This window comes from Setaria italica, chromosome IX (assembly GCF_000263155.2).
Source record: "Setaria italica strain Yugu1 chromosome IX, Setaria_italica_v2.0, whole genome shotgun sequence".
In the NCBI taxonomy this organism is placed as follows: domain Eukaryota; kingdom Viridiplantae; phylum Streptophyta; class Magnoliopsida; order Poales; family Poaceae; genus Setaria; species Setaria italica.
The window spans coordinates 18,210,666-18,350,681 of record NC_028458.1 but is presented as its reverse complement, the minus strand read 5'-3'; the positions used below and the strand labels follow the sequence as shown (position 1 = coordinate 18,350,681).

General features: G+C 48.5%; 12 protein-coding genes, 1 non-coding gene and 3 pseudogenes across 20 annotated transcripts; 4 read left to right on the top strand and 12 right to left on the bottom strand.

The window, feature by feature from the left end:
* Nucleotides 1–7,710: 7,710 nt before the first annotated feature.
* Nucleotides 7,711–7,784, bottom strand: TRNAI-UAU. The gene has a single exon. It is a non-coding gene; the product is annotated as a tRNA-Ile (tRNA).
* Nucleotides 7,785–22,234: 14,450 nt separating this feature from the next.
* On the bottom strand, nt 22,235–25,134 carry LOC101779187 (putative RING-type E3 ubiquitin transferase C3H69). The gene is made up of 5 exons (XM_004982942.3): nt 24,765–25,134; nt 24,465–24,606; nt 24,301–24,367; nt 23,988–24,210; nt 22,235–22,483 (listed from the first exon to the last, which is right to left on the bottom strand). The coding sequence occupies exons 1-5, from the start codon at nt 24,824–24,826 to the stop codon at nt 22,270–22,272; spliced, it is 708 nt and encodes a 235-aa protein (XP_004982999.1). The 5' UTR covers nt 24,827–25,134; the 3' UTR covers nt 22,235–22,269.
* A 6,568-nt stretch (nt 25,135–31,702) lies between these two features.
* Nucleotides 31,703–37,745, bottom strand: LOC101778513 (actin-related protein 7). The gene is made up of 8 exons (XM_004982941.3): nt 37,427–37,745; nt 37,111–37,323; nt 36,011–36,152; nt 33,514–33,758; nt 33,124–33,307; nt 32,416–32,483; nt 32,168–32,343; nt 31,703–32,083 (listed from the first exon to the last, which is right to left on the bottom strand). The coding sequence occupies exons 1-7, from the start codon at nt 37,502–37,504 to the stop codon at nt 32,191–32,193; spliced, it is 1,083 nt and encodes a 360-aa protein (XP_004982998.1). The 5' UTR covers nt 37,505–37,745; the 3' UTR covers nt 31,703–32,083; nt 32,168–32,190.
* Nucleotides 37,746–42,302: 4,557 nt separating this feature from the next.
* On the bottom strand, nt 42,303–48,629 carry LOC111258442 (annotated as a pseudogene).
* A 23,777-nt stretch (nt 48,630–72,406) lies between these two features.
* On the top strand, nt 72,407–76,313 carry LOC101777154 (pentatricopeptide repeat-containing protein At5g14080). Of its 7 annotated transcripts, none has more exons than XM_012843098.2 (5): nt 72,407–74,172; nt 74,253–74,787; nt 74,948–75,068; nt 75,656–75,740; nt 75,857–76,313. In XM_012843098.2, the coding sequence occupies exons 1-2, from the start codon at nt 72,630–72,632 to the stop codon at nt 74,558–74,560; spliced, it is 1,851 nt and encodes a 616-aa protein (XP_012698552.2). In that variant the 5' UTR covers nt 72,407–72,629; the 3' UTR covers nt 74,561–74,787; nt 74,948–75,068; nt 75,656–75,740; nt 75,857–76,313. The 7 variants fall into 7 exon arrangements, with proteins under 7 accessions (XP_012698552.2, XP_022678963.1, XP_012698554.2 ...); XM_022823228.1 differs by having other exon boundaries at nt 74,948–75,322; XM_012843100.2 differs by lacking the exon at nt 74,948–75,068.
* Nucleotides 76,300–77,967, bottom strand: LOC101778113 (rubisco accumulation factor 1, chloroplastic-like). The gene has a single exon (XM_004982939.2). The coding sequence runs from the start codon at nt 77,897–77,899 to the stop codon at nt 76,520–76,522; it is 1,380 nt and encodes a 459-aa protein (XP_004982996.1). The 5' UTR covers nt 77,900–77,967; the 3' UTR covers nt 76,300–76,519.
* Nucleotides 77,968–80,372: 2,405 nt separating this feature from the next.
* Nucleotides 80,373–81,639, top strand: LOC101776741. 2 transcript variants are annotated; one of them, XM_012842564.2, is made up of 3 exons: nt 80,373–80,557; nt 80,776–80,891; nt 81,020–81,639. In XM_012842564.2, exons 1-3 carry the CDS (start codon nt 80,453–80,455, stop codon nt 81,336–81,338), a joined length of 540 nt encoding a protein of 179 aa, XP_012698018.1. In that variant the 5' UTR covers nt 80,373–80,452; the 3' UTR covers nt 81,339–81,639. The 2 variants fall into 2 exon arrangements, with proteins under 2 accessions (XP_012698018.1, XP_004982994.1); XM_004982937.4 differs by having other exon boundaries at nt 80,377–80,557; nt 81,017–81,639.
* A 1,876-nt stretch (nt 81,640–83,515) lies between these two features.
* LOC101776339 lies at nt 83,516–85,398 on the bottom strand. The gene is made up of 2 exons (XM_004982936.4): nt 84,996–85,398; nt 83,516–84,580 (listed from the first exon to the last, which is right to left on the bottom strand). The coding sequence occupies exons 1-2, from the start codon at nt 85,251–85,253 to the stop codon at nt 83,678–83,680; spliced, it is 1,161 nt and encodes a 386-aa protein (XP_004982993.1). The 5' UTR covers nt 85,254–85,398; the 3' UTR covers nt 83,516–83,677.
* Nucleotides 85,399–95,619: 10,221 nt separating this feature from the next.
* Nucleotides 95,620–96,633, bottom strand: LOC101785799 (pentatricopeptide repeat-containing protein At1g05600). Its single transcript, XM_022829699.1, is given in 3 exon segments — nt 95,620–95,873; nt 95,876–96,539; nt 96,541–96,633. Coding segments are annotated over 3 exon segments (1,011 nt in total).
* A 5,623-nt stretch (nt 96,634–102,256) lies between these two features.
* LOC111255851 lies at nt 102,257–104,589 on the bottom strand (annotated as a pseudogene).
* A 154-nt stretch (nt 104,590–104,743) lies between these two features.
* LOC101775518 (thioredoxin F, chloroplastic) lies at nt 104,744–105,953 on the bottom strand. The gene is made up of 3 exons (XM_004982935.4): nt 105,475–105,953; nt 105,243–105,342; nt 104,744–105,143 (listed from the first exon to the last, which is right to left on the bottom strand). Exons 1-3 carry the CDS (start codon nt 105,789–105,791, stop codon nt 105,015–105,017), a joined length of 546 nt encoding a protein of 181 aa, XP_004982992.1. The 5' UTR covers nt 105,792–105,953; the 3' UTR covers nt 104,744–105,014.
* Nucleotides 105,954–107,594: 1,641 nt separating this feature from the next.
* Nucleotides 107,595–108,819, bottom strand: LOC111255732 (annotated as a pseudogene).
* A 1,949-nt stretch (nt 108,820–110,768) lies between these two features.
* LOC101784989 lies at nt 110,769–112,012 on the bottom strand. Its single transcript, XM_022829698.1, has 4 exons — nt 111,701–112,012; nt 111,523–111,595; nt 110,821–111,356; nt 110,769–110,777 (listed from the first exon to the last, which is right to left on the bottom strand). Exons 1-4 carry the CDS (start codon nt 112,010–112,012, stop codon nt 110,769–110,771), a joined length of 930 nt encoding a protein of 309 aa, XP_022685433.1.
* Nucleotides 112,013–112,501: 489 nt separating this feature from the next.
* LOC111258441 lies at nt 112,502–113,306 on the bottom strand. The gene is made up of 2 exons (XM_022829697.1): nt 112,695–113,306; nt 112,502–112,564 (listed from the first exon to the last, which is right to left on the bottom strand). Exons 1-2 carry the CDS (start codon nt 113,304–113,306, stop codon nt 112,502–112,504), a joined length of 675 nt encoding a protein of 224 aa, XP_022685432.1.
* Nucleotides 113,307–120,622: 7,316 nt separating this feature from the next.
* On the top strand, nt 120,623–122,730 carry LOC101774713 (UDP-glycosyltransferase 88B1). The gene has a single exon (XM_004982934.4). The coding sequence runs from the start codon at nt 121,141–121,143 to the stop codon at nt 122,560–122,562; it is 1,422 nt and encodes a 473-aa protein (XP_004982991.1). The 5' UTR covers nt 120,623–121,140; the 3' UTR covers nt 122,563–122,730.
* A 13,207-nt stretch (nt 122,731–135,937) lies between these two features.
* Nucleotides 135,938–137,595, top strand: LOC101783778 (skin secretory protein xP2-like). The gene is made up of 3 exons (XM_012848994.1): nt 135,938–135,967; nt 136,048–136,133; nt 136,611–137,595. Exons 1-3 carry the CDS (start codon nt 135,938–135,940, stop codon nt 137,593–137,595), a joined length of 1,101 nt encoding a protein of 366 aa, XP_012704448.1.
* The last annotated feature ends 2,421 nt before the right edge of the window (nt 137,596–140,016 follow it).

Here is a 140,016-nt window from a genome sequence, read left to right as displayed (position 1 = left end):
TTTATTATCTCTACATGTAAATTTTGGCGTGCGTCACCGTACTAACTTCATCTTCCATTTCATGTAGGATGCTAATTCAGACATGCCGCCGAGAGGCGTACCTACATGTAGGCTTCATGGATCCATCTGTAGTTAACCAACAACAGATACAATTAGCGCCGGAAAAAACCTTTGCGGAAATATACAATTTCCTACACAAACAAACATTCAAGGATTTCATACTACTTCCATACAACTTCAAGTAAGTGTGTGTATACCGTCTACTTTCGATGTCTTTTTCCTTATCTCTACATGTTAGTTAGCTCTAATATGCATGAACATTTTACGCACGCAGCTTCCACTGGATCCTTATTATAATTGAGCCTGAAAGAAGCCACGTCACTGTCTTTGATTCGTTAAGGAAAGATCCGGTGGACTACCAAGAATTGCAAGACATGCTAGGCTTGTAATAATTCTGGACCTTTATCTCTATGCAAAAATTTATTTCCTAAATTTTATCCCTGTTACACTATGTCATTCATTATTCTAATCCGCAGCGCATGGAAACAATTCATAAGGACACACAAAGGTCCATTCAAAGAAAATCTTACATGGAACACAGACTTCCCGGTACGTATGAAGTCTGCACATTTATTACATTGTATAACACGAATAGTTCATAACTTATTTTTTTTCCGCACTGAAGTGCTTAAGACAGGAACCCAGAAATAATCTATGTGGCTACTACATCTGTGAGCACATGCACAGTTTTTCGGGACCCAAGGGACCGAAGATGACGCCGCACAACTTTAAAGTACGTAAAATAAATATATTACTAGTTAATTATTTTCTAGCTCCTTATATGTATTTGTTCATGTAACATTCACAAATTTCCAAATTATAGATGTCAAATATTCAACAAGGACTCTTGAAGGAAGAAAGAGTAGCGGCAATATGTGAAGGTCTCATTGGATTCATAATGGACGAGGTGGTAGATCCAAGAGGAGAATTTTATTACAATGGACGACAATTAGACACTCCTCTCAGCAACACCATGACGGGAAGATCGTAGGAAGATACTTTGATTTATTTGTATATATAATACGCGCTAATTATGATCGATTTGTACTAAGCTAGTTGAATTGTGTATATGAATTGTGTATAAGGATTGTGTATAAGGATTGTGTATATATATAGTAATTGTATAATTACAAATCCCATTCGTTTAAATACTAGTTGATTTCGTTCTAAAAAATCTCAACTACAAGGTTAACAAATTAAAAGGGCCGCGGTACTACTATACGTATACGTGATGCATGCATGAAAAATTCAGGCGTCACCAGTGCCATGCAAGCGCAATTTAGTCCCGGTTGGAATTGAGCCGGGACTAAAGGGACCCCCTTTAGTCCCGGTTGGTGACACCAACCGGGACTAAAGGGGGACCTTTACTCCCGGTTAAAAGACCCGGGACTAAAGACCCCCCCCTTTTGTCCCGGTTGGTTTATCCCGGATGGATATCCGAGAGATATGCACCCTACCAACCGGGACTAAAGGTCAATTCTCTACCGGTGCTGGTTGCACAACTGGTACTAAAGGGAGGGTTAGGAACCGGTACTGAAGGTGCTTTCTCCAGCAGTGCATGATCATCAAGATATAACCCCTAGCATCCCCATATTTGTAGTTCGTGAACAATCACGGGAGAGGAAACCAAACGCGTGAGGAATATCCAGCTAACACCGCTCCGGGCAAGTGCTGGGGATAGTTGTGGCATGGTGAATATCATGAATCCTACGAGTTGTTCAGGAAAAGTGGAACCACTGCTTGGTGATGTCGAGCTAGGTAGTCAAGGCGCAAAGTGTAGATGCGCTTGATGTTTCCAAAGTAAGGGTGTGATAGTCGTGGTAGTCGCACATACATGCGCAAATGGTACATATATTTCCCAACCACCTAATCGACCGAAGATGGTTGGATAATGATTCAAAGCTCTTTTTTTAGATATTCAAATATTTTCTTAGATATCATATACCAATTTGAATATTTTTTTTTGGATATTAGGATTCAAGTACAAGAGGGCAATATCCATCGCATGTTAGATATCCGACCGGATAATTTGAAATAATTGGGTTGGACATAGGATTCAGATAGTTGCAATAGATATCCATAAAACATCAACTGTAGGCCCCATTCGATTGAGCCTAAGATGAGTTCCAGCCCCAAATTAAAGAGTAAGTGAAGTAGAGTTTTTTTATTTCCTTAAAGTATTTATAAGTAGAACTTACGAACTAATAAGTTTAAATTCTAATTAACTTCGCTATGATATTATAATAGATTGAAAATAAATCTAAAAATCTAATTGATGATCAGGCTAATGTCTAAGTTTTCTCAATCAAATACAAGACGGTGATATCGGTTGCATATGATTCTCTATTGCACCTATGGGTGCTGAAGGGCTCTCTAATTTAGCTTAGAAAATTTAAGGATCGGACTCAATAAGGATCAAGGGCCGGGCCATAATATTATATGATTTTGAACTAAATAGAAGGGCTGAGTTAGATTGTGAAGGAATCACGAGGGCCACGATCCATTACCACCCCTAATTGCACCCCTATAGCACTTGCACACACCATGGCCTGGTGCCGTGGAGTCGAGCACAATGTCACACCCGGTTTTAAAATAAAATTAAGTGCTACCTATATGTACGCCAGAATCTAGTTTCATACGTATAGTGACATCATAAGTGAATAACAGCAACAATATCATGTAAAAAACAAGAGAGTATATCTGAGATTTACGCTTAATCCTAGAAACAAAGGCTCCAAACTTCATAGGCAATCGACTGGGGGCTGCGTATGCCTAGAACTCAGTATCATCTTTAGAAAACTTCACACGCATTCCTCTTCTGAGCAGCAGTAAGCAAGGGTGAGTACACTTATGGTTGGTACTCAGCAAGGCTACAAGAAATAACTAGAATAACGATTTAAGTCCATCTTCAAGTTCAATTATCATGTGAGGGTCCAGGTCGCTCTTGACCGTGAGCACGACTGATATATCAATTTTACACTCTGTAGAGGTTGCACATCTTTACTCACAAGTCGCATAAAAGTTCAGAAGGACTTTAGACCCAACCATGCTGTGCTGATTAGGCACTCATCACACTACCGAGGTGTGACTGCATAGGTACGCTACGAGACCTTTACAAAGATTCCCTAGTAAGAATAGCTTGCTAAGGTTTCATGATCAGCGCAATGCATAAACCTCTCTAAAACTGCGAAGCTACCATAGAGCAGATCAGTTTGACCCTCTTGCCCCTTTCAGGTAAAGCTATCACAAACTAGAGTTTCTTATTAATTAGCCAATACCAGAGCCATATAGTTCTTGTGGTTGCACTGTTTTCCAGGGTGGTTCTTCATGTTCCAATTAATGCATGGTATTCTTGTAAATAAGCATAGATAGAAGGATAGTTAGGACACTTGCCTTTCTCCAAAGAATAGTTACTCTTACTGCTCCTCAGCTCTTGCTCTCTTGAAACTCTTAATCTTCAAATCTTTCGAACAGCGATCCTTCTACTCAAAGCAATCACCGGCATAAACATACAAGTAAACAAACAAGCACAACTAAGAATAGTACAGCAATCAAAAGAAAAGCTTTAAAAGAGCATACTAAAGGATAGAGCTCGATTCTAGGATCACGCGAACGCAAGGAACTAAGGTTAAAATGGTACAGCTATCAAGAGATTTGGATTATAAAAGAAAAGACAAGAGCTACATGCTTCATTTATTTTAGTTGAGAAAAAAATGTAAAGAAATTTCAGAGAAATATCCTTAGTTGGAATTAATTAAGTCATATTTACGTATGAAAAGACGATGTAAAGCTTAGTCCAATTTTATTTATAAATATTTTAAGTACAATTTTAAGAAAATTAAACATTTGATTTTAAAAGCAGCATGTAAAAGCATCTAAGCGTATAACCTTATGATTTGGATTGAACTAACCAAATATAATTAAAAATACATTTATATTCATATTAGTCAAATTAATATTTAATAAAGAAAAATTGAGATATAACCTATGTAGCTTTTATTCATCAAACGAATTAAATAAACATTAATCAAATTAAGTTTAATTTATAAAAAGCTGAGGTATATCTCCAATTAGTTTTTAATTGGAAGATTTGTTTAAATAAGCATTAGTCAAATTAACATTAGTTATGAAAACACGAGGTTGAACTCTAATTAGATTTTAATTAGAAAAGCAAGTATATAAGTACTTAATCATATTAATATTTTGAACAAATTAAAAAATAGAGAATATGATCAACAGTGCTTCTAATGGGTAATTGAAGTTGATATAAATCTAACACAATAAGAACAAGGTTAAACGGAGGTAAAAACGTGGAATCTATGAGCTAAACAAGGTTGAAAGGACCTAAACAGAACTAACTATAGATCTGAAGGGTTAGCAAAGAAGATATGCAAGATAAAGTTAATAGTGCTCGCAAAAATCCAAAAGGATAGGGTTAGATCTGTTAAAGATCATGGCTTGGGCTAGGTTGAAAGAATCTAAGAGATCTAGGGGGTTATCTGGGAAAGGCTCAAGACACAGGAAAACTTCTAAACATTAGAGGATCTTCCAGGGGCCAGATTGCAAAAGTTCGGAGCTTTTGCTCCCACAGCGGACGACGGTCCTAAGCGCTCCAATCGCCAGTGCTCCAGCGACCCTAGGCTTTGGCTGGCTAGTGGATTAGAGAGAGGAGATGGAAGGAAGCTCGCAGGGTGACTCACCGGCGGTGGGAGTGGACGGAGACGGAAGGAATCGACAGAATGGTGTCGGCGGCCGGCAGCTTCGGTCTTCACGCGGGCGGGCGCTAGCACTCCGATGGAGAAAGAGTGGCAACGGGGCCTGTGGGATGCATGCGGCTCGATGTTGCGGTTTTCCATGTGGTGCCAGCTCCCTCCAGCGGCCGTCGAACGCGATGAATTGGCCAGGGAAGTCTGTGGTAGTGCGTGGGTTTCAAGCGAGCGTGTGGCACTTTGGCATCTAATCGAAGGTGGCGGCCAGCGGCGCATCCCCTACTCGACTTCGTGGACCTCATGGTGGCGTCGGCCTGCTTTGGCTATGCCCCTAGCGGCGAATCGAGTGGAAAGGTGGCGACAACCCGGCGAGCTTTGGCGGACGATGGCCACGTGGTGCCAGCTCCCTTCGGCGGCCGTCGAACATGATGAATCGGCTGCGGAAGTCTGTGGCAGTGCTCTGCTCCTCCGGCTTGGCGGCGGTGGGCTTCAAGCGAGCATGCAGCGCTCCAGCGTCTAATTGAAGGTGGCGGCCAATGGCGCACTCCATGCTCGACTTCGTGAACCTCATGGTGGCGTCAGCCTGCTCCGGTTGTGCCCTTGGATGGCGAATCAGGCGGAAAGGCAGTGACAACCTGGCGAGCTCTGGCGGACGATGGCCACATGGTGCCAGCTCCCTCCGGCAGCCGTCAAACGTGATGAATCGGCTGGGGAAATATTTGGCAGTGCTCTACTCCTCTGGCTCGGCGGTGGCGGGCTTCAAGCAAGCATGCGGCGCCCCGGCGTCTAATCAAAGGCGATGGTCAGTGGTGCACCCCCTACTGTACTTCGTGGACCTCATGGTGGTGTCGGCTTGCTCCGGCTATGCCCCTAGGCAGCAAATTGGATGGAAAGGTGGCGACAACCCGGCGAGCATTGGCCGACGATGGCCACGTGGTGCCAGCTCCCTTCGGCGGCCGTCGAACGCGATGAATCGGCCGGGGAAGTCTGTGGCAATGCTCTGCTCCTCCGGCTTGGAAGCGGTGGGCTTCAAGCAAGCGTGCGGCATCTAATCGAAGGCGGCGGCCAGTGGCGCACCCCTTGCTCGACTCCGTGGACCTTATGGTGGCGTCGGCCTGCTCCGGCTATGCCCCTGAGCGGCGAATCGGGTGGAAAGGCGGCGACAACCCAGCGAGCTCTGGCGGACGATGGCCACGTGGTGCCAGCTCCCTCCGGCGGCCGTCGAACGCGATGAATCGACCGGGGAAGTCTGTGGCAGTGCTCTACTCCTCCGGCTTGGCGGTGGCGGGCTTCAGGCGAGTGTCCGGCACTCCAGCGTCTAATCAAAGGTGGCGGCTTGTGGTGCACCCCCTGCTCGACTTCGTGGACCTCATGGTGGCGTCAACCTGCTCCGGCTGTGCCCCTAGGCAGCGAATCGGGTGGAAAGGCGACGACAACCCCGTGAGCTCTGTCGGACAATGGTGAGCAGCGCTGTGCGAGGATGAAGGCGAGGCACGAGCGGTGCAGCTGAGCGCAAGGCTCGGGCACTTGCTCTTTTATAGATGCATGGCCCGAGGTTCACCGGGGTGCGCACGCGAAGATGGCGGCGGCGGCGCACACCGTGTCTGTGCTAAACTTGGTGTTGGGGCCGTATGGGCTAGGCGGGCTTGCGGCTGGGTCGACCGGGGTGGCTCGGCCCCACAAACTCGACCTGATAGGAATAGGATAGTTATTCCTTTTTATTTTCAGAAATATTTCCAGTGTAAAGATAAATCTAGAAAAATCTAGATAAATAAATAAAGCCATGAAAAATACTCTGAAAATCTCAAAAGTTCCAGGAAAATTCCTAGAGAGATATTGGGATACGAGGAGTCCAAATAAAATACTTGGAACTCGTAAAAAAATAATTTAGAGCTTTCTAATAAATAGATTTAGCTCTAGAAAAATGAAAATAAATTCCAAAAAAAGATGGAAAATTTTGAGAAGGACCTGATCGTCGACTCAATGCATTTTAAATCCTTTTTGCACTCAAGAAACACAAAGATGCATTGACATGAATGCAATACACACAGAACAATCTTGTTTAATATTTTTAAAAAAAACAACCAATTGTTTTCCTACACTAAATTTTCTGTTAAGAAAATAAATGTTGAAAAAATTTTAAAAATATGAGAAAATTATTTTTAATTGTTCTTTGTAATCACATTCTGAAATTTAAAAATTTCAGGGTGTGACACACTTTATGGCTAATGAAAAATACGGTGACATTTGAGCCAGCGAAAGGGTCCCCTGTACGAGGAGAAGACGAACAAAACGAGGAGTTGCAATGACGACAAGATGTGCGTGTGGTGTGGTGTCTGACAGGCCATGCATCTCGCCTGAAAGATTTGTTTCTACAACTGAACCGGCTCATCTCTGTTTTGTGCAGAAAAAAGAAACAAAAGGCACATCTCCATTTTGTGAAAAAGGGGGGAAATACAGCAAAAGGACTGAGCTAGTTTTGTGAAAAAAGAACATGCCTGTGTTATGGAAAAAAAAAAGAGGGTTAAATATAGCAAAAAGCTCATCTCTGCTTAAAAAAACCTCAGCACCGTTTGTTGAAAAAAGGTGCAGAATATATACTAAAAAGCAGCTAATTTTGTGAAAACAAATACCGGTGTTATGAAAAAGGGAACAAAAATATAGAAAACAATTATAAAAAGAGCACGGCTCGGCGAGTTTTTTGAAATAAAAAACAGACCGGTGTTATGATAAAGGGGGGCAAAAACGTAGCAAATAGCTCAGCGTCGTTTTGTACAAAAAAATAGCAAAAGAAATGCTCCCGGCGGGGCTAAATTATAGCAAAAGGCTCGGCGAGTTTTTTGAAATTAAAAACAGGCCGGTGTTATGAAAAAAGTGGGCAAAAATATAGCGAATAGCTCAGGGCCGTTTTTGTACCCAAAAAACAAAAACCAAAAAAAATTGCTCCCGGCGGGGCTCGAACCCGCGACCTTCGGCTCATAAGACCAACGCTCTAACCAACTGAGCTACGGGAGCTTCTTGTTCAAGATAAAACAACATTGATCCATATTCATTGACACACGCTGTCCAGTCCATCCGCACAATGCGCGAGTATTCATTGCAAGACACCTGAATGTACCAGTTTCTAAGACCCTCACGTTTGGGAACACCGAAAATGGGTGCATTCCTTGAGTTTCAAATGCATTGGAGGATGGTGACACAACCCACATCAACCCACAATTCTCTCAGGAGGTGCTGAGCTGGGCTGCTAATCTCCCACAGTGACAGTATTCATAGATGGTTGTTATCGATGGCAACCCAAGCTGTGAATAAGATGTGATTTTGATTTTCTAACACAAAGATGCACCGCTCGCAGTTGGATTCCTCTAGCACGCATATGTTCATGTGATGGGGATGGTTTGTGAGATCAGGCGAGCTTGTATAGGAGCCAAGAGAAAATTTGATCTTAAATGGAGGTCGGTGTCCTAGATGCATTGAGCCACAGGGTTAGTGATGCCGTGTCATGCAGAAGTGGGCTTTGCCCTTTTTATGAATTTGCTAGGGATGGTGACATTAAGGGGAAGGCGGATATGAATATTTTTGCAAAGAAAGTAAACAACGAAACACCAAAGAAACTGATGCCGAAACTTATGTGGCAGCCTCCAGAGGATGGTTGGATAAAAATCAATGTAGATGGCAGCTTTGTTGAGGCGACGGGACAAGCTTCATCAGGTATCGTCATCCGGGATTATTTAGGACATGTGCTACTCTCCTCCTGGAGGTATTTGTTCCGTTGTTCCTCAGCAGCAGAAGCAGGCCTGTCACTTGCCGTGCGATGGATAGAAAGCCCAGCAATTTTAGAGTCTGATTCCTAAAATTGTCTCGCAGCTCTTCCCAAGCAAGAAATTGACGGCTCTTTACATGCAATCTGGGTTGAAGAATGCAAGGCAATTATAAGATTGTTGGGAAGTGTTAAGTTTCCAAAGGCCAATAGAGAGCAAAACAAAGTAGCACATGAGCTAGCACAACATGCTAGGCGTGCCTGTACCTCGGCTGTTTGGCTAGCAAACGTTCCTGATTGTATACATCGTTTTGTACTTGAAGACTGTAAGGCTAACCAATCATAACTAATAAAGCTCTCTATTTTTCTCGCAAAAAAAATGAATTTGCTAGGGATAGGGGTGGTTAGAGAGTGAGAATCGGAGCATAAGCGGGAATTCCTATCACGGCATCTGAGTTCCTGTAGCTCGACAGTGGAAGCTTGGGTGAGACAATACCGACAAGAAAGCAAGAAAGGTCTCGTTAGATTCAAGGATCCAAGCCATTTGTCGAGTTAGATGGAAGAAGGTGGAGCACCCACCCGTCAACCGGAGACAATGGTGGGCTGCGCGCAGGAGTTCCTCTTGAATAAGACTAGAACATAACACGCGCGTTGCGCGCGCTATCATGATTGGAAGGTGAACACCAAAACTATAATGGCTCTAATCATGCATCATATAAGAAAGAAGAAAAGAATCCCTCTCGTTCAGACACCAAATAAGATGCAGGGCTAAATAAGTTACCTTATCTGAATAAGCTACACCAAGATTTACCATTTTTTTACTACTGTACTTGTGAAGCTAAAGCAAATAAACCTGTCCAGTTAAAGCACAAATTAGATGAGAAAGGTCTAAAATCAATAATAAAACCTCATTATTATAGGCAAAAGGACCAGGATCTAAAAACAATCTAGACATGCTTGCCGAAGCAAAAGTTCCAACTCACATAATGAACAGGGGCACAAAGAATACATGGATTTCTAACCACACAACACATCATGCGCATCTGCATGTATTTTATCATACCCATGGTGAGCAAATAAACGCAACCTAGTCAGCATACACCTCAACTTTCCCTAATGACGGACATCACCCGATCTCAGGTCACCGACGCCATGACCGGCTACCCACCTCTGCAATAACAGGAAACGAATCACAGATTAGGTCAAGGCATAGCATATCCGATGCAACAGAAAAGAAGTGAAATACAACAAAGGGCAGGGGCTCACGGATCTGCAAGGTTTGGTTTGGGAAGGATAGAGGTGCAGGCAGGAACAACGGTAAGCAGAGATGTCGCTAGGGCTTGAGACTGGAGCAAGGAGGAGGAGAGGAGCGCACAGATAAGGAGGGGGTACTTATCTCGGTGGAGGCAGGAGGCGGGAGGAGAAGAGCACGCCTGCTCGCTGCCATGACTGGACGGCACGGGCTCCCAACTGCGCCGACGGGACAGCCCTCGACACCGGCAGGGAGAGAGGGCGCCGCGGCGCCGCCTGCGCACCCCGGCGAGGCGATGTACCCGATTGGAGAATCTGAGCAGGTCTCTCCATGGCTATCCAATCCTACCTCCTCATCCCCTTCTCTCCCCATCTTTTTGCTGCAGCACAGCCTCCAGCCGCAGCCCTGCCGCTGCTACCGGGCCCAAGGACAATTGAGGCCCACCTTTCAGCTACGTAAACCCAGCAGAGCCGGTACACGCGGAGTAAAGGGTCCTGTACCGTCGCCTCCCCCACCGCTCGAGGAGGACGCCTGAGGTTTCCCAGACGAAGAAGCTGACAGCGGGACATATCATTTTGCGGGGCCACCAGTCATCAACTGGTGAGCGGTGAAGATGAGAATCGAGGGAATCCCGCGCGGCACTGTTTCCTTTTTCGGCGTAGGCATGGTGGAGACCGAGAGATCGTCCTTGGTTTGATTTTTCAGCGTGGGTGGGTGAGAGCCTGAACACAGCGCGGGCCCAAGTGGCAGTTTCACAGAGTTCACCTGCTGCGGTCGCTCTGGCGCGCTGGAGGAAAAGATTTTGGGTGACGTGGCTGCACGCCGCTTGCCCGCCGTACGCGTGAATCGCTCCGGTGCGAGGGAGGGGGACAATGGTTGTTTTGCTCTGATTACATCAGAACATTGGGGTTGAGGAATATATGAACAAATTTAATGAGGGCACAATGGTTGGGCGTTTCAAAATCATTGATCCTAAACCACGCTCCCATCAAGGAAAAGGCACACACGTTCCTAGGCAGCTAGGCACTAGGAGTCATTGCACCTGTCCGTGCATGTGCATAGTGCCCTCGTGCACGGTGACGATGCATGTTGTCAACTAGGAAGTCGACGTGAATACGGGGTGTGTGGTACGAGCTAGGGCTACATCCCACGTCCGGATCCTAATTAGGAGGACTAAACATGAGCTAATTATAAAAAAAAACTGCAGAACCCCTATACTAATTCGTGAGACGAATCTATTAAGTCTAATTAATCCATCATTAGTAAATGGTTACTGTAGCACCACATTGTCAAATCATGGACTAATTAGGCTTAATAGATTTGTCTCACGAATTAGACTCCATCTGTGCAATTAGTTTTATAATTAGACTATATTTAATACTCCTAATTAGTATACAAACATCCGATGTGATAGGTACTAAAGTTTAAGAGTGTGTTCCCAAACATCCCCATATATCACAAGTTCATTAACGACTTCCGAAGCTTTGAAAAAAATTCCAGAAATTTCGGAACTTCTCAAATTTCTGAAGAAAATTTCGGATTCTCCGAAGATTAGCAACTTCTCAAATTTCTGAAGAAAATTTCGGATTCTCCGAAGATTAGCAACGAATCACTAGCACCCTATGCAATGCTTGGCCAAAAATAAATCGAAAAAAATAGATTAAGCAACAGGGAATACTAAGCCTGAAATACCATATGCAAGACACTACCAGAACTCCCCGGTTTCCCTATAGCTTGAATTCCTAGGGAAATGGTTGAAAACAGTAGGGGAATCTTTTCCCTACAGATTTTTCTTATGGAACGCTTCCTAGGGAGAAATTTGACGGGAAAGAGAACATTGCCCTAGAAATTCGACGGGAAAGAGAACATTGCCCTAGGACGCGCAGAGAAACCGTAGGGAATGTTTCTTTCCCTAGGATTTTAGTTCCTAGGGGAAGTTTCTGACGTGGCACTGGCTATCCTACGTGTAAAGGTGACATGGCAAGAAACATTCAAATACATATGTTTCAATTTAAATACTAATTTTAAATGGGAAGGTATTTTCTGCATTATATGCATGTACATTGCAATCTTATAGTGAACCGCACAGGAGCACCGCTGCGCTTGAGCTGCATCCACTGTTGCGCCGCATCGCTCCTCCCATGCTAGCTCAATGGAGCCTGCGCGAGGTAGGGATGCGCTCCGCCCGCGCGAGGTCGCTGGAGCCGCATGCGCCACAGACAGGATGCGCTCCACGCCTCCACCTGGCAAGCCTCCGCCAGCACGAGTTCCCAATCTGGATATGAGAGGAGGGAAATGAGAGATCGAGAGATGCACGAGAGATAGGAGGGGGAGTGGGTAGAGCATTTATGTGTTTTTGCTATATTTTCAAATGGGAGCCGGTGGTTTTGGCATCCACGAAATTTTTTGTTCGTGGCAGACTAGCTCCTGGGATTCAGTGGAGATTCAGCCCTTGTTTACTTGAGGTCCGAATTGGCCTTTGTACAGTAATTGGGCTACCTTTTGGGAGTTTTCAAGTAAACGGGCTACCAAAGTTGGGTCCAAATTCGGCCTCTGGAAGTCCCGATTTCGGCCCAAACTTCGACACCTCTATTACCACCGGCCGCGCGCAGAACCCTAGCACCGCCCCCAGTCCCTCTCCCTCTCCCCCTGCGCCGCTTTCCGGTCCCCTGCCGCTCTCCCTCTCCCCCGCCGCTCTCCCTGACCCCGCCGCTCTCCCCCTCCCCCGCGGCGCTCGCCCCCTCCCCCGCCGCTCTCCCTCTCCCCCGCCGCTTGCCCTAACCCCGCCGCTGTCCCCCTCCCCCGCGGCGGTCGCCCCCTCCCCCGCCACTCTCCGTCTCCCCCGCCGCTCACCTCGCCGCCTGCGCTCGAATAGAGCACTGCAGCACCAGATCTAGGACGTTCTCCATCGGATCCACCGCGGCCTGTCCCGGATCCACCGTTCTTGACCCCGTCCGCGGCGATGGACGACTTCAACGCCGACGGGAACGGCTCCGAGTTCCTCCCAGGCGGGTCCGGGTACCCCGGGGCCTTCAACGCCGGCGGATCCAGAGTCCCCGCGGCCTTCCACTCCGGCGGATCCGGCCCGCCCGCAGGCTTCGTCGCCGGCGGATCCGGCAACCCCGCCGCCTACAACGGCGGGGGATACGGCGATTCTTCGGGGGTGGACTTCGGCAGCGCCCCCGAGCACGATGGCGCCCACCGCACAAGGACCTTCTTCTCCCTAGCACCACCGGGCGCAGGGACCAGATTGTACAACCCCTACTCCTCCGGGCCGCATCACATGTCGTCGTCCACCGTGCCCACCCCAAGACACCTGGGCATGTCGGGCCTGAACCTCAACGCCTCCTCCGGGTGGGCGCACATGGACGACTACGAAGGCATCCTTCGCTCCGGCCACCAAGGCGCAGCAGGCGGCAGCAGCCGGGCCCCTCGTCCCCGCCGAGAGGCTTCCGGCAGCGGTGGTCAGGCCGCGGCTCCCGGGCGTCGGCAACGGTGACCTATAGCCACGGGCCGCGGTTCCCGGCGTCGAGGCGCGGCTGAAGCAGTTGACGGCGACAACACTTTGGTACTTGCTACCTGACCCCCTCTTTCCTTCCATGATCTGGTCAACTGGTTTGCATGAAATGTGTAGGATAGTCATGTGTGTAGGATAGTCATGGTTACTGTCAATAGGAGTTCATGCATTCCTGTTTTAATTACATTGTGCACAGATTGCATTGCTGTTTCATGCATTGCTGTTTCAATTACATTGTGCACAGACTGAGCGAACCAGGGCCAAGTGGACCAAAGAGGACACTCAGTTGTTTTGTGAGCTTTACTGCCAGCAGATTGACTTGGGTAACTGCAAGAACGGGAACATGAGCAAGTGGGGCTGGATAGATGTTAGGGATAAGTTCCTAGAGGCCACAGGGAAGTTTAGAAACAACGAGCAGTTTGGTTACAAGTACAGGCAGTTGAAGTCGATGTGGACATTCATCGACCATCTTCGCACCAAGTGCACAGGCTTGGGGCACAGAGAAGATGGCTCTGTTGTTGCTTCGGACAAGTGGTGGGAGGACAAGACAAGGGTAACTAATCTGTCAAGCCTCATTGTGTAATTACAACAGATGTGTACTACCTTCTGAAGTTTATGTGTGGGTTGTATTTCCATTGCAGGGGCACGCCGACTGGTATGAGTTGAAGGACGGATGGCCAGAATACATTAACCAGATGGACCGGATGTTCAGTGGGGTTGCAGTGACTGGAGAGACCTCCTTTGTTCCAGGGGTCAACCGGCAGATTAGCTTCATCTCTAGCGGCGAGGAAGATGACGCTGAAGCTGACGGTGGCACCCCTCTGAGCTGTGCGACCCCAGTCAGCACTGGGAGCAAGAGGAGCACCAGCAGCTTGCGCAGCACAGCTACAAGCCCCACCAAGAAGAACAAGGGCAGCACACCTCGCAACCAGACAAATGTGAAGTCGTCTTATGATACAATGACAGCTGTATTGGAAAGGGCGGTGGTCGATAACAAAAAGGGCATTGATGAGGTACTGGAGAAGAGGAAACGAGAAAGGGAGGCTAGGCAGGCACAGCAGGAACAATCAAGGGAGGCTATGCTGGCCCAGCTGCAACAACAAAGGCTATCCATGATGGCACAGCAGGTTCATGGAATGGATGGTAAGAAAGAAGAGAAAGAAGAAAGGCGTGCTAGGAAAGAAGAACAGAAACAAGTTACAGATGCAGCAAAAGAGCTTGGAGTGCACCTCATGGACGCACATCTATGGAATGGTGTGGTCAAGATCTGCATGCATGACGATCTACGCAACATCTTTCTGTGCACACCTGATGAAGCAAGGCTATCCATGATCAAGCAATATGCTGCTACGGTCTAATACCAGACCCTAACATCCATGCATTGTTTAGTTATTGTCCCTTTAGTACTGTTGGCATGATGGCTTGTCTTTTGTGTGTGATGGTCATGGCGTGTAGGTCATTTCAGTTGTTGTGGTCATTATTTAAGCTGTGATGATGAACTATGAGGAACTATGTCAGCACATGTTTAATTACAAGAATGGTTCTTTCCTTTAGTAATGTTTATTATTATTTCTGAAAATGATTGCCTCTGTGTGAGATGAATGAGTGTTTGAATGGAGGTAGCAGGCTTTAGTAATGTTGGTACAAACTGAATTGAACTGACTGTGCCTGTCTTGTTTCCAATACCCAGGATGTTGAACCTTCTGATGCTACAGAAGATGATGGGTCACAAGGTCAAGCTGCACAAGATGAAGTCGTCCAAGATTATGCTGCACAAGCTGCTGCTGCAGAACAAGAAGCCGCAGAAGATGAAGCCTTACTACGTCTTGCCTTCCTAGATGAAGACTTCGAAGATGAATGTTCAGAAGATGAATTCGATGAAGTGCTGGAACTTTACAACAGCTGGTGGGCCGACTGGTTGTCCTTGGCGTGTCAACACGGTATGTATGCCTATGATATTCATGTGGACAAGTATTGCAATAGGCGGCCTTATAGGAATCCAGCCTTGACTGGGGAGCAATGGGTACTGAACAAGCTTGACAATGATTCAGCCTGCTACAATATGTTTAGGATGACCCCACACATGTTTCATAGGCTACATGATTTGTTGACATCTCAGTATGGTCTTAGAACATCTAACAGAACCAGCACTATTGAGGCTCTAGGATTGTTCCTTTGGATATGTGGGGCACCGCAATCAGTTAGGCAAGCAGAGGATAGATTCGAGAGATCACTAGCCACTGTTCATAGACTATTTTACAAAGTCCTCAATAGTCTAGTAGACTTATCTGCCGACATAATTAAACCTCGTGACCCACACTTTAGATCAATGCATCCTAGGCTGCAAAACAATCGGTTCTACCCTGAATTCAAGGGTTGCATAGGAGCAATAGATGGCACTCACATCCCTGTTGTTGTGCCTAGTGGAAAGTTTATGCAGCACATGTGTAGGAAGGGCAAGACAACCCAGAATGTCATGGCTGCCTGTGACTTTGATATGGTCTTTACTTTTGTCCTTGCTGGGTGGCCGGGTTCGGTTCATGACATGAGGGTGTTTGACGATGCAATGTCAACTTACAGAGACCACTTCCCAATGCCACCTAGAGGTACACAGCCCTGTTTCCCACTCATTACTGTTTTCTAATTGCACTATCGTAAACTTACAGGTATGTCCTCTTCATATAGACAAATACTACTTGGTGGACTCGGGGTATGCAAACCGAACCGGCTTCCTGGCTCCGTACCGGCAGGCCAAGTATCACATCCAAGACTTCCAAAACGCGCCCGAACCACAAGGTATGAAGGAGATATTCAACTTCGCACATTCATCTCTTAGAAATGTGATTGAAAGGGCGTTTGGAGTGTTGAAAATGAAGTGGCGCATATTGTTGGACATCCCGGCCTATCCACCTAAAACACAGACAATGATAATATGTGCATGCATGGCGTTGCACAACTTTATTAGGATTAATGGTGACTTTGATAGTCACTTTGGTATAGTAGACAACAACATAAATTATGTGCCTGTTGAAGGCACTCAGGATCAGCCACATACAATTCCTGCGCCACAGAGCGCGGACATGGCAAGCATGAATGCATTCCGAGACATGCTTGCTGAACATTTGTTTGCTAGGTCTTGAATAATTTGTGATTGAGGACATGTCATTGTTGATGTCCTTTGTCATTCCATGTAACAGTTTTCGGTCTTGTTACTGTACCGGGTTGTGACTGTAATAATTTGGAACGGTGTTGTGACTGTAATAATTTGTTGATGTACTTGAGATATTTTCGTTGAAGGTTTGCTGTTGAAAATGCGATTGTGTTCTCCCCCTGAGCTGTTCATGCGTTTTTTGCATGTGTGCATGCATGGGCCATGCATAGATGTGCTGGGTTTAAATGCTCAAACAGTGAACTCCAAAGTTTCTGAAATTGGGAGCAACAGATTCTGTACAAAGGCCCAAATTCAGGCCAAACAGTAACTCCCAAGTTGGGAGGTCCCAACTTGGGCAAGTAAACAAGGGCTCATAGGGATATATGCCACGACTGTGTTTACGTGTTCCGGACTGCACCCGTCTCCTGATATTATCCCCCACGAAAGCCTTGGATTCCTAGGGAAGGAGAAGTTTCCCTACGATTCTAGAGTCTCGTTCTAGGGAAAGTTGTATTCCCTACGGTTCTCTAAATTTTTTTAGGAAGTAACAAACTGTTGGCACTAGAAGTCAGTCGATTGACCCTCAGCGTCGGACACACGACCCGGGAGAATCTGCTTAGCTCCTGTCCGGGTGATCGCCCTGGTGCGGTTCGCGCGGCGTGCCAGCTAATCTGACCTGTTGATTGGCAAGGAAGAAAACGTGTCAAATTCTAGGGGTTCCGATCAGCTAAGGTTCCGATCTGTCTCAAAAAGCGTATCAGCGAATCGGCCGATTTGCTATATAAAGATGATCGGATATGATACAGCCGACAATTACGTAGCGATTGCGAAGAAAACTACTAGAGTAAACTAGACAAAGCTACAAAGGCAACACTTGAAATAGATCTAATCGGTTATGCGATAATGATGAATGAAAATGACAGCAACAGAGCTGATAGTTCAAATCTCAAGCCGGATAACTGGTGATAAAACTAGAACAATAGACAAAACCTATAATTCTAGTAAATATCGATAACTAGTGAATAAACCTAAACAAAACGACAACGATGCGCCCGAAGTTAAAGCCTAGATATTACTCGATAAACAGAACTTACAGAATCGGCCGGAGATCGTGTCGATGTAGCCCTGCCAAGCCGTACGAACCCGTGAAAGAAAGAAGTATTGGCGAAGTTGCCGACTTGAAAGTAAAGTACGATGAAAAAGTAGATTTATTTGTATTGATTGATGTGTTGTTTACAAATCTCTAAAAATGGCTATTTATAGCCTGTTACAACCAATTTCCTAACTGACTAGGATCTATCTCTAATTTTTAACGAAAACGAATATTTACAAACACAACTAGTATCGGAGTTGGTTATTGTACTCCCATGGGCCAATCTTTCTCCATCTTCTTTCTCTGACCCACTTTAAGCCCATATTGGCCCAATCGCTCCAGCCTTCCAATCGGCCGCTCTCCACCAACTCCGTTCGCCAAAACACTACAGCGCCAATCGGCCGATTCCCAACTGTAGCACCAATCGGCCGATTCCCAGTCGTGACCTTTTAATCTACCGCATCGGTCAATCCTTTCTTCCCTTGATGCCGATCTTATACGTGTTAAAATCTGGCGTCAACACAAACCCATAGGGAAACCGGGGAATTCTAGTAGTGAGAGCTAGAAACCTTCTAGAATCGAACACAAACCCTAAATATGAACTCTATGCTTGAACCAGTAAGTAAATTAAAGCAAGAGACACAAGATTTGTTTACCGGGGTTCAACTCCAGACTTGAAGCCTACGTCCCCATTGAGGAACCCACAAAGGATGGGCTTTTCACACCTAAGCTACTTTCCTCACTCTAGCGACCTCAAAGATCAAGCTAGAGTCACTTACTCAATCATCGGGGTGATACAAACTTTCCAAGTCTGTCCACAAGCTTGGATGCTCCACGAGCAACGTCTAGCCGGCTAGGAGCTTGAAGCTTCAAAAGTAACAAACACGAAATCCACCGGCTTGACGAAGAACAAGGTGCTCAAAAGATGAGAAATCAGCTCACTAGCACTCTCCCTTGCTCTCTCTTGAATCCCTCCTTAAATCCCCCACCAAATCTCACCAAGAAACCAAGAGGGGAGTAAATAGGGGTTTTGAATGTTTCTGAACAGCTCAGGTCGAAGTTAGGTCAAGAGAGTTACTATGAGAGGGGGTGAGGGGGTATTTATACCCCTTCACCAAAAACTAGCTGTTGAGACAACAAGTTCCAGAAACTTCTAGAACAATCTCCAGAAATTTCGACATTTTTGGATTATTCCGCAACTCTTTGCGGAATACTTCGGAACTCTCAAGTTAGCACCATTTTAAGTGTCTCCCAGTGAAGTGCAAGTGTAAAGGTATCTCTCATAGGTTGGTTAGGTCATCTTGAGCACCTTTTTCAATGTAAAGGCCACATATTATGTATTCCTAAACTCAATTTCAAACTGAAAATAAATTTAGCCTTCAATATTTGACTTGTCCACAATTCATTTCCTTTTTAGGGCCATCCATTAGTGCTACATGTCCACCAATATTTTTATACTTGCTCATACACTTGAAAGAAAGTTAGATACTTTGTGCCGTTAACTCACCAAAACCTACTTAGGGGACCAAGATACTCTTTCAAAGCGGAGCATATACGTAGTAGATGGGAAAACAACCTAAAATAGGATTTGTGAGAATAATTCTTCTTTGAAAGACCCTAAGAGAGCTCAAAAGGTAAAGTACCATTTGAAGGAATCATGGAGAAGCTTCTAGTCCACAACCCAAAGCTTATGGGGTGACAGTAGCAAGGCCAAGGTAAGGGGGTGGTGTTTGGTTCTTTAGTCCGGACTAAAGTTCCTATCACATCGAATGTTTAGATACTAATTAGGAGTATTAAATATAGACTAATTACAAAACCACTTGCACAAATGGAGGCTAATTTGCGAGACGAATCTATTAAGCCTAATTAGTTCGTGATTTGACAATGTGATGCTACAGTAAACATGTGCTAATCATGAATTAAGTAGGCTTAATTAATTCATCTCACGAATTAGCCTCCATCCGTGTAATTAGTTTTATAATTAGCTCATGTTTAGTCTTCCTAATTAGCCTTCGAAGATTCGATGTGACATGGATTAGATCTTAGCTCAAGGATTTAAACACCATGGTTGTAGCCTTGTAGGAATATGGAGATGTCACATCCAAGAACCGTCGCCATGGCAATTGTTATGTCATGATCAATGTTCATAAAACAAATGAAAAGTGAACTTATGGAAAGTTGATATGTGACATGAGAGAATTACCCTAGAAGGAGCATGAGATGTTGCATGATAAAAAGATACATACTAATAGATCACTTCACAATAGAATAAGGTTGTCATCACTCATCGGTGTATTGTGTAAGATGGGACGGGTAAGCTCAGGATCAATTGGATGCATGATGAGACTTCCGGTTAAGGCATATTGGATAAGCCGTTGCAGGATGTCCGCCACAATGATGAACAAACTAACTAAGGCGAAGGAGGGTCTCCTTGTTGTTGACCACGCTTGCAGATCAACCACAACCACTATCTAAAAGCATCATTAAGAAGAATGGCAGTTTTGCCCATGGCAAGGACATTGGATAGAACTCACTTAGGTATCTCCAAGCCACCATCTTTTATGAAAATCAAGCTGAGGACAAGGAGCAACAAGGATGGTAGTGAAGCTGCTCCACTCAACAAAGTCAAAAAGATTTATGAAAATCAAGTTTGAGGACTAGGGGTGGACCTACATGAAGACTAGTGAGGGCACACGCCCTCACTTAGAATTTGGATGTCAAGGTGAAAAACAAATTTTCACCATATTAAAGCTTCATCAATCTAGCAGTTTTAAAGGTATGTCCCCTCTCAAATTCTACCCTAGGTCGACGACTACAATAAGAGCACATCATTTGGTGGCACAACTGAGGACGTTGGCGACCACAAAAGAAAGTTCTTCGTGGTATTTCTCAAAAACAGCTTTACAGAAAATGGAGAACATAATATGGATCAAATAAACTAGAATTTTAGCATCACCTTGTGATTGTACAAACAGATATGGTGAAGAACTGAAGATGACTCCACACCGGTCTTCTCCATGTTCATCACCTCGAGATCTGAGATAAGTTAATAACTATGTCCACCAACGTGCAACTACTCTATCAAGTCAGCAAGAAAAGGATACACACTCTTAAAGATTAGGACTCCACTTTTAGGACACTTTGAGGACTTGTGCATCCAAACATGGATCGTGCACTCATAAACTTTAGGAGGGCTATTTTCATTAGGAGGGCCAAGGCATCTTAATGGGTTCTTTTTCTCCTAAAAGTGGTCCTCAAAGCTCCCTTTACCCTGTTGCCCTCCCGAAGCATTTAATGACGTGAACAGTGCAGGAGCATTTAGAAGGAGTAATTGGGGGTAAAAAAGTCATTTTCCCTCTAACATCCTAAAGATTAGGATTTCATCCAAACAACCCTCTCCTAAATTTTAGGACTATAAATTTCTTGATAGTTTAGGAGAATCCTAAACTTTAGAAGTTTGTATCCAAATAGACCCTAAATAAAAGAATTAAACATGCATTGTATATCAAGGAATTCCTCCTTGTTCTCAAATGAGCCACGGCCCCAACTCCGAGGGGAACAATGAGTTTCTAAGGGCGAGTTTGGCAGGGCTCCTCGCGAGGGGCTCCTCGTGCGGAGTCGGAGCCGGAGCCGCGGAGCCACTTTTTTAGGCTCCTCCATGCAGGCCTAAAACGGCTCCGGCTCCTCCAAATGTGCCAAAAAATGGCTCCGCGGTCAATGCCGTTTGATGCGGCTCCGGCTCCTCCGTGCTTCGGTAAGCGCACGGAGCCGGAGCCGGAGCCCTGCCAACAAACTGGCCCTAAACCAATTTTTGTTCAATCCAGAAAGCCATATTTTAATTCTTTTTAATTATATCTGGTGGGGTCCAATATCCTGCACGTTATAGCTCATGTATCCATATTTCTACGCTTTGCGGAGTTGTATATATATTCCTCGACTATGTTGTCTAACAACGGGTGCACAATTGATTAGTTTGATGGAGAGCACAAATTCGTGTACAGAGTTACAGACTGCTTTCTAGATATTTGGATTGCCAAGCAACATTTCTCAATTAACTTTCCTCAAATTTGTCAGACCACACCGCAAACGGCATAACTGGCCAGGTACCGTAACAAATCGCGTTTTCTTTTGCCGGAGGACAGGCTCACCTTATTAGTATTGGCCAATAACCTGTTTTGCCTCCGCATATTTTCAGTGATCAGATCAGGAGGATAAGATTTTGATGCAGTGGAGAAGATGAGCGTTCGTGGTATCTAACCTCCATCGCAGCAAGGCGGCAGCTGCGGCGAAGCTTAGAGGTGCGGTTGGCCACTTGCTTGCGGTGAGTAAGGCGACGGCACAAGCCCACTCGTGCTTTTCCTCGGCGAGATCGTCGTCGAGGGAGGGCATGGTGGAGCGGGGCAGGGAATGCGCGGACCCCAGAGTAGCCTTTTTTTTTTTTTGAGGATCCCCAGAGCAACCTCTAGCTCTTCAAGCTCAACTATCAGAGCGAAGAGATCACGCTGGGCGGGCAGTGGAGTGGCTGGTCGCGCCAGAATTGGCACATCTCGCGGATGGTGATCGGTGAGGGGTGAGGGCCCTGGAGCGCCATGGCAGGGGCCGGAGTCCGGAGAAGATCGTCCAAGGCGATGACCCTTGATCCTCACGATACTGACCGTGCCATGGAAACAACCAGACAGGCGCATTGAATCGAAAGCAAGAACTGGTACGAACAAGGATCAGTTCAATTACTTGATACGGTACTCGTAAATGTCAAGGTCAGCTACATGTAGGACTACGAGCGGCAGCTTGTTTATGTACATGAAGAGCCGCCTGATGTTCTCCCTGGTCAAGGTATCCATATCCACAACGTCGCTGTCGTCGGTGAACACCCACAGGCTGCCCGGCTTCACCTCCTCAAGGCAGGCGCGGCAGAACGGGCAGGACTTCGATTTCGCGTTCCTGCATCGAGAGTGAACGGACACGTTATGGCCCCACCATTACGATGATCACTTATGATTGTTTATATAGTTAAGGATAATGATAGATTTGGCAGGAAGGTAAAGGACAGATTTGTGTGCTTGATGACAAGGCGAAGTGCAAAATATCCGGTGTTGATTAGATATTGACATAAGAAAGCGAGGCCTTGTTTAGTTGGCCAATTTGGGAGGTGCCAAATTACTGTTACAGCACTGTAGCACACTGTAGCGTTTCGTTTGTATTTGTGAATTATTGTCCAAATATTGACTAATTAGGCTCAAAAGATTCGTCTCGCAAAGTACAACAAAACTGTGCAATTACTTTTTAATTTCATCTACATTTAGTACTCCATGCATGTACCGTAAGTTTGATGTGATGGGGAATCTTCTTTTTGCATAGTGTCAAAGTTGGAAGTTGGGAGTAACTAAACATGGCCCGAAGCTTATCCTGACCCGACCCAACAATGAGATAAGCTGAATGGCAGAATCATTGGCAGAGCATATCACATTATTAGACGACTTCATTTGTTACCAACCAACTATACCTCAAGGTAAATAGTAAATCTTAAACTTCAGGGTAAAACATTAATCCTAAAACTTAAATCACGGTGTATAAAACAGAAAACAATGCAGAGGTTTTGCTGTTATGACGAGAGTCAAGCGACCAAATTGAAAGTGATGATTCAGCTATAAATGGTCATTGTGGTACCAAGTTACCAACTTGGAAACAGACTACTAATTTGCTAGAAAGCTTCCTAAAGTTTCCTAGCATAATAATGGCATTGTCGCTGCAAGTAGCTTTGGATGGACGGCTTGAATCAAGAAGTTTAACGGACTATTATATAGCAATCTAAGGGGTGGTTTCGATACACCCTCCTAACCTCCTGAACAGTTTAGTACCTAAACTTTAGTACATGTTTGATGCTAATTAGAAGTATTAAATATAGTCTAATTACAAAACTAATTAAACAGATGGAGTCTATTAAGCCTAATTAGTCCATGATTTGATAATGTGGTGCTACAGTAACTATTTGCTAATGATAGATTAATTAGGTTTAATAGATTCATCTCGTAAATTAGTATGGAGGTTTTGCAGTTAGTTTTATAATTTATTCCTCCTAATTAGCGTGACCCTCCTTTGTGTCCAAACACCCTAAGACACCATCTGACACTAATAAGGTTCTGAAGTGACAGCCTACCGACCAGGGTTGCGTCATCCAAAGCAGCACTTCACAAAGCAGTTAGATTTCACCAAAAACAAACTTTCCATGGTTCCAACCAAAAGCTTCAAACAGCATTCATCTGAATGTAATTCTGCCCGGAACCCATGAGTACTATTTTGCTACATATAAGCAAACTATGGCCAAATTTTGTGCAAATGCAGCAAGTCAGTAACTACAAACGGCGGCCCTTTTCGCAATGGTAAGGTAATGGATACGCCAACGATTTTAGCAAGAGAACAAATTAACAATGAGTAGAGCTCATACCAATCCTCGAAGCACCGCATGCATAGCGTGTGGGCGCAGTCGGGCAGCACGACCTTGCGGCTGACCTCGAGGCAGATGCCGCACTCGAGCTCCCTCTCCGTGTCCACCTCCGAGAGCTCCTCGTCCCTGCTCCTGAATTTCTTCAGGCAGAGCCTCCTCTGTTTCCTTTCGTCCAGCTCGGTGATCCCGCTCGGCAGCTGCAGCAGCGACGGGAATATGACGCCTGCCGTTCCGCGCGACGCCGTCAGAATCGACAGTGACGAGCAATTGTCCATGGCTTGACGGTAACGAAGGGGGTGGGCTAATTAGTTACCGTAGAACTCCCTGATGCTGGCCTCCCTCTCCCAGTCGGGAGGCGCCGACGAGCCGTCCGCGTACACCTGTCGCATCACCGGAGAAACGGCAATTCAATCACCAGCTCGTGCGGTGAAATCGAATCGAGCATGGCCACGACGAGATAGGGGTGGGAGAGCAGACCTTGTAGAGCATGATCTTGAGGAGGCCGAGCGCGCCGGCGAGCTTGCAGTCGGTCCACTGCACGAGGAAATGCGCGACGGCGCTGTACGCCATCCGCATCTGGATGACCGACCCGTCGTAGTCCCGCAGGAACTCCGACGCCCTGGAATCGCCGCCGCAGGCGAAGCGAGCAAGCAAGCAAGCAATTCAGCGCTCAACAAACAGTAAAGTTCCCGCAAGAACAAATAAACAATAAACAAAAGATTCCAACTTTAGCACCAGCAAGCAACGACGGGGGCAAAGAAGTTTCTGGGGTCTCACAGCGCATTGGCGTGCTCGATGTCGGCCTCGAGGGCCTTGACGGAGTCCTGGAACTTCCGCATCGGCGTGTCCCACCGCCGGCAACCCCTCCTCCTTCTCCTCCTATTCCACCGCCCGCCCCCTCTCTCCCACGGCGAGAGCTGAATCGCACGGGAGACGGCCGGGACAAACCCTGCCTAAACCTCGCCGCGTCGTCCCTCCCCGCGACTCGGCGATCAGACCGGACTGGATTGGATTGGGCAGGAACGGCTTGCCTTCCCTGAGCTCCCTCCCCCTCGCGCTCCGGCTTGGATTCGATTCGTCCCCCCTTTTCTCTCGGTCGCTGGATTGTTCTTGCCGAGTACGACTACAACGCTCCCCCACCCGGAGACTCCCACTCCCCTTCTCCCTTTTGTTGACACTCCCGGGGGGCCCGGGGCCGAGAGCGACGACGAGGAACAGTATCCCTTGGGGTGGGCCCACGCGGCGGTGACTGCTGGGGCCTGCGCACATCTCGGCGCACCCGAAGAGACACAGGCACGTCCTGCTCATCGTCTCTGAAACGTGGGGTCAGAGCCGCGTGGGTCCCAACTGTCATTCAAATAAGACAGGTCGCGCGGGTAGATTCCTGCTGGGACGTGTCGGGGGCGGGTCTTCGCAGGGCCCCACACGAAAAATATCCCGAGATATCCATCCGGGTCGCCTCCGCGCGTCACGCGCGCTCGCGGAGACCCACGTCACCGACGCGCGGGCCCCGCTGGTGTCCAGGCCGACATGGCAGTTTCGCTGACGGGATATTTGTAGAACGCCAGATGGGGCCCAGCGGCGCGCGCGTGGCGGGGGTGACGGGGTGTGACGCACTGACGCCGCCGCCGCGCGAAAGAAACCGGTGGACTTTGCTTTCCGTCAGGCGCCCGCCGCCCGCCCGCCCTGGTTTTCGTTTGGGACTTCGGGAGGGAGGAGAGCCGGAGTGGGGGTGGTGGGGCCGTCGCGGCATTATCTGTGGCCCGGATGGTGACGTCTGGCTGAGGCTGGCCCCACACGGCCAAGAATAGGCTGGTTGGTGGTGATGTGCTTCGGCGTGCTTATCTCTCTCTGGCTGACTGTCACATGAGATCAGGATGGAGCTTTGGTTGATGGCTCTTTCTTGAGCAAGGGGACAACTTAGGGTCATTTGGTAGAGCTCCGGCTTCTAAAACGGTTTCGGTTCTAGCTTCTTTGGTAGAGTGGTTTCTCTAGTGGAGTTGAGCAAGGGGACAAACACAACTTAGGGTCATTTGGTAGAGCTCCGGCTTCTCCTAAAACGGTTTCGGTTCTAGCTTCTTTGGTAGAGTGGTTTCTCTAGTGGAGTTGAACCCGTTTTGCAAAATGTTTGGTAAAATGGCTTCTCAATGGTAATATGGGTAATTTTATGATCACTTAATGCTTAGGGAGAGAAGAGAAACCGGTGGAGCCAATTTTTTTTACTCCTACTCTCTAGTGTAAACCGTTTTGCGGTTTCTCCCCGGCTTCGGTGGTGGAGCCGTTTTGAAATTACCCCTTTGGTAGAACTTCACAAAAAGCTAGTGAAGAAGCACTTTGAGAAGCCTATCAAACGGAGCCTTAATCTCTTGATATGGTACTCCCTCCTTATCCTAATTAGAAGTCGTTCTGGAGGCTAGGCCGGTTGGGGCAAAAGAAGTCGTTCACAATAATGAGGGTGATTTTGGACGCGATTACCCCTGTCTAGTCACACGCGCCGACCGTTCGCATGGTGTCATTAATCGCGGACTATTCGGTTGCTGCATGTTCCACGCAAATCGCCCACAGCATGCCCTCGTCATTAATCACGGACTGTTCGGTTGCTGCATGTTCCACGCAAACCGCCCACAGCACGCTTGCTGCCTGTTCGATTCGTTTCGTCTCTATGGAGACCGGCGGCGCGCGGGTGCTGGCCGTCGTGGACGGTGTCGGGCCGGAGTCGAAGGATGTCGCCGCGAAGGATGTCGTTGACCTGCTGCTCTCCGTCGCGCTGGATTCGCAGGAGCCAGATGAGGGCAACGTGCTAGTCGCCACGGACGGCGTGGCACTGGACTTGCAGGAGCCGGACGAGGTGGTGCTGGAGTCACAGATGCCGCCGGACTCCATCACGCCGGAGTTGCCGGACTCCATGGAAGTGGTGCCGGATTCCTTGCCGCCAGGGGTGTTTGTATGCGGTCGCTGTGGTCTCGTCCATGAGGATCGCGAAGCATGGAACCGTGCGCACTCGTGGTTCTATCCATGCCCTAGCTGTGATCTCGTCCACGCGGACTACTCCATCGACGCCATGCTCGGCCGCATCAAGGTGGACTGCGAGCTTTTCATGGAGCATTACAAGGGCTTGCTGCCGACAAAAGACGACGCCAAAGCATCGGTAAGAAGCATGTTCTAGATAAATAATGCTAAACTATTACAAGAATGCCTCTACTACTAATTATAGCATCAATCAAATTTTTTCATGCAGCAATAGTAGCCTCGGCTTCATGTAGCAATGATGGATCACAAGGGATACAAGATGGCAACCGATCTTCTCTTTCTAGTGTCTCTTTTTTCATGTGAGGTATCTTGAATTTGTTGCAACCTTTCACTTTCATAGCCTCCATCAAGTCACCTTGTAGTGTTAGAAACATCCTGTTTGCAAGGCGTGATGAGTACTCCAAAAATGCCTACAAAACAATTGTGCAAGAAATGAATGAATGAGCAAATTTGTTGTTGAAAAAGACATTGAGTATGTGTGAACAATTTGATCAAATTACCTGTGGCACGGCTGGAACAAGTGCATCTATTGTTTTTGCATTATTCTTATATTGAATTGCTTGTATAGCTCGAAAAAAACCCAAGTCAAGAATGTTAAAATCCGGAGAGTTTGGTGGTTGACAAATTAGGCGAATATCGAATCCTCCTAGCTTAGCGGCCTCACAAAAATCCGGATCATCCAATTTCAAATGAGAGGGTGCATTATCCTGTTGGATGAATATCGCCGAGTATTCTCTTGGCCATTTCGCTCTAATGGCCGGCAACACTTGATTGATCATGAAATCTCTAATCACGTCTCTTGTGATCGATTGCATTATCCTGTTGGATGAATATTGGTGAGTATTCTCTTGGCCATTTCGCTCTAATGGCCGGTAACACTTGGTTGATCATGAAATCTCTAATCACGTCTCTTGTGATCGATGTAATGGGCTTCATAACCAAGTCTCCACGGACACGGCTGGTTCTCTCATTGCCTCTCATAGCCAGTTCATAACGAACAAGAGGAAAACATCCAATCCTACCATCAAAAATACAATTCCCATCCCTAAAGCTTGGCCGAGCATAAACACACAAGAACATGAGCCTAGGGATGTAGTTCTTGTTCTTACAAGTCTAATGGGATCATCTTCTTCGGGTAGCAAGTAATATCTTTCAGATTTTTGACATAGGTAGAATCATTTCTCATCACTGAACACAAAGTCATACAACTCCTTAAACCTTGGATCATCAGGCAACTCCCTATTAACCATGTCAACACACCATTGTAACCTAGGCCTCTTGTTAGCTTTAGTGAGATATGGCTTGATGCTACTAAAATGGCGCCTAAGGTAACCTTTTTTCAAATACCTTTGAATCTGCCATTTGCTCATATTTAGTGCGGTGTACACATCATCTATAGTCATTGTTTGTTTGAGAGGAATATTTCTCAAAGCTTCTAAATCAACAGGGATGTGCTTACGGCCTACTCTACCCTTCTTTAGACTAGAAACCACAACCGGAACTGAGTTTGCAAGTTGTATTTTACCTCTCCGCCATACCCTCTGAACTGATCGAATATTAAGCCCAAATTGCTCGGCAACAGTTGCAGTGTCATTCTTGCCTAGTTTCCCATTGTTGCTCCTAGCCAACAAAGCTTGATAAACTTGTTTTCGGAGGTGTTCAGACATTTCTTTCCTTCGGTGGGGTCGTTGAACTTGTTCTTCCACGGTAAGATTCTCCACAACATGTTCCGTTAAAAAGAAAACAAACATTAGTTCCGGCAGCATTTTGTCCACAATGTTCTCCACATCATGTTCTATTTATAGCAAAAAAAACAAGCACAATCATGCAACTTACAGACGGCATGTTCTAGCTATAGGGTAAAAACAAGCACGTTTATTGTTATGCTTGGCCACGGCAAGTTGTAATTATAAAGAAAAAAACAAACACATTCATGCAATAGTTACTACTTGGACACGGCATGTTCTAGCTATAAGGAAAAAAACTCATTTGTAAACGTTACCGGGCAAATTTTGTAGAAAATCTAAATCAACCAGTACAAATCAAACTCAGGAAGATTGACGTTGTTGTTTTGGTCCTCCAGTACCAATCAAACTGAGGAATATAAAAAATGAGTAAGAATCAGCACATTACTGTTGTTGTTTTGGTCCTCCAGTACAGGATCGTTGAGATTGAAGGGGAGATTGCCGTCGCCATCTTCCTCTATACGCACGTTCAGATCAAAGCCATGGAAGACATCAGCCATTGCGCCGTACGGTTTGCTGTGGAAGGAGTAGAAAAGAAGAGGCTAAGCCATGCCTAGATGAACAAGTGAACAACAAGAGCTAGCAACGAGGCGTTTTAATACTGCAGGCACTCGAACCAAAAGACTGCTGAGCGGTGAGCGCCAAAAGAACAAAAATATCGCGCCTAAACGCGCCCAAGCGAAACAAATGAACTCCTTAATCCTACACACACGCCAACGGCCTAAACGTGAGCGCATGCAGCGAGTGTGCACAGCGCCATGCAAATTCCTCATGCAAAATCCACACGTACAGGTAAAAAAAATAGCGCGGCTGAGGGTTCGAAGACTGCACGTCTAGCCTTGGGCGGCGGAAAGCTTACCACTCGGACTATGAAGTAATGCTGTAAAGGAGACACCCGCAGGCCTATTTAATAAGGGCAAATAAGGAAAACTTTCTCCTAATTAATCACTCCTTGGTATGCACAATGTGTCTAAAATGACTTCTAATTACGATATGGAAGGAGTACTGCGCTATACCTTGTTTCTGTTTTTGTTTGGTGTCCAAGTAATGCTTCAGATTGCTTAATCGTTGCATTGGTATTTGTCGCTGCAAATACTCCATTGACACTAATTCATTGCAGCAACTTAATACGGATAACTATTCAAAAAGTTACTCCCAACATAAAACGGTACAAAAGAATTGGTAGCAAACTCTACGCACTCCAACAAGCTATATGGCAGTGCCACTTTCTAAAATATGTTTAGAGGGAAAATCCTGATTGGTAGATAATTTCCAAGAAGATGAGAAATTCCAAACTGAATATAGATCAGTTAGTCATGTTGTTTGTGGCAGAACATACTCGCTCGGGTTTGAGTATTCAAATGAGTGTTCGCATTTTCTTTATAGTGAAAGGTGATATTTTGTTAACAATGAGGTGCTAACGGTGACTTCATCGATCTTAAAATCTGCCAACCTTAAAAGCGTGCATAGAGGTTTAGGTGGGAGCAAGTGTGTATAAATATAAGTGTCACAATATTTGCATATTTCGATCTAATTGTAGCTTTGTCTCTCTCTTGTGTGTGCGAGAGAGATGTTTGCACGGAAAATTTATATTTTTCTACTTTAATTTCTTAAACAACTGTGTTTAATACATTGTAAGTTGCGTACGGTAAAAGAATATCTGTGTTATTTATTAATGTTCTGATGGCCGTCTTTTTCCAATCATACATTCGCTGTTTTCGCTAGTTCCGAATCTGTTTTGTGGGGTTGTGGCTGGCATTACTGTGTTCGGTGAGAAAGGTGTGTGGTTTAGGAAATGGCAGAACTTTTACCATTCTCACCCCTACTTTTGCGCACGGTTTCCGTTTAATCTCGGTTTCTCGCGAGTCATTAGTCGATGGCTTATATCGCGAGTCATGAGACGGCTATGGCTTTATTGTCTAAGCCAAGGTTATGGTAACTTGGTAACGCCTGCCGAGGAACGGTGGTTTTGGGTTGGTGAGACAGACGAGAGGTATTCATCGTTGTCTGGTGGCTTGGCATATGGATTTGGACCGCTGGTTTGGTTGCATATGACATAAACGCTCAACCTAAACTAGTACAAAATTCCGCAAAACATTCAACCTTGTCAACGCCCTCGAGGAAACAAGGACAAAAACCTGTGCGCCGAAGGTCCAAGCTTGCCCCCGGTTTTGGTATCTTCCAAAGACAATTCATAGGTTAATGCTGCTGCAAGAAAAGAGATAAACTATAAGGCCTTGGTTCCTTTTAATCCATGGATTAAAGTTTTGAACTAAACTTTAGTCCCACCTCTGTTTAGTTTCATGGACTAAAGCGAACTAAAGTCCATAAATGCTGTTGAACAAAGATCCTTTTACCCTTCTTCCCTACCTTGATACCTTTTTTCCATGTTCTAGCGTTTCTGGCTCCTGCTAATGCTAGACTCAGCAAGAAGAGTAATTCTAGCTCCTGCTAATACTAGACTCAGCAAGGAGAGTAAAGCAGAGCAGTCAGCAAATCACAAATTTACATTCCTAGCCCCTACCTCCACCAGGACATGCCGCAGACTCCGTCCCCAACCACAACCCACCTGCCGCCACAGCACTAGCGCTCGCCCAAGGGCGATAGGGGAGAAGGGTGGCCCTGGGGAGGCGTGGATCCGAGGAGGGCCGCCGCTTGGGACCCGGGCCGACACCCTTCCTCATCGCTGCAATTTGGTCCCCAAGGCCCGGTGATGTGATCACTAGCCGCTGCAACTAGGGGAGGGAGGGCAGCGGCAGGCGGGAAGGCAGTGGCGGGCGAGCGGGAGGGTGGGATGGGGAGTAAAAAGGGGCTGGGGTCACTTTTGTCCAGTTTTGTGGACTAGAGGACTAAAAGCTTTTAGTTCAAATTTTAATCCACCTATTTGGGTGTTTAGGGACTAAAAAGTACAAATTTCAGTCCAAAAAGCTTTAGTCCATGGGAACCAAACACCCCCTAAGGTTATAACATGTAATCATTTTAAATAAAGTTACATGCATCATCCAACTATTAGTCGATGTGACCAGTCTCATGCGTGACAAAGCAACTCTTTCACTAGTTCTAGCAGCTAAACAGATAATGGATCATAGTGCGAAGTGTAAAATAATCATCTCAGGAAACTTTCTGATACTACAGGTACAATTGAACAATTGGCTACAACACCTAACAAAAAGATGTCAATCTTACAATCTACTGCACTCCAAATAACCTTAGGGGCAATACAAGCTGACCGAGCCAGAGCGCCGGATGCACAAGACCATGAAAAGCTCAGAACTGCAGCGTCGAAGGTTATTTGTAAGGTGTAGATCCCAGCATCAACACCTGCAGTGAAGTCAGGTATGAGCTGCAGTGGCATACACGAAGCGCATCATTGCGACGAGCAGCAGGAGGAAATGGCGCACCCACCATGCAAGTCAAGGCATCTTTTTCTAGAAGCACTTCTTATGCACAATGGATGGGCCCGTCTCATCATACTCGCCCTTCGTGACATGCTGGTTCTGAGGGAAGACGACCTTGGCCAGTATCGCACCTCCCATCCAGGCTGAGTACCTTGCTAGGTTCTCTGGCATGTATTCTGGGGGCTGTTGGAGCAGTTAGCAATGTTCAGGTAGTGTGGTGAGGTTGCAATGGCAGTGTAGTGGCAAGGAGCTTACCTTGACAAGAGATGGGCAAATTGCTGAAGCAGAAAGATTCGCTTCTCTTTGGAATCTATCTTCAAAGCCTAGAGTAAAGAAAGCAATATGAACTTAAGTTGGTCACTCTGGGAAAGAGTCTAAACAAAAACAAGAGTTTCTGGTGAATCAGGGTATGTAAAGATGGGAGGATGTTTGAGTTGATACAGAACTAAGCAAGAGAAAGCCTTTCAACATGCAGAGCCAGAACCATGCCATGAAATACAGTTGTATAACGAATTGCTGGTTACAATATTTAAAATTAGTTTCAGCTATGTATTGTTTGACCAGCATATTTTAAAGAGCGATCAACATATTCAACATAATATCAGAAGCAAGAGATTCCCAAGTGCTATAACAGATTCCAGTTTCATAGCAACCAAATGACATTTCAAACTTCCAACAGCTTCTCAAACAGGAGCGCATAGCAACATGGAAAACTAGAGTACAATACTAGCAGTGGATAGGTTACACACTTATGCACAAGGGCATACACACAATTGGTTCATGCATAAGGCAGATTTTCAACATGAATGATACAATGTTCCACTTCCACTAGTAAAGATATGTTGCACCCACGAAACATTTAACAGAAGAGATGTTATGCATTTGCCATGTTTTAAAGGTTGAAGAAAACAAAAGTGCACATCAAGAAAAGAAGGCATCAAGCACAGAAAGGCGATAACTAACCAGTCATCGAAGCAGTGGCACCACATAACATGGTGTTTTCAAGGAGCTGCCGATGGTATTCTGATGAAACATTTGAGACACTGGTAACTAGCTGGTGAACGATACCATAATCTTCCAAGCCCAAAATACTTGGTTGAAACAAAGCTTCACCAACAATATATCTCTCCTTTTCAATTGTTATAACCTGGAGAAAGAAGTGGTTATAAACAAATTAGCTTGCGTAGATTCATTACAATATTTGGGCCCAAGACAGTTGGTCAACAGAAGAGAATAAGGAAACAATTATGATGCATTTTATGTAGGCCTATGTCACACATTAAGAGAGGACCAACATGTGTGTTTGGAACAACCGCACAACATTTACAACAAAAGCAATGTAGAATAACCAACCTGCCCATCAGGAAGAGTGTGCCTTTCTGGCTGGCATGAGCTTTCTATACCTTCAAAGGCCAATTGATCTTCTGTGCAGCATGCATACTGCTCTTTCAGCCTCTCAATATCAGAAGTATCAATGTTTACTGATGGATTGGATTTTTTCAGTTCTTGTGCAAATAGATTTGTTAAGTCAACTCCTCCAATCTCTAATCTCTTTGATGCTACGTGTTGAACAGCTCCTTCACAAACTGGAGCAATATCTGGTAAAATAAAAGGAAGACGTCACTCCTGAACAGCAGCGTTACTTGCCCACCACTATAAAAAAGGGTGCTTGTGAGACAAATCCTAGTTAGCAAAGTAAATCATGCACTGCACAGCCAATACTGAACATAAATGTAGGCAGTGTTTACTTTAGTTAAAGGTAGCCATTCAAGATGCATTATGCATCATGTCTTTTACAAAGTAGTCAACTATTCCACACTAAACAAATACAAAAAAAATAGAAGAGCTTTTAGCAGACCAAGGAAATGAAAACCACAAGAAAACTGAAAGTACAGAGAGTTCTATGGCACGATTATGCAGTCATATTTCCATAACTGAACCAATTTTTAATAAATCTTGTAGTCCCTCCTTTCCTTTGTTAATGGTGGCAAATATAACTTGAACTATAATGCACATGTTGGGATTTACTGGCATCTAAGAAGTAAAGATTTTAAAAAGAAGTTGCCAGGGAGGTATAAATATTTATTATTTATACCCTATTTCTTCATATATACAGTGGAGATCAGTGGCGGAGCATGAGTTAAAATCAGGGGGGGGGGGGGGGGGGCAATTCCATGCTAATCGGCATGTAGTCAGTTCTAGTGGTAAAGCTAAACTAACTGCATTGGACAAATACATGCCGCGTGACAAAGCAATCCAATATGTCAAGGAGTACTTGCAAACGAATAGCCAGTAAGCAGAATCAAATACTTGCGGTACACCCGGTGAGCGATGCGGTGGCCGGGTTAGCACAGCAAGGCAGCAGCACGCAAGCGCAAGACGGCAAGGTGCATACCTGCTACAGGTAGTTGTTACTAATGGGCGGCTTGCGCCCTTGTCCACGATGAAGAGAAACGAGCAAGTACATTGAAGGATGATATTGCTGTTTGTGCATGTAGCGCTCATTTGAAGACATTGTGCATGAGCTCCTACATTGCTATGCCTGCCAATGCTTTGAGAACAGATAATGCTCAGGAGCCCCAAAGAACAGTGAACGGGGGAGGGCGACGGGTGTGAGAGCAAGACCTAGCAGCAGACAGTAGCCATGGAAGCCTATAGATTAGATGGCTGCATGCAAGTACGCGAGTGCGTGGAGGCACGTACTAGCTACTAACTCGTGCTCTCTTCAAGAATCTGTCTTGGGAAAAAAAAAGGGGAATACTATGGCCCTAATGTGGGCTCCGCACCTGGATATACATATATACAACAATGATCATAGGTTATTTTGTAGGATGTGCGACTTCATAAAACAATGTGTTCCCTTTTGGTAAGGAAAAAGTAGGCATCCACTCTTTATTCAAATCCAACTTTATCATTTTATTTATCTTAAGATATTTATGAAGCTTAATAAAGTTTATAATATTATGAAACAATTCGGAAAATAACAATTTCACATCTTCAATCTCCATGTGCAATATAGGCATCATTCCCTCAACTAGACTCTTGTCAGAAACTCCATTTAGTACATGTAGTTCCATTTATGCTATTAATTGTCCACCAAGTTGATAAAGAAATATTGGTTATTGTTTACTTTGTACAGAACATGGGCGAATGAAGGGTAACGATACATATTTGTAGAAAAGGTAAACGAAATTTAGGTGAAGGAACTGCAACACAGCTATACCCAGAAAAGGAGCAAATCGACAAGTACAATACAAACCATGGTTGATTCACAAGAATAGATTAGAGGCATAAAAGCAATAACCTTTGCATTGCATTGTAACATAAGCATTCTTGAACATTGTTTCCATAAGAATTTATGCCATCCTCGTGTTATGTTCTTGCATGTACATAAAGATCATCAAACATTAGGCGACAATTCTGTTCTATTGCAAAAGTTTTGAGCTCAAAAGGGAATATGTATTTTCCCTAAATGCGTTCGACGTGTGCTGGTTTGCAACAAGGCAATTATGTTATGACTACCCAAACAAAAGATGGCAGAAATTTTAAAAAAAAACTCAGCAGGTGGGGCAAAGACTGCCCCCATGGTTTTCTATAGGCAGAGAAGACCCCAGCCATACTGGCCGAGAAAACCCCGAACCCTGGCCTCACCCTATAGGGCCACACCGTCCATAAGAGTGAAAGGTGAGTCAAAATCTACAAGTATCGCAAAGCCCTTTCACAAAAATAAAAGAAGCAAAAGGTCAACGGCTTCATACTATCACTGCACAAACAGAAGACACGTGTGGAATCAGAACTGAAATCTAAATCTGAAGCATCCAGAGTAGATGCTTTGATTTGGTAATATTACCTATTTTCCCATGCCCAATGTCCACTGTACATCCTGAAATGCGTCCAACAGCATAGAGAGACAATACAGCCTGTTCAGAGGCATAAAAGCCTGAAACGTTGAATTTTTCAAACATAAGCTGCACCAGTTGCTCCCGAAGAGTCTGCGGAGATCATTAACAGAGGTGAGGACTGAGGACATTATAATCAAATTCAAAAGTACTAAAAACTGCTAGTACTGAACAATGCATTAGACACTCAACACATGAACAATGTCTGATAGAAATTTTTTTAAGAAAGTAGAACTGTATAAGATATGTTATGTTGAAGCTCACAGAAGTACAAATCCTACTTAATAGATGCATCATACACTATCAAAGCATGTGCTGCTATGATGCTTCAAGCCCTATACTATCAGCATCTGGAGAACATCACACCAGAAAGGACACCAAGCACTATTAGTCCATTAATCAATACTTTATAGCTGGCACACAGAAGCAGCTAAACTACAGATTTCATCTTAGTAAAAACATGAGTGAATGAGCTTGTTTGAATTTCTAACTTAGAAGCAGACCTAGAGCTACAATTTTCTACTAAGCTTCAATGGTAAGCCAATACAACACAAAGATTTGCAGTGACCTTAAAACATAGGCCAAAGCAGCCACAAAATGTATTGGGGAGTCCATCAACTCAGCTCAGGAAAAAACAACTACCAAATTCAGTTAGTTTAGCTATTGTTACCAACTTTCACATAGACCATTAAATCCACTATGCATGCACATCCCCAACATAGCAAAAGGTGTTACCTCATAGTTTAGAATACATATGGCATGGCCATCTAATTAGGAGCTTATGATTTGAGGTTATGAAAAACAATCAATAAATGCTATTGAGTTTATGATTTAAGACTTCAAAAAACTGCAAGTGCAGAATCCCAATTAATAACTAAGGCAAGAAAAACACAAGCCCAACTAGTCCATTAGTAATTCAGCACATTCAGGCCCACATTTATACTAGTCCTAGAACAATTTGGGCCACAATCAGCCACCCAAGCCACCCCATCAGCAATCCTGCCACGCGGAGCACCTGAACAAGCTGGATTCGAGCTGGAGGGTCCATCACCTTGGGCGTGAAGAGCGGCTCGGTGAAGAGGATCTGGCCCTCGTCCCCAATCTCCCAGCCAATGTTCCTGTACAGGACGTAGCTGAGCAGGTCCTCCATGGCGTCCCAGTCCTTGACGAAGCCGCGCACCACCGGCTGCACCACCTCCTCCACCACTGCCCCGTCCGCGAGCTGCTGGTCCTCGACCTCCAGCTTCATCTTCGACGGCATCACCTGAGCAGCAAACCCACGGGAAAGTAGAATGTCAAATAATTCACACAAAAAAAACCAAAAAAATATCGCACTGGGGGCGCAGGCGAGAGATCCGCGGGCTCACCAGCGGGGGCGACTGGTCGGGCGCCGCGATGCCGGCCTTGAGCAGCTTGGAGCCCGCGTCGACGACCACCGCCTCCATGGCCGGCGGCGGGGGGCGGGGAAACCCTAGGGTGCGGAGGCGGCGCGAGGCCCTAGGATTCGAGGCTACACTACAGGTGAGTAGGACGGGTCCGTGAGGTTTTGAAAAGTGGAGGCCGCGGGAAAGGGGAGGGAGGGTTTTGGTGAATTTCGGAGGAGCGACCGAAAGCAAGGCGAAGGGAGGAGGACGAAGCTCGGAGATCTCGGGGGGCGACTGCAAGGGGAGAGCGCGTCGACAGAAGGATGATAACGTATTCGTATGCTCTCCGTCTTCGTAGTGCGTTTGTGGAATTGCATGTCTTCGCAAATGGCCCAGTCTGGGGCTGAGGGGTTTAGCAGGCTGGATCAACCTCACACTTCCTTCCATGCGGCCCAGTGACAGGATCACGTTTATGCCCCCAAAAAAAAACAGAGAGCTCTAATGCAGTTATTGGTCAACAACGTTAGCAGGCCCTCCAATTACAATAGTAGTAAGGATGGTGTTCTGACCTAGTTGGCCATGCAGGCGCAGCTCGGCACGAAGCCCGATTTTTTGACCCGGCTCGGTAACTCTTCGGACTCATGCTAGCCCGGCCCGGTGGCTCGTGCCGGGCATGGGCCGGTGCCTCGGCACGACAGGCGGCACAGCTCGGCCCGCATACGAATGGTCGGCCCGTAGCCGGTCCGTAAGCCAACGGTCGCGCCGGCCCAGCCTGACGTCCGAGGGGAGTCATATATAACTCCGCCCCGGCGGCCTCCCCCCTCGCCACCCTACCTCCCCCCCCCCGTCTCCTCCCAGCGGCTGCCGTCCTCCCTCACCTCTTGCTCTCACTCTCTCGGCTTCGGCTCTTCCGCCGCCGCCGCCCGCCCGCCGCTCTCGCTCTCGCCTATCTCCCTCTTCATCTCCAGTGATGGTGAGATCTCCGGGTCCTCCTCTCCTCCTCATCTCCTCCTCCTCCCACTCCCGGTCCTGCTCCTGCTATCCTGTCTCATCCTCCACGCCACGGAGCGGTGGAGGTCTCGCTCAACGCTCGCCACCATTGCCCTTCGTCTTCTCGCAGTCTTCCCTCTCGGCATCTCGTCCCGTCGTCCTCTCCGGCTCTAGGCTCCGGCTACACAGGTAACCTAACCTTAACCCTAGATCTTGATGACTTGATCCCGAAACCTCTTGATGTTGTTCTCATAGTCGTAGATCTATGGTGTCTGAGTTGAGTTCTGATCCTCTGTTCCTCTCGTTCCTTCTTCTGCTTGCAGTTCTCCATGGGAGGCCGCGTGCCGTTGAGGGATGGAGCTGCCGAGGCAACGACGTCAACGCCGGAGGGCTGCTGCCTACCACACGAGGTCGTCGTGATGTCAACGCCGGAGGGCTGCTGCCTGCCACACGAGGTCGTCGTGATGGACGAGAACTACATCATCAATGATGACCTCAGGGCTTGTGGCCTGCCAGACGACGATGAGGACGACCTGGCTGCCGGAGTTGTAGCAATCTTCGGTAGCTCTACTGCTCCCATCAATGTGGATACTGGTGCTTCTGCTGGTGATGCTGCCGGAGGTGGGTCTGCGTCTCCGATGCCAGCTTCTACGCCATCTGGAGCTGCCGAGGCAACAACGTCAACGCCGAGGGCCGCTGCCTGCCACACGAGGTCATCGTGATGGACGAGAACTACATCATCAATGATGACCTCAGGGATTGTGGCCTGCCAGACGACGATGAGGATGACCTGGCTGCCGGAGTTGTAGCAATCTTTGGTAGCTCTGCTGCTCCCATCAATGTGGATACTGATGCTTCTGCTGGTGATGCTGTCGGAGGTGGGTCTGCGTCTCTGATGCCAACTTCTACCCCATCTTCGACGCCGAATACCTCAACAGGCACCAGCATCCACAAGGGTACCAAGCGGAGATATGCTGCATGGAACGACTTCGAGGAGTTGTTTTAGGAAGGTGCCAATGGTAAGAAAGTGAGATATGCTGCCAAGTGCATTCACTGTTCTTCTATTCTCACTGGGCGTTCTTGTGCTGATACTGAGAATTTGCTCCGGCACCAAAAGATGTGCTTGGCTAAACAAAATCATTCTACTCTTGTTCAGTCTCGACTTCAGTTTAATTCTGATGGCTGTATCCATAATTGGGAATATAAACCTGATGTTTCTCGTAAGGAGTTGTGTCATTTAATTGCCAGACTTGATCTACCTCTTAGCTTTGGTGAGACAGAGGCATTTGTGGAGTACATTCAGCGTGCTCACAATCCTCGTTTTGATAAAGTTTCTAGGCAAACCACTACTAGAGATATTAGCAAGTACTTTGCTGAGTGTCGTGCTTCCCTTGTTGAATGTTTGAAGTCTTCTATTTCTTCTGTTTGTCTTACTTCTGATATTTGGTCTGGCAATGCTAAGTAAGACTACCTTAGTGTTGTTGCCCATTTTGTTTCTGCTGATTAGGAATTAGAGAAGAGAGTTATTGCTCTTAGGCTAATTGACTGCTCACATTCTGGTGTTAACATTGCTGATCGTATTGAAGCTGTGGTTTCTGAATTTGGTTTGAAGGATATGATTTTCTCTATCATACTTGATAATGCTTCTTCTAACACTTCTGCCATGGCCACACTCATTCCTAATTTGTTGGTTATCTTGGTCCAAATCCTGAACCACTTGATCTTGATAAAGCATTGCGTGGTCTCTTGCATCAACGTTGTGCATGTCATATTATAAACTCATTGTCAAGTTTGGTTTGAAGAGGATCAAGTCTTATCTTGAGGCTTTTAGGACTGCAATCTCTTTTTTGAACTCTTCTAACCAACGCATTGTTGCTTTCCATAACTTCTGCGTGTCAAGGGGCTACGCCCTCATAAATTTTGTTTGATATGGATATGAGATGGAATTCTACGTATCTCATGCGCAAACATCTACTACCATATAAGATCACATTTTCTGTCTTTATTTCAACTCATTATGGTTTGCACAATGGCCAGCCACTACTGACTGATGGCTATTGGACAGTTGCTAAGAAAATTTTGCAGTTCCTTGAAATGTTTTACGATTCGACTGTTGCTTTATCTGTTGTTTAGTATCCAACAAGTCCTTTGATGTTGCATCATATTATTGAGATTGCTGGTCATTTGCATGGCTAAGAGACTGAGCCATTGCTGAGAAACATTGTTGTTCCCATGAAGCTCAAGTTCCTCGAGTATTAGCAGAACATACCTCTGTTGTATTCCTTTGCATTTATTTTGGATCCTAGAGCCAAGATAAGAGGTTTTCATAATGTTCTTCAGCTTCTTTCTCAGACAATTGGTGTTCATTACTCTTCTTATTTCAGTGAGGTAAGAACTGAATTATATAAGCTGTTTAACAAGTATGAAAATAAGTGTGGTGCGGTTCGGTTGCAAAGGCCCTCTCAAACTGCAGGAACTACTGGTAAGAAAAAATCTGCATGGGGTAAGATCTTTGGTGCTCCATCTAGTGCAGGTGGTTCTCTTGCTTTTGCCTCTACACCTCCTATATCTCCTGCTTCTGAGTTGTTAGCCTACTTGGACAGTGACACTGTCACTTGCTATGAGGATGACTTCAACATACTTAGTTGGTGGCATGAGCACAAGCTATCCTATCCTATTATGTCCATACTAGCTAAATATGTGATGTCTGTTCCAGTTTCCACTATTTCTTTGGAATCTTGCTTTAGTCTTACTGGTTGGGTGATCGAGGAGCGGCATCGGCGGTTGTTGCCAGAGACAGTGGAGATGTTGACCTGCATCAAGGACTTGGAGTTGGGAGATGCAAGGGCACAACGTGATGTTGAAAAGGAGACCAATGAACTGGAGGAAATATTCAGCAGCTCCTACCCAGAGCAAGATGAAGGGCAAGCTAGTGGAAAAGAGTAAATGTGTATATATTCAGTTTTGTTCTTGTATTGCCTATCATGATTCTGATTCATTGATTCCTTCTACTTGTTAGGGCTTGCCCCTACCAATACCAACTGATCAAGAGCAAGCTAGAGTCATGGAAGACTACTGTTCTAGTGTTCTTAAGTTATCTTGTGCCTTTTATGATCATGTGATGTAATGTTGAACTTGAACCATTGAACTAATCTGAGCTGGCTGTACTCCTTTTTCCTTCCTAGGGGTTTCTCACAAGGTGTGAGTTTTTACCTAGGAAGGTTTTTAATGAGGCAGCCAACAACTCTATCTATATAATTCTACCATTCTGTGTGAAATGTGAATGTGTGATGAACTTTGATTCTGTCATTCTATGTGAAATGTGAATGTTTGGTGAACTTTGATACTGTGAACGGGCTGCGGGCTGGCACGGCCCGTGCAATTAGCCGTCGTCTGGAGGCTGGTCCGGTACGAAAAATACATTGCGGGCCCGTTCTTGGGCTATCGGTGTAGCCCGTGGGCCAGCACGGCACGGCACGACGGGTGGCGTAGTGTCGGGCTGGCCCGGCACGAAAATGGCCGTACCTTGCTGGGCCCGATCGAGCGGCACGAATGGACAACTATATTCTGACCAAGGGCTGAAAACCACACTCAACCAACTTTTCGTTCAAAAGAGATAACTAGGGAGGATCATTTTTATACCAAAGTGAAACTACTTTATTTCCCCATTCTACCCCTGCTCCACTACTATATTCCCATAATAGCATTTTTTTCGGGACGGAGGGATGACATGTTCAACTTGACTAAACGACCTTGACTTCCCAATCTTATAGTTCGAGGGTTATCATGAGGGTTTGTCGAATCGTACCTTGCTGATTATAACCCTCGATTCTTGACCCTTTATTTTATGCACTATAACCGGCCGATCGAGGGTTCCCCATGGATTTGGCTATCCCCCCGCAATGGTTACCATATACTTCTTCCTCTGCCCATAAAAATGTAATTTTAAAAACTTTAGAACAGATTAGTTGTGAAAAAAGCAACTTAGATGCTTCTAAATATTAGGCGAATGCCTAGGTGCAAAAAAATGATAATATTCTTGTGACACCATTAGAGACGGTAATGGATCATGGTTCTCATACCTCCTTCACAATCCAACTTAGCCATATCTATATTTTGCTCAAAATCATATAGTATTTAAGCCTGATTCTTAAATTTGCTAGACTAAATTAGAGGGCCATTTACCACCCCTGGACACCATACAGCCCAGCGAGCAATGGTGACTATTTCTCTGAAGACGCATGAACCGAAAGATTGACAGGCTTGGATGGTCATGCCTAGAGGTTCAAGGCTAGTGTCCCAGTTAATATTTACGAGATAGAGCCCACTGATTGGATGATTAATTAGCTGACTTCTCCAATTTTGTAGAACACTGATGTTTATAGCTAATCAATCAACTAATTCACCAATTTAGCTATTTTTCCATGATGATGATGTTTACAGTAGTGGTTTCAGGTTTGAGCTTCCAACCACTGCTAGAGTGCTAGCAAAATGATTGTTGTCAAGCATCAATCGTGGCTAATAATTTTGCTTCCTTCTATCTTCTTCTTTCTTTAGATTTACGGTTATTACAGGTTTATATAGATGCATTTCACCTTTTTCAAGAGTTTTTTTTTACTAAAGCAAATGGCATGCATGACGTGTTCTCCCCGTTTTAGAGTTCAATAATGCATATCCAATAAAGTAACTACAAAATTAAATTAGTATACGTACTACTAGATAATCTTTAGCTTATGCAATTGGCAAAGGCAACAATCTTCCAGCCAAAGTAGTCCCTTTTCTTCTATTTTTTCTAAGTTGCATGATTTGATCTTCAGCTTCAGTCTCCACCTAACGATAATATTTGCTTCTGAGAAGCAAGTCCGCCTCGCAACCCTACCCTTTAGGTAACTTTTCAAACGTAAAATTTAGAAAAACTGGAAAATGCAGTAACAGTGATGGAACAGAGAGAAACACAAGAATTCAGAAAGGAAAAAGTTGTTTGTAAAGCCTTTTCTTTATTCTACCCTAATATACAAATTTGAACAAGGAGGTGTCCAATACGCTTGCTTCAAACTGTTATTGGTTCTCCTCCTTTTCCTTTCTTTTCTTTTGTGAAACTTTCTTTTGTTTTCTTTTTTGAGAGGAAACTTGTTTGGAATTCCAACTTCTTTTCTTATCATCATTGTCACAAACTAGCGTACGTGGTTAAGAAAAGTTCACGGTCTAGAGATGCTTTGGAACGACTGGCATGTGACTTGGCCGCCCTCAGCGCGTGACAGCCTCGCACCTGCACAACAGCGACCTGAGTCGACGACAATGCAACCACCGATGAACACACACGTAAAGCAGTCGCAGAATTGCAGTCATAGGACGTGAGTTTCCTGCAAGTTTGCTGCTCGATTGAGGAGAATACAAGATCACTTCCAAAACTCAAAACCCAAAACAAAGCTGAACAAAGCTGATCCAATTAATGGCTCATGACTCATGACAGCCATCAATTGGTGTGCTGTCACATCCCTCTCTAGTAAACATTGGCCATGCTGATTACATTTTTCCAGCAGTAATTCTTGGCTGCTCGATGGCTAAGTATGGCTAAGTGGTAGGAGCGCCATTTAGATCTTGTTCTCTTGATCAGTTTTGGTATTGGATTGGGTGTACTAGGGGTGGTAATGGATCATAGTCCTCATATCTCCTTCACAATCCAACTCAGCTATATCTATCTATCTATCTATATATATATTATATATATACACACACGCACTATTTAGCTCAAAATCATATAAATGAGCATGATCCTTCAATTTGGTAGGTTCAATTAGATGACCCTTTACCATCTCTAGGTGTACCGTATGATTAGTCTGTCGGCCATATGGTAGGCCTTATGGAAGGCTAGAAATAATATTTGCTTTGAGAAAAAAAAAACTAATCAGATCTCCTTCTGAGATCATTTGTATAGCTTGCTCATTCATGTGTTTTTGGCAGAGCAACAAAAAGCTGGTGACAATGAGATGCTGATAGCATGCGCAGAAGCTCTAAAATCAGCAGCATACACTTCCATCCCCAAGAACAGGGTATATTTGTATTATATTATATAACTGCATTCTTTTTGTAGTACTAAGAACTACAATAGATATTTATGCTAAAGGAGTAAAGGGTGAATTTTTCATACCGAATTAAAAATAAAGAATAAAATTAAATTAAGAATAAAGATGCAACTCATGGTAACCAATAAAACAGGGTAATTTGCTTTATGACGATTTTGATCAGAGGCAAATCATCAACCGGATAACCAGATTTGTGATCGCAAAAACACACTTATATGTACACCTAGTTGAGAATTAGATGAGAGGAAAGGCATCATGTACATCCAACTCTCCGAGAGTTGGGCACGTGTGGGTTTTGGCAGGAAAGTAGCCAACACTTTGTAAGAAATTAGGCTTAGACTAAGGAATTTAGCTGTTTAGTTGGGAGCACCCAGTTAAACTTTAGGTGGGTGGTATAAACTTTAGCAGGGGATCCAAATAGGTTCTCAGGCCTTGTTTAGTTCCCAATTTGGGAGTGGCAAAATTGGTATTTTGCCATAAATGCGCAACTGTAGCGTTTCGTTTGTATTTGTGAATTATTGTTCAAATATTGACTAATTAGGCTCAAAAGATTCGTCTCGTAAAGTACAACAAAACTGTGCAATTAGTTTTTAATTTCGTCTACATTTAGTACTCTGTGCATGTACCGCAAGTTTGATGTGATGGGAAATCTTCTTTTTGCATAGTGTCAAAGTTGGGAGTTTGGAGGTAGCTAAACATGGCCTCAGTTAAAACTTAGCCAGCTAAATTTTAGTTGATAGGATCTAAACAGGACCTAATTAGGCTCAATGACTACTAATTGCCAATCAGGGCCCCTCAATTTGGGGTGCCTGACGGGACCGCGCCGTTTGCACCATACATTATATGGGTCTGCGTAAGAAGCTCCAGCGGTGGTACTACAGTGAAGATCAAGACACTTAGGGCGCGTTTGGCTTGTTTGCTAGCTGGCCTCGCCTGACCTTGCCCAGCAAAGAGAGTCTTGCCAGCGGTGGAGAGGTGATACGGCTCGCCCGAGCAAGCAAGGGAAAATCTAGCTTTCACGAACACCGATGCAGCTGGCAAGCGATCCAAACCCCGAGCTCAGTTGGCTCTCCTTGACCAGCCAGGTGAGGCAAGCCTCGTCAAGAAATCCAAACGCGCCCAGCTCGCTGGAGAGGGAGGATTGTTCTATTTGCAGCAAAGATAGGGAACTGGTGCTTTGTTACATCGTGCTTTGCCTCTTGAACTTGGTGTATGAGGGGTGTGGATGTTGGCCCCGAGGTACATGATTGGCGTTTCGGTTCTGGTGTCTATGAATGTTAATTTCTCTTAGTCTCGATGTAGCGATATTGGACGGCCTAACCTGCATGGCCTTGGCCATTGGTTGCTGGGTGAACGGATTAGTTTTACTAGATATTATGGTAATGTGTTTGTCCCTCTGTAAAAGACATGCTTATTTTGTGGCTCAAAGTAATGAAATCCAGGTACGCCCATTATGGAAAAACAAGCTCCATCAACATTCATGCATTTGATAAAAAAAATGCAAGAAAAGACTAAGCATACTTTAAATTGTTGCATGTTGAACACATCAACACAAAAAATTGTTGCTACTAGTACTGTAGCAGCCTTATTACATGAACAACCAAGCAAGATGCAAAAAAGTCATGCAGCTTGGACACCAAGCCATGTCAACAACAATACAAATAGTAAAGAAAACTTCTCTTCAACAACTATGTGCAAGCACCAGTTGCTTTTGCTTACAGCAAAGACTTGAGCGGCCGTGCGTTCACTGGCTTCCCCCAGCGCTTACATGGATTCTTTTCCTGTTGATTTTGTTGCGGCTAGAGTTTTGTTGCGGCTAGAGAGGAACCTTGGCCCTTGTTTAGTTCCTAATTTGGGAGTGGTAAAATTGGCATTTTGCCATAAATGCGCAACTGTAGCATTTCGTTTGTATTTGTGAATTATTGTCCAAACATTGACTAATTAGGCTCAAAAGATTCGTCAAGCAAAGTACAACAAAACTGTGCAATTAGTTTTTGATTTCGTCTACATTTAGTATTCCATGCATGTACCGCAAGTTTGATGTGATGGGGAATCTTCTTTTTGCATAGTGTCAAAGTTGGGAATTTGGGGGTAACTAAACATGTCCGTCATAGTATTCATCGCTGCTGCCTTCATCGACGCCAGCAATGTCATTATTGTCATTGCAGCTAGGAACATCATCATGGGCTCCGACTCCATAATTGGCACCATCACCAGACTCCATAATTGGCGTTTGGGTACCAGGGGCTAAACTTTAGCCCTGTCACATCGGATATTCGGATACTAATTAGGAGGACTAAATATAAGCTAATTACAAAACTAATTGCAGAACCCCTAGGCTAAATCGCGAGACGAATCTATTAAGCCTAATTAATCCATCATTAGCGAATGGTTACTATAGCACCACATTGTCAAATCATGGACTAATTAGGCTTAATAGATTCATCTCGCGATTTAGCCTAGAGGTTGTGTAATTAGTTTTGTAATTAGTCGAGGTTTAATACTCCTAATTAGTGTCCAAACATTCGATGTGACGGGGACTAAAATTTAGTCCCCTCCTCCCAAACACCCCCAAGCCTGTAGAGAAGAAGCATCTTTGGGCAGTTCTAGTTCCACCTCTTCTTGCTCGGGAGCTAGAGGTGCAGAGCCGTGAGTATTAGTGCTCCTACAATGCCTCTTTCCACGTAATAGGCCAAACCCGGCATAGTAGTAGAATTCTTCTGTTGCGTTAAAGTTGTTGGCGTGCTTCTTCTTTCGTGTCTTGGAGCTATTGTAGGGCTTAGAGGGTGCTGCTAATGTCATCACCACCACCTTCTCTTCCTCTGTTGCCAAAGCAAACTATGGGTTCAAGTAGGAGCGCTTCTTCTTGAAGTGACACTTATAGAGGGTGTTGGGGCAGCTCACTTGCTGTTTGCAATACCATCCTCTGCCATCATTCTTCTTGCACATAAAGTCATGTGGTGCCCCTTCCTTGCCCTCCTCGTTCTTCAACTTTGCCTTCTTGGCCTCACCCTCTATGCTCTCCTTCACTTCCTTTGCAATCTTCTTTGTTATCTTCTGCTTCACTGTAGTCTTTTTCAGTATGATATGTAGTGTGTTTTGTCCATGCCAGCCACAGTTGCGGCCTACCTCTTATTTTTCTTCACAAGCATTGCTGGCATGCTAGTCGACAAGAACCAACTTGTCTTGTACTTCAAATCCACACAGTAGCTATCCAAGAGGTCATCAACCACCTAAATGAAGAAAATAAGTAAATTAATAAAAACATCAAGTTGACAATATGCACAAATGCAATTACAAAGCCTACTACAAAATAGGGTTGTGGATCTAGGGTTTGGTACGCCTCCACGCCACCAATTCTAACCTTGCTATACAACCTGCCAAAATTACCACAAGGTGCAACCAGGTGGGACCACTCTCACCGACACCGCCCACTTGCTATGATGTCCTACACTTTCACGTACTAGCTGTCTAGGATGTCATCCACCATCTAATCAAACAAAGAAAAAGGTAAATTGATTAAAAAAATAAGTCTGCAACATGACCATGCACAACTCCTAGCCTATTGACGCATAAAAACAGGGAAGCAAATCTAGGGTTTGACCTCGATGCCACTATAGATATTCTAACCATGGCTTTGCAGGCTTCCTAAATTACCACAAGTAAAAAAGTACTAATGTCACATATACCCCAGCTAGGGGGGCCTCCCATCTATGGCCGATGGCCACCAACACGTAACCACTAGCGAACCCTAGATTCATGCACGAACAAGACCTATGAACCACAGGACCTACCGGGACCTCTCAAACGGAATGAGCTTGAGAAACATGAACCTCATACTACGAGCCACACATCGTGCAATACTGATGAGAGAGAAAGCATGAGGATGATGTGGGAGAAAGGTCCCTGACCTGGGGATCGGAGAGGAGGAGGTCCCATGGTGAGCGGTTAAGCTCACAGAGCTCCCCAGATACAGTTGTAGATCTCGAGATGCCACCCGCTCCATGAGATCCAAGTGATGTTGAGCATGATGCCAGGTATGGTGGTGGTGGCCGGAACTCAGGAGACGGGGCCACAGGCACAAAGTAGACGGAGCCGAGGATGCGGGAGGTGCTCCTGCGGATCCGCATGGTTGGGATAGGGAGGGATCTGGCGGCCTTGTGGCTCTAGGGTTCGTGGTTTCAAGTGGGGAGAGGTGGACAAGGCAGATATAGCATGAGGAAATGGATAGATGGTCAAGATTCACCCCACTCTTCTTTATTTAGGGTATGCCTTTTGTGTGAAACGTTGCCCCCTCTCAAAGACACCTTCCCGGTTGGTTGTGGTGGGCGAGCAAGTGGGGTCCACCACCTAGTGACTTCCATCTTCCAATTTGGTTTTTATGGCACCAAATGTCGTAGTTTCGACCAAAATGTTATTTTGTCTGTGCCATACAATGATCAACCGAAAAATTTGATGTGGTGTCATAACATTTTCTCTACATTGCCAAGCGACTCCCATATCCCAATTTGGTTTGTATGGCACCAAAGGCTATAGTTCAAACCAAAATGGTAGTTGTTTGTGCCATATAATGATCAACTGGAAAAAAATCTTTGCAAAATCTAAATCAAGATTTAGGCTTAGCCCGAGAGCCCTCCCAATTTGGAGCGAAGAAGAAGCCAAGGGTTGTCGAAAGACCAAAAAGGGAAAGAGAGAAGTAACAAAGCACTAAAGGAAGTAACACTAGCGTACCTCCTCCTCCTCCGGTGGTTTTTTCCATCTCCGACGGGTGTGGGCAGAGTGTCCAGTGGTGGAGGCCAAAGGGGGTGTGGTTGAAGGAGGGATTCGAGTTAGGGATTTATGGTTTCTTGGTTGGGGGCTGAGTTTCCATGGCTGGGGGTTTAGAAGGATGGCCTTCGGCACCGGCAAGCCCGACAGTGGTTGCAGGTTGTCAACAGTGAGGTCGACGGTCGAATGGTGGAGGTGGCCGGTTGGAAAGAGCTGGACAGCTTGTGGCAGGGGTGCTTGTCAGCCAAGGGAACAGGGATCCCCTGAGAAGGCACTTACAAGTAGGGCCTGCCTGTAGAAAGAGGCTCCCTCTTGGAGCCGACCTAAGGAGATGGGCTCTAAGAACCAAAGCCCAACAAGGACCAAGAAAAATATCGCCTCCACGTGGTGGGGTCTATTGATGGCCCACACGGTGGGAGCGGGGTACTCCTAAGGAGGCTTCCCAGGAAGGCCCCCAAGAAGGCTCGTTTCGAGGCGAAGCAAGCAGTGGTGTGGCAGTCGAGGTAAGCCATCAGTAGGTACCCCGTCCACATAAAAACACCATTATTAAGGGTTGACGGGATGAGTTTGGGTGCCTTGGGGACTGACGGCTTCACCCATCCCATCCAACAAGCAGCGAACGCCGCCCTGGTGTTGAGAGTGCCAGCTTGGCTCCCGACCGCCCTCTGCCATGAGGCGGGCCCACACCACGGACGCGAGAAAGGGTGAAGGTCTCCCGGGAAGCGAATCGAATGCCCTTTGTCCTGGGGTGGTGGGCTCAGATTGAGAAGAGCAATGATCACCAGGGTAAAGCGATAAAAGGGAGGGGTTTACCATACAAAGGACCTGGTCAAGTCCTACGAAGTCGTGCGGGCCAAGGTGAGGAGCATCAGATGCAAGTAGGTGAGGTGTTAGGAGAACTGTAGCAAGGTGGGCGGCCATTGGGCCGCTCATTCACACCTGAGGAGGAATGAAGGATTGAGGTGCAAGACTTGCCCCGATCAGCCTTCCCATGAGCTAGGCCTATAAAAGGCTAGCTCTTGTACAAACACGAGGGGACAATTCTAAGCAACATAACACACATGATGTAGGGTATTATGCTTCCAAGCAGTCTAAACCTATCTAAAAACTTTCTCAGTGCAATCAACCAAACCAACTCCCCTCAACGCCTCTCAAATCCCTACACACGAACTAACCCCTAGGCTGAATCTCTAAAAGGGGTTCCCATCGGATCCCCGCTCTTGGTGCTTGACCATCGTTAGCTATCGTGCCAGGTAGGAGGATAGTGGTGCGTTGAGATTTGAAGCTTCCTAGCTATGTAGAGGCAATGGGGAACCGTTTCGATTGTCGCCGGGCTCACCATAGTGAGTTAGACAGTGAAGCTAGCGGCGGCCAAGAAACACCCTACTGACGGGCGACAGCATCGCAGTCAGTGACACCCATCCCTGCTCTGCGCCGGTCGGATGCCACAGCTTCGGCGTCGCCGCGCATCAACACTCCACACTCGGTCTCCGACGGAACAGTCTCCGCCGTGGGTCCTGTGGCCCGCTTCCGTGAGGAGCCGAACAAATGTGCCGAGGAAATGGCCCGCCAACGCGGCTCCCGCACCCGTTGCCACCTCGACTTTGACAACATGCTGTCGGGAGATGCTCTGGTGGCCGCCTAGGCCCCTCTCCTTCATCCACCAGTAGAGGCTAGTGTCGAAACCCCGAATGGGCGATGGTTGGAGGATCTGGCCAAGCTGGTGGGCAAGGCCTAGGCTCCCTATGGATTGGGCAAAAGTTCACGCGGCCAAACCCATCGGGATGGATGCGGGTCCGATTCGACCCACCACCCGTCCCCTAGCCACTCACAGAAAGCCATCATGTCTCCCTCCTGCTCCGGATAGCAGGACTTACGCACTCTCCTTGAGCGATACTACTCGAGGAAGGATGCATGAGTCACCCTGGAGCGAAGCCGGGAGCAGCATCGCGAGACACCTAGACGGAAGACCAAGCCTCATCAGGATCTGCCCCTAGGGGGGATTCTTGGCGAGAAGGGAGGACCCACATGAATGGGGACGCCGACGCTAGCACATATAGGGCCGGGTGTCGTGCCTTCATGGCCGACCTCTGCCGGGTTGACTGGCCAACCAAATTCCGGCTTGAGATACCAGAGAAATGTGACGGCACCATCGACCCAGAGGAGTTCCTCCAAATCACACGACGTCCATTCAGGCTGCCGACACGGGGCAGAAGGTCATGGCCAACTACTTCCATGTCACCCTCCATGGGTCAGCACGGTTGTGGCTCATGAATCCCTGTGGGATCTGTTCATTCATGGCCAAACCTGAGTGTGCAGTTCATCGTCAACTTTGCGGGTTCGTTTACCCGACCAGGCATGGAGAGCGATCTCCATGCCATTCGTCAGCGTGATGATGAAACGCTGTGACAATACATCCAGTGTTTGATCCCAGTTCACAACACAATCCCTCGCATCACCGCAACCTCGGTGATAGTCGCCTTCAAGCAAGGTCTCACTGACCAGCGACTGAGAGAAAAGTTGGGGACCCACAGCATCGAGACAGTTCCCGAACTGTTTGCCCTGGCCGACAAGTACGCCCGGGAGGCTGAAGCACAGGCCCTGCCCCCTCCACGGGAAGTAGCCACCCAGCAGGAAGAGAAGCACCCCCAGCTCGGCAAGGGTTAGGGAGACAAAAGGAACAAAAGGCTGTCACCACGTTGGGTCGACTGGCCTTGGCAAAGTTCATGGCAGCAGTGCACTACGCCTACTCGACCCTAAAGATCTCGGGTCCATCCGGTGTCATCTCGATTAAAACCGATGTGAAAGGGGCAGTGTACTCCATCGAGAAGCTCTTTGAGGCCCTGATTGTGGTTGCGCCCGTTGACGATGACGAGCGCCCGGAGCAGAACCCACACCCTTTGACCAAGCAGTGCATTGTCCCCGATGTCACCGTGCCCACCAAGGATGTTCCGCTCGGGGACGACCCCGACAATGTTGTCAAGATCGGGGCCCAACTGGGCGGAAAATAGGAAGGCGCGCTCGTCGCCTTCCTTCGGGCTAGCACCGACGTGTTTGCATGGAAGCCGTCGGATACGCCCGGGGTCCCCAGGAAGGTGATCGAGCACAAGCTTCCCGTGTGTCCCGAGGCGTGGTGCATCCTGCAAAAAGTACGACGATAGGCCCCGAAAAGGCAGGATTTCATCCGCGAGCAAGTCTGAAAGATGCTAGAGGCTGAGATCATCCGGGAGGTCTTCCACCCCGAGTGGCAGGCTAACCCGATCATCATGCTGAAGGCCAACGGGAAGCTCCAGATGTGCGTTGATTACACCGACCTCAACAAGGCCTGCCCAAAAGATCCTTTTCCGCTACCCCGCATTGACCAGGTCATCGATTCCACGACGGGATGCGACCTCCTTTGCTTTCTGAATGCGTACTCCAGGTACCACTAGATAGGCATGGCAAGGGAGGATGAGAAGAAAATAGCATTCACCACTCCGATGGGGATGTATTGCTATTTGTGTATGCCATTCGGCCTAAAAAAAGCCGGTCCAACCTTCTAGCGAAACATGCGTATCATGCTAGAAGATCAGCAAGGCCAGAACGTCAAGGCGTACATCGACGGCATCATTGTCAAGACCCAGGACCAAGCCTCACTACTCAAGGATATGTCCAAAACATTTGACAACCCGCGAGCGACGCGCCTAAAGTTCAACTAGGAGAAGTGCATGTTCGGAATACCATCGGAAGAGCTCCTGGGCTTCCTCATCTCCAACAGGGGGATAGAGGCGACCCACGAGAAGCTCGAGGCCATAGAGCGCATGTAGCCTCCCACCCGCTAGAAGGACGTGTAGCGTCTAACGGGCTGCATGGCTGCTCTGGGGCGATTCATTTCGAGGCTTGAAGAAAGGGGGCTTCCCCTCTTCTGGTTGCTCAAGAAGACAGGGCACTTTGAACGGACCGAAGAAGCAATTATAGCCTAAAGCAATTAAAGTTGTACCTCTCAACACCAGTAACATTGGTCGCCCCTAGAGACGGAGAACCGTTGCTCCTGTACATCGCCGCAACCCCTAGGTGGTGAGCGCAACTATGGTGGTCGAAAGCTGGGAGCGATATCCTCCCCTCAGTGGGTACGACTCGCTGTCTACAAATAGCCTCTCCCGGGGACCCCTAATGGTGGTCCTAGGGGAGCGGCTCCTACCAAAATCCCTCCCGACACACCATCCACTGATGAGCCTCTCCCGGGGGCTCTCGACGGTGGTCCCGAGGAAGCGGCTCCAGTCGAAGCCCCTCCTCAGGAATCAGGAAGGCACCGGGCAGACCGTGAAGTGGTCCATTGAACTGGTCAAGTTCAGCCTCCAGTTCGTTCCCTGACATGCCATCAAGAGTGAGGCCCTAGTAGATTTCATTGCCGAGTGGACCTCGGTACCCGATATCGAGAAGGAAGCCGTCCCGGGATCTGTTGACCCGGGGCATGAGGAACCATGGACGCTTGAATATTGGACCATGAACTTCGACAGGTCGCTCACCCTGCACGGCGCAAGAGCTGGCGCGGGCCTTACCGTACCGACGGGGGAGACCCTTCGTTATTAAATACAGCTCGACTTCCGGGCCACCAATAACATGGCGGAGTGTGAGGGCTTGCTCGCCAGACTCTGGGCGGCTTCCGGCTTAGGGATCCCATGGTTATTGGTGAAGGGAGACTCCCAGCTGGTGGTCAACCAAGTATCCAAGGAGATCGGTGCACGGACCCCCAGATGGCCGCGTATGCCACCAAGGTCCAGAGGATGGTGTGACACTTCGACGGAATAGAGCTCTGACACGTCCCTAGAAGGGATAACGTGGACACCGATGAGCTATCATGTCTCGCCTCGTCTCGAGCACCTCTGCATCCCAAAGTATTTGAGGAATGGCTCACACGACCTACTGCTATGGTAGCTGACCATAGCGAAGAGTAAGCCTCGCCACCAAGCGAGGGGACCCAGGCCATGCCACAAAAGGGAAGCTTAGTGCTCCCCATATGTTCTCAGGGACCCTCGTGGATGGATGACATTCGCGGCTTACTAAAGGAAAACATCCTTCCCGAGGATGATCCCGATGCGGAAAGGATCGCACGACAGTCCAAATGCTATGTCATGGTAGATGGGGATCTATACCGACATAGCACGGACGGGGTCCTCCTGAGGTGCATATCTCGGGAAGAGGGCGGCGAGCTCCTCACCGAGGTCCATGAGGACGAGTGAGGAAGTCACTCCTCGTCCCGCATGCTAGTAGGGAAAGCCTTCCAGCAAGGCTTTTACCAGCCAACAACTCTCGAGGATGCAACCAAACTGGTTAGGCGCTGCAGGTCTTGTCAATTCCACGCAAAGCATATTCATCAATCAGCATAGGTGCTCAACACCATCCCGTTGTCATGGCCATTTGCGGTCCGGGGGTTGGACATTTTGGGACCATTCCCAAAGGTTGTCGTGGTGGACAAATTTACTAAATGGCTAGAGGTGGTGCCGGTCATCAAAGCAAACAAAGGTTCAGCCTTGAAGTTCATAAAAGATCTGGTGGCCCACTTCAGAGTGCCCAACCGAATCATCATCGACAACAGGACACAATTCACCAGTGCCCTATTTGGAGATTACTGTGAAGACATGAACATCAAGCTATGTTTTGCGTCTGTTGCTCATCCTAGGAGCAATGGGCAGGTGGAAAGGGCCAATGCAGAAGTGCTCAAAGGGCTAAGGATGAGAACCTACAACGAGCTCAAGAAGCACGACATCCGGTGGATTGATGAGTTGCTAGTAGTAGTATGGGCTAACCGAACTACTCATAACAGGACCACGGGAGAAACTCCTTTCTTCCTAGTTTATGGGGCAGAAGCGGTCCTCCCCTCCGAGCTAACCATAGGAAGCCCATGAGTACGAGCCTACGAAGAACAGGATCAAGAGCTCATGTGCCACCAAGATGTCTTGTACCTAGAAGAAGCAAGGCACAGATCAGCGATACGAGCAGCCCGGTACCAGCAAGCACTACGCTGTTACCACCAGCGACATGTCCAACCACGAGAGCTTCAAGTCGGAGACCTGGTGCTACGACGCTTTCAGTCCCAGGAAGGCAAGAACAAACTATCCCTCATGTGGGAAGGGCCTTTTCGGGTGACGGAAGTACGGCAGCTAGGAGCGGTCAAGTTGATTGACGAAGATGGCATACCGGTGCCCAACGTGTGGAACATTGAACACCTCCATAAGTTTTACTCGTAGATAGTGTGAGGGGACCCATTGCTCAGTAATCAAGGACAACTACCCGGGACGTTCATCCCCGGGACAGTTGCCCGAGGGCTCCCACCTATGTACCGATTTACAAATGTATTAGTTTAATGTTATCTTTTTAATATAATCTATGTTTTAGCATCCTAAACATATACTCTTTTTATAGCAATTTAAAAAAAAATTATGAATACAAGAAGTAATCCTTAGGGCACATGCCCTCAAGGAACGTGTTTTGTGTCTAAGACGATAGTTGCTGAGTCACCAGCGAGTCCCAACGGTTAGCGCCTAACTCCTAGCCTGGTCCCTGGACCCCAGGCATGGCCAAAACCTAACGATTCATAGTCTCTATTGTCCTATTTGCCGGTGCAAACACAAGTACAATAAGTGGCACCACCCCGGGAAGGGGAAAAAATAAGAAAACAACACCATCCTTTATTTCATGTTTCCAGCACGGCAACCTTTTCACAACACAAAAGGGAGCCAAGTACTCTGAAACAGAAACTTCTTTTCAGTGTTACACAGGAAAGTACACGGCCGTCACGGCCTAAAATAAAAAGTTCTACAAGGATGAAGGGAGCTCCGCGATGCGTGAATAGGAGGTTCCACGCCATGGAGAAGGGGAAGTCCATGAGCGCGGAGCACCGCTCGAGGATAGGAGCACCCTGTTGTAGCTAAAGATGAGAAACAGGGTGAAGGAGACACCCAAGATCAACAACGGCAATGGCAGTAGATAAGGCCATAGCCCCGGGTGGAAGGAGCGCCTCCGTGTCCACCATGGATGCTCCGTCTGCCCAGGAGGAAGGCGACAGGCAAGATGCAACAACGTCAGGCACGTGCAAGGCGCGCACCGGGTATATTTCCCCAGCGGACGCCCGCAGCATGGCTGACATCTCAGCAGCTGTAGGCACAACACATCAATAACATCCCCCCATGGATGGAGATGTGAAGATGGGCTAGCCCTTTTGAACATGCCATCCGCCATGGCTAGCCGAAGGCGCGCGGGGACGACGACATCACTCCAGTCCAAGAGGAGGCTGGGGGCTGCAGCGCAGGGCTATTCTTGAAAATGTGCTAGAGGCTGGCCCTCCTAGCAGAAGCCCCCACAAGCATCCCCCAACCCCATCTCGGGGACCAGATCAGCAGCCTCCAGAAGAACGAGGATGTCAAGCCAGCGATAAATTAGAGCAACCCTACCATGGGCGCCTTCCATCGACCGCGCCCTCACCGGCGGACCCCCAACGGCACTAGGCCAGCCCACGCTAGAGCAACAACATCCACAGGAGCCCTAGAAAGGGTCCCTATGGGAGGTTGCCCACGTAGCTCGGGCTGGGCATCCAGTCCGCGGGCCTACCTCGGCGGTAAGGTCTTGACACTGAGGCGGTGTGAGGAGGCGTCGATGGACGCGTACCGTACCTGCTTCCGAGACAGATTCATCGTGGTCGCGGGTGGCGGCCTTCGTCGACTTCTCCACCCTTCTGCATGGCCTACCTCATCAGTGAGGTGGCACAGGGCCTTCCCTAGGGGCAACAAAACCCACAAGAGACCCTGCGATGGACCTAGGGAGGGCCGCCCGTGAGGTCACCCAGCCGCGCAGCTCCCTAACTTTCAACCCAGCTTTGCTATGCTAGGTGAGAAAGGGAAAGGAAGGTAGGATAGGTGCACAGACCTGAGGTTCTACACACCACACCCCCACTCATCGCCGGTCCGCCACTCCTAGAGCGCCAAAACTCCCCTCTCCTATGCTAAGGAGGGCAGGCTGCATAGTGTGGTAGCCTCCCTTTCAACTCCCTCACAAGGTAAGGCACTTTGGAGAGGTGAGGTCCAAGGGCAAAGCCATCACATCCCCCAAAAAGAACTAAACGAACTGCAAGTTCCATGACGTCGATGGTGAACAACGAAGACAACCCTAGGAGCTATTTATAGCTGGAGAAGTCACACTACCTGATAAGGTCGCCCTGTTCATGGGGCAACCATTGGACCAGGGACGATGCACAACCTAGTGGTCCGAAGGATGCCCGATCTGACGGTCGCCAGGTGCCGCCCCCCCCTCAAAAGGGGTGTAGGGTGGAGCCAACAGTCGTACCATGCCCCTTATGACACGAGGACCACGATGGGTGAAGCAAGTAGAGTTAGCATGACACGCAAGCGCGCTCGACAGCATGCGCTGGCGCCGGACCGCCAGGTGCTACCACGTGACTAGAAGGTTCCCTGACTTGGATAAAAGAAAGGAAAAAGACTAGGATAGAGAACAAAAGCTAAATCCAGAAGCCAAAAGGGGAAGTCTGGTTTATTACAAAAGTGGGGGGGAGGGCACAACATCATACCCCAAAAGTTCAGGTGCCACACCAGAGTAGGGCCAACCCAAAAGGAGAACAAAATGAATAAAAAAACAAGACTATGGGGACAAGGGGGGCGCTAGGGGCTGCTAGCGTGCGGTGGCTGCCGAGGAGCCATCGGAGGCCTCGTTTGCGGAAGTCGTAGGAGCAGCACCTGGATCCTCTTCCCCCTTGCCATCGGCCCCTTCATCAACCGGGGCTAGGGCAAAGTAGCCCACCACTTCGGCAGCCAGGTCGTGGATGGCGGCATGAGCAGCTTCCTCTTCCTCAACGGTCAGGCCGTCACATAGTGCCTCCATGGGAAAATCCGCTGACCGAGCCCTCAGACAGGCAAGGATGTGCTCTACGATGTTCTGCGCCAAGTCGCGCGCCCTTTGCAGCGTGGCTGCATCCACAGCTAACCGAAATGCCTCCAAGTGCTCCGCCAGCCTAGTGAAGGCGGGTAGAAGACGCTCCGGTCCACGGTTAGCTGACAAGCTAGGCAAAGGAAACCACTCCCAACCACCGTCCAAGAGCTCATCGCGGAAGCGAAGGCCAATGGCGCGAAAACCTTCGGTGGCTTCCCGGGAAGAAAGCCGAAGTCACTGGAGCTCCTCCGAGAAGCCATGCAAAAGGGAGAGCACACTAGCAACCTTTGCCTCAACCTCCGCCGCTCGCTTCAGGGCTGCCTCCCGGGCACTTTCGGCCACCTTGACCTGCCACTGGGCATCAAGAAGTTGGGCTTTGATGGCATCCATGGCGGCGCGGATCTTGGCGACCGACATCACGCGATCCGCCTGGATCACCTCATTGGCCTCCGCTTGCGCCGCTTCCACCCACTAGCTGATGGCGGCCGCATCCGCCGCCTGCTAGGACATCTCGTGCTCATGGTGGTCCAGCGACTGCGCACGAGTTTCCAGGCTCTACATGAGAAGGTTGAGCTCGTGACTGCGACGGGCCAGGTGCCTCTTGTAACACCTTGCCTTTTTAGAGCATTTAAAAATATGGGCTTTTTAAAATTTTTGTTTAAATATAATGTACTTCCCTTCTCCCAAATATTCAAAATCTTTTAACAAACAAACCCTGCATAAAATACCGGCATATGTGTTGCATATGGCTGCTCTAGGATTAATCCTTCAAAAAATCCTCCTTATTCTCAAAAACCTAGAATTAATATTCAAAATTAGTTTGAATATTAACTCAATCCTCCATAAACCCACAACCCCATTCAAGTATTTTTGGTGTCCTATATGTTCCAAAACACTCTAGCACTATGACCAATTTAACTCCACCGTTTGAACTTTCCTTAAATTTGAAATCCTTTTCAAATTTGATTCAAACCTTACTTAAACAAATAGGAAATTTCTTTGGAAACTTCTTAATAAGCATGCCCTTTCTTTCGGCCCACCTCCTCCTTTCCACCTCCTTGCCTCGGCCTGCTTCTCCCTCGCACGTGCATCCAGCCCAGTCGGCCGTTTCGTCCGGCCCAATCCGCCTCACGGCCTCCCTATCCTACCCAGGCCGCACACGAGCCAGCCCACGCGGTCCACCTCCTCTTACCTACAGCACCGCCGCCGTCGGCACTCGGTCCCCTGGCACTGCCGCCGCGCGCTGCCTCGCTCCACTATGCTGCTCCACTGCATGCTGCCGCACCGAACCATCCTCTCTCTTCCCTCTCGCTTGCTCCTATCCTCACCCTGCTGACACCAACACAGGCACCGCCCCAGCGCCCGCCACCATGCCACGTCTCCGCGCCATAGCCCTTCGCCATGGTAACATCCACATCGCCACGACGCCATGCTCCGCAGATGCGCCTCCCCTTCCCGCCTTCTCCTGCAAGCAGGGCACCTCATCCTGGTCATCCCCTTCCCCCTGCCATCGGTGTCACCTTACCCTATCCTCCTCTACCGCCATCATGACGCTATCGTCATACTCATCCACACCGGCATTGCAGCTCCCCCTCCTTTTCCCTCGCCGCGAAGCCACCGGCCGCTCCTATCCTCTCCTCTGACACCGCATGCGCTCTCCATCCCCACTGCCACAATTCCCTGCCGCTACTGTTTCCGGCCACCACTATTCCCAGCCGTTGTGCAGTCCTTCAGCCCTCAGCCGGCCTCATCCCTTCATCCCACCAGCGCCATGTTCCTTGGCTGCTAAGCAAGGTTCGGTGATGTGGCCGCCACCCCCTCCTACACCGCGTGCCTGCATATAAAAGGCACCCCGCTCCCCGCTCACTTCCATACACCATCGGCCAAGCCGAGCCCCCTCTTCCCGTGGCCACGCCATTTCCCTTCTCCCTCTCCTCTCCACAACCTCCCCACCCGACTCGCCTTGTCCTATACTCTTTCTTGGTTCCAGTGGCGAGGCTAGGGGTGGCCGGAGGCACCAAATCGGTGCCGCCCCGGCGAGCCCATGGCAGCACCCATGGTGATCCCGGCGGTGACGCCCGGGTCCGGCGCCACCCCCGGTACACGCCACCCCCCTCCCCCCGTCACCCTTCCATCCACCCTCTCTCTTCCAGTCAAACTAACATGCGAGCTCGCTGGGTAATGCTGTCGCCACAGTTAACCTCCCACACCTCCACTCGTCCCTGTACATGGTCTAGTGGACCGCTCTCCCCCTTCCACTTGTCCACCGGGTCCATGAACGAGGCGCACAAAATAGTGCGCCAGCAGCCCCCTCTCCGACGGCAGCCCCCTCCAAAAATGCTATATCCACCCAGCTTGTGTACCCCCAAAGTTCACTTCAACCCTTTCCTCTTCTCCAAAAATTCCCCAAAAATTTTCAAAAATACTAGGGATCATTCCAAACCCATCCATGCCTTCCTTTCCCATAGTTCATCTCATTAGTGGCCCAACCTTTCTAGGAAAGATGCTGTCCCACCTCCACCCGCCGTCGTGCCCTAACCCCCAGGTACCGGGTTGGGTCGAAGTCGAGTGCGCCATGCGGCCTATAGCCACCTTACCTGCAATTGTAACAGCACCCGGTAGGCTGGTTCTCGCTACCCTATCATCGCCGCTAATCCCTATTGCTGCCACGCATCTGCCTGATCTTGTACTAGCCCCTCTATCACCATGTGTGCTATTTCCTAGCACCGGGACAAAGTGGTATCCGTCGTACAAGCTCTCTAGCTTCTATTCTACTTGTTCTTGGCCGACTGCATCTGTTGCCATGTGTACCATCCCCTAGTGCCGGGACAGACCAACTGTCACACAAGCTCTCAAGTATCATTCCACAAATTCCCTAGTGACCCCAACCCCTTAAGGATCTACTCAACCTCCAATTTGTTCCACCACATAGCCGTTATACCGCCCAATTGAAACCCCCAAATATCATCCCAACCTAGTTATAATGCCCAACCAAAACCCTAAACCTTAACCCCATCTAGCCATTATGCCGCCCATCCAAAACCTCAAATTATCACTCAAACCCAGCCGTTATACTGCCTGTCCAAAACCCTAGGAAATCCATTCAAAGTTTCTTAAAATTCTTCTCAAAATCCAACCATTCTATCCATTAATTATTTAGAAACTTATTTCTAAATAAGTAATAAACCTTTCATCCTTTGTTCGGGAATTCACCCTTAAATGGTAGGTAATTCCCAAGATATCCATCATCCTTCTCCCTTCCCAAATTCTTAGATATTTGATTGATGTATTATTTTATTGATTGTTATTTTATGTGCTTTTATAACCAGTAGACGACTAGGCTCCACCCTGAAGCCGAGGATTCAGAAGGACGTGAAGCCGAAGACCTGGTCACCCTAGGAAGCGTTAATGAAGGCAAGTCCTAACGCCAACTTCCTTGACCATATTTTCATCCTAATTTTATAGTTAATAAAATTTACCAAGATAATAATCTGACTTGCATATTTCCTAAGAACCATAGGGGCAACCCCTCTGCTCCCTCTCTTGTCTTGACTTGAAGCCATTGCTAGCCAAAAATCCTATTGATGACCCTAATCTCGACTAGATCGATGATCTCGCATCATCCCTTAGAAACATCACAATTATAATGCTTTTATGGAAAAAAAACCCTAGAGTATGTGAGTTTAGTAATAAAATCAACCAACTAAAGAGTTAGAAACCGTTAAGGATAGGACAAGGGAGTAAGGGGGCAGCCTCGGTAGAGGATCCTGTCCCAAAAGCTTACTCCGGTCATATAAGGACCGGCTCACGGAAAAGTCTTTCTAGTGAAACGTGCAACCATATGTGCGAAAAAGATACAACCTTCAGGAGTGCCTAATCATGTGAGGCCTTGATTCAAACCCCACCAGCAGAACCTAGTAAACCATCCCAAGGGGCCATGGTGGGCAATAGGTAGGCTGGAGCAGGACTTTTGCAAAGTCCCAGGTCCGGTCATCATGGGTCATAAGTTGAGGACCTGGTGGCATTGTATGCAATATCATGATGCATCTGTTTTTCCGAGATAGTGTCCACGTATGGACGTAGTATGGCCCCTTTTTAGACCCCAGTCGTACTTATGGATGGAGCTATGGAATGTTGTCTAGAGATAGATGCTGGTGGGTATGGGTCTCGTAGGTCAGTACCGCCTTTCACGGAGGTATGGGCTGATCGAATGCATGGGAAAGTGTACACCTCTGCGCGGAGTATAATCTATCTGGATAGCCGAGGCTCACTGTTTCGAGCCCACATAGTCAAAGCTCCCATCGGCTAAAATCATAACTTGAGTGTGGTAAGATGGGTCCGAGGCCCTAAGAGACTAATTTGGAATGAGGTATAAGCCGGTCTAGAAGGACCCCGACGGTCTCTGGTGCTCTCTAAAACTTGGGAACTGGTAGGGGAGGTAAGATTCCCCCTCCAGGACCACCCAACTACATAAAACTGGATTCCTTCCTTCCCATCTTCCAAAACTCACCCCACCATGCATAAAGTAGGTTTCTTAATAAAAACCAACCTTCATACCCTTTCCTTGAACTTCCCAGACATTTAATATAATTTTCAACGCTAGGATTTGCTGAGTATCATAAGTGTACTCAGGTTTGCTTTCATTTGTATAGGGTTAGAACTTGTATGGTGCTATAAATTCATTCTGCTTGTGGAATGGGTAACTGCACCGCTCTCCGCTACGTAAAGGTAAAACCTGTTTTCCATGATATTATGCATCTTTTATTGTTTTGATGCTAAACTATGATGATAACTATATCAGCTACTGATCCAGGGACTGATACAGGTAATCAGTGGGATTTCCGAAAGGAGGTCCCCACAGCTCTCTGCTCCTGCGCGGCTTCGTGGGCGGCAGTCACAGCCTAACGATGCTCCTCCTCCCAGCACTAAAGTTGATCGGTGCGCTCTTGCAACTTGAGTTCGCGGGCCGCCATTGCCTCGTTGGACGCATCGAGCTACTACTCGTGCGTAGCAACCGCCTCCTCGCATGCCACCAGGTCTGCCTCTTAGAGATGGGCCTATTGCTCGCGGCGGGCAAGGTCGACCACCAAGAAGTGGAGCTCTTCCTCACGCTCTAGGAGCTTCGCCACGCGCTCCTCAGAGGGTACCCTGTCGGGTACCACGGCCACCCGCTGAATGTCCTCGAGGGCTGCCTCCAAGGTGCGCTGCACCTTGGGAAGGATGGCAGCCGTCTCCTCTCCACCACCGGCAACCGCTGCTAGCGATGGCACCATCAGGGCCGAACCTGCGCCAGCCAACTCTGTCAGCGATGGAGGCTCCACAGCTGCCGCCACAGTGGACAGAGCAGTCTCTTCCACCGCCACCGAAGCCGGCGCCATCGAGATGGCAGGAGCCCCGGCAACCACCACCACCGTCCCGGCATCATCACCACCCGAAGCAAGGGGTGGGGTGCGGGCGGACGCAGGCTAGCGTGGTCGCCCATCGAAGTTTGGGTCCCCACTAATGGGAGACCCAAGTCCTAGCGGGCTGGTGATGCGAGGGCACGGTGAAGCAAGCGGGACCTGTTGATGTCACCCACGCTTGCAGAGGCCCCACCCGCAGGGGGCTGTTGCCCACCAGGAGGGTAGCCCACCACAAGGGAGGTACACCGGACTGAGGGGGACAAAGATGGGAGGGCCCTTTCGCTAGATCCCCTGAGTGGGGTCTGCGATGGCAAACCACTCGTGCCCCTAGAGAAGAAGTGTTTGAGAGAGAAAGAGAGATGAATAAAGAAAAAAGGAGCATGAGTCAAACCTGTGCCTGGGCCCTACGTAGTGCCACCGGGAAGCTGAGGCCACAATGGTCACCCCTACCCTCGAGCATTTGGATGGGGGAAAGCGACCGATGGCCGCGCTTGATGGTCCCACCGACGATGACCCTTGCCCCAGGGCAGGCAAAATGTGCAGAAGAGAGGGTGGCGGCGATGACGAATAAGAAGAGCCTACTAGGATCGGAGAGAAGGACCGCGGACGCTTCCCCTCCCCTCTGGGAGCCACCGTCCCCGAAGATCCATCTGTTCCCCCCTCAATGCGGATGCCACCAGAGAGGTGAGCGCGGCGTGCAACGAGCCCACGCGCATCAGTCTCCGAAAGCATCGAGAGGACGGCATGGCACAACTGGTCCTCGCACAAGGGCACAACACCCCCTAGTAGGATCCCCATCACTAGGTCCCGTACCTCTACAATTAGCATCAACAGCTCCAAGATCTCCGTCTCGGTGAGGTTTGTGCCCACCTCTCGTCGTGTGCGGGTCGTATCATCCTCGCCAGTGTAGAACCACGCCGGGCGAACCCTCGCATGCAAGGGCACGAGATGGCGGTGGAGGAAGTCCGTCACTACCATGGTTGATGTGAACCTAGCCTACCATAATTGGACAATCCGGTCCAGCACCGGCCACCATCCTTCTCCAAGGATGGGCGAGGCGGACCATGTGTCGACTTCGGCGACCAAAGGAGAGGCCGGAAGGTAGATGCACTGGTGGGGTGTGATGGTGTTCATATGCAGTGACTGCCTCTTCCAATCTTCCTACTTATCGTGGAGGATCATGGCAATGTACTCCCCCTCATGAGCGGCCCGAAGCTTGAAGAAGCACACCCCCACCATGCGGGGAGGCGTTGCCAGCTAGTATGCTTGGGCATTGGAGGTACAAGAAGTGGCGGAAGAGCTCGACAGAAGGTCACACACCGATGAACATCTCGCACAGATGGGTGAAGATGGCTAGTGTGAGGACGATGTTGGGCGTGAGATGCACCAAATGCAACTGGTACTCCTCCAACACGCAAAGGAAGAAGGTGGAGAATGGGGGAATGAGCCCACAGAAGAAGAAGGGGAGGAACACTACCACCTCCCTTGGCTCGTCGGGAGTCGCCGAATCCGTCACCCCATGAATCACCATGCTACCAACCCGACCAACCAGGGGCAGCATCGCTCGAATCTTCTCTAGGGCATCCGCAGCCATGATCATCGAACGCCTGAGGTCGGCAACCCGGGGGTCACGCTGGAGCAGCTGGAGCGATCACTCCTGGTCATGGCAGTGAGAAGAGGAGTAAAGGAAGAGAAAATAGCGAGAAGGTGAAAGGTTGCAAATGACAAGTGGAGATGAAGGAAGCCCTAAGGGCTTGCACATGGGGCTTTATAAAGCGACGGGTGCGGTGCTTCGACTTCGAGAAACGGCCGCCGAAACATAAGTGCGGGAGGGTCCTAGAATCTAGGGGAATCCCAACCAAAACTCAGGCGTTTTGGCACAAGGAGAAGACAAAGCGTCGAAAGGTGGCCCCCTTCCTACTACTGGGCCCCACGCTTGACCTAGGAAAGATGGTCCAACATGGGGCCGGGGGCTGCTGTCAGCACCAAGGAAACAGGGGTCCCCCGAGAAGGCACTTACAAGTGGGGCCTACATGCAGAAAGAGGATCCCTCTTGGAGCCCAACTAAGGAGATGGGCTCTAAAAACCAAAGCCTAGAAAGGACAAAGAAAAATATTGCCTCCAGGTGGTGGGGTCTACTGATGGCCCACACAGTGGGAACGGGGTGCTCCTAAGGAGGCCTCCCGGGAAGGCCCCTAGGAAGGCTCGGTTCGGGGCGAAGCCAACAGTGGCGTGGCAGTCGAGGTAAGCTATCGGCAGGTGCCCTGTCCCCATTAAAACACCATCATTACAAGTTGACGGGATGCGCCTGGGTGCCATGGGGACTGACGGTTTCACCCGTCCCATCCAACAGGTGGCAAGCGTCACCCGTGTGTCGAGAGCGCCCGCCTGGCTCCCGGCCATCCTCTGCCTTGAGGTGGGCCCACACGTGGACCTGGAAAAGGGTGAAGGTCTCCCGGGAAGGGCCCCGGGAAGCGAATCGAACACCCCCTGTCCCGGGGTGGTGGGCCCAAACTGAGAAGAGCAATGATCGCTAGGGGAAAGCGATAAAAGCAAGGGTTTTACAATACAAAGGACCTGGTCAAGTCCTACGAAGCCGTTCAGGCCAAGGTGAGAAGCATCAGATGCAAGTAGGTGAGGTGCTAGGAGAACTGTAGCAAAGTAGGCAGCCATTGGGCCACCGCATTCACACCTGAGGGAGAAGGAAGGATTGGGCACAAGACTTGCCCCAATCAGCCTTCCCATGGTTTGAACATAACACACAGGACGTAGGGTATTACGCTTCCGAGCGGCCTGACACTGTCTAAAAGCTTTCTGAGTGCAATTAACAAAACCAACTCCCCTCAACGCCTCTCAAATCCCTACGCACAAACTAACCCCCAGGCCAGATCTCTAAAAGGGGGTCCCATCGGATCCCCACTGTCGGTGCTTGACCACCGTTAGTGCTACTCACTTGTAACCATAGCGGTGGTAGGGTCGTGGGCGGTGGCTCTGGTGGTCGCAGTGCTGCCAGAGTCACGCGGGCTGGTTGGGGAGGCAAGAAATCTCATATTCGAATACCATGGATATAAGAGGAGGGAGGTTGAGAGAGGAGAATGGTGCTCACCAGTGTTGGAGGTGAGTTGGCGGTTGGCGGCGCGCAAAGGAAGATGAGACAGTGGTGAATGGAGGATGATGAGAGCAGGTTTGGTGCATTTTTTTTCTTTTCATTTTTCTTTTATCATGTAGCACAAGATATAGTGGGAGGAGAGAGGTCTCGACCAAACATTATCTGGAGAATCCTCTCTGCCTAGTAGCCTCCAAAAATCTTTTAACGTGGTTTGATTCAGATCAATATTTGGGCCTCAAGGCTTGTTTGTTTGAGCTTCTTGGTAGCTTCTCAGTGTGAAAAACCAGAAGTTCAAACAAATAGTAAACTTCTCATGCAACTTCTGAAAAGCTAAAATCCCGAAAAAAAACTGAGTTTATATGGAAAGATGAAACTTTTTATAGGGGCAAAGCTCACCTCTCCCCTTCTCCTACCGCAAGCAACTCACTCCTCCACGTAAATTATCAGCGGTGGCCGGTGAGATCTCCTATTGGCCTGCCATGATCTCTTCTTCTCCATCAAAGATGCACCTTATGCAAGCTCGCCTCGTCGAATTTGTCTTCCAACTTCTCACGTGTTCAATGGAGCAAGTTCTGGTAGCATGGCGGTGGTTTGTCATGGAACAAGGGCAGGAGCACTTAGTCCAGGTGACAATAAAATGAGTCGCAACGAGTGTAGGTGAGAAGAGATGGCTTCATTCGCAGTGTGCTGCATTCGGATCTGATCTGCACAGATCCAACATAAGCTTCCTCTCCCTCTGCGACAGATGCCACCTCGACTCCATGGCTCATGAATGCCGAGGTCTGTGTCCACAGCAACTTCAAGTTTAGCTCTAAGCCTCTGATCTAAATTTCATTGCACTTGAGGTCCAATCTTCTTCCCTCATCTGAATTTTGACACATTGATCTAAAGCTTCATGCTCCGATATGAGTTGTGATGTGAAATTTGATTAGTTTGAGCTCCAATTTTTTTTTGAACGAACGGGTACCAAGACAATGCCTATTTCATTGATAAAGCATAGATAGGTACAAGCCGGCTAGCCAGCAGAAAAAAGATAATGATTACTTTGCACCGGCCAAGATCCATGTTCCGGCTTGTGACTTTATCTTTGCAAAAAGTGAAATAGGTGAAGCCTCTCGCAGTGATGGAATACTCATGAATTTTTCTCCTTCCACAGCTCCCACATGATTAGGAGCGTGAGGCTTTGGAGTGCTCTCCACGGTGCTGCCGGCGAGGTGGTTATGATTGAACACCATTCTAGTGTTGTGTCGCACGGCCTCCATTCCGATGGGTGGATGCTCGAGATCCCCGTCCCGTAAACTGTGAGAATCCAGATTCTTTTGGTATAGTAGCATTCGATGAGCAAGTGCTTGGCCGTTTCTCCTGTCTGCTAGCAGAGGCGGCAAAACGGGTTGTGCATCCAGCTACGCCGAGCAAGTCGGTCTGAGGACTAGACTCGATTCTAGGTGATAAGCCATGCGAAGATCTTGCATTTTGGAGGAGCCCAGGTTTGTCAGATGATGTTTATATGCGACACCTTGGTGCAGCTAATGAATTGGGCCGTGTAAGCGGAAGTTGCCGTATAGGTTTTGTTGTTGGTAAGTTTCCACTGTATCATGCGCCACAGTTCAACGAATTCGTGTAGGTGGACGATTGCAATTCCACTAGCCATATTAAGGTCTTTAATCCATGTATTGTGGTGTAGCGCCTCTACAACTTTCCTCCTTTTGTTTTTCAAGTGGACGAAGAGGCTCGATGCAATGTCCTTCGGGCGGCGGCCTTCAATCCAACTTGAGTGCCAGAAGCTGGTATTTCTTCCGTTGCCCAACGTTATTGATGTACACGGGGCGAAGACGAGCCGGTCGGTTTCATCGCATGGTGTTTCCGTTCCTACCCAGGCCTTTTCATCATTGGCCCATGCATACCATAGCCATCGCCGAAGTGCTCTCGCAAAGTTTTCTAAGTTAGTATGCCCAGACCTCCATTAACCATTGGAAGACAGCTACGGATCCGGTTCACTTGCATTTTGCCCCCATGAGGTCCCTGTCTCCAGCCCACAAGAATCTCTCTTTAGTTTATCCAATTCCTCCAGGAATTATTTAGATGTTTTGAGGGCGGTTAGTAGGTACACTGGTTGTGATGTTAGGACCGATTTTGTAAGGCTTAGGCGCCCTGCTTGCATGAGGTGACGGACGTTCCAGGTTGACAGTTTCGCTGCCACCTTGTCAATCAGAGGTTGTAATTCGATTCTTCGCAGTCTTCGGATGGCTAATGGCAAGCCTAGGTATTGCATTGGGAATCCTGTTCTGGCAACTGGTAGGTTTGTAAGTAGGTTGTTCAGGTCAATATTGTTGCAACTGATGGCTGCGACGCTAGTCTTTTGTAGGTTGGTACTGAGACCCATGACCTCACCGAAGCAAATGAGGAGCTTCTTGGTGTTGTCTATATCCTCTCTTGTCGGCATATATGGAGGCGTGGAATCGTACCATTCGACCACCGAGTTTGCTGAGGAATCCTTTATCGGTGGCAAGGGATTGTAGTCTTTGGAGTGGGTCGATCGCTAAGATGAAGAGCAGAGGGGATAGAGGGTCCCCTTATCGCAGACCACGACCGTGCTGGATTGGTTGCCAGGGTGTATCATTGAGAAGAATTTTGATGTTGATGTTGCCAGGATGGCCAGCGCGGAGGAATGCTTCTTTGTTGTAGCATAGTAAGAAGGTAGTCCCATCGAACGGAGTCGAACGCTTTGGAGATGTCAAGTTTCATAAGCAAAGCTAGTCCTGTTTCGATGGAACTTGCGAGTGATGTTTCGGACGTATAGAAAATGGTTGTGTATACTGCGTCCTTTGATGAAGGCACTTTGACATGGCAAGACTAGGTCGCGCATGAAAGGTGCCAGCCGTAGCGCGAGCATTTTGCTAATGATTTTTGCGAATGCATCTATGAAGTTGATGGGCCAAAAATGATTTTCACGAATGCGTGTATGAGGTTGATGGGCCAAAAGTCATGTACACTATCTGCACCGTCTTTTTAGGGATGAGCACAATATTTGCATAATTGAGGATATTGAGGTTGTTGCATCGAAGATTGTAGAAGGAGTTGATTGTCGCGATGATGTCATTTCCAACGATGGGCCAGCACTTTTTGAAGAACAAGCCCGTGTAGCCATTCGGGCCAGGTGCTTTGTCAAGTGGTAGCTGATTTATGGCCTTGAGGATTTCCTCTTCCGAGAAGGGCACATCAAGGGTGGAGAGTTCCATGGCCGGGAGTTGCAGAGTAGGCCATTTAAGGTTGCGTAGTCGCTCTGGAGGTTCACTCATTACATGAGAGAAGTGGTCATGAATGATTTCCTGCTTGTCAGCATGGGAGACGGCCCATCCGCTACCGCTGCACAAGTGATGTATAATTTTTTTCCTTCGTCATGCATTCACCTTCATGTGGAAGTATTTTGTATTCGCGTCACCTTCCCGCAAGTTGGTGATTCTGGAGCTTTGTCGTTTCCTAGCTTTTTCTATTACTACCCATCCAAGGAGCCATTTTTTCAACTCTGCACACAGTAAGAACTCCGCCTCTTATAGCTCCCATGCCTCTTGCGCAGTGTCTAGCTGCCTCTTGCGTAGTGTCTAGCTACAATATGACCTCTAGGCCATAAGGAACTTGAGCTTAGCATCGGAGATGAGGACTTGCTCCATACTCAAAGGGCTCTTGATGTGGAGACGAGCTTGTGACCTAGGCGATGGAAAGGCTCAGTGTGGGTTGTTGGTTGATTACATGCTTGGTTGACCACTTCTTGGAAGTTAGGCAACTTTATTTCTCGAATTTGAAAGTTGCTGGCCTTCATGGTCCAGAGTTGTGTGCTAGGAGTAGTGGGCAGTGATCGGAGTGTGAGGAGGAGAGCGTGTGGAGAACATGATTGTCGAATGAGAGGTACCAATGCTCATTACAAAAAAACCCTGTCTAGGCGCACGAGGGTGGGCCTACACTGCTCGTTGCTCCATGTGAATTTTCTATTTTGTAGGTGTATTTCTTTGAGTTCGCGGAAGTTGAGAGCAGCTCTGAAGTGCCGCATCAGTTGCCAATTTAAGCTGTTGTTTTTATCTCTTGCTTTGTATATTAGGTTGAAGTCTCCCAATAGCAGCCATTTTGCGTCGCCGTGTGGTTTGAGGGAGCGTAAGTGTTCTGTGTTGCAAGAACGCAGTTTTCTTGTTTTGTTTGGTGGAACCATAGACCATCGAGAGGGCAAAAGATGTTGCACAATGCCGCATAGTTACCGTTGCCGGCAGAGTAGCGACCTATGCGAATGTCCTGCATCTCCACATGGTTCTCATCCCACAGGATTAGAATGCCGCCTTTTGTGCCTTGGGTTGGTTTGAAAGCGAACTGATTCAGACGATGCCCTCAAAGGAAGGTGGCTAATGTTGCGTCGATACTCTGCAATTTGGTTTCCTAGAAGCAGGCTATGTGACATGAGGTTCCCATGAGGGTCTCGTGTGCTGTCAAACATCTTGCCGACGCGTTGAGGCCTCTCACATTCCAACATAGGATGTCGATGTTTCCTTTAATCATTTGATGGGCGTTTGCTCTAGATATGCTACGCTGTCGTTGGTGCTTTGTGCTTCGTATTCATTACGAGTAGCTTATTCAGGTTGTTCATGCCATGGCAGAACCTTAGTTTGTGCCCGAAGGTCGCAACCAACAAGGCTTAGCAGTGGTAGAGGAGGTAAAGTCGCGCATGGTGCCCAAAGGTTGAAGCCAGCAGGGCAGAGTGCATGTCTTGCCCGAAGGTTGCAGCCAACAGGGCGAAAGTAGAAACTGCAAATGAAGTTCAGGGGTGCAGGATACATAGCAAACTGGTTTACTCAGAGGTGAGATGCGAAGATGGTCACTCTGTTGCTGTCGCTGTCGTCTCCATCTGCAGATCCTCTCCCGCTTCACCCAACATTCCATAGCAAGGCGTCAAAAGCCTAGTCGGCACCTTCGTCGTCAAGGTCGAAGAGGGCTGTCATGGCCGCCACGATGTGCTCCGGGAGTGGTCCCTGAAACACGCTGACAAACTCCTACAGTATTTCCTCTATTGGCACAAACTCACCATCAAACACACCCATTCCCCCTACCAAAAAAAATCATCAGACACACCCAGCTTACGCCAGAGGTTGTGCTGGACACATTCCACCGGCAACATGGCTGGCTTTGTTGCAAGGCGAGCGCTTCTTCTCACGACCGAGAGGTCGAAAGTGCACTGTGTCGCTGGTGTCGCACCAGGTGTTGTTGCAAAACGGTCTTAGGCGGGTCGGTGAAGAGGTCGTCGATGGCATGCGCGTGGGGCACCTCCTCAGCCACTGCAGTGTCTTAGATTGGTGGCCGCAGCCGTGGCGCCACCTGCCGCCACCACCTCTTCTGCTTTGGCCTGGCCGTTGGCGCCGCTTGCCACGACCGCCTCCTCTGTTTCGGGCTGGCCGTCGTGAGCCAAGGCCTCACTAGTCTCCCGCGTCTTTGTCATAGTCATAGGTGCCCCGTTGCCATGCTGCATAGCGAGCTCCATGTTGTCAAGAGCTCACGCCACTTCCGCCATTGATGGCGGGAGCACAGTCAGGATTCTGGAGAAAACACGCTTGGTGGGGATCGGCGGTTCAGTGAAACCTTCTCAACGATGGAGCAGGCCCCATTCCCTTGACTTGTGTCGCCGTCCAGGCCTAAGGCATCATTCAGGTAGACGGGCCTGGCTAGACATGTGATGTTGCAGTCAAGAATATTTTAGTATTCAGTAGCTCTCGCTGTTTTCCCCCTCACCACTACAATAGTTTTCATGGGAGGAAAAAATACATCTGTTTTCTTGTGCACGGAAATTTACAGGTGTAATTTATTTGCAGGTGCAAAATAATCCAAAGTTGCCATAGCTTCTGCATTGAACCGTTCCATTTCGAACTTTGCGGCTTCTCTTCGCTGCGACGATGTCCCCACAGCCCTCCACCTTCCTCCCTCGCCTCGCCACCGCCGCCGCTCGCGCCCTCTCCGTCTCCCCCCGTTCCTACCACCCAACGCACTACCCCTCTCCCGCCTCCGCGGCGCCCGCCTCCAGCCCGCACGCCTTCCACAAGCACCTCGCATCCGTCGCGACGCACCTCCCCTCCCTCCTCGCCGCGCTCTCCCGCGCCCGCGCCGCGCGGCTCCCGCTACCCCCGGCCACCCGCGCGCTCGCCGCCACCGCGCTGCTCCGCCACGGCCGCCTCCCCGACGCCCTCGCGCACTTCAGCCTCCTTCCGGACTCCGATCCCGCCGCCCCGCTCCCCGCGCCGCTCTGCAACTCCCTGCTCGCTGCGCTCGCGTCATCAACCGGGTCCCTCGCCCACGCGCGCAAGGTTCTCGACAGAATGCTCGTGGGGACCGTCGAGCTGGACACCGTCGGGTTCGGGGTGTTCGTCAAGGCCGTGGGCAGGAAACATGACGGACTGGCCGAGGTCCTGCGGCTGGTGGATATGGTGGGCTGTCAGGGGAGCCGGATTAGCAGGTCGGTGGTGGCGGCCATGGTCGTTGACGGTATGTGTAGGGAGGGGAGAATTGAGGATGCTTGGCATGCTCTTGAGGAGTTGAGGTCGCGCGGGTGGAAACCAGATTTCGTGGCATATAGGATAGTGGCCGAGGAGTTTAGAGTGGCGGGGAGGGTGGAGGAGGAAGGAAGGATCTTGAAGCAAAAGAGGAAGCTCGGGGTCGCACCGAGGAAGTCCGAGTACAGGGAGTGTGTGCTGGCACTGGTGTCCAATGGACTGATTACAGAGGCCAAGGAGATGGCAGAGGCGTTTGTGTTGGGGGATTTCCCGATTGATGATGATGTGCTCAATGTTTTGGTCGGTTCAGTGTCTGACATTGATGTTGATGGTGCTGCCATGTTCTGCAAGTTCATGATGGGAAAGGGGAGATTTCCAAGCACTGATATGCTTGTGCACCTTTGTGAGAACCTTTGCAAGAGTAAGAAGGGTGACAAAATGTGGGAAATTTTCATGGTGCTTCTGGAGAAGGGTTATTGTAAGAATGCAAGGGATTACCATTTGGTTGTGTCATTCTTGGGCAAGGCTGGCAAGGTGAGGGAGGCATATGATGTGCTCAAGGAGGTGAAAAGAAAGAGACTAGATCCTGATGTTTTGTCGTATAATGCTCTGATGGAAGCACTATGTAGAAATGACCTTCTTAGGCCAGCCAAGAAGTTGTGGGATGAGATGTTCACCAGTGGGTGTAGCCCAAATCTGCATACATACAATATACTCATTACAAAGTTTACAGAAATGGGTGAAAGTGAAGAGGTTCAACAGCTGTTTGATCATATGTTCCAGAAAGGAGTGGCTCCAGATGGTGCAACTTACACTTCCTTCATCACTATGTTGTGCCAGAAAAATAAATATGAACAGGCCCTGGAGATATTTAGGAGATCTTTGATGCAGGATGCTGAAGTGGCTAGTTCAGTGTTGAGTATGTTTATCCCTGCACTCTGCAAACAAGGTATAAATGAAGTTTTGGCTGCTTCTCACATTGCTTTTTATGTCTTATTTGAACAATTTCTATGACATAATATTTTGCAGGTAATTTCAAAGTGGCATTGAGTGTTATGTGTTCGGTTCCATCTAATGTTGAGAATTTGAATTCACACGTCATCTTGCTGAAGAATCTAACAGACATTGGAGAAGTAGAAATGGCCCTTGAGCACCTAAAATGGATTAGGAGCAACTGCAGTTCTAATTTTCAGAACATAATGAATGAGCTCATGGCTTCTCTATCGACATCTGCCAGTCTTCAACATGTGACGAAGTTGATGCAGTATTTAAACTCACAGAGGCTTGTTGATGATGATAACCCATGGATGAAATTGATAGGAGATGTATATGCTTGAATTGCAATTTTTCAATGAGTAGTACATCCACCTTGCAAAAGGGGAAAGAGTGATTGAGACTATTATGTGAATTGATCAGGCAGCCACAACCGTATTACAGAAACAAATCTATATTGCAATTATGAAGTATCACAGCCTCTCTGTTTATACCTATCACAAAATGGCCAGATTACAAAAGGCAATGTAATGTGTACAGCATATCCTAGCTGTTTTCCTTACAAGAAAAGGTATTGTGTTTACATAACATGTCCTTTTACTCTTCCGTTTGCTAGTTTTAGCAACAGGACTTCTTACTGTGCATGTTCCAAGAAAATAAATCCAGTTGTGAGCATTATACGATAAGGTGGGGATATGATTAATCTCATATTTAGTTTCTTCTCATTGTAGGTCTGGAACTGCAGTTTTATCTCTGTAGGTATCTTGGAAGATTTCATCTAAGTCTCTGGAATCATGTGTCACTAATTACTGGTCCAATGGTTGTTAGTACATGTTATGTTAGTTTTATCTGGTATAACATGCTTATATCTTGGCACATACTTGACTTACCGTAACATATTATTTTTATTTTCTTTACATTTTATATTTCCCTAATATTATGTCACCTGTATCAGTAAGAAAACTTGTACATGTAATCATATAGAAAAGCTTGAGCTTATACAGGCTAACAGGCATGTTGAATTGAAATGGGATATGCTCTTTTTATTTCTTCTCTTACCTCATCACTGTCAATGCTGCCAAAATCCTCTGAGGCCCTCTTTATATGTAATATCTCTTCTCCCTTCATTTTTCATTTGGGTTCTGTATGTAGTGCCTTTGGAAGGTAGAATAATATTTTGCCTTCTCCAGAGTCTACCAATAATTGAAATGGTTCAAATGATAAAGTGTGATTTTTGGAGTATCCTGTGGTTTAGTAATGAACCTGGAGATTGCTGTGAAAGTATTACCTTAGTATATGACTTAGACTCTTTGATATAACTATATATTCCATCCTCCTTCAGCCTTCTCCTTATAATTTGTGTAACTTTCATTATTAATCATTGTCATTGTGATACATATCATGATTACTACCCTGATGAATTCATTTTCTCCTTGCAGTTTAGCCTCACTTCTGTCACGTGTATTGTCGACCATTTCTCAACTTTAACACTGAGAATAATAAATTTCCACAGCTCTTCATCAGGTTCGCACATCCGACTCAGTAAACTCCTAATGTTTATGTTTGCATGAAATTTAAGCAGCACACTTGAGGGTGGGTCGGCGCACATTGTATTGATTCCTAATAGCTTCTGAATGTAGAATTAGGCGCTTACCGGACACGTTTCGTCTTCCTGGGCATGAAGAACTCCATTCCTAAGAGGCATTCCAACAGGGGAAAAGAAGACTTAGAACTCTGATCCAACAGCATGAGCATTCCTAAGGTACTCGATGCTCATGCTGCAGCATTTGCCCAGTTGGTGGTCGGAGGGATATCTTTACTTTACGTACGCTGAAAGAAGACTTAGAACTCTGATCCTTTTGGCTGCCCCTGACGGCCTTTGAAGAATTGGATGCTATAGCTGACCCAAAGTTAAGATCAAGATTGCAGCTCTGGCAATGTGCCAATGTCCTGAAGTCCTGAGACTTCTGACTGCAGATTTAGATGACTACCTTGTACCAGTATGTAGTTTCATTTTGCTATTGAGTTAAGGTTTTGGAAAGTCCTGTAAGACAGGGAAAAGCATATTTTCAGCAATGGCATGTGTTTATGTGATCATATTATTTAAATATAATGAGGCGAAACAATAGCCAGCAATGCAAAGGCTAAGGGACTACACAATGTTCCTATATGACATGTACGGATATACCGAATCAAAGCGGCAGTTCGTTCCTCTTGTTCATCAACTGTGACGAGAAGAGGGGAAAACTCTACCCATGAAAAAAATTGCCATCTCCAAGAAAAAACTTCCTAAACCCCTCCAATTAGTCCCACTCCTCGTCGCTGATCATTTCGTCCTCATCCCTGGGCGGCCGGACAACGATCAACACCTCGGCGGCTGCGACGGTGATGCCCTGCTCAGCCAGCTTTCTCCCCCTCTCCACCACAAGCCGGCCTTCCTTCTCGAGGACGTAGCTCCCCTGCTCCGCCACCTCCTTCTGGCCCCGGTTGGCAATGACCAGCACCGGCTCCTCCTCGGCCGTCCGCCACGGCAGCCTGCGCCCGTCGGCCAGCTCGATCGCGACCGCCTCCTCCGCGGCCGCGGCGACGGGGCCCCATCCGGGCACGACGGCCCAGCGCGCCCACGCCTTGTCCACCTCCACGATCCCGAGGTCGACGTCCGTCTTGGTCCGCCTGGGCGCGGACTCCATGGCCGCGACGCCGTCCGTCTCCCTCACCACCGGCAGCAGCAGCACGGTGGACGCCTCGGCGACCTCGCCGTACTGGAGCCGCACCACGTTGACGGCGGGTCGCGAGGCGGTGTCGTCCTCGCCCTCCTCCACCTCCTCCCCGGCGGCCTTCTTCCTGGCGCGCTCCATCTCGAGCTCAAGACGCGCCCTGGCCGTCTCGGTGGCCACGACCTGCAGCGCGCGGTTGAGCTCGGCGATGCGGTCATCCACGTCGATGGCCTCCCGCGACTGGCGGAAGCGCGCGAAGGCGAGGCAGTCCCCCGGGGACGCGCCGTCGAAGGCCTCCCATCCTTCGTCCACCGCGCGGCGGCGCGGGAAGTCCTTCATGGAGCGCGCCAGCTCCCGCACGCCCTTGGGCTCGAGGCGGTAGTCGATGGCGTGCTTCGCGGCGTCGGCGCGCTGGCGCGCGTTGAGGAAGCGGAGCTCGTAGAGCAGGTCGGGCCCGCCGTAGGAGTCGAAGTAGGGAAGCAGGTCGGGAGGGAACGCGGCCGTCTCGCTGAGGAGCGAGTCGCGGACCTGGGACGCGACGACGAGGCAGTTCTGCTCGACGCCGGTGATGCTCGTGGCCTCCTCGATGGAGGACGGGGTGAAGCCGTCGCGGGAGAGCGCGGAGATGAGGGGCGCGTACTCGTGCCACTGGCCCAGGCGCTCGCGAAGGACCTCGAGGCGCTGGGTGAGGTCGAGGGTGCGGAACTTGGACGGAAGCGGGGACGGCGGCGGGTGGAAGGGCTGGTAGAGCTGGCCCGGCGGAGCCATCGGGGGAGGGGTGAAGGGGAGCTTCCGGTCGCCGCGGCCGCCCGTGCTGCCGCCGCCGGGGAGCAGGATTGCGCTCGCGGCGATGTGGCTGGCGCGGCGGCGGCACGACGCGGGGGTGGCCGCGACGGCGGGGCGGGGCGCGCGCTGGTGCCGCGGCGCCGCGGCGGGGTGCGTGTGCGGGTGGGAGAGGGAGAGCATGGTGGCGATAAGGGGGGAGAAGCAGGGGAGGGAGGGACGGAAACAGGGAGGAAACGGACAACGGCCGCAGGACGGAAGCCAGAGCTTATCGTTATCGGGCTTGGCTTATCCTGCTTCCCGGACGTCGCGACGGTTGTAGGAGAGCCGCGCCAGCGCGGTGTCGGATCGGTTGGGCCAGTGTCCGTGCGCGGCTGCGCCTGCGGCCGTTGTCTGTTCTGTTTTCCCGCGCGCATTTTTGGCAGTGGGATGGAGCGTGCTGTGCGCGAGCACGAGCACTGGAGACATCAAGCATGGGTCCGGGACGGAGCGAGCCCAGGATCCTCTGGGCAAAAATATCACGCAGTAATTCCTGAGACAAGGATAGCTCAGAAAATACCGCCAAATTCTCGACGATTTAAAAGTAGGTCACGGTCTCCTTCGTCTGAATTTAGCTTCTTTTGGTCCGGTTTGGAGGACCGTTTGAACGAAATTTGGGATCTACTACCAAAATGAAACCGCAAGTAAGTTTCAAAAAAAAATGAAACCGCAAGCAACAACAATAAAAGAGGCAACGAAGCCAGCTGGGCCACTATGCCATGACGGTGAGGCAGAGCCCAGCCTTCCTTCCTAATCCTGGGTGGGCTAGTCAGGTTCCAGCGAGAGATACGGAGGCCTGGCTTGACCTGTCGAGAGATACGTTCCAGCGATCTCGATCAGTGCTTTCAACATCTATTATCCCTTTCAAAAAAAAACATCTATTATCAATTTTTCTCAGAGAAAAACAAGTATCTACTCAATTCAATTAGCTGTACTATCTAGTTGAAGAAGTTGGTGTATGATTAGAGCTGGATGCGTTCAAACTTGTCTGAGATCAGTGCATGTATGATTCATGCAGCGATGCCGGTTGCTCTCAGAGAAAAACAAGTATCTACTCAATTCAATTAGCTGTACTATCTAGTTGAAGAAGTTGGTGTATGATTAGAGCTGGATGCGTTCAAACTTGTCTGAGATCAGTGCATGTATGATTCATGCAGCGATGCCGGTTGCTCTCGGTAGTAGAGCGCAGCTGACCTCACCAGTCACACCCACCACGACCTTGACCGCAAATCAACCCGCTAATCCAAGCTTCCTTGATTAGCATTATCTTGTCAACTGACCCTTCCAGAAAGAAACAAAAAAGTTCGCCCTCAAGTACCTAGAACTACCAGTGAGCTACGGCGGCTTCCGGTGCAGAGGAGATGAGGGGCCTGCGGCAAATGGTGTCCGGCCACGCCGTTGCTAGCCGCGCGCCGTGGATGGCGCTGCAGGGGAAGGGGAGGAGGAGGAGGAAGATGGCGGTGGCCAGGCTCGGTGGCGACGTCAGGCCGCGTCGCAGGTTCCTGGGGACGGCGCTCCGCCGGCTGCACCTCCGGTGGCGGCTGGCGGCGATGTACAGGCGGGCGCTGCGTCGGCTGCGCGCCGCCTGCGCCAGCGGCGCCGTCCAGCGCATCCTCGAGAGCGCCGCGCTGGTCGGCGCCGCGCGCCTGGACGCCGGGTTCTGAGCGGTGCCTGCTCGCGGCCGGCGCGCTCGCGGATGTTGCGATGGTTCTGACGAGTAACGACCGGCCCCGCACATCGGCGCATGTATTGTTCCTTGATATCGTATACTCACTGCGCAGTACCCAGAGAGAAAAAAAAAAGAGGAAAGTGCCCTTTTATGCTCGACAAGAATTCCACTTTCCGGTGCTGTACTTGTTTCTTTTCTCAGTCTCGGTTCAGCGTATAGTAGCCCCGAAGTAAACCAGACAGACGCTTCCCCGGGAAAAAGCAGACGAGGGAGAAAACAGAAAAAAGGCATCCCCCACGCCACGCGACTCGGCAACAGAATCACCAAACGGCCCCGCGTCCACGTTCACCGACCCAGCCCACTGACTGGAACGCACTGCAGCAGCAAAGCCAGCAGGCAGCAGCAACCGACGGGTAGACTCCACCCCGCCGTCGAGACTCGAGACGCGATCACCACCCGCCCACCACGCAGTAGACATCACGAGAGCTGCCGCTCGGGTCCCGTCGCGGCCTCGCTCCGGTCGATCACCCAGACCTCAGAGTCCCAGTACCGGATCTTCCCTGCCGCCGCAGCCGAACGGAACATTCCCTTCTGCAGCCAAGAAGAGAAGAATGGAAGATCGGGCGAGGGTCGTCCTCCTCCTCCCATTCCCCGTCCCCTCGCTGCAGTCCGCACGCACACGGCACGGGCCGGAACCCGCGAGAAAGTTGCGACCGTCGCCATCTGGTGGTAGACCGTAAACGGGCCCTCAACCCAGGGACAGAACTGGAAGGCGGGGCGCAAATTTACCGCGTCTGTCTCGACTCGATCTGAACGGGGAAAGGGGAAAGAAAAGGGTACGAGCGGACGGACGGTATGCTACTCTGCTAGGGAAAATTAGTGGTGGACTCTCTACTAGTACTGCAGCAGCAGATCAATCGGGCCAAGGCCAGCGAGACGCGTGGGGGAACAGAGGGTGGGTGGGAGGGAGGGAGGACGGGCGCGGGGGGCAACCCAGCGCGATCTCCGGAGCAGGCCGGCGGGGGGCCATGAGGATCCGGAAGCGCACCCCGGCCAGGGCCGCCGACCCGGGGCCCGCGACGGCGCTCTCCGCCTCGCCGCCGAGTTCCCAGCCACTGCTGCACCACCCCAAGGTGAGTGAGATGCTGGCGCTTGCTGTTACCGGTACTGCTGCCCTGTGGCTCTGCGTTGTGTGTCTCTGCGTGCACCCGCCGGCGAGATCGGAGATTCATTGGGAGCGTTGACGCCGGCTCCCCATCGGGTCTTTGGGGTTTGGGCTGCTATTGGTCAGGTGATGATCATCCTACCGTGTTCGCCTCACCGTTACTTTTGGCTGCCGTTCCTGGTGCAGGAGAGATCCCGCGAGGAGGACGAGACGGACGAGAAGCGGGTGATCCTGGTCGCCGGGGTCCGAGTCCAGGAAGAAGAGGGCGACCGGGTCCCCGCCGCCGCCGCGTCCAACGATAGGTGCGTGCGAACCGAACCCCCGCCTCCTCTTTAGTCTGTTCAGGTGTCCCCTGCGAGATCTTGGCTCTTGGGTGGGGTACTGGGATGGAGTTAGCTGAGAAATCGCTTTTCTGCCTCCTACGCAGCAGCGCGATGGACGACGACGTGCCCAAGCCGCAGCCGCAGCCGCAGGGCGCCCGGTGCAGCCGGAACGACGGCAAGCGGTGGCGCTGCAAGGGCGCGGCGGTGCCGGGGTACCTGTTCTGCGACCGCCACATCGCGTGGTCTTCACGCAAGCGCAAGCCCAGGCCCAGGAAGCACGAGCAGCAGCAGCACGGCAGCGGCGGCCTGGGACCCCCTACCGCGAAGGGCGATGTGGCGTCGGCAGAGGAGGATACGCCTGAGCTGGGGCACGACGGCGGGTTCCAGAAGCGGGCGAAGGGCGGCGAGACCTGGCCAGCGGCCTGAAGGCCGTGCTCTGCTCTGCTCAGGAAACCTCTGCTTGCTCCAACTGATTGATACGACGACCGCGCGTAGCTGCATCAGCATTTCGCGTCGCGTCCAAATCCTTCTCGTTTTTGATGCTGTGATGCTGATATACTCCATACTCGTAGTAGTGCTAGTGTTCATCTGACGGCAGACGATTGGAACCAGGGCGAATGCCGTGATGCCTTTCCAGGGAGAATCCAGGATCTGATGCGAAAGCAGACAATGGGAATGGGGGAATTGATCATTGGCCGTGCCTCGTTCTTCTCGAGGTTTTTTCTAATTGCTTTGGCACTAAAATATCTTGGCTCAGTGCGGTGGAAGGGACATGATCTCGTAAAGCTTAGGATTGTTGCACAAAGGGATGTGCATATTGCTAGCAGTGGCGCGTGTGCCACTACTGTGCTTAATAATGTTGGGGCCAAAGGAGGGCATTACCAATGGTGTTCATTAAGGTGTAGGATTAGATTAGATGCCTACGTGGACCCCCCCCTGACACGCATTTCATGAAATACCTTATGCGCATAGGCCAATGAGCAAAGCAAGCATTACGCCTTGTGCAGCGTGAAGCCGTGACCAGCCGACAGGCGTTGCCACCACAGCTGCAGATTTGCTTGCCAAACACCATGAATGCCTAGCTGCTTACTCCAACAAGGAACAAAGTTGGTACACCGACAGCAGCACCGTACGGGCACTTCCAACTTGTTAGGATGTAGGGGTGACATTCTTGCTAGAGCTAGCCGGCCTCAGCACAACTCTCCCAAGATCACCAGCTTCCCAGCGAGCACTCTGCGTGCGCCCGTAGGTCTATGTCATCGCTGCACGCGGCGTCACCGTCCATATCGACACGGCATTGCAAGGATGGTACGGTGAGGCGACCGATGTCGCCATGTAGTAGTACTATTCCGCCTGCGGCCTGTCGGCACTCGGCATGCACACCATCATCTCGCTTTAACGAGGCGTGTGCGTGCATGCTCTTCCGGACGTGCAGCCGGATGGTGGACATGCGCGAACGGAGACGCGCCGATGCCGCTTCGGTGTAACGCTACCTGGTAGGCGATTATTTGGCCGAGGGTTTAGAAACTGTACTGTACGCAAAAATCGTGTTCTCCTTCCTTCGGTCCCATGGCCTCATCATGTGCTCATGCTGTGTTTTCAAGAGAGAGCGCGCGCGCTGTGACGATGGCGCTGCCGTGCTGCTTTGCACGTGCGGCGCAGGCGTACAGCACGTGTCGTGGGCATGCAAAGGACGACTTTTCCAGGGTGCGCGTGAGTTCGCAGCGTAGGTACGGATAGGTAACCCGTAATAACCGTAACAATGCAATGAGGATCTCACAACAGTAGTCAACTCGTCGGTTATTCGCAAACAAAAAGAGTCAACTCAGCTGTTCTTCTTTTTCATATGGCCCAGAGCGCGCTGCGGGCCCTACCTATTACTTCCCGGCCGAGCCAGTTCTGCGGAGCATCCCGGCCCAGTCCCACGCCCGCAAAGCAGCCCACCCAGCCGCCAAGGATACCGCCGCCGCCGGTCGGCCCAAGGTTAGACAGCCAGCGTCGCGGGCTTGCGGCCTCGACCGGCTCTCTGACTTCTCTGCCCTCCTGGAGTCCTGGTCGATGCCGACGCCGACGAGGTCTTCTCTACCCTCCTGGAGTCCTGGTCGATGCCGACGCCGACGAGGTCACGAGACGAGGATGAAGCGCTCGCACGACGCGCCGCGGGGTCCCCTGACGACTAATCGACGAAGGTAGAGGCGACCGGCGTGGAAAGAGAGTTCGGTCGGCGCGCCGCCCCGCTCCGCCGGTCCGTCATCCGTTAGCTGTCGCATCGGATCTATCGAGATTACCCACGCCTGATCCGAGTAGGCGCGCACGCAAATTTTAAGCAAATCCTCTGTGCACGTGCGTGAAAAAACTATACTTAATCTTAATCTGCTTCCTGCCGGCGTAACGTGACCCACATGTAACGACCAGCCGGCTTAATTAGTCGAGAAGCAGCTGCATCCCAAACGCGCTCTTCGTACGCGACCCCGAACGCAAACAGGCAAAAGCAACACAGGCTGCAGGCTGCATCTCAAAACGCAAAAACAACAACCACGTTGTTCCTTCCAAGACGGCTTCGAAACACAGAGGAAACCTGCCCTGATCAGATCAGCTAAAGATATCGATGACAAACCATGGAACAGGCAGGCAAATCAGGATGCAAAAAGCGAAGCAGTTTGTACCACCAACCAAGTCAACAGCAAAACCGGACGGAATAAAAGAAGAATTAAGCTAAGCCAAGCTAGCTGATTAACCCGTCCACTACAACCACGGAGGCTCCATCACATCAAGGACTTGAGTGACCGCGCCTTCACCGGCTTCCTCCACCGCTTCCACGGGGTCTTCCTCTTGCCGTCACCGTTGCTAGCATGTGGATCACCACTTCCATCCATGCTGCTGCCAGCGATACCAATCCCATCGTAGTCGTCGTCGCTGCTATCCTCGTCCACACCAGCAATCCCTGCAATGTCGTCATCACAGCTAGACACATCATTGTGAGGAGCAGCCCGATTGGTATCTTCAGCAGTTTGAGCCTGATCTGCAGCAGGAGGAGAAGCATCTTCAGGCACTTCCTCCTCCTCTTGCTTTACAGCAGGCACAGGCTCGTTGGTGCCGCCGCTTCTGCAGTGCCTCTTGCTGCGGAAGGGGCCGAACCCGGCGTAGTAGTAGAAGCCCTCGGTCGCGTTGAAGTCGCTGCTGGGCTTCTTCTTCCGCGGCTTGTTGCTGGAGGGCTTGGAGGCGGCTGCTGGCACTGGCACTGGCACAGGCACAGGCACAGGCTCCTCCGGCTCGATTGCCGAAGCGAAATCGAAGTCCGGGTTCAGATAGGAGCGCTTCTGCACGAAGTGGTAGTTGCAGAGAGTGTTGGGCTGGCTTACTGTCCGGTGGCAATGCCACCGCTTGCCGTCGTTCTTCTTGCACTTGTAGACCCGCGCTGGTACTTCCTCCCCCTCCTCTTTCTTCACCTTTGCCTTGTTCGAGGCCTCAGCATGCTTCATGTCTTTCTCCTTGCTTGCTGCAGCCTTCTTCGATAACCTCCTTGCAGCATCACGCCGCCGCTTAGCTCTCAACCTGGCAGCTGCAGCCACCTTCTTCGTGCTGGAGACAGGCATGCTGGCCGAGAAGAGCCAGCTCGCGCGAGTCGTGACATGGACGAAGTACCTGTCGACGAGGTCGTCCTCCACCTAATCGAATGAGACAAGTTAATTAATCGACACAGCAGCACACGCAGACGCTCCCCTACGGCGCTACAGCCCCCGAAATGGTGGGCGCGGATCTAGGGTTCGACCCGGAAGCCGCTCCGGCGATTCCAACCCTAGCAGCGCCGCCCCCCCAAATTACCACGAGGGAAGGGTAGCTAACGCGGTGTAGTCCACGGCCAGGTAGGCATCTGCGGCCGGAACAGCCCGCTGACCGCCCATTTGGACCAGCCGGCCAACCCTAGCGGCATGCACGAACCCGGGCACCGCGACCACGGGGACGCGGCGAGACCCTCCCCGAAGCAGAGAGCTTGTGTAGCATGGACCTCCCAGAGCGACACGGAGTGGATACTGAGAGGAGAGAGCGAGAGGGGAGGAGACGGGGAGCGGAGGCGCTGACCTGGGGGTCGGAGAGGGAGAGCTCGGCGATGAGGTCCCACGGCGAGCGGCTGAGCTCGCAGGACTCCCCGGAGGCAGTTGCGTGGCTGGAGTAGCCGCCCCACCCGCAGGATTCGAGCGGCGCCGAGCACGCCGCGAGGTGCGACGGCGGCGGCGGCGTCAGGAGTAGCTCGGCCGGGGCCGCTGCGCCAGGGGCGGGGGCCGCGGAGGCGGAGTAGGCGGAGCCGAGCAGGCGGGCGGCGGTCTTGCGGATCCGCATGGCGGGGAGCGGCGGGGATCTGGCGGCCCCGGGGCGCCAGCCGCTAGGGTTCTGGGATTTTTGGTGGAGGCGGTCTGGGACTGGTGGGAGTCGGACGGGGTGGAGGTGGAATAGAGACTGGGAGGGAGGGAGGGAGGAGAGAGGGGTGGGCTTTTATTTTTTTTATTTTTGGCTATTGGCAAGGCATGGTGCGCTGGCTGCTTGTTGCCTGGTTTGTTCCTACTTTGGTGGCGGCCTGCGGCCCTGCTCGAGTGCTCGTCGAGTCGCCGTGGGCGGGTGTGCGAACCGAGAGCTCGCTTGCTATTCTGCAGTCGCGTTTGGCTGGTTTCCGCAACATTTTCTCGGCACGAAGATTTATACTGGCCAGCCGTGGGCCCCGCTGTGCAGTGACGCACGAGGTTTCACGAGGAACGGGTGGTCACGACAGAGTACCATGTCATCTAGATTTTTTTAATAAAATGAAACTGCCACTCTTAATACATAGTTTCATGGTACAGTGTTATGATGAGATGTGATATGCCATGAAATTATAACATGCTTATTGAGTTTTATGAGACTTAGTAATTGTGCCTCTCCTCTTCTATTTTCTCATAATTAACCTACCAAATCAGCAGTTTTGCTAACGTGGTATGAGATTTAATGCCCGTGAAATCACATGACATTTCCATTGAGACTAGCCTGAGCTCAACTTGCTCTTAAAAGCTCAGCATTTTTTCCGGACTTTAGACATTTCTAGACCAAAGATTATAGAAACCAAATAAACTTGCTACTTTTAAAGATGTTTCTAGCTCAAAGATTTTATAAAAAAAGATATTGGTATTACTTCGTAAAATGAAATATACATGTTTATGTCATATGAGCTAGTTATTTTGATTTTTTTGTTGGAACAATAACATCAACATCATGATCACTTGTTATATACATATAGAAGCCAATTAATAAGTGATTGATATAAATCTTCCTTATCGCGAAGCCTAAGACTCGATATGACGCGCGCCGAGATGCGTCGTGCCCCATGTGAAAAGCACAATAATAAAAAAAAAAGAAATGAACTCCCACAACGTGCAAAGAATACGTACTCTGTGGTGGAGATTAGGTGATCCTATACATCTCAATTGTTAGTTTTCCAGTATTGACTAACAATGCTTTTCTTTTCACTTGGAAAAATCTCTGGAATAATTATTTAATTAGTAGAATAACATAAATTTAGAAACAAAACATGAATATTATATACATAAATTCGTAATAATCTACATCGAGCTCGAGAATCTGACCCCCACTGACCACAACACTAGTGTGACGGTGGCATCGGCAAATGTGATGCATTCAAGGTTAAGATCCCAAAATGAGTGGAATCGCTATAGAAGTACCATGGGCAGACCTGAGGGAGTGGTGTTGCTTGTGTGAATCCACATGGCATCGACGACGCTACGAGGTAGAGAGATTTGAGCTGGGGGTGCTAGGTTTTGCAATTTTGGTGGAGATAAGAAAGATATATATGGTAGCAGGCGGAAAATGGAAGACTAGGGGCAATGTGTGTTCGGTTATCGCGTAAAATCTAGGGGATTTTAGTAATTGTTTCCTTTAAAAGTAGAATGCCAAATAATTGTATGTAAAAAATGCGCAAAAGCTATGTAGTGTCTGCTAAAAGTTAAAAAAAAGATGGAAAATTTAAAACCTAGATGAACCGATGGCTTTTACATCAAACCGCTAAATTTTACAATCCAAGTGACTAAGTTATTTTTGTGAGTATATATAGTGCCAAAAAACAATTATATTGTACTTTTATTTTGTGGGTTGTTACTCAAAAATCATTAATTTATTTTTGTGAAGTACTAATTCAAAGAGTGAACCAACTTAATAATTGTACTCATTGGTTGCATCATTGGTCCTCTTTTTTCTTTCTGTTTCTATATTGACAACACAAGGGTTAAAGGGCGTGGTTGAGACGACTATTTGAAGTGTGCCACGAGGTGATGCCGTTGTGAAGCACCGACAGTGTGTGCGAGGCTTAAAATGTCATTTCACTGCCACTCAAAGTCGATGCTTTAACTCAGTTTTCCATCGTACTGTGCAGTGTTGATGTTGAAACCAATTGTGGGGCTTATCCGCGAACAAAATACACCTTGCTTTCTTCCATCTTGAGCCAAGCGAAAAAAACCCAAACCGATCTCCCCACTAGGCACAAATTGGATGACCCCTTCCCAAGATCCTCAATTAATAGCATGATCTTGACGACGGTTCGGCCGGCGGTAGAGGGCGAGGCGGCGCGGGAGCGCCGTCGGCCGGTCGGGGTCCAACCCCGGTGGGGCGGTGGTTAGGAAGGGGGGGCGAGGAACATCACGAGATTACAAAGGGCAAGGTGGGTTGTGGGTGGGCAGTGCGCCAGCCGCCGGTGGCTGGGATGGTGGACAAGGAGGCTGAGGTAAGAGGAGGCGGACGGAGATGGAAGATTGTGGCAGAAAGAAGATTGTTGGTGGGCTATTGATGGGCTAGAGCTATACACTTCCTCCGTTCTAAATTATAAGTCGTTTTGAGTTCCTAGGTTCATAGATACCATTATGCACCTAGACATATAAGATATCTCGATGCATAATAATATCTATGAATTTAAAAAAAGCTAAAATAATCTACAATTTGGAACGGACGAAGTAGCTATCTGGCTCGTGGAAGCTACAGGAGCCCCAGTAGTTGGTACGTGTAACATGACGCCCGCGCGTGTCGTGATGGAGGCGCTCGCTTGCACTGTACGGTTTTCGCATGTCGTGCACACTAGTTTCCGCTACCCTGAGGAGAACCAACGTGACAACTGACAAGCATGGCCCCGGCTGGATTACACAGAATAGTGAACGTCTGAACGATTAGCCATGCAGTTTGCAGAGGCTGATGGTACGCGCGGGCGCAGCGCCACCCTTCTGATTCAGTTTGGTTTGTACGTGAGTTATTAAGCGAAGCCTCTGTGCACAAGCCGCGCGGCGCGTGTAACTAATATACTTGATTGGTTTGATTGTTCCAGACTCTTCCTGACCGACGATGAGACAACCTACTTGAGATGCTGAGAAGCAGATGTGTAATAACACCTCAACTGTTTTTGCCTCCAAAATAATAAGCGCTCATCCGAGAGTCACAGTCCACGCACGAAGTATGCAAGCTCACACTACCAGCCGCATGCAGCCATTTATCATTTGATCCAAAAGGCAACACGAAGCACATCGATCCTTCAAAATCTGAAGACGGCAGAGTTAACTGGTACTACTAATTAATCGACCTCAAGTGCAGTAAAGACTATTATAGCACAATTAACACCCAAATAACAAGGAGTAACCATCAATCCAGCTAAAAGGAAAAGAGTCAACAGTACGACAAAGTCAACAACAAAACGGCAACAAAACAACTAAGCATAAATAAATATGTAGATCGACTATATACTCCACCAAATAGTAGTCGTATAGTATAAAAATTCAAGATTCCATCAAAGAAAAGCAATATCGTCACATATCTCATTAGCCTTTCCATTTTAGTCTTACTCTACTGAGTCATGTCATAGAAGTTGTCAGTAAGTGAACTCTATGGAGTCTACTTCTCAATGTAAATTATCAAGCAATCTCTTTAAAAGTTTCATTGTTGATAGAAGTCGAATCAACCTGTAATAAAAGGAAAATGATTAGTATTTGTTAGATACAAAAATCATTATAACAGTACTAGAATAAATAAAATGGAGGGCAGCATGTTATATAACTTGCCGATCGAATAATAGTCATTCGATTTTCTAGAAAGATGACGATATTGCTCGTTTCTATTTTCTTCCAAGAGAAAAGAAGAGTAACCCATCTAGAACTTTTGGCTCTCGTGGATATACTTATGTAGGCATCTTTTAAACACATAAAGATCAAGGTTTCGTAAGTGATATGTTGGATCTCTTCGACCACACCCTCTTATAGCTAGATTATAGATCTTCGAGGCTCCATCACATTTGGCAACAGTACTAGTTTGTCCGAAAAAATTAGAATTGTATTGTTTACGGCACATTTGGAGTATATATTTCTCTCACCTACCTAATCAACATTATGCGCGTGCATTGTACACATTTATATCGTAACTTTCGGCCAAAATTTTTGGGTACACTACACTGTACACACCCGACGTCCGTAGGCCAATTTTTTTGAGTATTAACAGCCTCCACGGGTTAAGTTGGGCCAAGCCCAGAGGCCAGCCACCCCTTTTTGGGGGCATCATGGGCCTGATGTTTTTCGGCCCGTGAGTTTGCTGGCCCGTAATGCCTTCGGGTAATCGTCACAGCTGGGGTCTCCGAGTCTGAGTCGGGGAACTCGGGGGTGCTTCCGCGCTTGTGCGTCCGCGTCCAGGGCTCGCCATGGCGTGATTGGTTGCAAGAGGTGAGGCATACGGGATGGAGGGGTGGTACCGATCAGCGGGGATGGGATGGTCTGATATACTTACGTTACTTTGGTTGCACATTGCCGTCATCCTAGATGAGTCAAGTTGTGTTGTTTGGTTAAATTGGATGGACCGTTTTTTGTATAAGTTGGCACAAGAGGTCTTGTTTAATAGGATGAATGACAGATGTTCAGAACACCACAAAACTTTTTTAGTGAGGTTACCACCAATGTTAAGTAGCACGAGCAAATAAAGTGTTCTGTTTAGCCTAGCTGTCCTACAAAGATTATTGTACATAAATTATGTTTAAAGAAAACTAATTACTACAAGCATCCCTAAAATAATAAAAAGTTCCACCACAATGATGATATGGAGCCATGGTATTGTGCTGATCGCCATTTGTGCACCCACCAGTGAACTCAAGAAAAGATACAATTATCTTTTCTTTGGAAGTGAAACTCTTATAGCAACAGCTTGGATAACCAGTCACCTTTTAATAGCATGTGACTCAATTTGCATACACCTCAGGCTTTGGCAACATACTAAGCTATTGTGCCTTATAATAAAAAGAAAACATGATTCAATTGTAAGGTGTAGTATAATCAAACAAATTGTGGTAGAGTAAAGGTTGATCTCAGATTTTTTTTATTTTTGCATCATCCCCTAACCTTAAGCTTGGAGCATCCGTGACTGGAACTCCAAATAAATCGCAACAAGCAAATTGCCAGACAAGAAACAAAAATATGATCAACAACACATGAATAAACAATATCCCAGTACCTCACAAGCTCAAGGTCATCAGATGTTACCCAACAAGATCACTGGGCAAAAATTGAATCATCACAAGCATATGATCTTCCCTTGAATACCAGTTCATTGACAACCACCAAGAAAGAACAAACAGGGAAATAAGGAATCATCAACCACAACAAATACATAATAGGTCCATCACAACCACAAGTTCAGGCGTTCATATCTACACCTCACAGCCTCCTCCTCTTCACTTCCTAAGGATTACACATCCATCACCATGTGTCCTATGCTATACAAAAATATATGCAACCTTGGACAGGCTTCAAATGGTGGTTCTATCATCACCAATAGTGGTTATTGTTAACCCCAAAAGTCAGACTATATTATAGACAATTAGCATGGCTACTTGCAAAAGTATAGATGCCAATCAGACGGCATCTAGAAGAAGTAGGCTTGGCTCAAGTAGGTCCTGAGCCACGGGATCCTATGGGCTTCTGTCATCTGAACAAAGCACAGACCTTCTGCTTTGTTCTTGAGCAGGTAGACAAGAGCACACATGAGTGCCTCCTGTGAGTACCCAGGGTAGGTCATGATACAACCATACAGATCCTCATGGACCTCATTACGTTGAGGAGCCTTGAGGGTACCTGCAACAGAGGTAACAGCTATAGTCATACCATGCATTAATTGGTATTCTTCCTCACACAACTTCATTCCTCAACTCACCAACTGCATATAAAGGCCTGGTGAAAGAACCTACTAATAGTCTCTGGTGACCTCCTAAATGTCATGTTAATCTGGTTGAGACCAACAACATGCAAGAACATTGCAACTTGTTCTTCAACAATGCAAGAACATTGCAACTTATCTTCAACAATGGTATGTATGCTGTCCACAACCAACTTTCTTGTACAAAACAAGCCACACAATTAGAAAAAAGTGTCCTTCTCATCCTTAGCATGTTTACACAATGGACATCATTAGATTCATTATGTTACTAATCCTCTCTTGGTCCCTCTCTGCCATGGGTCCATATGTAATGGAGCGAGCATCCTGAGCTCTCCTCCTAAACCACATGAAAAACCATGCAGCCACAGTAGCAACCACAACACCTCTCTTGGTCCCTCTCTGCCATGGGTCCATATGTAATGGAGTGAGCATCCTAAGCTCTCCTCCTAAACCACATGAAAAACCATGCAGCCACAGTAGCAACCACAGCAGCAGCCGCTCGACGCCTAGCTTGGAAATCCATATCTACCAATACGATGCAATGTTAATTAGAATTGAATACAAGTACTTAGGGTCATGTTGTTAAGCAAGCAAACATTCAGAATTAAACAGTTATCCAAGACGCGGCTGCCACACCTGAGGGTGCTCCTCCGGCGGCAAGGATTCATCATCGATCTAGGCACTTTGCTCAGTAGTACATAAATCAATAAATTCGATCTACATGTTTGAATAAATATAGATCCACGTCAAAAAACATAGATCCACATGCACACGAACAAAAGCACCACACAGATCTGATAATATAAGAAGCTAGGGTTCCTCATCGGCAAAAAAACTGACGAATCAACAATCAACGCACATCTAGATGGGAGAGGGGAGGAAGCATTGTTAGATGAGGGGGAGATGTACCATCATACCACCGGAGGATCAAGAGTAGGCCACCGGAGGACCTCGACCTGACTGGCGAACTGAGGTCGAAAAGGGGAGGGAGAGGAGAAGGCGTACTAGAGAAATGGACAGGAGTGAAGGGAGTGGCGCGGGAATGGAGCGGTAACCCTAGCCTCTCGCACCTTTATCCTCAAGACGTCGTCATCTCCCGCGCTCACCCCAAATCTTCCCGCCTTGCATTGCCCCGTCCCGACTCGTGAGGGAAGGAAGATTTCAGCGAACGGAGGGATACAGGATGGGAGAGGGCAAGTGAACGAGGGGGTGCAAGCATATGGTGCGGGTGGGGGAACCAAACTAGACCAAAGTGCACGAGACGGTGCAGGATGGTCCCTAGGATGCCCCCTCCCAGCTACCGATTATGCCCATAAACCGTGCGGCGCGTCGGAGAATCACAATCGCTCGCTCCCCCGCCGTGCCGCCGTCATGGGCAGCAGGACCACCGCCCCCCCATGCCGCACCGCAAGATCCAGATGGGCCTCATTGGCAAGTTGGGCTCGTGCACGAGGACCTTCAAGTAGAGGAAGGCTAGGCTGCAGAAGAAGGCGTTCGAGCTCGTGGAGCTCTGCGACGTCGGCGTCGCGATCGTTGTCTGCGCCGGCCCCAGCGGCAGCGCGCCGGACGTGTGGGAGTTCGGTAGCGCGGGGGTCGTCGACAGGTACCGCAGGCTGCCGGCGGACAGGCGGGTGAAGCACACGCACCTCGGCTACCTCAGCGCCGAGCTGGGCAAGGAGAAGGCCAGGCTCGCCAGGGAGTGGCAGGAGGGCCCCAAGGCGCTTGCGCCGCCCGCCTAGGTGTTGTTGGACGGCGTGGATTTGGAGGAGCTGCTCGAGTCCATCGACGCCGCGCTGCTCGCCACAGCTCAGAGACGGAAGGCGCTGGGCATGCCAGACGATGATGGTGGCCAGCTACGGCAGGCCGCGCCGGACGCCGGGGTCCCGCTCGTCGGCGACGGCTTCGACGACCATATGGAGGCCTGGGTCGACGAGCTCACGTGGCATGGAGTCGTCGAATCGCATCCGCTGAATGCCAGCATGATGCAGCAGCTTGCAGTACATCAACAGCGTCGAGCCACGTCCGTTGAATGCTGGCATGATGCAGCCTGCATCCAGCGTCTGGTACATCAACGGCGGCAGTTTGGGCATGGGTGGCAACCAGCAGTACCTGCAGCAGATGGGAGGCAATGGCGACAACGATCATGGCCAGCAGCACAACACCCTCTTGTGCCCTGATTACGGCTTCCAATACACTGACAGCAATGATTATTCATACTCAGACATGAATGGGTGCCCCCAAATGCTGATGCCGAGCAATGCCAATGCCTACGACGGTTGCTGGTTCAATCAAGCCATGTACCCCTCCCTCGACATCACCTGCAATCCTATGCACATGCCACCGGAGCACTCCACCATGGGCACCACGGGCCACTGCTTCACTGGCATATTGGCCATTGGCCTGGACGATGGCAGCTTCATAGATGCAGGTGGCTACAAGTACGGGACGTTGTGCTTGGCTGATTACTTCCAGTGCCCGGACGACAGCCAGCAACTTGGAGTTGAGCCGCTGCATTACCTCAGTGATGTGGCTGAAGGCGTTCGCCATTATGACCTCGATGAAGCAGGCAGTTGCAGCTCTGGGAGATCTCAACTCTTTGCTCAGAGTCACAGCATCTCTGGGACACTACAGTTTTGCTCAGAGCAGTCCCAACAATCAGATCTGCGAGATAAGGCTTCAGGAGTCCAGAAATTTTGGGTACAGTGATGGAAGAGGCAGCCGTCAGATTTAACTGAGCAGTGCCAAACAGATGTGCGGCATCATGATGCAGAAGTCCAGTAGTTTTGGGTGATGGAAGGGCTTCCAGGTTCAACTGATCCCACCGTTGCCCACCGGGTTCTATCTGTTGAGAAAAAAAAGCTAGGGAATTTGTAGCCGAGCAGCTCAACTTGGAGAAGATCTGTCAATTTTGTACAAATGATATAGTGCACTTTAATGGCATTATTATTACATTGAATCAAAATATATTCAAGTTCCTGCTGTCAATATCTGACTACCTTTGTATGTGTCATTTTTCCGGAAAAGCAACTTACAATTTGACAAACAGCAATATCGTATAACTACATAGGTTTAGCAAACATATAAACCCGACCTAATTGCCTATAAATTCCAGGGCCATGCTTCCATCCAGGTTTAGCAAACATAAACCAACCTAATCACAGATGGAGCAAACACTTTTGCTAAGAATGTAAAATTGGCAGACGTACAAATCAAGACTGCATATGAAAATCATACCAGCGTCACCTCTAGAGCTGGTTAAATCGCCCTCACTGCCATCATTGTCATTCTGTCACTACTCCACCTCCCACTTCCGCACTTCCACTCCCACTACTGCTGCTCCTGCTAGACCTAGAGTTTATCTGCTCCTCATTAAGCCTTCTGCATTCACTTGTTTTAGAAGCACCTCACCAGCTTCATCATTTGCATTTATATCAGCAATTTTATCATCCACATCATCCTAATTTGGTGATTTGATCTTGAAACTGCAAACTGATGTCCCTTGTCTTGAGATGATGTTACTGGGAGTCCATTATCACTGTCATTACCAAGCATGTAGGTTCTGGCCTTGGTCATTTGGATCAGCTGAAAAGGCAAATAGTTTTGAGATAACAGGGATGTGTAGTGCTCGTTATTGTATCTTGGACATGCAACAAGCAATGGGCAGGAGAGAAAATGATCATAAATGATAAATCTTGTCTGACAAAATCAAGACATTTAGCATATTGTAAAAATAAATGTAGAATTGGTTATATTTATCATTAGTCTCTCCACTTCAACAACCTTTACCTATAGCATGGGAAATAAGGCCCATAGGAGAATCACCAATAAAGCCTTAATTAGTACTCCTACGAAACTATACCATCGTACCCTTTCATCTCTGATATATTGCCTTTTCTCTTGGAAATATTAAGTATGCCTGTGAATTTTAGTATAGAAAACATGTATTTGGTGACATAAGGTCGTGCCCTTGGTACAACTGACCAGAATGGGGGAGAGCAGAAAAAGGGAGAGGGACTAGAGATCTTCTCCCATTACTTTGTTTCCAGAGATCAAAATTCCCCTCCTCATTTAGAGGGTTGAGACAAGTTAATGGCAATTAACTTTTCGAAACCTAGAAAAATGGGAGTTATAGATGTTGATGGAGGTATGCTACTTCTTTCCTCGGAAAATCTATGCCTATGCCCAGAGAGGGAAGAGGCACCTCAATAAGAGCATATGATTAACAGGACCCTTACACAAAACTGTTTTCTTCATCAAGCATAAGGCTCAAAACAAAAAAACTTCCACCAAACAAGAAACAGATAAACATATTAAAGCCTTAAACTCTTAAGGCAATGTAACAACATTGGTTAAAGATCACGTACAATTCACAACAACTACTCTTAAGTCTTAAGGCAATGCAGCAACCAAGGTTAAAGATCATGTACTATTCACAACAACCATTGCATAAATAGGAGTACCTTAAACACATTTCAGTGCAGCTGTGGTTTTAGGAGTCCCCTAGGCTGAATCTCAATTCCACTTCTTGTACAGTTACAATCTGAGCTTTCTCCAATAGTTCAGCTCCTAAAGCTTCAAATTGGGGCATGCATACCTCTGAGACTAAGGAGGACCAAACACGGATGTCTCATGTTTCACCATGGTCGATCTTAATCATCTCCTCTAGCCATAGCAATGCATCATATGTTCTGCCAGCAGAACATAAACCTTCAATAACACTGTTAAATGCACTTCTATCAGGCAATGATGTCCATTCACCATCCTCTCCATTAACTTTGATGCATCAACAAACTTGCTTTCTGAGAACAAACCATGGGCCAAGATAGAGAACATGTCCTTTTGAGTAGCACAACCAAGATGCCTATCCCTCTTCTAGAGTAATTCTAGTGTCCTCATTGATTGCATTGTGTCACAAAGACCCTTCATTATCAAGTTATAAGTTGTCACTGTTGGAACAATGTCATTCTTGTGCAACTCCTCCAACACCCACACAACATCATCCAAATTTCCTTCCCTGCATAAATCACTGATCTTTGCCTTGTACACGCACATTGTTGGCTTGAAACCCTTCTTGGCCATATCCTTAAACAATTTATCCACCTGACTAAACCTACCCTCATCATAGAGGTCAAGAATCATGGACTCAAAGCTCATTCCACCTCGCACAGCCAATGCCTGGTCAATGACTTCCTGCACATCCTCGAGGCTAAGCACAGTTGGCATTGGCACACGAAGAGACCGAAGACTACCTGGTGATCCCAGCACCTTCCTGAGCACCTTATCCAGAATCAGCTCAGCCTATTCACCCGGGCCAGCAGCACAAAATGCAAGCAGCAATAATGCAGGGTACATCACAGCATTGGCGTCGCAACTCCTCTGCGCCACGCGCCACCACATGGAATAGAGGACGATGCGTGGCCTCGTCAAGCATGCCAGCTTCAAAGAGAGAAGGCACGATCGCACGGTGCGCGTCCCTATCTGGTGTAAGGCATAGGTTCAGCATTTCCTCGAGCACCTGCAGCGCGCGGTCAGGGCGCCGCACACGGCAGAGGCCAAAGAAGAGTATTGTAAGGGCTCCGGAACCGGATGCTACCGAGACTTCCGGGCGCTCGGTAGATTCCGCGAAGAGGCGAGCGGCCTCGGGGAGGAGCCTTTGGGAGATGAGGCGCCGGAGGAGGACGGAGAAGGACCACGACGGCGACGGGGAGAAGGGGAGTGTGGAGCGGAAGATGGAGACGGCGGCTGCTGGAGAGAGGTTGGGGATAGAAGTTGCAAGGAGGGAGTCGGTGGAGGGGGAGCATGGGAGGACCCGGCGGAGGAGGGACGGGAGCACGGGGGAGCCGGCGGCGGCGCTGAGGAGGGAGGAGCGGACACCGTCGTTGTGGCGGCAGGAGGAGGGCGTGTAGCGGTGAGGCGCATCGGGGTACAGGTGGCTTCGAGGGGGTTCTTCCGCCGGAGTATGGCCCCGGCGAGCTGCCACCGCACCGGCGTGGCGCCTGTGTTTTATTTTATCCAAAGCAAAATTGGCCGATGGACACCAGAGTGTGGCTTTTGCTCCAGGTCAATAAAAAAAGATGTCTTTGCCAAAACACACATTGGTAATTTAGTGCTGGACACTGTAACTTTTATAATAACATTTCTTACTCCAACAGGTAAGAAAACACTTCAAATAGACAAGTACGCCCCTGCTCCTTCAAACCAACGTTTCAGCAACACTTTCTACAGCATTTGAACACCATTTCAACATTTCAGCAAATAGACAACAAACAACCACATTTGAGTAGCATCGACGCCCCGCATGAGCAGCATCGTGGGCATAGCCTGCTGCGCCTGCGCGGGGGGAAGCAGCCTGAGCCTCCGCCACCATTTTTGGCAGCCGCAGCCTCGGTCCTGATGCACCGGCTAAGTACGCTGCATGCCACCGCGAACTGCCACCGGGCGTTGCATCCTACCGCCGCCATCTCGCGACCCTTTAGGGTGGGCGCCATCTGTAGCTGCAGGGACGGGCGGGCGGGCGCGGACCTCCACGGGCGACGGCCTCCAGGGAAAGCGCTGCCATAGCAGTCGTGGGTGGGTGCCACCGCTGCCGCCGTGGGCAGCAGCCGCCGCCGCGGGGGGGGGGGGGGGGGGGCTGGTGCCGCGGTTCTTGCCCGTGAGGGAGAAAAGGGAGCGGCGAATCGTGTGACCGATTAGTTCAAGTCGGGCAGGCAAAAGGAGAGGTGAGGGTAGTTTAGTCAATTCCCATAGCTTCCAATTAAATTCGAGTTTAATAATATCAGTGTCCCACACCTAATTACCACCGAATAGTAGTATGTTTTGGCGAAGACATCTTTTTTAATGGCCTATAGCAAAAGCCATATTTAGAGGGTGTTTGGTTCCTTGAGCTAAAATTTAGTCCGTGTCATATCGAATATTCGAAGAACTAAATATGAGTTAATTATAAAACTAATTGCATATACTAAATGGCGAGATGAATCTATTAAGCCGTTTAGCCTCCGTCTATTGCACATAGATTTTGTAAATAGTCTGTATTTAATATCCTAATGAGTATCTGAATATTCGATGTCAACAGTGTCCCGTAGCCAATTTTACCTTTATCCAATCGGCTTGGTCCGGCTTGTTGTTCCAGGCCAAATTGCTCTCGAAAGCCCACAATAACTGGGCACTGGGCAGGCCCATTCTTCAACCGCTGCCGCTGCTGGGTGCTCGCCGGCATGACGCCTCGGGCGCTGCTCTCCCGCCTGCGCCTCGCCCCTCTCCTCCACGACGGCCACCACCTGCGGCGCTTTCTCTCCGCCGCGGCTGCCCCACCACCAGACGAGGGGCCTCCCGCCTCCCGGTGCGCCATCGCTGCCATCCAACTCCACTACTCCAGTCTCCAGGCTCTTCGTCGCAGTTACCACTCCGCTCTCCCGCATCAGGGTTTGTCTCCCAAACGATCCCCGATTGTACAATAGCTCTCAACTTACCTCGTCTTGGTTTCCTGCTTGCGCGCGCAGGCTTGTCGTGGTCCGTGGACGAGCGCTCCCTCACGGACGCCTTCTCCTCATTCGGCACCATCACCGAAGGTACGGAACAGATTCGCAAATGGTAATCTCGCTGTTACTTAGGAAACTTAGGAATGCTCAATTTGGGTGTGGACGTGTAGTTAATAACCTCTCTGCGTTGGAGGTTTTGGGTTCGATTAGAGTTCAGATGGCGCGCGGGGTAGGTGCTCGACGAGATGCTGTGGAGGCTGCGAGCCACTGCATCGCGCCCAGTCCCGCGAACTATTCGACGAAATGCCTGTTAGGGACGTGATCGCCTGCTCGGTGGCGATCTACCGGCATGCAAGGAGTGGGTCGTTCCACCAGTCAGTTGGGCTGTTTGTTGACATGATGAGGTAGGGGATGCAGCCAAACTTGTTCGGTCGGTGTGTTGCTTGGGGCACTGCTTGCCGAGTGCATCCATGTGGGCCGGCTGGGATCCAATCCTTTTGTTGCAACTGCACTGGTCGATGCATATGCGAAATGTGGGTGCCCCATGAATGCCTTGACGTTTTTGGTGATTTGAGGGATCCCAGTGTGATTTCCTGGAATGCTATGATCTCCGGAATAATGCACAATGATTTGTTTAGGAAGCATTGTTGGCGTTTAAAAGGCTGTGTTGTTGTTTTGGGCTAGTTCCTAATAACATTGTGACCATGATTAACGTGGCTCAAGCTTATGCTGGTTGTGGTGGCCTTGTAATGTGCAAAAGTGCACATGCTTATGCAGTTAAGATTGGCCTTGATCTGGATGTCTCAGTGACAAACTCAATACTTGGCATTTACTTGAATTTTGGTGACATTGAGATTGGAAGAGAGATTTTAGGAAAACTATTGTTCGTGATGTTGTTTCTTGGACGATGATGATGGGTTTCCTTCTTGAGCAGGTGCATGCCTGTGAAGTTATAAGTCTCTTTGTTCAGATGAGGTCAAATGGCATAGTTCCTGACAGGGTAGTGATGGTCAGTTTGGTGCAAGCTTGCGCACCTCTGAGTGATGCAAGGAGAGGAATTGGTTCATAACCAAATGTTCATCCATGGTTTTAGTAGAGAGCTTCCTGCAGCTAACTCATTAATCACAATGATTCCAAATGCAAGGATTTAAGTTCCGCTAGTGTCTTGTTTGACGGAACAAGGGAGAAAAGCTAAGTTTCATGGACTGCAATGGTGTCAGGGTATTTAGGAAGTGGAAAAGCTCTAGAGGGGATGCATCTCTTTGGTAAGATGAGGTGTGAAGATATTTTTGTGATTGATTCTGTGACGTTAGTCAGCTTATTGACTGGATGCTATAAGATTGCTAGGTTTGAGTTATGTGTTCAGCTTCACGGGCATAGCTACAAGTCAGGTTTGTATCTGCATAGACATGTCCCAAATACCCTCATGGCAGTTTATGGTAATTGTGGATATGCCAGTTCAGCCCATAAAGTATTTGGTGACATGATTTCTCGAGATGTTGTCTCATGGAATACTATGATATTATCCTATGGTATAAATGGCCATGGAGAGCAAGAAATAGTACTTTTAATGACATGGAGGAATCTAGTGAAGAATGAGACATCATAACATACTTGAACACAATGCTGGCATGCAGCCATTCTGGACTAGTTGATGATGGGTTAATCATATTCAGGAGAATGATTAATGAAAATCACATAAATCCATGTCAGGAGCACATTGGATGCCTAGTAGATATGTTGGCAAGATCTGGTCGCTTGGATGAAGCAGCAGAAGTGGCTAGCTTTACCAGCAAAGTGGGATCAAATTCTTGGAAGGCTTTGATGGGGGGAGGTCACCTGCATAGTGACACAGAGTTAACTGAAGTTGCTGCTAAGAAGGTGCTGAACATAAAATCATTTGATTATGGCCACATGGTGTTACTTTCTAATGCTTATGCATCAGCTGGGAAGTATATTGTTGCCGAATCTATCAGATCCTGTTATTCAAAACAAACGAAAAAAGAAGACTCTGGGTCTTAGTTCCATTGAGGCCTTGCCATCCAGCACAAGATAGAGCTACTATGCTTAGCTCGATAGAAGGGAAAAGATATATAAGACAATTACCATCCACTGTCTGGAGTCTGGACCAATCTTTGAATACAAGCATTTACTGAAATGAGAACATGGTTACAGCCTATGGTTCATGTTTCATTGCAAAGAGTTAGTTCAAGGCCTGAGATACTATCTATCTGAACTTCTGAGAGTATTTGATTTTTGAACATTAGGGTGCAGTTCATCCATATGACAATGTAGCTTGTTGTGACATACAAGTAGTGCCTAGGCAATTGCAAAATGATAAAGTCGATTTTACTTAAGTATTTATGAAATTTGTGGCTCATTTGTGCATCCATAGATCAGGTTCATTGCAAATGTGCAAGTTTCTGCCACATCTTGCATCTTATTTGCCGGTCCCTATTTATCAGCCACATATAAGGTTTAACTTGGGTGTTTGTTCATGAAACTAATTGTGTGGTTACACCTTTTTGTTTTAAAGTTGATACTTGATAGCATTAAAATTAATGCATCAAGTATTGCTGTGCCAACAAAACCAGTAGTTAACAATGTTGACACTAAAATAGCTACACTTAGAAAAACTATGTTTGTATTACTCCACAGGTAGATATCAACAATCTCGTACAAAAAAGAAGCATTTGATGGTCCTCTGTTCCATTGCTGCATGTAGTTTTGTTCATCCACATGAGTTACCACATCAGTGTTCATATACTTGAAAACCAGTGGGTAGAGTTGTTTTAACTGTTTACCTGGTATTAAGCTATTGTGATAAGAGATGGATTTTTTAATGCTTTTGTCCTATTTGTCCCACAAATTTGTAGCAATTTTACATTTGTTAGTCTTTTTTATTTTTGCTTTTGCAGTTTGAATAATGTATGACAAAAATTCCGGAAGGTCAAGAGGCTTTGTATTTGTTCACTTCTCAAATGATCATGAAGCTAAGTTTGCCAAGGATTCTATGGATGGAAAGGTATAGCTGTATAGTTCTGAAGGCATGTCAGCCATTGTTGTTAGAAATGATTCAGCAAATGAATTGACCTGTGTTAATTCTACAGGTAATGCTAGGGTGCCCATTTGGAATAAGTTTTCCTCGACTTTCTACGGTGAGGAAAAATTAACAGCTGACATGTTCACTCCCTTCATGGAAACAGAAATATGCCCGCTATCAACAATTTGGTCTATAGAAATGTTCTTTTTAGTGATTTTCTGGCATTTGCATATTTAAAGTCTTTTTACTAGTAAAAAAATCCTATGTAGTAAGATGTAATAAATTGAACTTTTAGTCATATTGGCTCCTGCCTCTTCTTTATCAACCCTCAGTTCATAAGTTATTTAAGCTGATCCGCTTGTATTGGCCCAGCAGCAGCTTTAGAAGCTAGCTTGAGAGAGATTAATGATAAGAATGTCAGCAACTGGTTTGAAATACTGTACTGAGACAATATACTTTCATGTTAAAATAAAAAACATTTGGTGGCTACACCGCTGTTGAGTAGTCAAAGGAACTGCTTTCTGTCTCATGCGGTGATGCCCTTCCCAACACAATATACAAGTAAAGTCTGAAGAAATCGGTGTACTACCTGCACTTACATGGTATACATTTTACAGGCACCCTTAACTTCCACTGAAGTATGACAGACTTTGTTAAGTTATATATACTATCACACACTTCATGGAGTTCCAATATAATAGATCTTGAGAGATTCCATTATTTGGGTCCCAATTTGCGAGTCTTTCAGAATTTGACATCACTATCACAATGACATGGCATGTGGGTCAGGGTGTCAAATTCTGAAAGGCTCACGAATTGGGACCCAAATAATGAGATCTCTCTACGGTGTCGTTGTTTGGATAACAAAGTCATTTTTGGCTGAACTGTAATTCACTTCTCTAACATTCATAAGATAACATGTTATTATATGGCATCTTACAAACTGAATCTGAAATTTCACTAAGTCTGCGTATTATAAATTGCCCTTGAAATATTCATTCGCTAGCTCCACTTGTGTCGATCTCAATCTCTATAGCTGCTTCTTCCCTGGCATGTCTTTTGATGGACTCTTCATCATGGAGCGACATGGCCTTATACTGATAGTAGTGAGAGCATATGAGAAAGTAGAAAAAGTTCAGTACTCCCAGGATGGCAATAGAGTAATAGTAATCGTCAAGTTTCCCATTGTTAATATTATCTGTTAACCTGCTTTCTTGTGATGTTTACCAGCGCAGTACTCAAGTAGTTAGCTCCAGCTATGCACAGAACAACAGGGATCCTGGCAGGGTTTTTATATGCTCTGGAAACTGCTTATTGTAGAACTCTATTTGCCCAACTGCGATCATCTAAGTATGTATGACAAGGCCACCTAGAGCATGGTCTCTATGTGGCCTGTATGTTGTTTGCCATTACATGGATTTCATCAATTGGCCTATCTCGGTTCGAGCCCTCTTCGACTCAAATTTGGTGCCTATTTCTTCTTATTTACAAGGCCACCTAGTTCCTCCTAGGCTGGTCTTTTATTAAAAAAAATATCCTCACTAACGAATATTTTCTATCAGTTTGTTAATCAAACAAATTCCCTTGCAGTTAGGATATTCATAATCCTTACTCTTTTGAAATTATAAGGTATGTTTCATTTCATTAGGACAAATTTTGACCGACAATTACTCCATTAATGTATAACCATGTGATAGAAAATCATAATCAAATGTAAAGTATTTATTAATACGAATATAACAATATTAAAGTTATGCCACAGAAATCATTTATTGATGGAGTAATTGCTGATCAAAGTCTTGTACTAATGAAACAAAATACGCCTTGGAATTTCAAATGGAGGGAATATGACTTTAACAAGCTCGTTAGAATAGCGAGGAAATATTAATACTGTGGCCATGGCTTTATTGATCATTGAAATTTGGTTTTGCTTCGGAGAGTCAGGTTGGCAGGTTGCTTTCGGAAATATTTCAGTATGAAACATATTTTCAGACATGTGTGATAGATTCATTGCGGCTAATTTCTTAGAGGATTTTCCTGAACTAAATCTGTGCTAGAGTTGGTAAAAGTGATCTTTGCATATCATTACTCATATATAGGGTTGATATATATTTCACCTGAATTGTGAAGTAAGTGGCAGTCTAAAAATGCGGTTGCCTTTTGTGGGAGGGTTATAGAACATCAACTCTTGTTCATTTATGCCATGAGAACATGGAAGATTGAGTCTTCTCTTTTTAAATTATGCCTCAAAAACTTGCGCAATTCCAGAGAAGATACTTCCCTCTGGTGGTACATGGACATAAAGTCCAGTACCAGCGAAGAAGATGATAATTGCAAAAAACACGAAGAATGTGGGTATGCCAAATTCTATTGCCCACCTGATGTTGGTCTGGATGTATGTGAGAATAGTCATAGAGAACACCAGTGCAGCGGTACTTGTGCTATAGTACCAGTTATAATAACTATTTAGGCCCTTTCGACTCTCTTCATCAGACTGATGAAATTGGTTTACTCTGAAAGGCAAGCTGCAGGGCTGGATTGCTCCACCGCCAATAGTTAGGAGCCCTAGGGAAAGGTGTAGCATCCCCAGCTGGAGTGTTGATGGACTATTGCAGTGCCCACCTAATAGGGATGTTTGATTGCATATCTCCGGATTGAGGGCAGGAAGTGACGTCAACGTGACCCCCAGTATCCCTGATTTTGTTGGACGAAAACACACAGATTTGAAAGGAGCAATGCACAATTCCATCAACTTTTGATATTTGCAAGCAATTATTAGAAAATCAAGTACAGTTGTAGTAGTCATACATGTTTTATTTTGGAGGAAAAGAAAAACTTGTAAGGTTGCCTACCAAGTGAGTGCAAATGTGCAATCCAACTACATTATGCATCTTGATCTGAAAGAGTTGAATTGTGCATCATCTGCTTACCTGCACTTAATCTACTTGAAGCACAGTAGGATGCAGCATGGTAGCATGAATCAGTGCATACTATAATGCTGTAGCATGATTTTGCTGGGAAATATGGTGATCTATGAGCTGTGACTCCTTAGTCCTTACGACAGCTTAACAAACTATTAATATTATTGTGTATGAGTATGACTAAGATCACTTGCAAACTATTAATATCGGAAAGAAACAGTATCCTCATGAAGCATGGAAGGATTATTTACAATGAGCACTCCACATGAAATGAGTGTACATTGGTCTTAATGACTTATAAATCATAAGCAGAAGAACTAGAATAACTTTTTTCTGCATGCTGAGTATCCACTTCCACGAAAGGGGTGTGGCTCATTCATACTGTACACTGCTGATAGCATGCTAATTCTTGCACATTTTCAGGGTATTTCTCAGCTTGACTTCACTTCACTGTCTCGATGGCATGAGCTAATTCATCGATCTTGGCACCAGTGACTTCCTTCACAACCTTCCCATCCTTGAGAATCTTGAATGTTGGCACAACCTTTATGCCCAGCTCTTTTGCAAGAGGCTGCAAGTAGCAAGCACCGAGGTTTTTCATCATGCCATGTCCAGATATCCTACAGAGCATAATAGTAAATACACAAGAGAGCAAAGTAACCTAACTGACCTTGTTGTCCTGGTTGCAATCGAGTTTGAGGAACACAACATCGAGGTTCTTCTCGGACATCTCCTGGAATTTCGGTGCCATCATCTTGCAAGGGCCGCACCTGCAAACAAGAGTACCAGACAATCATCAGATTCTATAATCTACAGTGAGTTGAGACTTATTCTCTTTTTTTTTTTCCATCTTGGTAGAAAGACTGAAACAAAGAAGAGATTGGTAGAGCTCCAGACGATACCATTGAGTGTACATGTCGAGGACGACGACCTTGTCTCCTGCCGCCTTGACGATTGGCCAGAAGGTGTCTTTGGTCACCTCTGTCACCTGTCCGGTCACCGCCTCAGCTCCCACCGAGGTTGTCTCCAAGCTGCTCGACCTCACGGCGGTCACTCCCCTCATCTCAGAGCCCGTCATCACCGTGAGGCTCCTCTTCTGGGACGCAGCTGAGGTGCCAACCAAGGCTGGGAAGCGCCCGCAGGCAGCCAGCCGGCATGTGGAGATGGCCGGCGAGGACGCCGGCCCGTGAGACGAGGAGATGGAGAGGCGTAGGGCCATTGGTGGCTAGAGCTATGGAGGGTAGTGGGAGCGGGTGGTGAATGATAGGAGAGGGAGCTTTACAGTAGCGGCGGCAACAGACGAGTGGGTGAGCTTGAAAGGATATCCTGGCTGTTTTGTGGTATTTATCGGCTTTGAACGAGAGATAGTTTATCGTGGGAAATGACATGGCTGTCCCCGGCAGTTTATGCACTTCTGTGGTAGCGACGGTGTGACGCGCTCTGTGCTAGAGTGCGTTTTCGGTATCTAGACCATCAGATTGTGTGGTTGCCTGATCAGTTCTCGGGTTTCATGAAGGAACATTTGTAGAGTAGTATACACTTGCGTCCGAAACTGGTGGTCCCCGAGCAGAATGGCCCATAGGTCAGGGACACAATCTTCTGTATGTAACCCTTCCCGCTTGATAGCATGTGTAGGCCTGCTAACGGGTTGAATCCCGTTGCAACCCCAACCCGCACTAAATTAACTCATTCACCTACACTGTCCCACTCCATAATTCTATTGTCTAAATCCAACCCAACCCAACCCGTCCCACCAATCGATATAACTCATGGGTTTGATATATGAACCTATGAGTTTATATAAATCTCGCATTCACACCTTAAATTTTTTTGAGAAATTGATTGAAATTTGTTGCAGATGAATCAGTTTGACGGTCCGCTACTTTGTGCAAGGTAGTGCGGCTGGACTTATATGTGGGCTCCACGTTAAGAGTTGGACCTTAAAGCTAAAACCTCACGTTCACACCTTAAAATTTTAGAGAAATTGACTTTGACAGTCCGTTACTTTGTGCAAAATACTGTGACTAAATTCACATATGGATCCGACGTCAAGAGCCGAAACTTGAAACTTAAACCTATAAGTTAAACCCATACAAACTCAAACAAAAAAAACCACTTCCAACCCACCCCCACCCGCATTCGCGATATATCCAACCCGTCCCAACCTATTAGATACTAAAACCTATTTTAACCCATTCAAATACAACCCGTGTCACAACCCGCCTCATAAAACCTATTTCAACCCGCCCCGTTAGCAGGACTAAGCATGTAGATGATTGTAACATGGAATCAGCATCATTAGATCCTGTTACACCTACGTATAAGATGTAGCTATTTTGTATTCTTGTTACTGGAACTTGACACGGTCCCCACCCATAATTTTGACTATTATTACTCCCTTCGTTTTAAATGTATAAAATGAACCGGTTATCTTGTATATACATATTTAAAACGGGGGGAGTAGTTTTTTATGTGAAAAATTCATAAACTCTTTGTACCAATCGAAGTACATCTTTTGTATTTTTTTTCCTTATGATTTCTTATAGGAACCCAGTTATTTTGGGGCCAAGTAGATGAAGCTACATAATTTGACACGGTACCTGGCAATGAGCTCAAGAGCGTTCACTCGATCGGTTCATAAGTTGTCCCAATGACGTGAAAAAGAAAGCTACCGACGATTTTTTTCAGAAAGTGGCCAAATCCATTGCACTGCGTTATCGGGGTATTTTCACGTTGCGTAATTTCCCAGTCAAACTGGGACTTTATAGCTACGGCCCGGCAATATTTGTGGATTGTGGCTCTGCTCGAATACGATCGGGGTAAAAAATCGAAAAGTGCCTGGCATATTCTGGAAAACGCCAGATATGCTTCTGATTGCCTGCTATGATGAGTGTGATACGAAGCTGGAATGAATGCACCGTCATGGAGGGCAACTACGGCAAAGGAAGAGATATCTCAGCCGCTCAGGAAACATTTGCGTCCACAGGTTTGAACTCAAATTGATGAGGAAAACTACCCTTGGTACTGTAAAATGGCAATCGGATTAAATCACTTTTACCTACTAAAATGTATGCGCTTAATATTCACTTAGACCGAGCAACACAATACTACAGATAAGTGACAACATGAAGTCATGACCGCCAAATTAATAGCTTGCAGAAAAAAAAAGACTAATATCAGCAAGGATGGATCATCGAAGCTGGCGCAGGATCACAGAGTTGTTTTCAAAAACTGAACATTGAAGTAGATCATATCACGGCTAGGAAAAGCCCAATCTGGTACACATCTTGATTGAATCCATCATCAGGCATTTGAAAGAACTGCACCCATAAAACAAAAACAAGGCTCTGAATAACTGGCATAAAAGAGCTGATCTCTTCGAAACTTTGAGTATTGCAAGTGATCAGACGATAGCTATGTAAGCTGGAGATTCAACATGTAGCGGCACAGTTATACGGAACTAGAAAGATTGATGTGCGTTTGTAGGATCACCAGAAGGATCTGGATATATAAGCCTCTAAATTCTGATCTTCCTCTGTTGACAGCCCAGATGCCGTGCTCTTAGCAGCTTTGATTGTATCCTTCCCGGACTCAACAGTGGATCGAGCAAACCCTTCTGGACAACCAGAACGAAGTAGGCCTACGCAGGAAGAGACGAGGCAGAGAGGTCCCAGGAGTCGACTTGTTCGAGTACTTGGTCACTTATCTGGTTCATGACGAGCAGTGATTCAACAAGACGATGTATGCATCTCCTCCAATGGTTGCGAAGAATGGATCCTGAGGCTTCCCTCTGAATGGCCCACTTGATGGTCAGATTACTTGTCGATTGCATTGACACAATAACAATTAACAAGAGTGCTGATTAGATGCTATCTGAAATTTGGGGAGGGCTCATGCTGGATACAGGTAACGTAGTAAAATGTTGTGCAGCAAGTTTGGGCGCAGGTATATTCCAGGGGTTTCCAATGCTTTGGTGGTCCACAATGGCCTCATGTACTAGTCACGCACAGATAGATCGCGTGAGCATCACAGCACCTTGTATCTGACGGAGACGGCGTAGCAGCTGAGTGCACGGTTGTCCTCCCGCAGCTCCAGGATGTGCCGCGCTAGCTGCGTCGCCGTGGATTCCACGTAGGCTCGAAGCCGCTGCAGAGCTCCCCGAAGTCGCCATCGACCATCTTATCCTTCTGAGACCTCTCCTCGGGGAGATCGGCGGCGGCGCTCGCCTCCCCATGCAATGAACCTCCTTACAGTGTCATCGACAACTGCACGCGCGGTTCGGCACGCAGAAGCATCTCCAACACACCCTGAAACGCGAGACACGGAGGCGGCGAGGAGAATGGGCGCCGGAGACGGAGGTGATGTTCACCCGGCGGAGCGTGGCGGCGGGGGTCGCCAGTGGTGGCCCATGGCGCGAACGCCGTGGCGGTGCGTGAAGAGGCGCGCGCGAGGTTGGTTGCTGCGGATAAGGCCGCGGCGCGCCACGACCTCTCGTTTGCACGGTCGCCTCCGTGCCGTGTGTTGAAGGCCTAGCGATATAAAGCAACAACTGAGTTGTATTTAGTAGATTCGGGTTTAAATCTTCACGAGAGCGAATTCTCGGGCTGAAATTTTCATGAAAAGTTGATGCATCGATCAACCAACCAATCAATTATACGTATATTAAAGTATTTACCAAATAGTTTTTTGATAAGATTCACGTTAGACCTTATTCGGTTTGAAAGGTATTAGAGAGGGTTGGAGGGGATTGGGATGGATTAAATCCCCTGCAAGTCAATCCCTCTCAATCCCCACCAATCCCCCTCAATCCCCTTAGGAAAGGAATTAACTGAGCAAGATCTTCTTTGCAACACTAAGGCTTCATTTGACAGCACAGGGTTAATTAATCCTGGGAAGAACTGATCCCACAGGGATATTATTGGATTTTGGAATCCTCTCCACCGCAGGGCAGTGCTTCCCCCTCTCCCCCGCTGCTGTTTGGGGTCCTGACGCGAGGGGGCAGCCTAGCAGGAGGGTTTTTGCCCTGTCCAGCTGTGTGTGCGCCTCCGGCTGCCTGTGTCTTCTTGCACGCTTCTTTTTTTTAAAAAAAAAGTGCTAACCCAGAATACATGGCATGCAGTAGTAGTCCTAAGGTACTAAGGTAACAACATCTCTTTTCTAAAAAATACCTCCAAAAATACCTCCAAAAATACCTAAAAATTAGGGGGAAAATCAGAAAATAAAAAATAGCAACTTGATAAATAAAATCCGTAACATGCCTACAAGGTCAACAAGCAACATCAATCACCAAATTACATTCGCATCCAGCTGGACTAAATGAACAGATGCTCTTTGCATGTTTTAAGCATCTACTTAATTAACTACAATGCTTTCAACTCAACTGTGGCCACATAATCTAATTATTGTATAAGAGATTTAGCTAGTAAAATAAGCCAAGGACTTTCCCTCCAACATGCTTTCTCCTATTCATATTCTTCCACCATTCACTGTTCACTGATTCTGAAAAAAATAAACAACAGTCAGCATTGAAAAGTTGTAAACAATAAACAATTTTAGTCTGATCTCCTAAAATTGTACAGTATGAATTTATCATGATTTGGTAAGCATTTTATATTTCACAAGCTTCCTAAGTTGTCTGCTTAATCTAGTTTGGCTTGTGCCCAAATCACACATAAGACGGTAACAGAAATGGTAAATGGACTAGACAACATCCTACTAACCATGCCTATTTTCTCCACGCACTAGTATGAAGCCAACAAACTTGTGCAGCAACAAAGTTGACACTTGACTTCACCCCTAGATTTCGTGGACTCAAGTACCAACCCCAACTTGTCATGAAAAACTGCTACGTCGTGCAGGTCGGCTGGCTGGAATGTGAAACTGTGACTAGAAACTAGGAAGGCCAGTCGGTTGGAATGTGAAACTAGCAGGACTAGACATGGAAAGAACTGATGCTCGTAAAACAGTAAGCAATCATCCAATATAGTATTATTTGTAAGCCAAGTAACACAACTTAAAAATTACTATGCATGCATACTACTGGTTTACAGAAAGCAGGTAGCAGACACAACCATGCTAGAACTCAAATCAAAGATCTGGCACAACTAGGCAATAGGAGAAGTGGCAACTTACAGTAATATATAATGGCCACACTCCTATAAATTTGTTGATGAAAGACCAGATTAACTTATCAGACTCAAATAGCCTAATCCAACAAACACACCTGAGCAAAGGGAAAGGGAGCATACCTGAGCAATCTTTTTCTTCAACCAAATCAGCCGGACATTTGGGTTTTTTGTGCCCACTAATATTTTTCTGTTTGTTTCACTTTGGAAAACTTCATTTGCATCAGCTTTTTGTTCATCCGATAGCCCTTCCATGGCATCCACAATGTCAATACATTTCTCAATTGAGTAGTCTTCTTCACGTCTTCTCTTCTCTTCTAACTTTTCTAGAGTTTTTCCAATTTGATCCTTTCTAAAGTCAATGTAATCCCCAAGTTTTGCAGCCATCTGACTTTGTTTGCGTTTCTTTCCACCGGTAACATCTTGGTCCTCTGAATTACGACTAGCTGGAGCAGATTGAACTTCTATGCTTTCTACACCACCAAGTCCAAAACTGAGTAGATTTCTATCGATAGATGCCATGCTATGATTGCTTTGCTCTGAGATACTTGTCTGGGGGGTGGGTTCAGTTGGCAGCTCACTGTTATGGGGAGTGGGTTCAGTTCTTTGCGGTGGTGGCTGAATTGATGTAAAATTTAAATCCCCTGTGGCCACACTTCCTATTAAACAAATAATCAAGGTAACAATATCAACATCTTAGCATCTACAATAGCGAGAGTTCAAACTAGGAACATAATCTACAATGAAGTGACTCTCTAAAGCACCATCCACACCATAGCACTAAAACAAGAACAGAGGCAATGAACAACAAGATGAAAGCATTACCTTCATACAATAATTCCAAGCTGTTAAATAAAGGAAATGGCTTCTTACGGAACTTGGCAACTTTGTGGTTATCCTATTGAAGTACAACAAAAAAATATGATTAGATGGTTTGTATAAATGTTAGCTGTTATATAAAGGGTTGTTATATAAAGTTGATTCTCCATTCAAGAGACCTAACCTTAATCAACTTTTCCCATCCTTTTGGTTCTGCAATGATCATACCCAAAGTGTCATTCCAGCCAACACCACTTTTCCTCGCTTCTTTTATTATCTTATAGTTTCCTTTTAGCTCTTTCTCCTTTTCTTGCACTTGTTGCTTCGTGAAATGTGTCGTTGGAAACATATCATTGAATTTGTTTGTGATATTCCTCCAACCTTCAGCAGTCCACCCATTTTGTCCCTTAAACATTGGGACGTTGGCAAGCTCTTTCAGAATATCCACAAGTCCCTTCTCATACGTGTAGCTCCACGTAGCTCTTTCCGTTGACATGGCTGCAAGAAATAAACAAGATTAGATAAAGGTTGTCATAAAAATAATACAGAAATAAGCAATGAAGTAAAAAAAAACAATACAAGCTGTCATGAAAACATTTATGCTTCACCTAATTATTACGGGCAGCCCACATCTGAAGAGCAATTTAGTCTCGTAGGGTGCTTCCTTCATTTGATTGCAATTCATTTGGATAGTTGTTATCCCCCTCTGGCAACTCAACATAATCAGATGGGTTGATATTATTTGGTTGGTGATCTAGCCACCCTTCATCCCCATTTAGCTTTCTAATGAGATTATGAAATACTGCAGCTGCCGCTGGAATTTTAATTTGATTCTCTATTGGATGAAATGTCCCAACTTTCAGGATTGGAAACCGCTTTTTTAGCACACCAAAGGCCCTTTCAATATGATTGCGTAGCTGTGCATGCCGGTGGTTGAACAATTCTTTATAATTTGCATACTGATTTCCATGTCTCCTAAACTCACTCAGATGATATCTAACTCCTCGGTATGGAGCAATGAATGAGGAAGTATTTGCGTATCCACCATCTACAAGGTAGAACTTCCCCACAGGAACATGAAAACCCTTCGCACGTGCAGACCGTAAGACCCCTGCATCGGATGTAGATCCTTCCCAACCACACGAGATAAAAGTAAAATTTAAATCAAAGTCACATACACACATGACGTTCTGTGACAAGGTTCCCTTCCTATTTCTGTAGGGAGCGGCTCTTTCTTGTGCAATGTTGATAGGAACATGAGTGCCATCAATGGCCCCAATGCAGTTCTGGAAGAAAGGCATAAAGCGAGAGTCTGATGCAATCTTCACATGTGTATGACTCACATTTGGGAGCTTCAAGAATCTATGAGTCAATGCTGGAATTATATCGAAGAACTCTGTTATTTTCCTATGAATTGTCTCACCACTATGTTGGAATTCTTTTTTTAGCCTATCGGTGCTTGCATTATGAGAGAGCATGAACATAAACATTCCTAGCTGCTCCTCAACTCTAACACCACGGGTGTCACGTAATAAGTTCTCCACTCTAAGATAATTTGCTATAACTCTAAATATCTCAGGTTCCATTCTGAACTCCACTTTGCACCAATTTTCGTGGCCTTCCAAGATTTGTATGACCTTTTCAGCACCAGGCAGAGTTGAGGTATGCTCCGACCTTTTCTCCTCATATAAACACTGCTGAAGAGCGGGAACCATAACTAGGAATAGTTCGTCATCCTCTTCTTCCTCCTCTAGCATGAATCTCCTAACTTCATCCTCCCAAGATTCCATTATCTATATGTATATATATGGTAAGGCAAGTAAACTATGTTACTCAAATGCATATGGTCTAGAAAAAAGAGGACAATGCATACTGTCAATATTCTAACGAAATAGTTAATATATACCAACATCAATTTGTTTATGCAGCACTTATAAGTTCGACTATAGCTGAAATACACAAGAATCTATAGATCTCACACAAAAGTGAGTCCAGACCTTATAGCTGAAAATGGCAGTACTGCACCAGTGGCCTTGGGACAAAGAAACTATATAATATAAATCATGCAATAGTTGTGACAAATTAAAGAACTATATACTAGCAAAATTTAGTCAAACTTTCCTAACTAATGTTAATTGTTGGGGTATGTAAGTAGTGCAGAAATGGGGCTGAACCAACAAAACACCAACAACTGGATAGATCGAGCATGCATTCAGCATTGTTGAAGGGACCAACAGTAAAATCAAGAACGGGGCACACTTCAATCCTGGAAGCTAGAACTAAAAAGGAAGTGCAACTCGATCAGATCCAATAAATTCGATCACAAGGAAGAACAAACGATCACAATGAACAAGATGATGGAGGAAAATTCTAGATGATGGAATAAATACATGTACAATGCACCATAAATCAGTTTAGACATTGATTGTTTCCTTCCATTGAACTCCATAAATCATTTTTTTTCGATAAAGGAAGTTTTTATTAAATTTCAAGGGCATTACATCATTAAACTCCATAAAGCTTATGCTAGACATTCTGTAGCTTTTGGTCGAGTGAAATAATAGCTGAAACAACTTTATGCATTTTGTGATTATTAGATTATTATGAGTTGCGTGCGAGAGCTTCTTCACTCCAGGCATGCACAAAGCTTAAAGCTAGTTAACTTTTGACCTTGTACCTAGAAAAGGGCCGCATCAAAAGGATAATAAGAGCTGACAGTTTGGTTACATTCAGAAGCAATGCCCATGACCTGTAACACTTTTACTCTAACGGTCTAACCTTATAAAAGCAACCTGGCAACATGTACTCTTTCTACTGACCAAAATTACAGATTTTGTATCGGCATTGCCTTCTGAATGTAAAAGGGAAATCCCATTGGGTGTTGTCGACAATGGTGGCAAAACTACAGATGAATATTGTTCACCTTATGTTATGTACTCATGTGGTGTGTACTTCATAAGAACTCATGCAAAATAAAAAAAAATAATTATACTCTTGGTCCCCCTACTACATAATTATACAAATTATACTCAAATGCAATGTGGATGATATCAACAGAAGCTTTAAGAGCTAGTTAACTTTTGACCTTGTACCTAGAAAAGGGCCGCATCAAAAGGATAATAAGAGCTGACAGTTTGGTTACATTCAGAAGCAATGCCCATGACCCTGTAACACTATTTAAGGCTTCACCATCACATAGGATAATAAGATCTGGCTTTGACTTCATATTGCAAGAACAAGTAGGACTGAAGATCTGGGTTCCAAGCCCCGACCTGACAGACAGACAGTACTGCAATCTCGAACATTCTCCAAATTTACACCTTAAAAAATTGGATTGCCAATGTTATCTACCTTTTTGTTAAAAAAATACTATGCACCCAAATCCACGGCTTCTCGGTAATGTTACAAATGACAACAGTATCCAAGCCCCGAGGTCTCTGAGCTTTCTCCCAAAATGTTCGAACGGCAATAAACCAAGAACTACAAAACAACATGCTGATGAGAAAGCAGAACCTGAAAGCTACATACCACGATCGAAGTCACTGATGGAATTGCTAGCTCGCGCTTCCAAAGATTAATAAAGAAAATGGCAGCCAAACATTAACAGTTCAGCTCCAAAATTTGCGCACAGCAATTGAATTAACATACACCCCCCCTTAAGGACCAATCAGAACACAAATGGAACTAATTGACCAGGAAGCGATTGATCTGGTGCCGAGCTGGCACCCAGATCTTATTATCCGCATCAAAGCGATTGATCTGGTGCCGAGCTGCAACCCAGATCTTCAGTCCTACTTGTTCTTGCAATATGAAGTCAAAGCAATCTATGTACAGATCTTGGAATTAGAACAGGAAGACTCACCAGAGGATGAGGCAAGGTAGCACGGAGTCACGGAGCAGTCACGGAGCCACGGAGCAGTCACGGAGCCACGAAGCAATCACCGGAGGTGGGGGCAGTCACGGAGCAGATCTCCAGCGAAGATCGAGCCGGCGTGGGGATGGGGAGACGACGGGGAGGCGACGACGAGCCGCACGGGCGACGCCACGACGGGGAGGTGCAGGAACAGGGGAGCCGCACGGACGCCGCTCGCAGGTCGCCAGCGGCACGGGGGGCGGCGGCGCGATGCGGTCGTCAGCGGCACGGGGGGGCACGGCGGCGGCGGCGGCGGGCGAGCACAGGCAGGGATGGGGATGCGGACGCGGAGGGGGGGGGGGGCGCCTGGATGCCCGACGCGGAGGGGGTTGCGCCGCCAGGAGCCTCGAGGTGAGGACGGCTCGCCCCGGGGAAAACTCGCGGATGTGGTCTGGCCTCCCCGTCCGATGAGCTCCCAAATGAGGAGGCGATTCGGCCCGTGGTGAAATGCCCGCGTGGGCTTCTGACCCAGGGAAAATAGCGGGATCCCCTCGGGGTTCTGAGTTCCCAAAGGAGCCCTAAGTTACTGCTTTTGCAGGAAAGTGAAGTGTTGGTCCTCAGTACCCACCGTAATGAGCGACGCGCTGCCCCATGTGTTCAAATCAAAACAGATCTCCCTGCATGCTCATATGAATCATGACGAGCCTCTCTCCAAGGATGCAAATCTTCGACTCTTTTCTTTTTTTTTTTCTTCGTGAACTGTCCTCTTCTTCACAAGCTCACTCATGTACTAGAACTACAGCATTCCCGCAAGTCTAAGAAAAACCCCAAGGATGCCGCGCGCCTAGCTACTGAATCGTGTTCGCCCGTGGCTGATCTGGTCAGAGCACCGCTGCTTTCGCGCCACTACGACGGCTCCTGTGACCATTGGGTCCCGAGCCTAGCCGTGTGTGCCGCCGGTGGGGCCCTTTGGTCACGCACACGTGCTAGCTTGCATTCATCCGTGCTTACCCGTGAGATAGCTGTGCATTGTGGCTGGGACGCGTGATGTCAGCTAATAAATAATACTGTATACGGAACCTAGTATGTAGCGTTGGGACTATCGTGTCGTGCCAAAGTGATTGGACTGCTGAGTGTACAGAAGGGCCGTGCCGTGAGACACGCGTTTTACATGCCAGATTGCTCATCAAGCTGAATATTCTCCTCATAATACTATACACCACCTAAAGGTCTCGTTCGGTCGTGCATTGGTTAGCAGAAATTGTCATTGAATCATACAACAATAATGGCCTGAGTCAGCGCGAGGGGTGATGCACTGATGCGACTGCGCAACCTTCGGCCGGGTTCAAGTACTCTGTTCCCATCAGCTTATAAGCCGGCTGAAAAGCTGAAACGGCTGATTTATTGTGAGAGAAAAATACTGTTTGGTGGCTGATAAGCCGGCTGAATAAGTTGAAGCGAACAGACCCAAGATCCATCTGATAATGGTGGCGGCCATCGGCGCTTGCAGAGTTGCATGTCAGGTCTAAGGGGCTTCGGCTTCGGTAATGTAGCGTATCGTGGTACGTGCTAGGCTGAAGTCGGGTACGGATGGATTCGGATCGGATACGCATGGAATCGAATTTGGATAGCACTATTTACTATGTTTTAATTCGAATTCGAATACGAATACAAAACGAATAGTTCAAAATAAGGATTCACATTCGAATACTTGCTCGACTTGTAACATAGCTTTATAATAAGTATCAATTTTGCTTTATGGATGATTTTATAATTGATAGTAAATTATGAGCATAGTACATAATAAATATCTTATTGAAAATAACATATTTATTAATAAAATAATGAAATATATCTAAATAAATATAAAAAGTATTTTCATAACTATATATATCATTTAATAATAAAAATAAGTTCATCAATACATTTAAATATGATTTATTTATTTAATAAATAATATATTGTATTTAAAATTAGTATGATTAGTCATATTAAAATTAATTAAACTTTATCATTATATATCACTAATAATATTAGGTTAACATAATTAGTCATTTAACATAGATAATTTTTTTAGTAGTTTAAATGGTGTAAATAATTATTTTATTAGCCATATTAAAATTAACATCATTTGTAATTAGTATATAGTAATATAAATCAGTTTAGATGGCTTCATTGGTAGTTTATTCTTTGCAGATACGAATAATGTCGGATATTTCATATTTTTGTCGAATACGAATCTGGAACCGGATAGAGAAAAATACTGAAAATCGAATACGGATACATCCATTTGACAATCTCATTAATCCCATTAAAAACGAATACAAATATTTATATTGGTATTTTTAGCGGATACAAATTCAGATAATTCGGATATCCAGACATCCATATCCATCCCTAAAGTTGGGTAAGCTACCTTTTTCAGCTTCACCGGCTTCCCCTCTTTCCACCTTTTTTCGGCTTCACCGGCTTCCCCTCTTTCTAGTTCATTTTTTATCTCGATTTGCATACCGGCTTCACACTACAGTTCCCAACAGTACTAAATAGTACCAAAACACTGTACCACGAAGCTGAAGTCGGGGAAGGCAAAGCCTTGCCAAAGGGACCCTTAGCATCCAGGCGGCCTGCAGAGAACAGCACGCAGCAGCACGAGGAGAAAGCTTGCATAAGGGTAATCCCAACCCATAGTGTCTATAGGTAGTGTCAATATTGCCACGTAAGCAAGACATCACTTTAGAAATGATACTCTACAACCTATGATTTCTTGGTGTGGGTCCTTACTAAATTCATCATCTCTCCTCTCAACCAATTACATTTGCTCTTATCAATTATGACACCATCTTCTCTCCCAATGCAAAATTTCACAATGTCTAGTGCATAGGTCTCTCGTGTCAACACTGAGTCTTGCATGAGACATAGTGTCTTGCTCTCCTTATTCTCTCTTTTATTTAATACAGTGCCACATAAGCTAAATGTCATAAGTAGTAATACAGCTAGGGGATGTCTGGATCTTTAGTCCGGACTAAAATTCATGTCATATCGAATATTCGGAGACTAATAAGGAGGACTAAATATGAGCTAATTATAAAACTAATTACACAGATGGAGGCTAATTCATGAGACGAATCTATTAAGCCTAATTAATCAATCATTAGCACATGTTTACTGTAGCATCACATTGTCAAATCATGGACTAATTAGGCTTAATAGATTCGTCTCGCAAATTAGCCTCCATATGTGTAATTGGTTTTGTAATTAGCCTATATTTAATACTCCTAATTAGTATCTAAACATTCAATGTGACAGGAACTTTAGGAGGCACTAAATAACCAAACGGGGCCTTGGGCCCTGTTTGGATATAGGGTGCTAAACTTTAGCATCCCACTTTTAGCACCTTTTTAGCACTTAGGTATCCAAACAGGTGTGCTAAAAGTGGTGTGCTAAAGTTTAGCACCCCACTTTTCTTTGGGATGCTAAAGGGTGCTAATATGCTAAAAGTGGTCCCCCTCTCTACCTTTTCCCACCGTTGCCCCCCCTCTCTCCTCCTCGCCGCAACACCCGTCTCCTCCCCGCTGCAACACCCGCCGCCGTCCTCCTCCGCTCGGCCCTGCCGCCTCCGCCGGCATTACCTCTTTCGCCTGGCCCCGCCTCCTACGCCCGGCCATGCCTCCTCCGCCGGCAGACCCCGCCGCTAAGGCCAAATGCCGCACTGGTGTGGGCCGCAGGGCGCTCGAGGCGCTGGAGCTGGACACCTTCGCTGCCAGGGGCTTGGAGACGGACGATTGCGGCGAGGCGGCGACGCAGGCCGCACGACGAGCAACTCATCGTCGGGCAGGCTTGACGCCGAGAAGATGTGGATGGAGATGTACCGGGTGGGGCACTAGGGGTTCGGCCGCCTGTCCATCTCCATGAACCCGCCCCCGCCCGTGAGGCCCGGCTGAGCGGCCGCAGCCCGCAGCGCCGACGGTGGCGATGGCAGGAGGAAGGACGCGGACCTGCCGTGCGAGTCGTCACTGGCATTGGAATCGAACGGGGAAGGGAAGTGTAGGAGGGGTAAAAGACATGAGGAAAAAGATGGGGTCTAGTTATCTTTTATACTAAAGGTGCTAATTTAGCACCCATCCAAACAGCTCTAAGTGTTAAACTTTAGCACTCCATTTAAGGGTGCTAAAGTTTAACACTCCATCTAAGGGTGCTAAAATTTAGGCCCTGTTTGGGAAGGGGGTGTTAAAGTTTAACACCCTCAAATGGAGTGTTAAACTTTAGCATCTTGAGGTGTTTGGATAGTTTGTTAAACTTTAACACGTTACATGAGAAATGACAATATTGCCCTTCCTTCCTCTTGCACACTACCCTTTCCCGTGCTGTTCCTCATCTCCTCGCTCATCTCGACTGTGGGGCTCCCTATCAAGCCGCCCGCGGAGGGGCTGACGGTGGTAATCCAGTTGCTTGACGAGCGGCCGCACGCCCCCTGCCGCGGCGATGCGGACCCGGTTATCCGGGTTGTGCTTGGCCAGCAGACGGAGGTGCAAGGCCGCGCGCCGGAGCGAGTCCAGTGACGGCGACGACGACTCCAGCTCGGCCACGAGCGACGAGATGGCGTCCTCCGACGCCTCCGCCGCGCACGACAACAGCAAGCGGTGGATGCCTGCGGCGGCGGCGAGCGTGAAGGAGAGGTCGTCGCTGCCGCACTCGCTGAAGGGCTCGGAGCAGGAGGAGTCACCACTGTCGATGTAGCAGCTCGTGCTCCACCGCCGTGGGGAGGTGGATGCGTCCGACTCCATCCCGGTTGTTAGCTTCGTGTCGCGCGGCTCGGCACCCGCCGCCAAGCCGCCCTCCGCGCCCACGCCTACTCCCGCCGAAGACGCCTCCCGCACTCGCTGCCGAGGAGGGGGGATCCATGGCGGCGCGGCGGAGGAGGGGGGAGGGCGGTGCGGCGGAGGATGGGGGGAGGGTGGCGCGGCGGATCCGGCCAGGAGGAGGGGCGGCGCGGTGGATCCGGCCAGGCGGAGAGGATGAGTAGGAGGAGGAGGCCGGCGTTGGTGGTGGGGAGGAGAGAGAGGAGAGGAGAGAGAGGGGGTAACTTGGAAAAAAAGTGGACTAGGGAACTATTTTTAATACCTTTAGCAAGTTTTAACACCCCCTCCATGTGTTTATGAAAAATGGAACGTTAAACTTTAACACTTCACTTTTAACACAAGTGTTTGGATAGGAAAGTATTAAAAAATGTTAAAAGGATGTTAAACTTTAACATCCCTTCAGCACTGTACTAAAATTACGGAAACTTTGGTTAGCAACCCCGACCGATCGACGACACGAGCTGTCGAGACGCTGTCGACTCTGCGTAGCATATGGGTCCGGGTCCGGCGACATGGTAGCCCAATTGCACATGCCCATCCTGCCATCCATGTCAGAGGATGAAGACGCATTTGGACTGGACCAAAAGCTGCGCGGCGGCCACACATTTACTGGCAGCTAGAATGGTAGCTGGTGTCCGGATATCACCACGCCCACGCACGTGGAGCTGTAGAGCCGTAGAGGTAGCTAGTGGAGCTCCCTCTAGTACAGAGCAGCTCACGTACCTTCGGGTGGTGCACAGCTAGCTTACCTAGGACATCGCAATCGTCACCATCCCGAGCTCGTTCGCTTGGCTGCTGCGTTCGGCTTCTGGCTGCTGCGGCAGAGAGCTGCTGCGTGCTGCGGCAGAGAGCCGAGCAGCAGCAGCCAGCTGCAAAGCAGCCAGCCGAACGAGGTTACGTCGTCGGCGAGCGATGGAGAGGAAGACGGTGGTGCTGTACCCGGGCGTCGGCTTCGGCCACCTCGCGCCGATGCTCGAGCTGGCCAAGGCCTTCCTCCTCCACGGCGGGGGCGACGGCGCGCTCGACGTCGCCGTCGCGCTCGTCGAGCCCCCCGTCATGGGGAACGGCTTCGCCGCCGCAGTCGCGCGCGAAGAGGCCGCCAACACCTCCGTCGCCTTCCACGTCCTGCCCCCGCCCGCGCCGGCAGCCGACGGCGAGGCCGAGCAAACCTTGGCCTGGAAGCTCCGCTTCCTCCGCGCCACCAACGCGCCGCTCCGCGACCTCCTCCGCTCGCTGCCGTCCGTCCGGGCGCTCGTGCTCGACATGTTCTGCGCCGACGCGCTCGACGTCGCGGCGGACCTCGGCCTGCCAGCCTACTTCTTCTTCCCCTCGGGCGCGGCCGGGCTCGCCGTCTTCCTCGCCCTACCCGCCAGACGGCGCAGCATGAGCACGAGCTTTAGGGAGCTCGGCGGCTCCACCGTCCTGTCGTTCCCGGGCGCTCCCCCGTTCAAGGTCTCTGAGCTGCCCCAGGAGCTCGCCGACGACGGCGAGGGGTGCCAGGCCACGCTCCGCGTGGCCGCCCGGATGGTCGACGCCCGCGGGATCCTCGTCAACTCTTTCGAGTCGCTGGAGCCGCGCGCGGTGCGCGCGCTCAGGGACGGGCTGTGCGTGCCGGACCGCCCCACACCGCCGGTCTACTGCGTCGGGCCGCTCGTCTCGCCCGGCGGCGGCGACAAGGAGCACCAGTGCCTCCGGTGGCTGGACGCGCAGCCGGACCGCAGCGTCGTGTTTCTCTGCTTCGGGAGCAGGGGCACGTTCCCCAAGAGCCAGCTCGAGGAGATCGCCGTCGGCCTGGAGAAATCCGGGCAGAGGTTTCTCTGGGTCGTACGAAGCCCTCCCGGCGCCGGCGAGGCACTAGACCTCGACGCGCTCCTGCCAGCCGGGTTCCTGGAGCGCACCGAGGGCAGAGGGCTCGTCGTCGGGTCCTGGGCGCCGCAGGTGGACGTGCTGCGCCACCGCGCGGCCGGCGCATTCGTGACGCACTGCGGGTGGAACTCGACGCTGGAGGGCGTCACGGCGGGGCTGCCCCTGCTGTGCTGGCCGCTGTACGCGGAGCAGGAGATGAACAGGGTGCGGATCGTGGAGGACATGAGGCTCGGGGTGGAGATGGCGAGGGGCGACGACGGCGCGGTGAGGGCCGAGGAGGTGGAGGCGAAGGTGAGGTGGTTGATGGAGGACTCCGACGGCGCGCTGGCGCTCAGGGAGCGTGTGGCGGCGGCGAGAGACCGGGCGGCCGAGGCCATCGCTGAAGGGGGGCCGTCGGATGTGGCTTTCGTCGAGTTCCTCAAAGACTTATTGGAGGCTTCGCAAATCCGCAAGACATTGCATCCGTAAAAAAATACACCCATAATAAATACTAAATTCAATTTTCTCTTTAAGATTTGTATATGCTTTATCTTTACAAATTTGTGTTTTTCTACTAAATTGAAAATTGCTAGCAGCACTATCTCATTCTGATTGCAAATGATGGTTCATTTTTCCTTAGTCAACTTAGGTTGACCACACCTCCCGTGCAATTTCTGGATGTTTCAGGGACATATTCCACATGCTCGCTATAGTTAACGGGTTGAAATAATTTTTTAAAGAAAAACAACTGAGGAGCATCCTACATGCGTGGTGGGTCGCCAAAGTGTTGAGCAAAAAGCCAAATGTGAATCCCCGTCGCTGAGGGAGTTACAGTGTCGTCCTCATGGGTAACTCGGCATTGCTGGAGAAATTCGACCCCCATGCTACGTGTTGGTAACCCTCGAACGTCGAGATAAGCTCCGAGCAATAAGCCTCGCATGTTGTAGCCTCGCATCTTCAATGTTGATGTTCCGAGGGTTATATTTGGCAATAGAATTGTAAGGGTATGTTTGGTTTGGAGACGAGATGGGATATGTTGGTCCTGTCCCAGTTTTTTGGGATGGGATCATCCCGACTCGTGTTTGGTTGAGAAGGATGAGTTCGTCCCCATTTTTTTATTTGGTTGGAGGTACTAAAGTAGATGGGACGACCACCGTTTTCAGCTTCTGTTAGCTACCGTCAGCAGGCCCCGCCTGTCATTGTCACGAGTACATCTTCTTCCTCCGTGTAACAGCGGCCTGCCAGGGGAGCTCCGGCCCCGCCCGTTGCCAGCCTCGGACCTGGCCGCGCCGCTTGAGGACATGCCCCGTCGGCATTGTGCCCCGGCCGCGCCGCCTAGGGACCCAGCCGCGCCGGCCTCGTGGCCCGGCCTCGGAGCCCGTCATCCCGCGACCGGCGGGAGCTCGCCGCGCCGCGCGGGGAGGTCGCCACGCCAGCCCATGGCACCAGCCGCGCCGCCTAAGGAGCACACCGCTCGTGGAGCTCTGGCCCTGCCAGTCGCGGGCCTTGGACCCCGGCCGCGCTGCCTGAGGACCTACCCCCGCTGGCCTTGTGCCCCGGCCGCGTCGCTTGGGGACCCAGCTGCGCCGGCCTCGTGCCCCGGCCCCGGAGCTCGTCGTCTCGCGACAAGCGGTGGAGCTCCCGCTCGCCCGGCCGGCGGCACAGCAGCCGCCCAAGCTTGTCACCCGCAATGGAGAGGCACAGCGTCGAAGCGGGATGACCCTATCCACTCGATTTGGAGGGATGGGGTTGTCCCGCATATTAGAGGAATATTCCTCTAAGGGGATGACCCTATCCTATTTGACTCGCATCCAAACACTCCTAAAATTGGGACCGTCCCGTTCCGTCCCGTCCCGTCCCGTCCTTGAAACCAAACACACCCTAACCCTTGATGGTTTGAAACTGACAGCAACCACTAGTTTGGCTATCTTTGTTCCCTTGCAGGGTTTGAAGCGAAACGTAAGCCGTTCGAGGTTAACTGCACCGGGTACCTTTTCAAGGTGGGGAGGGGTTTCAATCTCGAACCAACAAGACTCGCCACAACCTCGGGGGCTTCGGGTCATCGATCAACGGGAGATTTGCGAAGAAAGCCCTGAGGATTGTCACGCTGAGGGAGAGTTAAGCATGAAGCCCCAAGGGTACTTGGCCAGTGGCGTGAGAAACTTGACCACGTGGAGAAGTTCAATTTGAACACGTGTACCCTAATGACCTTTATGTACGGCATATTCTAAAAAGTGCAGTGGTTGAGTAAGGGTATTCTTGGAATGTAAAGTAGGCCGGCTCCTAGTATAAAATGGGAGCCCTACCCCGTTATTAAGGATGGTCATTTTTTGAATGGAAAAGTAGAATAGCCTTCCAAAAGCAATCCTTTTACAGTTCGGTATCAAATTTGTTTGAGATCAACACTACGCAAACCCTAACCCTCCCCCAACCCAAAACTCCAAATACCCTCCAATGCCTAATTGATCTAGATTTTTGGAAACCGATCTCTACCTCCGCCGTATATGCGTGAGTGTTGACGGCTCTTAAGAACCAAATCTAGGCCGTCAACTTCTGCATAAACACATAAAGAATGAGCATCAATAGTAGTGGTAGGAGTTATTACTAATGAATTCCACAAGTATTGGTGAATATTTGTATGCAAGTTCATTAAAGGAGAAAACACACCTCAAGATCAAGGAAATACACTCTCAACCAATCAGGAGCAAGCACGCGGATCCATGGGCCCACAATCGGAAGGAAACTGACTACATTCACTACCAAGCACCCTGTACCCACATGAGGACCCACAGGGCAGCGACCTAGAGCAAAGGTGGTGCGAGAGGTGGTTGTAGGGGGTCGGCAAAACCCCTAGTTCGGTCGAACCGCCCTTGGCTCCTCTCGTCCCCAGCTGACACGTGGCGGTAGTTGACAGTGTCCCTATGGCGGTTGTGGAAGTTCCCCGAATATTCCTGCCCGGAACCAACCCCAAGAGCCTATAAATCAAAGGGGAGGGGTCTCATTTCAAGACACTCCACAAGTGAATCCTTCTCTCCCTCTTAGTTTCAAAGTTAGTGGAGTTAGACTAGAGTAGCTCTCCTTCAGGTTCCAGGTCTTCTTGGAGTCTAGAGTATGGCTCTTGTATTTTACATTCCTAGGTTGACTTTATTCTATTCAAAGTATTCATCTTCTTTATATAGTGTTATGCTTGGTTCTTATATGCATGAGTTAGATTTATACCCTTGCTATGTTGATGTGTTAGGCTTATACGTTTGTATGCTAGTTGTATACCCTTGCTATCATAGTATAGGCTTATATACTCTCATATATGCCTTGAGACCATGCTTCAGTACATACTCTGTGTGCATATATACCTTGTATAGCTTAGTTGATCTAACGGCATCGGTTCAATGGCCATGCTTATGGTGGCTTTGGCCCTTGTCACAATAGCTCGGGTTGGTTGGAGTGTTGTTAACAATGCAAGCATGGTGCTTGGATTGCTTGGATTCATTGGATATGAGTTTGCCCCATGGGTTGCTAGGGGTAGGCGGTAGGTGGTGATAGCCCTATCCGTCCTTCGTAATCTCCCACGTTCGGGTATGCTGTAGGAGTTTGAAAATTAGTAGTAACTTTGCTAGGCGGAACTGGTATGGGTACTGTGTCCCCGTGTGTGCTTGGGTGCATAGGCCTGAGTTCTATACAATGTGTGTGCATGTTATGCTTGTATGATCTATGCAATATATAGGAAATACATATTAACCTAGAGCTAACTCTTAGTCTTTTCTTTAGCTTAGTTATCTTGAGATGATTCCCGTGTGTGTCACACTATCTATCTATCTATCTATCTATCTATCTTACCCCTGCCTTGGGTATTGTCTCTATCCATTTATGGTGTACTCATATGCATAGTAAATTCTTTTGACCTACCAGACTTCCTTTGGGAAATACGATACCCTTGGGAATACTCATGGGTGAAATGTTACAACGGTATATCCGTGAGCTTGCGAATTTATTCGTGATCGTTAAATATACCAACAAGCATTTCTGGCGCCGTTGCCGAGGAAGTCACTGGTTAAAAGATTTTACTTTGTATATGTTTATATTCATAGTTCGTAGATCTTTACTCAAGCAGGCTAACCTTGATATGTCTTCTCTATCTTTGATGTGAAGACAGGTAGTGTATGACTGGTTTCGACTTGCCAACTAATTTTATTGAGAATCTGGAGTCACTTGTGAGAAGGGTATGATCTTGTGTCGTTCCTCCTCAGATTACTCTCTCGGCAGTCGATCCAGCTTCCTTTGCAGCATCTACGTCCAACGCAATGGCCTAGAAGACTCTTCATAAGTATTCCGCTCCCGCAGCCTCTTAGGTGCTGAAAGGCCCTGAGGTGGACACGGGGAATGCAAGCTTCGAGATCAAGACGGGTCTCATTACCATGGTGCAGGCTAGCCCATTCTGTGGGAAAACCAACGAGGACGCGAGCACCCATCTGAAGTAGTTCCTGGAGCTCTGCAGAACCTTCACCATCAGAGGGGTGAGTGAAGATGCTATTCGTCTCCGATTGTTCCCATTTTCTCTTCCTGGGAGCGCGAAGCAATGGTTTTATGTGAGCTGTCCGGAGATTAATACATGGGACAAATGCGCAACAGCTTTCCTCGTGAAGTTCTTTCCATTGGGCATAACGAACTGTGATGGAACCATCCGACTTAAACTGGCTTAAGTGCGCCTAATCACTGTCGGAACAACAATTATAAGAAACACACTTAAAACAGTTTAAATTCGGTAGTCCATCGAGTGTCCCTAGGACGCCTCGAATCATCCACGACTTGAATCGTAGCCACACATCAGGATCGCTTTCACAAAGGGAAAGCATAAACAAATATTACATTTTTACATACATACTAGAGGTATGAATTATCACAAATCATAGATTGAAACAAACTTAAAGTGTAAGTTAGACCATTCTAAGAGTTTCAAACATAAAACAAGTCCGAGGGGTAAAGTAATTAAAAAACTAGGTTTCATTCTAGGGTATTACAAGACCTGTAAAATACCCTACTTCTTCGGGCCTTCCTCTTCGGTTGACCCCTGCTGCGCTTTTGAAAACAATGAAAAGGGATCCCCTGAGTATGAGGGTACTCAACAAGACTGACCCATCTAACCAGTATAGGTAGATTTAAAAATAATGTTTCAAGGAATATGATAGCTTTTTAGTGTACTGGCTGACTCACATTTTTGCGAAAAGCTTACTACTTGTGGAACCTTAGTTTTATTATTTTAATAATGATTAGTTCTTCCCTAACCAGTCTAGGTGAATAAAATATTTTTAATAAATCAAGTGGTAATAAACATCATACAACAATATTATTTCAAGGAAAAACATTATATTCAACTTGTTTACTCTACGATGCTTAAGCGATGATCAAGTGCATTCATAACTGAGAATTGTAGCAATCCGGACCGATTTACATTCTGCTGGAGGTACCTCATCACCAGCCATGCACAACTGATCGGGTTGCGCATAACGACCTTTCGATTAGCCGTACCCAAAGATCGAAAACATAATTACGCGAACCCAGGGATGCACTCCCACATGGGACCCCACGTCTGGCTTGATCTCCATGTGGGTTTTAGGCTACGCCCCTGCCTTTCTTCCACATGCCAAGCACGGGTAATAACATTTCCAATCAAAGAGCCAACTAACCTATCGGGCTTGCTGGTCCCCAAAGACAGTTGATCAGCGGTTAAAACAACGAACGGCCTTAACCAGATTAAGCTTAGTAGATAGAACTACCATCTCTAGCTTCTGTCCACATCTAAAAAATTCAAGGTATTTTCCTTGATCAACATGTATGACAACATTAACCTTAGGTGGTTGAGTACTCCAGGGTGAATCTAAGCATTTCTAAGCATAGGATGGTTACTAATTATTTGAATAGGTTGCAAAGATGTCCTACAAACAAGGTTGGATTATGCACAAGAGTAGGTTTTAATCAACTCCTAGACTTAATGCCTAATAAGGAAATAACCAGTAATTTGGACACATGAATAATAATTTCTGAAATTAGATAGGTGTAGATGCACCGTGGCTTGCCTTGGTTCACAAACAAGTTAGTTTCTTCTGAATATCCTTCAACACAAGGAACCACCTCAATAAATTCGTCAAATTCCTGAGGTTCTTCAGAGAAATCCAAGAAATCCACTATCGAGGCTTTTGGTTCTACGATATGATGCATGCCATAGTTAGATATGCAAACTTTTTGAAATAAAGACTATACAACTTATCTTCATAATAAAGTTGCAAGCCAACACTAATCTACCAATAAAAGATTAACCCATAAATTAATTTCTTAATTAACCTAAGTTAAGCCTTTTTTATTTAGAAAAGCATTATAAATTATTTCTAATCTTAAAACGTAATTCTTATGAATTAGTAAACATTTGTGAATAATAAAACCTTATTCAAAATTTTATACATTTTATAAAGATTAAGTATTTATTTAAATACCTTAATCAAAGGCACTAAATAAATACTTAAATTTTATTATCTTATCCTAGGGTTTAAGAATTTTTAATGCATAAAGGAAAATAAAATACACCTAATAAAAGTGGTTTGACTAATTTTGGACATTTCTTCAAATTATGATGAATTAAATATAAAAATAGAATTCAAATCTAATTTCCAAAATCGTAAACACATTTTTCCCAAAACCCCCTCCAGGAAACTCTAAACCTACCCGGCCCCCACCTAGCCGCTGCAATAGCCACGCGGGCTCGATCAGCAGACGCCTATCCTGACCTTGACCGCAGGTCTGCCGGTGGGTAACCGCAACGGCTCGTCGCCGGCAAGGCCTCTAGCGGCGGGAACACCACTACTCGACTCGCGTTAACCTAGCGCACCTACTGATGGTGTTCTTGGGGTGGATTGGTGGACGGCTGCAGCGAACGGTGGAAGACAGCGGCGGAGCGGGTGGTGCTAGGCCTACCGACAGCGCAGAGCTCGATGGTGGAGAACTGACGACCACAAGCTGCTCACAGGGCTCCACCAGGACCTAAACTATGTGTCGTTGTCAAGATTTGTGGATCAAGACTTAGACTAGTAAATTTCTTTTATATGCGTAAGGCTTCGGATGGTGGCGTGGGAGACACGGGATTAGACTGGTTCGGGCAAAGGAACGCCCTACGTCCAGTATCGGGAGCTGCTCGTGTTGCCCACGCGGGGTTCTGTAGTAGGGGTTACAGGAGTGCGAGAGAGGGAGCTGATCCCCGGTCTCTTGGATGTGCACTGAGGCTCTAAGTGGGTGTGAGTGTGCTCTGTTCGCTTGAGTGTCACACCCGGTTTTAAAGGTAAAACCGAATGCTACCTATATGTACGCCAGGATCAAGTTTGATACATATAGTGACATCATTAGTGAATAACAGCAACAGTATCACGTAAAAAGATACAAAGACTTACAAAACCATCATAGATATACAGCTTATTTATGGAAACGGAGGCTCCAAACTTCACAGGCAATCGACTGGGGGTTGCGTACGCCTAGAACTCAGCATCATCTTCACAACAACTTCATAGCAGCTTCTTCTTCTGAGGAACGTTGTTTATAGCAAGGGTGAGCACTTGTCGTACTCAGCAAGTGTGAGGAGAATATGAATGCAAGGGTTAAACAAGGAAAGGCTGACTGGTTGACTGCATTAAGCATTTTTAGTTGGTCAATTTTTATTAGCACCTGATTACTAAGGTATAAGTATATACCAACCCACAATTAATATAAACATAAATATAAGCCATAAGCATATGGCACAACCATAACCATAGCATAAACCACAATTTAAGTCCATCTTCAAGTATATTACTCATGTGAGGGTCCAGGCCGCTCTTAACCGTGAGCACGGCTGATCGATCAGTTTTACACTCTGCAGAGGTGGCACATCTTTACCCACAAGTCGCGTAAAAGTTCAAAAGAACTTTAGACCCAACCACGCTTGTGCTGATCAGGCACAATACCACACTTCCGAGGTGTGATTGCATAGGGACGCTACGAGGCCTTTACAAAGATTCATTAGTCAGTGGTAACCCGCTAAGGTTTCGGTGTCTGGCGTGCACCACCCATCCCAGGTAAAATGCAACGACTCAGTCCCCCCTCTTGCCTCATCACGAGTAAGGTCACCCCAGACTAAGGTTTCTAATTAATCAGCCAAGACCAGAGCCATTTAGTCTTGTGGTAGCACTGTTTTCCTAGGTGGTTCTCCATGTTCCAATTAATCACAGTGATCTTGTATTAAAGGAAGGTGTAGCATAAATAAAATAAGTTCATCATCTTTGTTCATTAGAACCACCATAACCCAAGTATAGCAGCTAAGCATAGCTACCCAACAGAAAGGTAAACCCAGGTTGGCAAGGAATAATCACGAAAACTAGGCAAACCTTAATAGGACCCATCAAATTTAATGCAAGCATATGCAATAGTGATTAAACAAAGTTATTAGGACAAAAGTACAAGGACACACTTGCCTTTCTCCAGCGACAAGTTACTTCTTACTGCTCTTCGGCTCTTGCTCACTTGAAACTCTTAATCTTCAAAGCTTTCGAACAGCGATCCTTCTACTCGAAGCAATCACCGGCACAGTCATACAAGTAAACAAACAAATACAACTAAGAGCAGTACACCAAAACAAAAGGAAAGCTTTAAAAGAGCGTACTAACGACAAGGCTCGATCTAAGGTCACGCGAACGTAAGAAACACTTAAAACGGATCTATGGTTGAAAAGATAAAGCTATCGAGAGTTTTGAATTATAAAAGAAAGATAAGAGCTACAAGCTTTATTTATTTTAGTTGAGAAAAGCAATGTAAAGATATTTCAGAGAAATATCCTTAGTTAGAATTAATCAAGTCATATTTATATTTTCATAAGAAAAGACGGTGTAAAGCTTACTCCAATTTTATTTATAAATATTTGAGTACAATTTATGCAAATTAAACATTTAATTTAAAAATAAGATACATGTAGACATCTAAGCGTATAGCTTTACATCTCGAGTTCAACTAAGTAGATTAAATTAAAAACACATTTATATTTATATTAGCCAAATTAATATTTAATTATGAAAACTCGAGATATAACCTATACAGATTTTATTTAGAAAACAAATTGAATAAACATTAATCAAATTGAATTTAATTTATGAAACGCCGAGGTATAACTCTAAGTGGCTTTTAATTGGAAGAATTATTTAGATAGGCATTAAGCCAATTAACTTTAGTTTATGAAAAACCGATATATATCCTAATTGGCTTTTATTTGGAAGAGGGTATGAAGTAGGCATTAATCAAATTAACAATTATTATGAAAAACGATGTTTAACACTAAATAGATCTTATTTAGAGAAGAACTCGTTTGACAGGCATTAATCAATTTTAAAATAAATTTTATTTTTAAAAACATGTGTGAAGGAAAACATTACTACTAACGTGTAATTTACATCATTATGAATCTAACGCAACTTGAACGGACGAAAACGGAATTAAAACGTAGATTCTATGGGTTAAACAAGGTTGTAGGGACCTAAAAGTAATTAACCGTAGACCTCAGGGGTTAGCAAGGAAAATTTGCAAGACACCAGGAATAGTGCTCGCAAAAAGGCTAAAGAACAGGGTTAGTTTTGCAAAACCGCAGGGGCTGGACTGGATTCAAGGAAACTAATAGATCCAGGGGGTTATCTGCTAGTTTGCCAAGACACAAAGGAAAGAGGAAAAATTACAAAGTTCTCCAAGGGCTAAACCGAAAAACAACACTTCATCTTCTTCTCACGCCAGGAGCATGGCGCAGCTCCTGGTCAGCCGCCGTGTTCCAGGCCGGTTCTGCCGGCGCAACGGCCGGGGCCGAGGTCAGGCCAGGGGGGGCGACGGCGCTAGGCGTGCAGCACGCGGTAGCGGCGGCGGGCAGCTGCAGGCGGCGGCGGGCAGCTGCATGCGGCGCGCGGCAGCAACAGAACCAGAAGCTCGGTCTGTTACGGTTGTGCACAGGAACAGAAGAAAGAAGAAAGAGAGAGGAAGATGGGAAAGCCGGAAACGAAGTCCGATCTCGCGCATGAATGGCAAAATGGAACGATATCGACGAGGCGAACAAGATGGTGTGCTCACCTTCGGCAAGAGATGAACAATGGCGGCGGAAAAGCTCACCGGAGTTGGGGAAGACGACGGAGCCGACATCGGATTCATGCAATCCACCGCACCACGGCGTAGAGCTCGAAGAGAGGAACTCCATGGTGGTGTCGGTTTTCGCCGAAAGTCCACGGTTTCGCCGGAAAAGCTCGCCGGAGTTTGACGAAGACCGAAGTTTGACTTCAGATCTACGGAGTTAGGAGAGGTAACTCGTGAAAAGGTTTGTAGATCTGAAATCCTCGCGTCGAGACGAACGCGGTGATATATATATAGGCCACACTCGGAAAAAGATATTTCCGAGTTGACTTTTTATTTTCGGAATTTCTGATTTTATTTATCTGCGCGAAAACAATTCCAGAAATAGCTGGACTCGTTTTCTAAAGCGAGAAAAATACCTAGAAAATTCCGAAAAATCTGAGATAAATCTCAGAGATGGATTGGGATGCAAGGAATCCAAATAAAATACTTGGAGCTCGTGAAAAGGATTTTAGAACCTTCCAAAAATTGGATTTAGCTCTAGGAAAAGGGGAATAAATTTCAGAAAAAGATGAAAAATCCTCACAAGGGTCTGGGCAACATCTAAACGTATTTTCAAACTTTTGCACTCAAGAAACGCCAAGATGCAGCGTTATGAATGCACAGACACAGAATAACATTTTTAATTTATAAAAGCAAACAATTATTTTTCCTATACTAAATTTCCTGTAAAAGAAAATTAAATGTTGGGAAAATTTTAAAATTATGAGAAAATCATTGTTTATTTATTCCTTTTATTCACATCCTGAAATTCGGAAATTTCAGGGTGTGACATTGAGAGAGTCCCCCAGTCTTAGGCCCCCCGGTCCTCCTTTTATAGCACAAGGGGGAGCTCGGGTTACCGGTGAGACCGGGTGTCAGAGGGAGTAAGAAGGATAAACAAAGCTAAGTAAAAATACAACGTAACAGAGGAACAAGTTCTAGGGCCGCCGCCCCTCGCTCCGGCCTCCGGCCTCGGTCAGCACGCCCGTCGAGAGAGGGCAGTTTCCCCCAGATCCTGTCGATGATCTCTCCGGTCGCCATTGCTGCCGAGCATGATGGTGATGTTCAGCCTTGGCGTCTGTGCCCGCCGGGGAGGATGGCCGATTCTGTTATCTTGCTGATCACCCATGAGACGCAGACGTCACGTCCCTGTCATCGGGAGCGCGGGGTGCGAGAACGAGCGGAACGCCCTCCTGGGCCGGACGGCGCGGGCCATGAGTATCTTGTGGCGAATCAGAGGGAGCCGCGGCCACTGCAGCTCGCGCCGAGCGGTCGCGCATGGGTATTCGTGACAGGTTGCGTTGGGAGCGCCAGCCCCTTTCTGCATGCCAGGGCCGCGGCGCATTAATGGTGAGGTCGATAGGGGGACCCACGAGATCCGTGCCCTGATCCTCTGATCCGCTCCCGAGGCAGAAATTTTTCTTGTGGGCCCGAAAGAGTCCGACCCCCATGCCCAGGGTCGGGCGAGGCGGAGTCTTGCGGCGGGGGTCGGGCGCTCCCGACCCCGGTCCACTGGGTCGGGCGAGGCGGAGTTTAGTGTTCAAGGGGTCGAGAATGTCCGACCCCGGAACGCCGGGCCGGGCGAGGCGGAACGTGGCCTCTCCTTCCCACATTGGGCCGACGGCGATCTTGCTACCTTAGGCGGGCCTGGGCCTTTGCGTTTTGTTGTTTCCATGGGCTTAGGGAGATCGTTAATATTTCCCCCAACACTAGCCCCCGAGCTTGTGGTGGAGCGGGGATGCTCCTCCAGAGCCTGCTGTGATCGCCATTGCGGGATCCTCGCGGTTGATCCGGATTAGTTAGGTGACTCGTCCTGTGAGCTACTCGGCGCGGGCGGACTTCTTGTCGTTCCCTTCCGTCTGCGAGCCTTAAGTTGAGAGCACCCGCGTGGCCTTAGGTTGCAAGGCCAGCCCCTGAGCCGCCGCGCGTTGCAGGGGACCGGTCGGAGGTTGGGTCAACTTTTGTTCGTTCCCCCTCAAGCGTCCGTTCGGTAGGTCGGAGGGGGCGAGCCGTGCCATGCTATCCTCGTTGGACGAACCGTGGTGCTCATTGAGCTACTAACGGGTTGATTCGAGTGGGATCCCGGTCCCCGTTCGGGGGGGTCCGGCTTGGGCCAAGCTGGTGGCGTACCCCAGGCTCCGGTCGGCCAGTTCATATAGTTCCCGAGTCCGTTCGGTCGGATCCGGGGGCTCATTGCCTTTCTTCGGGGAAAAACCATGAACTTTGATGCCGGTCCGGACTCGAATGTGAGACTGAGACGCCCTGCGCTGTCGCGCGCCCGGGTGACGGTCGCTAACGGACCCATCTCTTCTCACCCCTCGCTCGGGGTTATCCTGAGGCGGTTGTCGAACCCGCAGCGGGCCAGCCTTCGAACCTCTAGATCGTAATGGGCCGTAGGGGCATTTTCAGTCCCGTATCCCTTTTTACCTTTCGATGGGCCTTGGGCCGAATCGTAGTGGATGTCGCGTCCTGGTCCGAATGTGGAGGATGTCGTGTGCGTGTCTTCCGGGAGACGAAGTGGTGGAGGGTGCCGACTCGCAAATCAAGGAAGGAGAGGATATTTCTACTGCAGATCGTGCGCACGGTTTCCGAAAAGGGAGCGGGCGTGACGGAGGCGTACCTGGCGCCGCATTTATTGCGATAAGGGTGTCTATCCTGCTTTCATCGCGCCTTCCCTATAAAATGAGGACTTCGCCTCGCTGGTTCCGCCCGCTATCTGCCTTCAAACCTTTTCGTCTCCTCGCAAGCCCTAGCTCCTCTGCGCCTACTTCATCTTCCTCCGCCCAGCTCCGCACCCTTTCTCCCCATCCCCCGTCGAGCTCCTCCCCCTCCGGCGATGGGATCCTGGGCGATTTCCCACTTCAGCCCCTCGCGCGTCGAAGGCCTAGTGAGGAAGGGCCTCCTCTGTGAGAGGACGGAGGCGGGTGAGTAGGAGCTTCCGGAGACGGAGCAGGCGCCGGCGCCGCCTGCCGGCTATGTCGTCTCCTTCGCCCACTTCCACAAGAGGGGGTTCGCGACTCCGCCGAGCCTCTTCTTCCTCGGGCTCCTGCATTATTATGGGCTTGAGCTGCAGCACCTCAACCCCAACAGGATCCAGCACATCGCGGCGTTCATCGCACTGTGCGAGGGGTTCCTAGGCATCGAGCCTAACTTCTCGCTGTGGAAGTACTTCTTCACGGTCAGCCTGTACCAGAAGGCGGAGAAGAAGGGGAGCCAGCAGCGGTCGCCCCCGGTGCCGATAGGGTGCGCCGGAATCCACCTCCGCCATACCCGTGCCAAGGAGTATATGGCGATGAAGACCGCGGCGTCCCACAAGGCGTGGCACCAGCAGTGGTTCTACGTGAAGAACTACTCGAACTCCCCCCTGCCGGAGTTCACCGGCCGCGTTATTGAGGCGGCGCCGGAGGTGTGGGCGTATGGCCCGGTTGACAAGGAGAAGAAGCGGATCCATGGCCTGCTGCAGGCCATCGAGCACCTGAAGGGGAGGGGGTTGACCGGAGCCGGAGTCATCGGGGCGTACCATGCCCGGCAGGTGGCGCCGTTGATGATCTGGGTCCGCTCGCTTGCCGACATGACTCCGGGTGCGCCGACCGAGGGCACCATCCTTGCGACGGGTGCGCTCGCCGCCTCCGAGATCCGGCGGCGGATTCGGGAGGCGCTGGAGGACAAGGACGCCGACTACCCGGTGCCCGGGCACCCTCCGATGCGCCCGGACGAGAACTTCATTGACCTGGTAAGGATTTTGTGCGCTAATCTTCTTTTTTCGTGTTTCTTGGTTTGCCGCTCTGACGCGGGGCCTTTTTGCGTTCGCAGGGCAGCATGGCTCGGGTCGTGGACTCGCGCTTGCTGGTGCCGGAGGACGCCGAGCGGCAGTTGCAGAACCGTCTCCTTGCTGAGAAGCAAAAGCGCCGCAAGGACAAGGAGACGGCAAAAAAGAAGAGGAGGGCCGCCAAGGAGTTCCAGCGGCGGCGACGAGGACAGGTCGTGTCGGACGACGATGACGACGATGATGAGGAGGAAGAGGAGGAGGATGACGATGATGAGGAGGAGTTTACCCTGTCCCCCCGGTCGGGCGCGCTCGTTATTCGGGAGACGGGCTCCCAAACGGCCGCGAGGGATGAGGCGGACGGATCATCTGCCCGGGACTTGGTCCCACAAAGCTCTGGGGCCGTCCCCCAGGAGCCGGCGTGAGCCCAGGAGCAGAGGAGCGGCGACAAGCGGCCGTTACTAGACGCCCCGGGGTCGGCGTCCAGCTCGGAGGCGAAGCGCGCACGCCGTCCTTGCGCTGGGGGAATGTAAGTCGAATTTCCTTGCGAACCTTGCTCCTTTCCATACATTGTGTTTGTTTCCGCTGACGTTCGTTGATTGTTTCGCAGCGCCGCCCCTCGAGGCCTCGTTCTGCAGCTGGCGCCCAAGAAGGCGCTGTGGGTGTTGTCCGCCCCTGCAAAGCGGACCGCGGCCCCGCCCGCGGCGAGCGGCGAGGTTCCTGGTGAGGTCGCAGGTCCCACCGCGGAAGTGGCCCCCGTGGCGGCGACTGGTGGAGTGGTGCCGCCGCTGGACGTGGGAGAGGGCGCGGACCCCGCTCCGCCTTCTGCTTCCTCAGCCAACCCCGCGGTGCAGAGTATCGCTCCCTGGGGCCCTCAGGCCGGGAAGGTGATCGGCCTCGACGCCGACGAGGCGGAGGGAACGGCGGCGGTGGAGACGAGGACGGATGTCCCAGCAGCCGTGACGGGGACGGCGGCAGCGACGGAGGGAGGAGAGCCTGCCCCCGCGGCCACGGCAGGAACGGCGGCAACGGGGGAGACTGGGACGCCCGCCCCGGTGGCTGTGACGGAGGAGGCGGTGGCGACGGAGACGGGGACTTCTGCCCAGGGAGCCATGGCGGAGGTGGCACCTGCGGCGGAGGCGGAGGTGCCTGCTCCGGAGGCCCCGACAGGGGCGGAGGCGCCTACCTCGGCGGTCGCGACGGAGGGCGAGGTGGCCACGGGGGCACTCGCTCCGCCGCCTGCGTTGGAGGCAGTGGCGCCAACGGGCGGGCCCGCGACGACCTCGTCGGGGGTAGGTGCGCGAGCGCTGGGACCGTCGGTGAGCCCGGCGGCTTCCGTGGTGGTGGAGCCCGTTTTGACGGCGGCGTCGGGGTCGGCTCCCGCCTCTGCCTCAGCCATTCCCGTTCCCAAGGCATGGAGAGGATCCGTTCTGCATTGGTCGTCTCGTGACGACCCGCCGAGACACCTCTTCACTTTGGATGACGCCACGGAATGGCGCAAGTGGCAGGTGATGCAGGGCGGCCGCGTTAACACCCGCGCGACTCTGTCCTCGGTGTTGGGGGAGCTGGACGGCGTCGTCCTCCCTGGTAGCTAGGTATGATACCTTTTCCGTTGGTGGTTGTCTCCTTTCCATTGCTTTACCGTATTGCTTTGCAGGCTCTCCAAGAATGCAGTCGGGGGAAATCCGATTTCCTCCGGCTGGAGCGGGGGCTCTGGGAGCGCTTCAACTTGGAGAGGTAGCGGACCAGGGAGCTGACCATGCAGGTTGCCGTCGCCCAGCAGGTCATCGACGATCTGCAGAGGCGCGAGCAAGCGGTGGAGGAGGATGCGCGGCGGGCGGAGGCCAAGTTCCAAGCCGTCGTCGATAAGGCTCGCCTCGACCGCGAGGAGCTCCAGGCTACTACTGCCGAGAGGGCCTGCCTTGATGCCGAGGAGCTCGTGCGGCTGAGGGGAGATCTTGATGCCCTTCAGAAGACCGTCGAGCGCATCCGGCGCGAGCGGCAAAAGGCCTGGCAGGAGCAGGACTTCGAGGCGGCCCGGAAGGGCGAGGCCGAGAAGATGGCGGCCGAGCTTGGCGCGGAGGTCGGCCAGCTCCAATCGCAAGTGCAGGGGCTCCAGACTGCTGTGGCCCAGGGGGTCGACCGGGAGCGTGAGCTGAAGGCCTGGTCCGAGGGTAAGACTTCCTTTCGTTTCTTTGTCTCTGTGGTGTTGCGGGGGTTTCTGATTTGGTGGGCCCTTCCGGGTAGTCCTTGCAGACGAAATCGCCCGGCTGAGGGAGGTGCTTGACGCGGAGCGCGCTGAGCACGACAACCTGCGGGATGCGGTCCGCGTCGTCTGCGACTGCCTCAGCGTGGTCCAGGGGGAGGGGATGAGCTCGTTGACGGCTCGTGTCCTCGGGACATACCGCTGGGTGCGCGAGATCGCCATGGAAGCGCTGCACACTGGCGTGAGGCGAGCCTTCGGGGTCTTTAGCTCCCACTACTCCGGCATCAACTTCGCCGGGATGAGCGGAGGATACGCCGCCGGCTACTCCGAGGCTGAGCTAGACGAGATCGATGCGTCGGTGTTCAACTCGGCGGAGGCCTTGGCGAAGCTCTTGGAGGATGAAGCCGTCCCTCCCGAAGATCCCCCGATGAGTTAACTGGATCGGGCTGGCGCCCAAGGTGTAAATATGTTAGTGAAAGACTTGCTTTCTGTGATGGCCACAGAGGCCTTTTCCATAACTTGTCGTAAAAATGTTTCCGATCCTCTTTCTTGTTTTTTGGACTTGGAAAGTTTAGAGCGTGTTGTCGGGCGTGTCAGTAAGCGTTGATGAGTGAAGGCACCATAGCCGCTGGGGCGTAGGTTTTTCGCAGTCCGATCAGTCTTGCCTGAATACCGTTCATGCGCTCTCTCCTTTTCATGCCCGAAAGTTCAGAGAGAGGGTCGGCTCGGAAAGAGAAAGCGTTTTTGAAATGGTGCCAAGTGGCTTGAGCCGAAGTCCCTGATAGCCCCTGAGGGATATGCGGCCCTGAAGCGGAGCCAGGGTCGGATATCCCTGAGTTCGACGTGAAACTTGAATGGGACTAGCTCAAAATTCTTTTTTTCGAAAAAATCTTTAAATTTACAGAAATGTTCATGTACAGAGCTTGGAAATGAGAACTAGGGGTAGAAACGCCCTAGCTGTTTTATGTTCCAAGCATTGCTGAAGATCTGTCCGTCGGTGGTCGCCAGCTTGTAGGTGCCTGGCCACAGTACCTGCGCGACGATGAAGGGACCTTCCCACGGAGGGGTTAGCTTGTGCCGACCCCTGTTATCCTGGACGAGACGGAGCACCAGGTCGCCGATGTTGAAGGCTCGACCTTGTACCTTGCGGCTGTGGTAATGTTGCAAAGCCTGCTGGTACTTGGCCGAGTGCAGCAGGGTCACATCGCGTGTCTCATCGAGCTGATCTTGTGCGTCTTCGAGCGATGCCTGGTTCCCTTGTTCGTCGTATGCTTTGACCCTCGGCGACCCGTACTCCAGGTCGGTGGGTAGGATGGCCTCGGACCCGTAGACCATGAAGAATGGGGTGAAGCCAGTTGCCCGACTCGGGGTTATCCTCAGACTCCAAAGGACTGCGGGAAGCTCCGCGACCCACCGTCCGCTAAACTTTTTGAGGCGGTCAAAGATCCGTGGCTTGAGACCCTGGAGTATCATGCTGTTGGCTTGTTCGACCTGCCCGTTCGTGCGGGGATGTGCCACGGCCGACCAGTCCACTCAGATGTGGTGGTCGTCTCAGAATTGGAGAAACTTCTTCCCGGTGAACTGCGTGCCGTTGTCCATGATGATGGAGTTGGGGATTCCGAAGTGATGAATGATGTCGGTGAAGAATTGTACCGCCTATTCAAACTTGATCTGCGCGACCGGTCGTGCTTCGATCCACTTGGAGAACTTGTCGACGGCGACAAGCAGGTGGGTGAAGCCCCCGGGCGCTTTCTTGAAGGGCCTGATGAGATCCAGCCCCCAGACCGCGAAGGGCCACGTTATGGGAATT

Excerpts from the sequence above, each read along its gene's own strand:
- LOC101783778 (XM_012848994.1), top strand. The coding sequence starts at position 135,938 with ATGCGCCCGGACGAGAACTTCATTGACCTG. Across the intron at positions 135,968-136,047 it reads ACGAGAACTTCATTGACCTG|GGCAGCATGGCTCGGGTCGT; the intron begins GTAAGGATTTTG and ends TTGCGTTCGCAG. Across the intron at positions 136,134-136,610 it reads AACCGTCTCCTTGCTGAGAA|CGCCGCCCCTCGAGGCCTCG; the intron begins GCAAAAGCGCCG and ends ATTGTTTCGCAG.
- LOC101778513 (XM_004982941.3), bottom strand. The coding sequence starts at position 37,504 with ATGGAGGCGGTGGTCGTCGACGCGGGCTCCAAGCTGCTCAAGGCCGGC. Across the intron at positions 33,759-36,010 it reads CATTGGGCATGGGAAAATAG|ATATTGCTCCAGTTTGTGAA; the intron begins GTAATATTACCA and ends TTATTTTACCAG. Across the intron at positions 33,308-33,513 it reads ACACTCTTCCTGATGGGCAG|GTTATAACAATTGAAAAGGA; the intron begins GTTGGTTATTCT and ends TTCTTTCTCCAG.
- LOC101777154 (XM_012843100.2), top strand. The coding sequence starts at position 72,630 with ATGTCCCCACAGCCCTCCACCTTCCTCCCTCGCCTCGCCACCGCCGCC. Across the intron at positions 74,173-74,252 it reads CCCTGCACTCTGCAAACAAG|GTAATTTCAAAGTGGCATTG; the intron begins GTATAAATGAAG and ends AATATTTTGCAG.
- LOC101775518 (XM_004982935.4), bottom strand. The coding sequence starts at position 105,791 with ATGGCCCTACGCCTCTCCATCTCCTCGTCTCACGGGCCGGCGTCCTCG. Across the intron at positions 105,343-105,474 it reads CTCGACATGTACACTCAATG|GTGCGGCCCTTGCAAGATGA; the intron begins GTATCGTCTGGA and ends TCTTGTTTGCAG. Across the intron at positions 105,144-105,242 it reads ATTGCAACCAGGACAACAAG|CCTCTTGCAAAAGAGCTGGG; the intron begins GTCAGTTAGGTT and ends TGCTACTTGCAG.
- LOC101778113 (XM_004982939.2), bottom strand. The coding sequence starts at position 77,899 with ATGCTCTCCCTCTCCCACCCGCACACGCACCCCGCCGCGGCGCCGCGG.
- LOC101784989 (XM_022829698.1), bottom strand. The coding sequence starts at position 112,012 with ATGTCAACGGAAAGAGCTACGTGGAGCTACACGTATGAGAAGGGACTT. Across the intron at positions 111,596-111,700 it reads GATGGGAAAAGTTGATTAAG|GATAACCACAAAGTTGCCAA; the intron begins GTTAGGTCTCTT and ends GTACTTCAATAG. Across the intron at positions 111,357-111,522 it reads CTTGGAATTATTGTATGAAG|GAAGTGTGGCCACAGGGGAT; the intron begins GTAATGCTTTCA and ends TTTGTTTAATAG.
- LOC101776741 (XM_004982937.4), top strand. The coding sequence starts at position 80,453 with ATGAGGATCCGGAAGCGCACCCCGGCCAGGGCCGCCGACCCGGGGCCC. Across the intron at positions 80,558-80,775 it reads CACTGCTGCACCACCCCAAG|GAGAGATCCCGCGAGGAGGA; the intron begins GTGAGTGAGATG and ends TTCCTGGTGCAG. Across the intron at positions 80,892-81,016 it reads GCCGCCGCGTCCAACGATAG|CAGCGCGATGGACGACGACG; the intron begins GTGCGTGCGAAC and ends CCTCCTACGCAG.
- LOC101776339 (XM_004982936.4), bottom strand. The coding sequence starts at position 85,253 with ATGCGGATCCGCAAGACCGCCGCCCGCCTGCTCGGCTCCGCCTACTCC. Across the intron at positions 84,581-84,995 it reads TCTCCCTCTCCGACCCCCAG|GTGGAGGACGACCTCGTCGA; the intron begins GTCAGCGCCTCC and ends TCATTCGATTAG.
- LOC111258441 (XM_022829697.1), bottom strand. The coding sequence starts at position 113,306 with ATGGAATCTTGGGAGGATGAAGTTAGGAGATTCATGCTAGAGGAGGAA. Across the intron at positions 112,565-112,694 it reads TGTCACAGAACGTCATGTGT|ATGGTGGATACGCAAATACT; the intron begins GTATGTGACTTT and ends TCTACCTTGTAG.
- LOC101779187 (XM_004982942.3), bottom strand. The coding sequence starts at position 24,826 with ATGCGGAAGTTCCAGGACTCCGTCAAGGCCCTCGAGGCCGACATCGAG. Across the intron at positions 24,368-24,464 it reads TCAAGATCATGCTCTACAAG|GTGTACGCGGACGGCTCGTC; the intron begins GTCTGCTCTCCC and ends GTGATGCGACAG. Across the intron at positions 22,484-23,987 it reads ATGCGGTGCTTCGAGGATTG|GAACGCGAAATCGAAGTCCT; the intron begins GTATGAGCTCTA and ends CTCTCGATGCAG.
- LOC101774713 (XM_004982934.4), top strand. The coding sequence starts at position 121,141 with ATGGAGAGGAAGACGGTGGTGCTGTACCCGGGCGTCGGCTTCGGCCAC.